Source organism: Monodelphis domestica, chromosome X (assembly GCF_027887165.1).
Source record: "Monodelphis domestica isolate mMonDom1 chromosome X, mMonDom1.pri, whole genome shotgun sequence".
Classification (NCBI taxonomy): Eukaryota; Metazoa; Chordata; class Mammalia; order Didelphimorphia; family Didelphidae; genus Monodelphis; species Monodelphis domestica.
In genome coordinates this window covers 77,894,550-78,038,728 of record NC_077235.1, presented here as the reverse complement: position 1 = coordinate 78,038,728, position 144,179 = coordinate 77,894,550, and the positions used below count along the sequence as shown (strand labels likewise).

At 39.2% G+C, this 144,179-nt stretch overlaps 1 protein-coding gene across 1 annotated transcript; it reads right to left on the bottom strand.

The window, feature by feature from the left end:
- Positions 1-96,408: 96,408 nt before the first annotated feature.
- Positions 96,409-97,077, bottom strand: LOC130456195 (olfactory receptor 51I1-like). Its single transcript, XM_056809859.1, has one exon. It carries the CDS (start codon positions 97,063-97,065, stop codon positions 96,409-96,411), a length of 657 nt encoding a protein of 218 aa, XP_056665837.1. The 5' UTR covers positions 97,066-97,077.
- Positions 97,078-144,179: the final 47,102 nt, after the last annotated feature.

The following is a 144,179-nucleotide window of genomic DNA, read 5'->3' as shown; positions in this document are numbered from 1 at the left end:
AACTTTGTTATGGTTTTTTCTAAATCAGTGAAGAAGTATTTTGGTAGTTCAATGGGTATGGCACTAAATAGATAAATAAGTTTGGGTAGGATGGTCATTTTTATTATATTGGCTCGTCCTATCCATGAGCAGTTAATGTTTTTCCATTTGTTCAAGTCTAGTTTTAGTTGTGTGGCGAGTGTTTTGTAGTTGTGTTCATATAGTTCCTGTGTTTGTCTTGGGAGGTAGATTCCTAGGTATTTTATATTGTCTAGAGTGATTTTAAATGGAATTTCTCTTTCTAATTCTTGCTGCTGAGCTGTGTTGGAGATATATAGAAAAGCTGATGATTTATGTGGGTTTATTTTGTATCCTGCAACTTTGCTAAAGTTGTTGATTATTTCAATTAGCTTTTTGGTTGAATCTCTAGGATTCTTTAAGTAGACCATCATGTCATCCGCAAAGAGTGATAACTTGGTCTCCTCCTTGCCTATTTTGATGCCTTCAATTCCTTTATCTTCTCTAATTGCTACTGCTAGTGTTTCTAGTACAATGTCAAATAGTAGAGGTGATAATGGGCATCCTTGTTTCACTCCTGATCTTATTGGGAATGCATCTAGTTTATCCCCATTGCAGATGATATTAGCTGATGGTTTTAGATATATACTGTTTATTATTTTTAGGAATGACCCTTCTATTCCTATGCTTTCTAGTGTTTTTAATAGGAATGGGTGTTGTATTTTATCAAAGGCTTTTTCTGCATCTATTGAGATAATCATGTGGTTCTTGCTAGTTTGCTTGTTGATGTGGTCAATTATGTGGATGGTTTTCCTAATGTTGAACCAGCCCTGCATCCCTGGTATGAATCCTACTTGATCATGGTGAATGATCCTTCTGATCACTTGCTGGAGTCTTTTTGCTAGTATCCTATTTAAGATTTTTGCATCTATATTCATTAGGGAGATTGGCCTATAGTTTTCTTTCTCTGTTTTTGACCTGCCTGGTTTTGGAATCAGTACCATGTTTGTGTCGTAAAAGGAGTTTGGTAGAACTCCCTCTTTGCTTATTATGTCAAATAGTTTGTATAGTATTGGGATTAACTGTTCTCTGAATGTTTGATAGAATTCACAGGTGAATCCATCAGGCCCTGGGGATTTTTTCTTAGGAAGTTCTTTGATGGCTTGTTGGATTTCAATTTCTGATATGGGATTATTTAGGAATTCTATTTCCTCTTCTGTTAGTCTAGGCAGTTTGTATTTTTGTATATATTCATCCATTTCTCCTAAATTGATGTATTTATTGCCATATAATTGGGCAAAGTAATTTCTAATGATTGCCTTAATTTCCTCTTCATCGGAAGTGCTGTCCCCCTTTTCATCTTTAATGCTGTGAATTTGCTTTTCTTCCTTCCTTTTTTTAATTAGATTGACCAGTACCTTGTCTATTTTGTTTGTTTTTTCAAAGTACCAGCTTCTTGTCTCATTTATTAAATCAATAGTTCTGTCACTTTCGATTTTATTAATTTCTCCCTTAATTTTTAGGATTTCTAATTTGGTTTTCTGCTGGGGGTTTTTAATTTGATTGCTTTCCAGTTTTTTCATTTGCATTTCCAATTGATTGATCTCTGCTCTCCCTTGTTTGTTAATATAAGCATTCAGGGATATGAATTTACCTCTGATTACCTCTTTGGCTGCATCCCAAAAGGTTTGAAAGGATGTTTCGCCATTGTCATTTTCCTCGATGAAATTATTAATTGTTTCTATGATTTCTTCTTTAACTAAACGGTTTTGGAGTATCATATTGTTTAATTTCCAATTGGTTTTAGATTTGGTTTTCCATGTACCATTACTAATCATTATTTTTATTGCCTTGTGATCTGAGAAGGCTGCATTCATTATTTCTGCTTTTCTGCATTTGTGTGCCATGTTTCTGTGACCTAATGTATGGTCAATTTTTGTGAATGTGCCATGTGGTGCTGAGAAGAAGGTGTATTCCTTTTTATCCCTATTTATTTTTCTCCATATGTCTATTAATTCTAATTTTTCTAAGATTTCATTCACTTCTTTTACCTCTTTCTTATTTATTTTTTGATTTGATTTATCTAAATTTGATAATGGTTGGTTTAAGTCTCCCACTAGTATGGTTTTATTGTCTATTTCTTCCTTCAATTCTCCTAGTTTCTCCATTAGAAATTTGGGTGCTATATTATTTGGTGCATACATATTGATTAATGATATTTCCTCATTGTCTATAGTCCCTTTTAACAAAATATAATTACCTTCCCTATCCCTTTTGATCAGGTCTATTTTTGCATTGGCTTTATCAGATATCATGATTACCACTCCTGCCTTCTTTCTATCAGTTGAGGCCCAGAAGGTCTTACTCCATCCTTTAATTCTGACCTTGTGGGTGTCAACCCGCCTCATGTGTGTTTCTTGAAGACAACATATGGTAGGGTTTTGGATTCTAATCCATTCTGCTATTCGTCTACGTTTTATGGGTGAGTTCATCCCATTCACGTTCAAAGTTATGATTGTCATTTGTGGACTCCCTGGCATTTTGATTGCCTTCCCTAATTCTAATCTTTTCTTCTTCGGCTCTACCTTTTAGTCCAGTGATTTACTTTGAATCAGTGCCCCTTGTCCCCTCCCTTGATGTTTCCCTTTTTAGTCCCTCCCTTTTTCTTCCCTCCCCCTCCCCCCTCTCTTTCCCTCCCTTTTTGTTCTCTCTCTCCCCTTCACCCCCTTGGTTTTCCCTTCTCCTTACCCTTGTTGGGTAAGATAGGATTCAAGATCCCAATGGATCTGGATGTTTTTCCCTCTCAGAGTTGATTTCCCTGAGATTGAGGTTTAAGTAACCCCCCCCTCTCTTCCTCTCCTTCTTATAGGAGTTTTCTTCCCCTCCCCTTCCCATGTGAATCTTTGTGTGAGAATGATTATTCTATTTGGTCTTTCTTTACCCCCTATTTATACATTACATTTTCCCCACATATTAGTATACATAGTATAGTATGTATATAGTATATATATATATATACATATATACATAGTATATATGTAGTCCTTATAGAAGAGAGTTTGAGTAAAAGAAGAAGATAACATTTTCCCCTTTCCTTAATATTTACCTTTTCAGGTATTCCTTGCTCTTTGATTTTCGGTATCAAACTTTCCACAGAGCTCTGGTCTTTTCTTTGCAAAAAGTTGGAAGTCTTCTATTTTGTTGAATGCCCATACTTTCCCTTGGAAGTATATAGTCAGTTTTGCTGGGTAGCTGATTCTTGGTTGGAGACCCAGCTCTCTTGCCTTTCTGAAGATCATGTTCCATGCCTTACGACCATTCAGAGTAGAACTTGCAAGGTCTTGTGTGACCCTGATTGGCATTCCTTTATATCTAAATTGTCTTTTTCTGGCTTCCTGTAGGATTTTTTCTTTTGTTTGATAGCTTTGGAATTTGGCAATTACATTCCTGGGAGTTGTCTTTTGGGGGTTTAGTGTAGAAGGTGTTCTGTGAGCTCTGTCAGTGGCTGTATTGCCCCTTTGTTCTAGAATCTCTGGGCAATTTTCTTTGATTATATCTTGTATCACCATATCCAGTTTGGTGTTTATTTCTGGCTTTTCTGGGAGTCCAATTATTCTTAAATTATCCCTTCTCCCTCTATTTTCCAGATCTATCACCTTGTCGGTGAGATATTTTATGTTCTCTTCTAATTTCTTGGTATTTTGGCTTTGCTTTATTAATTCTTGCTCTTTTACACGATCCTTGTCTTCCAGCTGCCTGATTCTGGCCTTTAAAGCCTGGTTTTCCTTTTCAGTTTCATCATACCGGTTTTGTAGATGCGTGAATTTCTTTTGCATTATTTCCAACTTTTCCTCCCAGAAGGCTTCCATCTTTTTGGTCATTTCTGATTCAAATTCTTCATAGGTTTGTGGAGAGTTTCCATTTCCTTTGGAAGGTTTTGGAGCATTTTCTTTTATATTATCTTCTATCTGCTCTGTATTTTGTATTTTGGCTCCATAGAATGTGTCCAAAGTTGCCCCTTTCTTCTTATTTTTCTTGGTATTTTGGGGCTTCTGTGGTTCTGTGGAGTTTGCCATCTCTGAATGTGGAGGATTAGCTTTTCTTGTCTCTGTCTGGTGTTCAGAGGCTTTAGTCCTGGGCAGATGGTTCTATGAGCTTTCCCTGGGTTAAACTGAATATGCCTCACTGGAACTGGAATGGAAGGGTCGGACCACGTTGCTTTCTGGAAGTTGCCTTCAGAATCGCTGGCCGTGAGGCTGTTTCGGCCTGCGGGGGGATGGGCTGCAGCTAACCCAAGCTCCGAGGGCAGGGACTTTCACTGAGACTTGGATATCAGGATCCAGCCCGTGAGGCTGTCTTGCCCGCCCTGAGGGTTGCTGTTGTTTCGACCAGCTCTCTGCAGCGGAAGCCCCAGGCAGTAACTTTCACTGGGACTCGGGTAGAAGGCCCTGAGGGTTGTTGTTCTGAGGACCCTGCTCTCTGAGCCAGGCCGGGCTGCGGCTTCCGGGAGCCTTGGACTCTGCGCTCCTACCCCTGAGGTCCGAGTGATCTCGGGTTCTGGCTTTTAAGGGGAGCCGTACCTTTTGATCCAGGTCCAGGTCCAGGAGGAGGGTTCCCAGGGTCTGTGCTGTTGATTGTTTTGAATTTCGGCGCCTTAGGAGCTTATAGTTTGAGATTGGTCGGGAAGGGTTTTCTGGAGATCTGAACTTTAGCTTTCTCTAAGCCGCCATCTTCAACTCTAATTTTTCTAAAGATTTCATTCATGTCTTTTTTTTTATTTATCTAAATTTGAAAGTTGTAAGTTCAGTTCTCCCACTAGTATAGTTTTACTATCTATTTCCTCCTTCAACTCCACTAGTTTCTCCTTTAGAAATTTGGATGCTATGCCATTTGGTGCATACATGTTGAGTACTGATATTTTCTCATTGTCTATAGTATCTTTTATCAGGATGCAATTACCTTCCCTATCCATTTTAATCAAATCTATTTTTACTATGGTTTTGTCAGATATCATGATTGCAACTCCTGCCTTCTTTCTATCAGTTGAGGCCCAATACGTTTTGCTCCAACTTTTAATCCTAACATTGTGAGTGTCTACCTGCCTCATGTGTGTTTCTTGTAGACAACATATGGTATGATTTTGGTTTCTAATCCACTCTGCTAATTGCTTTCTTTTTATGGGTGAGTTCATCCCATTCATATTCAAAGTTATGATTGCTACTTGTGTATTCCCCAGCATTTTGATTTCCTCTCCTAGTTCTGTTCTTTCTTCTTTTGCTATATCCTTTTAAACCAGTGGTTTGCTTTTAATAAGTCCCCCTAATCCTCACCCTTTATATCCCTATCCTTCCCTTTCTGCACCCTCCCTTTTTGTTCCCTTCTTATTTTTTTAGGGTCTGTTCAGTTCTCTCCTCCCCTTTCCCTCCCTTTTTGTACTCCCTGCTCCCCTACCCCCCTTAGTTTTACCTTCTCATTTTCCCTGTACGGTAAGATAGAATTCAATACCCCAATGGATCTAGATGCTCTTCCCTCTCAGAACTGATTTCACTGAGAGTAAGGTTTAAGTATTACCTAGTAGCACTCTCTTCCTCATAAGAGTATTCTTCCCTTCCACTTCCCATATGTCTCTTTGTGTGATAAAGATTTATCCTATTCATCTTATTTCTTCAAGTATCTCTTGGTGACATCTTTGATTCCCCCCTCCCTTTTTCTTTTTTTGCATATCATCTTATACCACTTATTACCCCAATCTCTTCTTATGAATGATTTTTTATTTTAAATACTATAATAGTGAATATAATTTTTGAAAGTTACAAATAACATTTCCCCTTATATTAATATAAAACATTTGATCCTATTGAAGCCCTAAAAGAAGACTGTTTAAATAAAAATAATTCCCCCTTTTTCCTTCTTATTTACCTTTCACTGTTTCTCTTGATCTTTTTTGTTTGGATATTAAACTTTCCACTTAGTTCTGGTCTTTTCTTTACAAATACTTGGAAATTTCTATTTTGTTGAATGCTCATACTTTCCCCTAGAATTATATAGTAAGTTTTGATGGGTAGGTGATCCATGGTTGAAGATTCAATTCTCTTGCCTTTCTGAATATCATATTCCAAGCCTTGGGGTCCTTTAGTGTGGAAGCTGACAGATCTTGTGTAATCCTGATTGCTGTTCCTTGATATCTGAATTGTCTCCTTTTGGGTTCTTGTAAAATTTTCTCCTTAGCTTGGAAGCTCTTGAATTTGGCAATTACATTCCTGGGAGTTGCCTTTTGAGGATTTAGTGTGGAGGGTGTTCTATGAACTCTTTCAATGTCTATTTTGCTCCCTTGTTCAAGAACATCATGGCAGTTTTCTTGGATAATTTCTTTTAGTATGATGTCAAGATTTCTATTTATTACTGAGTTTTCAGATAGATCAATGATTCTCAAATTGTCTCTTCATGATCAATTTTCCTGATCCATTATTTTGTTAATGAGATATTTTATGTTTTCTTCCATTTTGTCAGTATTTTGACTTTGTTTTATTAATTCTTGCTGTTTTGAAAGATCATTGGCTTCTAATTGCCCAATTCTGGTCTTTAAGGCCTGTTTTTCTCCTATAATCTTTAGATTTTCCTTTTTGGTTTAGTTTATCCTGCTTTTCGTGGCTTCCAGCTTTTTCTCCAATTGGGAGTTCTTGTCCTTTAAACTGTTATTTTCTTTTTTTGAACTATTTCCCACTTTTCTTGCCAGAAGACTTCCATCTTTTTGATAAGCTCCAATTTAAATTCTTCAAGAGCTTGTGAACAATTTCCACTTTATTGGAAGGGTGCATTTATTTATATTTCCTCTTCTATTTCCTCAGTAGCCTGGGTTTTTCCTCCATGAAAAATTATTCAGGGTCAACTCCTTCTTCTTGTTTTTATTGGTGTTGGGAAGTTGTTGTTCCTGGGCACTGTTTGCCATCAATAGGGTGAGGGAGGGTTGATAAGCTCTCATTTAGGTAGAAGCTATTTCACCCCCTTATACTATGGAAATGCCCAAATCCAACATACCTTCAATGCTGCACCCTACTGTAGAGTCCCTTTGTTCATATGAATTTGGGGTTTTTTTTGTCCTTTCGACGTAGTCTATATTGGTAGGTGGTGAAAAGAGGAAGAATCCTGCATCTAGACTGTCTCCTTGTTTGCCCAGTGTATTGAGAGTTTTATTTGGAAAACATTAACTGCTCATGGGTAGGAAGAGCTAACATAATAAAAATGGCCATCCTACTCAAACTTATTTACTTATTTAGTGCCATACCCATTGAACTTCCAAAAAACTTTTTTACTGAATTAGAAAAAAAAAACATAACAAAGTTCAATTGGAAGAACAAAAGATCAAGGATATCCAGGAAAATCATGAAAAAATGGGAAGGAAGGTGGACTTGCAGTCCCAGATATCAAACTATACTATAAAGCAGTGGTCATCAAAACAACTTGGTACTAGCTAAGAGACAGGAAGGAGGATCAGTGGAATAGACTTGGGGTAAGTGACCTCAGCATGACAGTCTATGATAAAAACAAAGATCCCACTTTGGGGGAACAAAATCCATTATTTGATGAAAAAAACTGCTGGGGAAATTGGAAAACAATATGGGAGAGATTAGGTTTGGATAAACATCTCACACCCTACACCAAGATGAACTCAGAATGGGTGAATGACTTGAACATAAAGAAGGAAACTATAAGCAAATTAGGCGAAGACAGAATAGTATAAATGTCAGATCTTTGGGAAAGGAAAGATTTTAAAACCAAGCAAGAGTTTAAAAAAAATCACAAAATGTAAAATCAATAATTTTGATTACATCAAATTAAAAAGTTTTTGTATAAACAAAGCCAATGCAATTAGAATTAAAAGGGAAATAACAAATTGGGAAAATATTTAAAACAAAAACTTCTGACAAAGGTTTAATTACTCAAATTTATAAGGAACTAAATAAATTCTACAAAAAATCAAGCCATTCACCAATTGATTAATGGGCAAGGGACATGAATAGGCAATTTTCAGTTAAAGAAATCAAAACTATTAATAAGCATATGAAAAAGCGTTCTAAATCTCTTATAATCCGAGAAATGCAAATAAAAACCACTCTGAGGTATCACCTCACACCTAGAAGATTGGCTAACATGACAGCAACGGAAAGTAATGAATGCTGGAGGGGATGTGGCAATGTTGGGACATTAATGCATTGCTGGTGGAGTTGTGAACTGATCCAACCATTCTGTAAGGCAATTTGGAACTATGCCCAAAGGGCACTAAAAGACTGTCTGCCCTTTGATCCAGCCATAGCACTGCTGGGTCTGTACCCCAAAGAGATCATAAGGAAAAAGACTTGTACAAGAATATTCATAGCTGCACTCTGTGTGGTGGCCAAAAATTGGAAAATGAGGGGATGCCCTTCAGTTGGGGAATGGCTGAATAAATTGTGGTATATGTTGGTGATGGAATACTATTGTGCTCAAAGGAATAATGAACTGGAGGAATTCCATGTGGACTGGAAAAACCTCCAGGAAGTGATACAGAGTGAAAGGAGCAGAGCCAGGAGTACATTGTACACAGACTGATACACTGTGGTACAATCGAATGTCATGGTCTTCTCCATTAGTGGCAATGCAGTAATCCTGAACAACTAGGAGGAATCTACAAGAAAAACCACTATCCACATTCAGAAGAAAAACAACTCCTTGAATACATGGGTCGAGGGGGATATGGTTGGGGAGGTAGACTCTAAATGAACCTCCTAGTGCAAACATCAACAACATGGAAATAGGTTCTGATCAAGGACACATGAGATACCCAGTAGAATTGGGCATTGGCTGTGGGAAGGGTGGGAGGAGGTGAGAGAGGGATTGAATATGATTCTTGTGACCAAGAAATAATGTTCTAAATTGACTAAATAAAATTAAAAAAAATAAAAAGTTGTTGATGTATAAAATATTCTGGTTCTGCCCACAACTCTTCATGGATTCAAATAGGCCTTTCTAGGTTTCTCCGGATCTGCCAATTTCATCATTTCTTAGAGAACAATAGTATTCCATTACATCCATATACTATAACTTGCTCAGTCATTTCTCAATGGATACGTACACCCTTAGTTTCCAGTTCTCTCTGGGACAAAAAAAAACATAGCTATATATATCTTTTTTTAACATTATTTTATTTGGTCATTTCCAAACATTATTCACTGGAGACAAAGATCATTTTCTTTTCTTCCCCCCTCCCCCCACCTCTCTCCTAGCCGACGCACTATTCCACTGGGTATCACATCTATATATATCTTTTTGCTCATGGGTCCTTTTCTTTTTTATTTGATGTCTTTGTGATAGAAGTAGTGGTATTGCTGAGTAAGAGGGTTATGACCAATTTAGTAAGTTTTGGTGCATAGTTCTTACTGTATTATTTTCCAGAATGACTGAACCAGCTTTTGGCCTCATGTATCTGATTTCCAGTAGCCCCACCAACATTTGTCATTTTCTTTATTTTCTCAATTTGATCAGTCTGATGGGCATGAAGTAAATTGGAACTTCAGGATTTTTTTTGACTTGCATTTCTCTAATTTTTAGTGAGTTGGTGCATTTTTTTATAGGCTACAAATACGTTTTCAATTTCTTCCCTCGTTAACTGCCTTTTTATATCTTTTGACCATTTTTCAATGAAGAAACAGCTCATTCTAAAACTAAATTACTTTCTTTTATATCTTGGAAATGAGACATTAATCAGAGAAATTTGCTCTTAAGTTTCCCCCTTCAATTTCCTTTTTCCCTTTGAATCTTAAATATGTTAAATTCTTTGTGCAAAACTTTTTAATTTTTCATAACCAAAATTGACCTTTTAACTTTCTGTGTCATGAATTAATTATTTCTTGCCTCATGACTTTCAGGTTTTTTTACTTATGATGTTGGAGAACTATGATCCTTAAGTTTTCTCTGTGCATCTAATGTTTGAGATCACTGTTTTGTTTATATAGAAAGCATGTGTTCTTTTAACATTATTACTTTTTTGCTTCTCTTCTAGATTTCCCTTCATTTCAATATATTTATATTCACAAGTTCTTGTTTTCTGTTTGGATTTTTAAAAGAGACTCACCATGGTAGAATCATGATTTTTTAAAATTTTGCTAATTGTTTTTGCTATGTAGGTCATAAATTTTACCACTTATTATCATCTAAATTATTTTCTCAAGGTTTTTATTTATCTTCTTAATTTTTATGAAACATTCTAACATGGTTTTGTGCTCTCTTAGGAATCCACCAGGTTTTGTGTTTCATCAGATGTTGATTCAACTTGCTTTATCTTATGTAATATAGACCACTCCAGTCCCCAGTGCACGGTAGGTCATAGAGATTACATTTCACTGCTTCCCCAAGGTCTCCACAAATGGCTCCAGACATCATCAATGCTGATCTCACAGTTGTAGAGGGTGTCCCCTACATCCAAGTTCTATTTAGAAACTAACAGTTTTTACTTTTACAATGAAATATTTATCACAAACTTATTTCCTCAATATGTGAAAGGCATAATCCTCCCCCTTTGTCCCACATCAGTCTCTGAGGAGAGGAAAAGAATTTGTTTTATAGATTACCTTGGTTCCTATAAAGCGCAATTCCAATTCCTGAACCATACCTCCATGGACTTGAGCCTCAGGCTCTTTGATTTCTCAAGGCTTCCAAGTAAGACTGGTTGGTTGTACCATCCCACTTGCCATCCTGGTTCCAAGGTCATCATGACCCAGACTCCTGGATCTCATGGGGATTATCACCAGCCCTTGAAACCAAGGAGGATAAACAACACAGAACAGACACAAACACCCCAGACCCATTTCTCTGAGTCAGGATAAGAGAGGGAGGGAGAGCAAGTTCAGTTCATGGCACCCTGCTTGAGTGAATGTACATACAGCAAGAAGGAGAGTACAGAAAAGACACCTTAGGTATACCCATTGAACTACCAAAAACTTTTTTACTGACTTAGAAAAAAACATAACAAAGTTCATTTGGAAGAACAAAAGATCAAGGATATCCAGGGAAATCATAAAAAAAAAGCAAAGGAAGGAGCACTTGAAGTCCCAGATATCAAATTATACTATAAAGCAGCGGTCATCAAAACAATTTGGTACTGGTTAAGAGACAGAAAAGAGGATCAGTAGAATAGACTTGGGGTAAATTACCTCAGCATGACAGTCTATGATAAAAACCAAAGATCCCAGCTTTGGGGAACAAAATCCACTATTTGATAAAACTGCTGGGAAAATTGGAAGACGGTGTGGGAGAGATTAGGTTTGGATCAACATCTCACACCCTGCACCAAGATAAACTCAGAATGGGTGAATTACCTGAATATAAAGAAGGAAACTATAAGCAAATTAGGCAAACACAGAATAGTATACTTGTCAGATCTTTGGGAAAGGAAAGACTTAAAAACCAAGCAAGAGCTAGAAAAAAATCACAAAATGTAAAATCAATAATTGTGATTACATAAAATTAAAAAGTTTTTGTACAAATAAAACTAATGCATGCAAAATTAGAAGGGAAGCAACAATTTGTGAAACAATATTTATAACAAAAACCTCTGACAAAGGTCTAATTACTCAAATTTATAAAGAGCTAAATCAATTGTACAAAAAAATCAAGCCATTCTCCAATTGATAAATGGGCAAGGGACATGAAAAGGCAATTTTCAATTCAAGAAATCAAAACTATTAATAAGCACATGAAAAGTGTTCTAAATGTCTAATAATCAGAGAAATGCAAATAAAAACCTCTCTGAGGTATCACCTCACACCTAGAAGATTGGCTAACATGACAGCAACGGAAAGTAATGAATGCTGGAGGGGATGTGGCAAAGTAGGAACATGAAGGCATTGCTGGTGGAGTTGTGAACTGATCCAACCATTCTGTAAGGCAATTTGGAACTATGCCCAAAGGGCGATAAAAGACCGTCTGCCCTTTGATCCAGCCATAGCACTGCTGCATTTGTACACCAAAAATATAATAAGGTAAAAGACTTGTACAAGAATATTCATAGCTGCTCTCTTTGTGGTGGCAAAAAATTGGAAAATGAGGGGATGCCCTTCAATCGGGGAATGGCTGAACACATTGTGGTATATGTTGGTGATGGAATACTATTGTGCTAAAAGGAATAATAAAGTGGAGGAATTTTATGGGAACTATAACAACCTCCAGGAAGTGATGCAGAGCGAAATGAGCAGAGCCAGGAGAACATTGTACACAGTGACTGATACACTGTGGTTCAATCGAATGGAATGGACTTCTCCATTAGTATCAATGCAGTGATCCTGAACAACTTGGAGGAATCTATGAGAAAAACCACTATCCACATTCAGAGGAAACACTGTGGGAGTAGAAACACAGGAGAAAAACAACTGCTTGAATACATTGATAGAAGGGATATGGTTGGGGATGTAGACTCTAAATGAACATCCTAGTGCAAACATCAACAACATGGAAATAGGTTCTGATCATGGACACAAGTAATATCCAATGAAATTGAGCATTGGCTGCAGGAAGGGGAGGGAGGGATATAATGTGATTATTGTAACCAAGGAATAATGTTCTAAATTGACTAAATAAATTAATTCAAATTTAAAAAATAAAGAAAAGACACCTTAGGGTCACAAGTTTTAAAGATAAAGGCAGCCAATCAAAGGAGGTACCACCTATTCAAGGAGATAGGGTAAGCAGAGAACTCCATGTTAGTGATTTGGAAATGTTCCAAAGACCTCTCAGGTTGTCTCCATTTTTTGTAAATTGGGTATGCCCAAGCATAGATTAAACTTGCAAAACTAAGAGATGTTTATAATCTTTTAGACATCTTATTACTTTTATTCCGTTCTGACTTTAGCATTTTCTCTGTTAATTTATTACTTGTGTTCTAAATTCTTAATTGAGTTTTTCCTGAGATCTTTAGCAATATTAGCCTTTTTTCCCCATCCCTGTGGCTTACTTTCTGACATTTTTTCCTTTGGTGTTGGATTTAGCCCTAGGGTTGCACCTTGAAGTTGTCTGTCTCCTCTCAAGTTGAAGAGTTCACTTTACAACAGCTTTAGTCCCTGACCCAGGTAACTTCTTGAGGAACAGGACTAGCTCCTGCTGGGTCTCAATACACTTTCCTTCAGCCTGGTTACAGCTCTATAAACTAGCTTCTTATATCAGTGCTCTCTGTTCTTTAGTTCTCAGACTGTGTTGAGTCAATGTCTACTGCTTTCTTCTGGCTCAAAGGAGTGTGGAGAGGATGATTTGAGCAGATTTTCTGCTGTCTTGTGGTTCCTTGAACTCGGGACAATCTCAGGAAGAATGTATCCTTCCCTCTCATACCTACCCCTACTATAAATATGGTAGGCCAAATTCAAGGTATGCTACTTATTGCAACAGAATGTTAGGTAAGGAAAGGGACAGCTTGTGCCAGCTGAGACTATAGAGGCAAGAAAAATTCCTGCATGAGTCACAGAGTACAAGACTGTGGATAAGCTTGTATGCTCTGCCAGGGAACAGAGGTTAGTGGGGAAAAGTACTGAATGAGCACATTGGAGATTAGCCTTCTCCACTGTTAATTCATAAGGCTATTGCTTTGTTGGGCTCCCTGTGAAAATAATTACAATTTCTCTACCCCTGGCTCACAAATCCTTTTTATTAGGGAGTGAAGAGTAGGGTTAGTGGGTATTATGGAAACTGTCTTGCTGATCATATGACTTGACCCAGGCTTCCAACGCCAAGAGAGTGGGACTGTCTCTGTGCATCGACTTTTCCACTTAAATCTCCTTCACGCACAAGTGTCTTTGTGCACACTCATCTACATATGTATTTAGAGAGAGAGAAAAGCAGAAGGATGTGTGTCCTCAATAACAAACCTTCATTAGAGAGAGTCAATATACTCTTTCTTTTCCATTTAACTGCTTACCTTGTTATCCTAGATGCATTAGTTTTGTTTGTGCAGAAGCTTTTCAGTCTTGTAATTAAAGTTATCTATTTTATCTTTTGTAATTGACTCTATCCCTTATTTAGTTAAGAGTACCTTTTCTTGCAGAGCCAAGAAGGCAGACTAGAGGCAGCAACTCCAGTGAACGCTTTCAACATTCCTCTCCAGACAACTTTAAAATAACACTTCAAATCAAATTTTGAAACAGCAGAGCCAACAAAAGATCAGAATGAGATTTTTCCAGCCTAAGAAAACTTAGGAAATTCGTAAGAAAGTTCTGTGATTTCAGGGTGGAGGCCTATCTAGAGGGCATGCTTGCAGAGACAGCAGCAGCAACAAGAATAGCAGCTTCAGGAACTCAGTCCAGAAATGGTAAGTGGGTTGGGAAACTAGTCAGAAAGAGATTATAGGGGACCTTTTGCTGGCACTGGTTACAGTTGGCACTGATTTTCAACTCTCTTGCCTATATGCAATTCTCGGGTCAAAGTTCCAGGGCACAAAGGAGTGCCTATGGGTAGTCACAAAGAACCAGGGGCCCTGGAAACCCTTTCAGGGTCAAGTGCAGTACTAGTACTGGCAGCAACAAGATCACAGTTTTAGGGCCAAGAAGAGTGCTAGTGGTTGTGTCTGTAGGGGATAAGGGACCCTTCTTGGGTAAAGACCAGAATGCAGACCAGGAGAATAGTAACCATACTTTTACCAGGATCACACTGTCTTAGAAGGTGTCAAAAATTTGCAAATCCCCAAAACTAGTTGCATGAAAAAGTCTGAAGCTTGGGACAATGCCTCTCTACCCCAAAGCAAACCCAACTTTAACACGAAATTGAAAGTTAATAAATAATCTGGAAAAATGAACAAACAAGAAGAATTAAAAAAGAATTTGATCATAAAAAGCTACTACAATGGCAGGAAAGACCAAGACATAAACTCAGAAGAAAACAGTAGTGGTGTTGTAGATAGCCAAACAAAGTCTCAAAGAAAAATACAAATTGGACCAAAGACCAACAAGAATTTGTAGAACATTTAAAGAAAGAGATGAGTGGTAGAGTAAAAATTGGTGAAAGAAATAAGAGTAATTCAAAAAAATTCTGAACAGAGAATTAACAATTTTTTTAAAAAAAGGCACAAAATACTAAAGAAAATAACATTTTAAAAAGTAGACTAGGCCAGATGGAAAAAAGGTACAAAAATCACTGAATAAAAGAACAGCCTAAAAATCAGAATTGACCAAATAGAAAAAAGAGTCATAAAAGCTCAGTGAAGAAAATATTTTTTTAAAAAATTAGAATTGTGAAAGTAGAAACTAATAACTCCCTAAGATAATCAAGATACCAATTAATTAATTAATTAATTAATTAAAAGGATGAAAAACATAGAGGAAAATGTGAAATATCTCATTGCAAAAACAACTGACCTGGAAAATAGATGGAGGAGACATGATTTAAGAATTATTAGACTTGGGTCAGGAAGGTGGTTCAATAGATAGAAAGCTGGGCTTGGAGACAGGAGGTCTTGGGTTCCAATCAGGCCTCAGACACTTCCTAGCTGTGTGCCCCTGGGCAAGTCACTTAACCCCAATTACCTAGTCCTTACCACTCTTCCACCTTTGAACCTATACATAAGTATTGATTTCTAGACAGAAAAAAAAGAATTATTAGACTACCCAATAGCTGCAATTGTAGAAAGAATCTAGATATAATATTTCAAGAAACTATATAGGATAACTGCCTCAATATCTTAGATCCAGTAAATAAAACAGAAATTTAAAGAATCCACTGGTAACCTCTTGAAAGGGATCACCAAACAAAAACTCCCAGGAATATTCTGGCCAGATTCCAGAGCTCCCAAGTAAAAGATAAAATACTTAAAGCAGTCAGAAAGAAAACAATTGAAATATTGTGGAATCACAGTCAGGATCAAACAAGTTTTAACAGCTTCCATATTGAATGAGCAAAGTACTTAGGATATGATATTCCAGAAGGCAAAGGGGCCAGAATTACAACCAAGAATAAACCTATCCATCAAAACTGAGTGAAAAATGGATATTTAGTTAAATGGTGGACTTTTAAGCATTCCAAATGAAAACACTACAACTAAATATAAAATTTGACTTTCAAATACTAGCCTCAAGAGAAGTGTGTTAAAAAGTAAACATGAAAGATTAATCATAATGGATTCAATAAAGTTAAATTCTATATTTCTATATGGGAAGATAATACATGCAACTCCTAAGAACTTTATCTTTACTAGGGCAGTTAAAGGGAGTTTACATAAACTGTGAAGATTGGATTTGGCTCTCCTCTGATTGCAACAATGAAGGTATTTGACTCTTCCTTAATTGTGAAGATTGAATTGTAATCCCCCGTCTATTTGTTGATTTAATCCCCAGAAATGTAAGCACAGTACTTGAAGTTGAGTGGGAAGATCTGCCCATGTTATATCTTATCACCAAGGGTGTAAATCTCCCACTTCATGAAGTAGGAGGTCTGTAATCCACAAGTGCATTAGTGGGTAATAATTTAGAATCGACAAACTGCTTTCTGGGCAGTCCTAGAGCAGAGCACCAGCTGTGATTGGTAGATGTGGAATTAGGGGAAGTGATGCAAGAAAAAGGTCTTTAAAAGAAAGAGACAAGGGCCTGAATGAGATTGATTGTTGAAGGTTGGTCTTCTGGAGGTTAGTCTTCTGGGAGTTGTTGGTCTGCTGGGAGTTTGAAAGAGACACATTTGGAGTGGAGCCTGGTGGTGTTGAGACTGATAAAAGAATCTGCTGATTGAACTGACAACATGGTGAGTGCAAAGGCTGACTTCCTTCCTTGCTCTCTCTGGAGGCATGAGCCTCCAGGAAAGGTCTATTGTCTTGAGACTCCTTTCCCCTGGCTGGGGCCTTAGAATTTCTACCTGGCTCAGAGGAAATCAGAGCTCTTTCTTTCTCTCTCTCTCTCTCTCTCTCTCTCTCTCTCTCTCTCTCTCTCTCTCTCTCTCTCTCTCTCTCTCTCTCTCTCTCTCTCTCTCTCTTTCTCTCTCTCTCTCCCTCTCTCTCTCTCTTTCTCTCTCTCTCTCTCCCCTTTTCTCTCTTCCTTAATATCTTCCCTCTATTGTAAATAAACTATCATTAATTCCATTTTACTTTAGCATTTTGGGATTTAGAAATTAAATCCCTGGTGACCAATTAAATATTCAGTCCAACCATAAAATTAACAAAACTGAGGATATGGATATGAGTTGATTATGTTGGAATGATCTCCAAAAATGGAGTGAGGAAGATTGGATGCACTGGGAGAAGGGAAAAGGAATAGAATGGAGAAGCTTATCTCACATAAAAGAGGAATGCAAGGAAGAACTTTTACATCAGAGGAGGAAATTAGGTGGGGGATGGCAAATAATATATGAACTTCACTCACATTGGAAATGGTTCAAAGAAGAAAATATGTATACATATTTGGTTACATATGGAAATCTAACTTACGCAGTAGGGAAATAAAAGGGGAAAGGAGATGATAAAAGGGAGGATGATTAATAGAGGAAATGGTTAGAAACAAAATAAACTTTTAAAAAATATAATATTTATTTTATTTTTTTAAATATTTTTTATGGTTACATGATTTATGTTCTCTCCCTTTTCTCTTCCCTTCCCCTCCCAGAACTGACAAGAAATTCCACTGAATTATACATATATTATCACTCAAAATCTATTTCCATATCATTAATTTTTTGTAATAGAGTAATCTTTTAAATTCAAACCCCCAAATCATACACCCATATAAGCAAGTGCAAAATAGACTTTTGAAGAGGAAGAGGATAAAAAGGAAAAAAAAGAAGAAACAGAAGAAAATAAGATGTAGGGGAAAATACAATTATTAATCATAACTGTGAAAGTGAATGTGAAAAGTTCACCCATAAAAGAGAAGCAGATAGCAGAATGGATTAAAAATTGTTAACTGAAAATGAACACAGAACTATGAAATAATCAGAAAAATCACTAATTAAGGAAAGGAATTTAGTGCTAGAATTTAGGCCTCCTGGAAGATCTGTGTGCCATAAACCCACACAGAATTTCCATACTCTGGCAGCTCCAGTCACTAAACTCCTGAGAGTACCACCATGCTAGATGACAGCTCCTAAGAACAAAAGAATTTGGGGGACGTATATACCTTTTGAGGGATCCAGGGAAAGAGAAAGACAATTGATTGACATAACCATAGCTACTAGGAAATGGAAGTATTCAAACTATACTGACAGGATACAATCAAGCTTAGCTTAGGAAAGGAATCATAGCTAGAGGCTGGGGTGTAAGGGAAGGGGCTATTTACAATGGATAATAAAAAGATGGTCCCTGCCAGGTATGGCTCTTCTTGGAAAAGGGTCTCTGATACAGTGGGGGAGACTATTTAAGACAAAAAGAGTACTTAGCATTTGCTTAGCCTTACCTAACAGGGATTGTCATTTACCTTAGGGTCTATTATTCAGTCTGAAACTGTTAGGCTGAGATTCCCTTCAAGGTGGATTCTCAGGCAAACAGAGAACAAGGACAAGCTTTGGGGTCTCCAATTTACAAGCTAATCCTAAAAAATGGGGTTCATAAGATTTTACTAGGCTACGAGTTTGGAGATTTCTAGATTCTATATCCACAAAATCAATAATGTGTTATTTACAAGAAGCATGCTTGAAACAGAAAGGCATACACAGGACTGGACAGAATCTAATATGCTTCAGATGAAGTAAATGGCAGGGGTATTGATCATAATCTCAGACCTCCCCCCCCAAAAGCAATAATAAACTTAATTAAAAGAGATAATAAAGGAAACTACATTTTGCTAAAAGGTACCATAAACAATGTAGTAATATTAAAAATTTTTACTATAAATTTCTCTAATAAAGACCTCATTTCTTAATATAGAACTGTCCAATTCATAAAAATAAGAGCCACTTCCCAATTGGTAAATGGCTAAGGGAATCGACAGATAGTTTTCAAAAGAAATCAAAGCTACCTATAGCCATATGGAAAAAATGCTCTAAGTCACTTAATTAGGAAAATGCAATTTAAAACATCTCTGAAGTACCATCTCACTCCCATCAGAAATGACAGGTGCTGGAGGGGTTGAGGGAAAAATAGGTACACTAATGAACTATAGAGTAGTGAGCTAGTCTGATCACTCTGGAAAATAATTTGGAACTAGACCAAAAGAGCTATAAAACTGTGACCCAGAAATACCATACTAGGTCTATATCTTAAAGAGATAAAAGAAAAATGAAAAGGACCTCTATATACAAAAATATTTATTGCAGCTCTATTATAGTGGCAAAAAATGGAATCAAAGAGATGCTCATGAATTATGAAATGACTGAACAAGTTGCGGCTTATGATTGTAATGGAGTACTATTGTGTTGTGGGAAAGACTGAGGGAGGTGGTTTCAGAAAAACATGGCAAGATCTATATGAACTGATGCTAAGTGAAGTGTGAAGAACTGGGAGATCATTAAGCCCAGGAACAGCAATGTTGTAAGGATGACCAACTGTGAAAGACTTGGCTACTCTTGTCAATACAATGATCCAAAACAATTCCAAGGGAATCGTGATGAAAAAATGCTATCTACCTGATGAACTCTGAATTGAAAACTGAACTATGCTTTTTTCAGATTATTTTTCTTGCTTTTTGTTTTGAAATGTATCTAATATGGCAATATATTTGGTATGATTTCACATGAATAGCTGATATCATATTGCTTGGCTTAGGGTATGGGAGTGTCATCTTGAAATCTAGAGACCCCAAATCTTCCCCTGTCCCCTGAGAACCCACCCCAAGGGAAATCCAAGACTAGCCCATTTTAGATAGAACAATAGACTTTTAGGTAGACCAAAATCGACTTATCTTGGACTTCTCATTTCCTTGTAGCCATGGTAATGTCAATTAATCATACTTCCCTGTCCTTAGTTCCCCAAATGGTACATAAATTCCCAAAATTCTATTGTTCTTCAGAGAAGAACATCTAGCATGGTGCATTCTCCCGGGGTCTGTTCCTGGAACTCCAGGGTGTAGGCTCTGTGAAGATTTTTTGGCGCTGGTCTCTGTGATAGCAGCCGATTACAGAACCTATCCCTTTCCTGACTAAAGACTTGGTTTTTCTGACTACTTTAGTTCTGTTATTTCCAAGTTAACAGGAGGGAGGGAAAGGATTTGGAACTCAAAATTTAAAAAGAAAAGAATGTTACAAATAAGTAGATAGGGGGTAGCTGGGTAGCTCAGTGGATTGAGAGCCAGGCCTAGAGATGGGAGGTCATAGGTTCAAATTTGGCCTCAGACACTTCCCAGTTGTGTGACCCTGGGTAAGTCCCTTAACCCCCTTGCCTAGCCCTTACCACTCTTCTGCCTTGGAACCAATACACAGTATTGATTCCAAGATGGAAGGTAAGGGTTTTTAAAAAAATAAGTAGATAATCAAGAATTTCAAAATGATGCATTTTCCTAGCAAAAACAACAAAAGTATTCATCCCCTACAAATACCCGTGAAAGGTCCATTACTTGCTTCTCTTCAATTTTTTTAAAATAGCATAATTTTTACTATTGCCATTTTTCATTTAGAATACATTATAGAATATGATAAAAGGATTTGGTCTAAGCCTAATTTCTATATACTACTTTCCAGTTTTCACAGCACTTTTAGAAATAGAATATTGAATTCTCTCCTATGTTTTTTGTGTTTTCTGTTAATCAAGCACTAGTTTATTGAGTTTCATTGTTTCTGATTCTTCCTTGTCTACTCAGTTCCATTGACCCATTTCTCTATTTGTTAACCAATGCCAGATGGTTCTGATGACTGTTGCTTTATGATATAATTTGAGATCTAGAAGTCCTATTCTCCTGGTTCTCTATCCACTGGGCCACCTAGCTGCCCATATGACTACTTTATTCTTGCAATTCAATTAATTTTTATTTATGAATTTAATTGCACTTGAAACATACAAACAATATATTTAATCATTCTCTTGGTTCTGTTAACTACGTAGGTTCATGCAAGTACTCTTACATTTCTGATTACATTGCTTTCATAATTTCTTATGATGTAATAATATCTCATTATTACATAATTTATTATGATGTAATAATATCCCATTATTACATAATTTCTTATGATGTAATAATATCCTATAATTTGCTTAGTTATTCTTCAATGCCACCATAAATTTTTTTGTACATACAAGACATTTTTCTTTTTCTTTGATCTCTTGTATTTACTAATAGTAATATCACTGGATCATAGGGCAGATACAGTTTAGTGGCTTTTTTGTACATTTACGAAAGGCATTCTAGAATGGTTGAACCAATTTATAGTTCCAACAAAAGTGGATTATTGTGCCATATCCCCTCCAACAATTGCCATGTTCCTTTTTTGTCATCTTTGCCAGCCTGATAGGTTGATGTATAACCTCAGGTTTATTTTAATTTTCGTGTTTCTTATTAGTGATTTAAAACATTTTCTTATATTATTTTTAATAATTTGCTTTTTTGGGAGAATTGCTTGTTTATATTGCTTTTACCATTTCTTTGTTGGAGAATGACTTTTATTCTTGTATATTTGAATCAATCCCATACATATATATGTATATATATATATATGTACATTTTTTACCATGAATTTTTGATATCAAATCTTTATTAGAGAAGTTTGCTGCAAAAATTTTCTCAATGGGAATTCCATGTGAACTGGAAAGATCTCCAGGAATTGATGCAGTGTGAAAGGAACAGAACTAGGAGAACATTGTACACACACTGATACACTGTGGTACAATCAAATGTAATGGACTTCTCTACTAGCAGCAATGCAATGAACTGTGGGAGCAGAAATGCAGAAGAAACACATAAGATCAATCACATAGTTTGATAGGGATATGGTTAGGGTTTTGATGTTAAACAATGACTCTACTACAAATATGAATAACATGGAAATAGGTTTTGAACTATGATACATGTGTAACCCTGTGGGACTGCTTGTCAGCTTCGGGAGGGGGAAGGAAAGGGGGGGATCATGAATCATGTAACCATGGGAAAATGTTCTAAATTTAAAAAAAAATTTTTAAATTTCTCAATGAATTGTTTAACATCATTCTAACTGCACTGATTTTAATGTAAAGGAACTTCAATTTATGTAATGGAAATAGACTATTTTATCTACTATAATAATTTTTATCCTTTGGTCAAGAACTCTTCCTCTTCATCTTTTTTTTGCTGCTGTCCTCATTTGTTTATCTTTGATATCTAGGTCATGTATCCATTCGGAGCTTATGATATTATATAGTTTGAGGTGTTTAAACCTAATTTCTGCCATTTTTTCCAGAAGTTATTGTCTAATAATGAGTCCTTATTCCAATAGTTAGGTTTTTGGAACACTGTACTACTATGCCCTACTGCTAGTGTTTATAGTACAATGTTAAATAATAGAGGTGATAATGGGCATCCTTGTTTTCCTCCTGATCTTATTGGGAAGGCTTCTAGTTTGTCCCCATTGCAGCTGATGCTTGCTGATGGCTTTAGATATATACTGTTTATTATTTTTAGGAAAGGCCTTCCTATTCCTATGCTTTCATATGCTTTATTTTGTTAAAGGCTTTTTCTATGTCTGTTGAGATAATCATGTGATTTCTGTTGCTTTGGTTGTTGATATGGTCATATGAGTGGTTTTTCTAATCTTAAACCATCTTTGCATTCCTGGTATAACTCCCACCTGATCATAGTGAATAATCCTTGTGATCACTTGCTGGAGTGTTTTCGCCAGTATTGTGTCATAAAAAGAATTTGGTATAACTCCTTATTTGCTTATTTTGTCAAACAGTTTGCATAGTATTGGGATTAGTTGTTCTTTAAATGTTTAATAGAATTCACTTGTCAATCCATCTGGCCCTGGGGATTTTTTCTTGGGGAGTTCTTTGATGGCTTGTTCAAGTTCTATTTCTGATATGGGATTATTTAAGTATTCTGTTTCCTCTTCCGTTAATCTAGGCAGTTTATATTTTTGTAAATATTCATCCATATCACCTAGATTGCTGTATTTATTGCCTTATAATTGGGCAAATTAGTTCTTAATGATTACCTTAATTTTCTCTTCATTAGATGTGAAGTCTCCTTTTTCATCTTTGATACTGTTCATTTCGTTTTCTTCTTTCCTTTTTTTATTAGATTAACTAGTACTTTATTTTATTTTTTTTTCAAAGTACCAGCTCCTGGTCAGCTTTTATTAATTCAATAGTTCTTTCACTTTCAATTTTATTAATTTCTCCTTAATTTTTAGGATTTTTAGTTTAGTTTTTATCTGGGGATTCTTAATTTGATCTCTTTCTAGATTTTCATTGAACTCTTCCCTCTATGATTTGTTGATACATGCATTCAGGGTATATTTTTCCCCTGAGTACTGCTTTGACTGCATCCCATAGATTTGGATCTGATGTCTCCTCATTGTGATTCTCTTCAATGAAATTATTAATACCTTGTATGATGTTATTTAACCAACCAATTTTGGAGAATCACATTATTAATTTCCAATTAATTTTTGATTTGCCTTTCCATGTACCTTTACTAATTGTTATTTTATTGCATTGTGATCTGAAAATGTTGCATTGACTATTTCTGCTTTTTTGCATTTGTTTGCAATGTTTTTATGCCCTAGTACATGGTCAATCTTTGTGAATGTACCAGGTGCTACTGAAAAGAAGATGCATTCCTTTTTGTCCCTATTTATTTTTCTCCACATATCTATTAACTCTAATTTTTCTAAGATTTCATTCACATCTCTTACCTCATTCTTATCTTTTTTAGTTAGATTTATCTAGATTGGATAGAGGAAGGTTCAGGTCTCCCACTAGTATAGTTTTACTATCTGTTTCCTCCTTCAATCCCACTAGTTTATCCTTTAGAAATTTGGATGCTTTGAGAGCAAAGGAAAGTAATAAATGTTGGAGGGGATGTGGCAAAATTGAGACATTAATACATTGCTGGTGGAGTTGTGAATTGATCCAAGAATTCCAGAAGGCAATTTGGAACTGTGACCAAAGAGTGCTAAAGGACTGCCTGCCTTTTGATCAAGCCATAGCACTGCTGTGTTTGTACCCCAAAGAGATAATAAGGAAAAAGACTTATAAAAGAATATTCATTGCCTCAATCTTTGTGGTAGCAAAAAAAAATTGGAAAATGAGGGGATGCCCCCTGATTGGGGAATGGTTTAACAAATTGTGGTATTTGTTGATGGTGGAATACTATTGTTCTCAAAGAAATAATGAACTGGAGGAATTCCATGTGAACTGGAAAGCCGTCCAGGAATTCATGTAGAGTGAAAGGAGCAGAACCAGGAGAACATTATACACAGAGACTGATAAACTGTGGTACAATTGAATGTAATGGACTTCTCTACTAGTAGCAATGCAATGATCCAGAACAATTCTGAGGGATGTATGAGAAAGAAAGCTATCTACATTCAGAGGAAGAACTGTGGGAGTAGAAACACAGAAGAAAAACAGCTGCTTCATCTCATGGGTCAACAGGGATATGATTGGGAATATAGACTCGAAATGATCACTCTAGTGCAAATATCAATAATATGGAAATAAGTCTTGATCAAAGACACATGTAAAACCCAGTGGAATTGAGCATCAGCTACAGGATAGGACTGGGGGCAGGGGAGGGAAAGAATATGAATCTTTTAACCATGGAAAAATATTCTAAATTAACTAATTAAATAAAAATTTCCCCTCAAAAAAAAAAGAAATCTATGCTGGAAGCGTCACAAATCTGAATACTTTAAAGGACAGATTTTCAGTTTTTCTCGAAATGGGGAATATAATGCACAATATCATGAAAATATCTTGCTAGATTTTGTTTTTACCAAAATAACATAAGTGAGAGAAAAAAAAAAGAAATTTGGATGCTATACCATTTGGTGCATACATGTTAAGTACTGCTATTTCTGCTTTTTATCAGGATGTAATTACCTTCCCTATCTCTTTTAATTAGATCTATTTTTACTTTGGCTTAGTCAGATATCATTTAAAAAAATTAGACCCTTACCTTCCTTCTTAGAGTCAATACTATGTATTGGTTCTTAGGCAGAAGAATGGTAAGGGCTAGGCAATGGCGGTCAAGTGACTTGCTCAGGGTCACATGGCTAGAAAGTATTTGAGGCCAGATTTGAACCCAGGGCCTCCCATTTCTGGTTCTGGCTTTCAATCCACTGAGCCACCCAACTGCAGATATCATGATTGAGACTCCTGCCTTCTTTTTCTCAGTTGATGCCCAATAGAGTTTGCTTCAGCTTCTTACCTTTACTGTATAATTAGAATTTTGTATCCCTGGACTTCATTTCCCAGAATCCTACTTTTGTCCTCATGTTGTGTCCTTATGTTTTGGTAGATTAAAATTTCTGTAACTCTGCCCTCTCTCTTCTCCTCCTTTGGTGGTCTAGGAAAATGCTCTTTTCTCAGGCTATCACTTTCCCCTACTTTAAGTGATCTTAAAGTAGGGGAAAGTGATAGGCTTTAAGTAAAATAAATCTTATAAAATATAATACTTGGAGTATTGGATATTAATTTTTAATCTTATACTTCCCTGTATGTGTCTATGTGTCTTATGTGTGTTTCTTGTAGACAACATATGGTAGGATTTGGGTTTCTAATCCACTCTGCTATTTGCTTCCATTTTATGGATGAGTTCATCCCATTCACATTCAGAGCTATGGTTACCATCTGTGTATTCCCCTTTGATTTCCTCTCCTAGTCCTACCTTTTCTTCTTTCACTATTTCCTTCTACACCAGTGTTTTGCTTTTAATCAGTCCCCCTAATCCGCACCCTCATTTTACTTCCCTTCCCACCCCCTCCCTTCTTATTCCCTATCATTTTTCTTTAGGGTCTATTAAATCCCCCCCTTTACCTCCCTTTTGGTACTCCCTGCCCCACACCCCCACCCTGGTTTTTCCCTCTCAAATTCCCTGTAGAATAAGATAAAATTTGATACCCCAATTGATCTAGAGCTCTTCCCTCTCAGAATTGATTCCACTGAGAGGAAGGTTTAAGTATTACCAATTATCACTCTCTTCTTCTCCTTCTTATAATAGTATTCTTCCCTTCCCCCTCCCATGCACCTCTTTATGTGGTATAATTTATTCTATTTTTCTTCTTCCTTCAAGTTTCTCTTGGTGCCATCTTCTCTCCCCCCCTTTTTACATATCATCTTAAACTACTTAGTACTGCAACCTTTACCTATGAATAATTCTTTTAGCTACTATGATAGTGAATACATTTTTAATATAGTTTTTTGAGAGTTACAAATATCATTTTTCCATATAGGAATATAAAAAATTTGACCTTACTGAAGTCCTTAAAATTTTTTCCCTCTTTCTTCTTTACCTTTTTATGTTTCTCCTTTTAATTCTGTTATTTTCTTTACAAATATTCAGAAATCTTCTGTTTTTTTAAATGCCTATACTTTCCCTTGAAAGTCTATAGTCAGTTTTGATGGGTAGGTGATCCTTGGTTATAGATCCAATTCTCTTGCCTTTCTTAATATCATATTCCAATCCTTGTGGTCTTTTAGTGTGGAGGTTTCCAGATCCTGTGTAATCCTAATTGGTGCTCCTTGATATCGGAATAGTCTCTTTCTGGCTTCTTGAAATATTTTCTCCTTAGCTTGGAAGCCTTTGAATTTGGCCATTACATTCCTGGGGGTTGTCTTTTGAGGATTTAGTGTAGAAGGTGTTCCATGAACTCTTTCAATGTCTATTTTGCCCACTTATTCAAGAATATCAAGGCAGTTTTCTAGGATAATTTCTTGTTACATGATGTTAAGGCTTCTGTTTTTTCTAAGTTTTCAGGTAGACATATGATTCTCAAATTGCCTCTCCTCAACCTGTTTTCCAGATCAGTTGTCTTCTCAATGAGATATTTCATGTTTCCTTCTATTTTATCATTCTTTTTACTTTCCTTTATTAATTCTTGCTGTCTTGTGAGATCTTACAAGATCATTAGCTTCTACTTGCCCAATTCTAGTCTTTAAAGACTGGTTTTCAGCTATGATCTTTTGATTTTTGTTTTTGGTTTGGTCTAAGCTACTTTTCATGGCTTCTAGCAGGTCAATTCTGGTTTCCAATTTGCTTATCATTTCATGTGATTTCTGAGCTTCTTTTTCCAAGTGAGAAATTCTGTCTTTTAAACAATTATTTTCTTTTTGAAATATTTCCCTCTTTTCTTGCCAAGTTTCTTCTATCTTTCTTATTTGGTTCTTGAACTCCAATTTGAGTTCCTGAAGAACTTGTGACCAATTTCCATTGTTTTGAAAATTTGGAGGTGGTGGTTTGTTTGTCACTCTGTGCTGTCTCCTCTGTAGTCTGCTGTTTTTCACCATAGAAGTTATCCAGGGTCAGAGGCTTTTTCTTCTTCTTCTTTTTTTTTTTTTTGGTGGTTGTAGATTGCAGTTCTTGGGTGTTGGTGGCCATAGTTGTCTTAGTTTTTTTCTTCCCTTCCCAGCCAGAAGTCTGAGTTAGGAGAGTAGGTAGCTCTCTCTGCATTGAGCTACAGAGTGCTTTTTTCCCTGAGGCTATTTTTCAGTCTCCGCCCTGTGTGCTGTGAGCAACCTCTCTCTGCCTTACCTCTGTGCCCAAGCTCTTTGTTCCTAAGCATTCTGGTATCCCAAGTCTTGCTGCCCTCAGGGGTAAGTCTGTGGTGTCCTCAGCCAGACCCCCTGAGAACCTAGAGATTGCCCCTTGCTTGCTCTGACTCTGGTGCCATGGAGTGGGGGAGTGGTAATCAGCTCCCACTTTGGTAGGAACAATTTTATCCCCTTATATTGTGGAAATGCCCAGACCCTGCCTACCTTCAAGGCTGTGCCCATGGTAGAGTTCCTTCTCTCATATGACTTTGATTTTTGTCCTTTTGAGGAGCTTTATATACATCAGTTGTGAGGAGAAGACCCTTGCTTCTAGTCTGTGGCCATCTTAGCCTGGAAGTCTCATTCTGTTTTTTTTTAATGAAATTTCTCTCTATCTTCCTGCTGGATTTTGTTAGTAAAATATGTAAAGACTGATGATTTGTGTGGCTTTCTTGTAGTTGATCTCTAGGACTCCCGATAAGGACCAGCTTTTTTGAAAAGTAATTTTTTCTTACTTTGTCTATGCTCAATCCTGAAGTTTCTTTTTCTCATCTTACTGCTATATCCAGTATTTCTAGAACTATATAAAATATAGTGCTGATGTAGGAAATCCTTCCTTGCATGTCTTAATTACATGCTATGTTGGTTGTTCATTTTATGTTATTTTTTGGTTGTTTATTTTAAATGTACTATGTTAACCATGTTAAAGAAAGGTCAGTTTATTCTTGGCTTCATGATGTTTCCACAGTTAAATTCATCTTCCTTTTTTATTGAGGGATTTCACTGTATACTTCCCATTCTGAACTCTACAATGTATTGATTGAGTTTGTGTCTACTTCAAATTTGTTTCTTGTTTCTTTTTTTCTTTTTGAATGTCACTGTTAGCTTATTGACTTAGAAGAACTTATGTTTAAAAAAAAGAACTTATGTTTATACTCCACCTGTCTCGGTCTCTTTGCCTTATTCCCTTTTTATTTCTGTTATAGGTAATATTGTATTACTCCCCTGTACACAGACTGCTCTACCTCTTCTCCCATTTTCTGCTGATAAGTGACCTTATTGCATTAAAGGAGAAGAACAGCATTCTGGCTTTAACCCTGCTATTTGGAAATTCCTTGATAGAATGAAGGTAGCAGGGTTTATGACCTCCCTTTCCACATGGAAGTCCTTTTTTCTGTGGGCAAATTTGTCCTGCTGGATCTTTCTACTTGCTCATCATGAGGCTCTGTGTGTGTGTATCTATCTAATATTCTCCTAATGAGAGAGGACAGATTGGATCATGGTTGAGAGAGGGGTAAGATAAAAGCCAAAGTAAACCAAATTTAAAAGGCAGAATTATTGGTGCCTATTATGCTAGATACAGAATGGAATAGAGATGCTTAAAGGACATTGAGCCCTTCAAACTGATCTCCATTAGTTTTTTTTTTTTTAATGAGGCTTTGTGTCATGTGGGGATATTTTCCCCCAACTCCTTCATTTTACAGATCAGGAAACTAATAACCAAAAATGAAAAATGGACTTATCCAGGGTCTCATGGCCAATAAGAGGTAGTTTGTATCTGAATCCAGACAACCCACCACCCAACTCTGAGCTCCTCTCATCCTTTCTCAGATTTCCCTTTGCCTCATAGAGGGAGGAGGACAGGGATTCTTTTCCTGTATCTTCATTCTATTCTTATTTATATCTGATCTCCATCTAGGCAGCTAGATGGCCCATTGGATAGAGTGCTGGGCTTGGAGTCAGGAAAATCCCTCTTTGCCTGTTCACATCTGGCCTCAGACATTTACTGGAGTATGACTGAGAAAGTCATTTAGCCCCATTTACCTCAGTGTCCTATGAAAAGGAATTCTTTATTGAATTTATAACTCTCTTATTTAGTCAAAACCCTAATTTAACCATTACAGTCCTCATCTGTAAAAAGAGCTGGAGAAAGAAATGTCAAAGCATTGCAGTGTCTTTACCAAGAAAACCCCAAATGGGGTCACCAAGAGTTGGACACAATTGGAAAAAAAACAACTGAACACCAACATCCGGCTCAGTGTTGTCTCCCCTTCTTGTCCTTCAGAGCCCTCTCCCAGGGAGTTAGATGCTAAAGTCTCCCCAGCTCCCTATTTAGAGCCCACATGGAAAAGCTCTTTTAGCAGTACAGGTCGTGATAGTTTGGGTGGCCATGTGAGGAGATTTCACTTATATTTAGAATTGTTCTAACCACCAAATTAATAGAAGAATAAATAAAGATGGAAGAGAAGAGATTAGACCTCACTATTTGGTACAAAGAATATTTCTAGTTTGTTTGCTTTCAGATTTTGAAGACTTGCCCATCTTACTCAAGTAGTTAGTACCCGTTTTCCTCAGTTGTCATGGATACAGCATAGTAACAGTGGTCCCAAAAGCCTCAGCTCAAGTAACTATCCTCTCCCATCTCTCCCAATAAGAACACCAAGACTGGAGTCCAGAGCAATGAAACTTCCAGATAGAAAGAAGAGGTAAATTCCAACTGCTTCATCTGGCTACTCCTGACAGTTTGGGTTCAACGGCTGAGATGGCGACGCAGCAAAGCACTGTGGAGTGCTCAGGGCGTGTTGGAGCACAAAGGACAACACGGCCATCCATTGCAGCTGAGGAAGTCTCCAAGTGTAACGACTTTTCGTGCCACTGGACCCAGGCTTCCAATGCCGAGAGAGTGGGACTGTCTCTGTGCATCGACTTTTCCACTTAAATCTCCTTCACATACAAGTGTTTTTGTGCACACTCATCTACATCACAGAGAAAGCGCACAAAGACAATCGTCATCCTCGGTTGCCGAGAGACTACTACTACATCTGGCTACTAGTGTGGTCACTGTGGATGGTTAAAGGTTGAGGAGAAAAGGATAGGAGAAGCTTGTGTGGCTTTTTGTTTGGGCCTTTGAAAATGGTCATAGAGACCATCAGAGATCGGCGGAATACTAGAAGAGAATGTCAGAGCTGGGAGGACTTCCGAACATCAGAGCTACGAGGGATTTTAGGAAAGAAAGGAGGCAAGCATTTAGTAAATGTTTAATATGTGCCGGGCACTGTGCTTGGCGCTTTCCAAATTTTATCTCATTCAATCCTTACAACAATCATAGGAGGTAGGTGCTCTTATTATCTGCATTTGATAGATGAGGGAACTGAGACTGAGAGGCTGAGAGTGACTTGCCAAGAAACACATTGCTAGTAAGTGTTTGAAGAGCCAAATTTGAACTCAGGTCATCCTGTCGCTAGGTCCTGCACTCTGTGCAGTAGAGTGCTACCTAGTAGCTTTAGAATATAAAAGCTAGGAGGACCCTTAGAACACAGAATGTCAGAGCTGAGAGGGGCTTAGAATAGGGTGTGTCAGAGCTGGGAGGGGCCTCAGAACAGGGAGTGTCAGAGGGGGAGGGGTTTATAACAGGGAGTGTCACAGGTGGGAGGGGCCTCAGAACACAGAATGTCGTTCATATCAGAGATGGGAGGATTTAGTGCTACCCCCTCCTAGTATAGATGAGGGAACTGAAGGTCCAGGGAGTTAGCAGTAAAGCCAGGCCTCGACTCTAGATTTTTGTGGCTCAATACCCAATGTGAGCTGGCCTCCTTATTCCAGTGGATATCCCATCTTAAGAGGTTAATGATTGTCTGTACTCATTTTAGAGAATTTTTGAAATCAGGAGATTGTTACCTGAGTTCCAGTGATCCATAATCTGTAGAGATGGATTTCCAAATGTCTATGCACATGAATGGGGAAAAGACAATGACATCTTTACTTCAGTATAATTGATTTCCAATGCCACCATTGCATATGTCTTTTATTGATTTTTTAAAACCCTTACTGTCTGTCTTAGGATTAATACTGAGTATTGGTTCTAAGGCAGAAAATGTTAAGGGCTAGGCAATGGGGATCAAGTGACTTGCCCAGGGTCACACAGCTAGGAAGTGATCAGATTTGAACCTAGGACCTCTCATCTCTAGGCCTGGCTCTCATTCCACTGAGCTACCTAGTTGCTCCTTTTTTTTTTTATTCATTTAAGAACATGATTCTGAGATGAGGTTCTTTAGCCTCACCATCATTCCATAAGATTCCAGGAATCAAAAAGGTGAAGCAACCCTGGTGAAGCAGCAGTAATGAAGTGACTTTGATTTGGGGAATAATCCTTTCCAAGGGCCTAGAGCAGGGAGAACTGTCATTCAAGTGATGTAAGGGCACAAGTATGGACAAGTAACAATGGCGCCTTCCTTGAGCTCAGTTTCCTCTATTGTAAAATGAAGGGTTTGAGCTAGTTGGTCTCTAGAAGTCCCTTCTCACTCTAAAAACCTATGATTCAGTTATGAATAATTCATGTTGGAAAAGCTGGTTCATTGTTCTTTGGGTTGCCATATGTGATGCATCCTTATGAAATAGTGTTGCCAGATGTAAATGCCTTTAAGGGACTTCATGGAGTCTTACCAGATGCTGACTCTACCAGATACAGTAGCTGCTTGTGTCCAGTCTCCCACATGAATAGGTAGGCAACTCTGTGGGTCAATAGAGTATTCCCCCAAATCATTAATGGCTAATTAATTCTTTCTTTATATTTGGATATCACTTAGAGGTTTATAAAGCATTTTATTTCGGTCCTTAGCATAGTCTTGGGAAGGTTCAAGGAATATGAAAATGAAAAGAATTTTCAGAGGTCATCTAGTCCAATCCACACCCAACTAGGAATTTCTCCTCCAATATCCACAACAAGTGGTTATTTAATTGCCCCTTAAGAAATGTGGTGATGAAAAAACTCCCACCTCCTGAGACAGTCCATTCCACTTTGGGATTCAGGTTTCTCTGACCCATTTGTATCCATTCTGTATCTATAACTCATGAGCCCCATTTTCCACCAGGTCTCTTTCATACCTACCAGAATCTAATATGATCCCCTAGTAGGATCTAAGGACAAAGTATCACATGAGTATGATGGAGTATCTTGAGGTATCAGAAACAATAAAATGGAGGATTTCGGAAGAACCTGAGAAGGCCTCTATGAAGTAATGTGGAGGGAAGTGTTAGGAAGTGGGAGAACAATAAATAATACAGCAATGACAACACAAGGAAAAACAACCTTGAAAGGCTTTAAAACTTCATTCAATTCAAAGATAAAACTTCAGTCTGAAAGAATGAAAGTGAAATATGATAGACATAAGCTGTAGACTGACACTTTTGGACATGGCCAAAGTAGGAATCCATTTTGCTGCGGTATGCTTATTTATTTTCTTGTTCATTTTAATTCATTTAATGTTAATTTAATTTTAATGTATTTGTGGGAGAAAATGAGAGAGAAAATAAATGATTGTAGAATTGTATAATTGAAAATCTGTTACCCTAAAAAAGAACTACATTTCCCAGGAGCCCACTGACTTCCTGTCATTAAGTACTTCCTGTAGACGGGGATATTAGGCAAGGACATGAAGGGTCCTGCCCTCTTTTTGGTGTCTTGGTTCAATGGTGGTGAGTGGGATTTTCAACAGGTTGATCAGCCATGGGCACATGGTCTTTATTTTGCATCCCTCTTATTCCTTTATTTCTAACAATCCTTTAATGAATCTCCTAAAAAATATTATTTTTATTATTGAGATTTAAATTTAATTTTTACAGAAAAAACAAAGGCATATTTTAAAAGGAAATTCTATTAAACAAAATGCAAGAGAGGTAAGTAGCCACAATTACTCCTATCGGGTATTTCCCCAAACTAGCTTCTTTTGAGTTTCTCCTTCTGTATCTCTGACCCAGAAATGGCAGTTTTATCTGCACAGTCCCACCCTATAGGGCAGAAAAACACTAGATGAATTGTCATGGCCAAAAGTCTCCATCCATGGTTGGCAACTGTTCAGTGTTGGATCCTTTCATACTTAGGTTGCTTCTTGGACAACATACATAGAATGCATCATCACTAGCTTGTACTGGAAGGCTTCTTGGCTTGAGAAAATCTACTAACACTTATGCTATATGGTCATAACCCAGAGCCACTTTTGTGTTGTGGTGAAGCATCAGACAAGGACAACAATGAAGGAGCAATTATCTTAATGATTTACAGCTTTATAATGCTCCTGGGTAAAACAAGTATTGTTGTTCCCATTTTGCAGATCAGAAAGACAAGGCTCAGAAACATTCACTAAACTAAACAAACATTTTAGCATCAACTGGAAGGCACAATGATGAGGCTAGAGAATTGGCCTCAGAAACAAGAAGGCCTGGATTCAACTCATGTCTCTAATGCAGATTGCTTGTGTGCCCCTACACAAGTCACTTAACCTCATCAATTAACTGGCAACTTTCTAAGAGTATAAGCTGCTGAGAAGTTACTTACTTATAGTGGCAGAGGGAGTTTCCTCATCAGAGAGTTTCCTATGCTAGTGAAATCACAGGTCCAGTATGTATCCATATCCCCTATTTTTACTTTTTTCTAGATCAATGCATTTTTTAATAATTATTTCCTAACATCTAGTGATTCATGTAACTCCCTTTCTCCTACCCTCTTCCCTCCCCAAGATGGTAAGTAATACAATCTCGGTTGTATGTGTGATGTCATACAATACATATTTCCATGTTCATCATGATGTAAAAGAAGACACACATGTTGGAGAAAAATTCTTGGAGGAAATAAAGCGAAGAATGATATGCTTCAATCTGCATTCAGACACCATTAGTTCCTTCTACAGTGGTGGAGAACCTTCTTCATCATGAGTCCTTTGGAATTATCCCAAATCCTTGCATTGCTGATAATAGTTAAGTCATTTACAATTGATCATTGCACTTTATTGTTGTTACTGTGTAAAGCATCCTCCTGGTTCTGCTCACTTCACTTTGCATCACTTCATAGAAGTCTTTCCAGGTCTTTTTGGGTTTCCAGGTCATCTTGTTCATCATTTCTCCTGCCACAATAGCGTTCCATTACAGTTCAATGTCACGACTTATTCAGTCATTCCCCAATTGATGGACATTCCTTCAGTTTCAGCCTTTGCCACCACACACACACGCACACACACACACACACACACACACACACAAGCTGCTTTCAATATCTTTTGCACACTTAGCTCCTTTTCCCCTATTTTCCATCTCTTTGGGATACAGACCTAGTAGTGGAGAGGCAAGGGAATGTTTAACTTTGAGGATTTGATGGACATCGATCAAGGCTGTCTCTAGCCAGCTGGTTGAATATGCCAAGCCATTTGTAAGTGGCATAGTCTTGGCAATCTGTTTCTATGTGTTGTACTACACCTAGCCACAGTGTCTGTGGTTGCCGGTGTGAAAGTGAAAATGAAGTGACTAAGAAAATCACACGAATGCTTGAAATTGTGAAAGTAAAATTCCAGAATGTTAAGGATTGATTGTATTTGTCTTGTCTTTTGGATGTGGTTTAAAGGTTTTGCTTGACTACAAATGTTTTGCACAGTGGCTTTCTTTTTTTCTTTTGTTCTCATTGTGGGGCACGGGGAATATTGAGTGGGAAAGGGAGAAGGCAGATTTTAGCCAAATGAAAAAAAGGACGTAATTTTTTTTCAAGAGAAATCATTCCAAGAGAGTGGAGTAATTTAATTTGTGGAAGTGGGTCTCTAGGTGTTCTTGTGCGAACGGCAGGCAGTGGTGAGTGAAGGGGAACTTTGCTCACTTTCTAACCTCCCCAGAGCCAGGATGGAAAAAACCAGGGACTTAACCACATTGACACAGCCTAGTCCAACAACTTTTTGAAATCGTTATTACAAATGTTATTGTGCCCATTTTATTGATGAGGAAATTAAGGCTCAGAGAAATGAAATGGCTTGTTCAAGTCAGCCTCTGTTATTTTGTACTACAGAGTAATAGTAAGTACAGAGTATTTATTTATCACCACTCATAGTAAATAGCCAAGGCTGCATTCAAACCGAGGTCCCTACTGACTCCAGCTCCAGAGTTCTTTTTCCCTTTATACCACTCCACTCAATCCACAGCTACACTGGGAAGTTAAAGAAATGCAGACACAGTCCTCTGAATAGGCAAGAGATAGTACACAATGTTTTTGAATCAGAAACTTTCTCCACTCTGCCCTTTAAGTGATTTGGGCAAAAGGAACTAATGTATGAGAAGGCTCTGTTGAACAGCATCTACAGTGCCATTATGATCCTTAACCATAATGAGCATACGAAGGGCACTGAGTAAGTACATTAGTAGTCATTAACTGTTCTAACCAGAGCTGTTGAACAAATGGACAATTAAGGGAATGCTACTTCTTCAAGCTAAAACCTTTTAGAAGATTTTTAATTTCAAATGGAACATTTAAAAAGCTAGAGCCTTGGGCTGAACTGAAAGATCCAGGCAGACTGTAAATTGCATTCCTTCTTTCTAACGACTGATCCCAATCCTGGGGGCTTCTCAGAAGCCCGTCTTTGGCTACTTCCCTCCTCAGCGAGTCTTCTGGAATCCTCTGGATTTGGCTCTTTTTGTCCTTGTGCCCTGAGAATATCAGGAAATAGCTCATGGGGTGGGGAGAGCCTGACAGGGTGGCTTTATAAAGGGGTCCTTGGCTTCGATGCAAAGAGCCAAACTAAGGGTATTTACTGGACACAGAGCCGTCTCTATGCCATAGCACCAAAAAGGCAAAAGGTGAAGGAACCACAAGAGCTCATAACCGGTTAAGACAATCCTTCCTTCTCTCTTGAGTCCCATCATTTTTCAGGAGACTTTTCAGTACAGGATGATGCTACCCTAAGTATGGGACTTTCCCAATTCAAATGGGATTTTGCATTTGTTATTCTAGAGTCAACACCCCCACCCTCTTTTTCTTTATCCTACTTCCCCTGAGTCCTCCACTGAGTATATGTGGTCCGAAAGATTCGCACAGGGACCAGGATTATCCCAGATGCTAGTACTTGGCATCCACCCAAGTTTCTTTGTATGCCTTTGTAATTTACTTTATTTGTATTTACTCATATGCATCCATGTGCATCCCCTCAACTCCAGCAGTAGAATGTATCTTCCTTGAGGACAGGACCTGTTTCCTCTCTGTCTTTGTATTTCCAGGGCAAACAACAGTGTCTCCCACACATGCTTGCTGTTTACTAAGCGCCCATGGAATAGAATAGAACAGAATCTGCTCCTCTACCATGTGGCTTACTCATTTGCTGCTTATAGATCCAGGGCCATCTGGTTGGTCCCAGAAGTTGAGAGAGATGTCTCTTCTCCCCAGGAACTCCTTGCTGCCCCGTAGCTACTTCTCACTTCCTCCTGTCTCTTAGATCCTTCTCTCCAGGAAGGCCATTCAGGTGGGACCCAAGGCCCCTCCCTAGTTTCTGGTGGGTTCCACCCCTTCTCTTTTTTCCTCAAGCTGCCCCACTATGCTCCCTCTCCCTCTTAGCAGAAGCCCCTGGATCATACTTTTTTGTAAGGATGTGCCTATGCCATGCCTTTTTACATATTTGCAATGAACCATTTACTCTAAGGCCCTGGTTAATGAGAATTTTAGGGGACACAGAGAGGATTGGTCCGCCCCTCTCTCCTGGAGAGCCTGGTTTCTCGTGATTGCCATTAGTAAGTATGTAAACTAGAATAGGAAGCCTGATGGCAGGATGGGGATGAGGCAAAATTAGAGCCCTAGATTTAGAATCAGAAGATCTAGCTTCAAAACCTAATTTACTATCGGTATGACCCTGGGCAAGTCACTTACCCTTCCTGGGCCTCAGTTTCCTCATCTGTGTAATGAGACAGTTGGACTGATGTCCCTTCCAGCTCTAGAGCTAGGGTACCATAAGCCTGCATGACTCCTTTTAAAATATTTGGTTATAGCCTCAAGAGAGAGGGTTGCTTTCTTCTTGCTGACCAAGAAGGGCTTAGGGAGTCAACAGTAGCTGTAAAACTACCAAGATCTTGGGATAATGGGCATGGGAAGCTTAGAAGCACCGGCAGCCCAGGACTAAGTCTGCTGGTGAACAAAGCAAAACAAGAGACCCTGCAAGCATGATGAGGGCTCCCCAAATTCGTGGGGCCTAGAAAACCAAAATTGGTGGGAAGGAGACAAAGGGATCAATGTGTTGTGAATCCATGGCCTGAAAAGCAAGGAAGTAGAAGTGTTTGAAAACCTCATTTAATGGTGAGGTGGAGAAATGCTTCCAAGGTTTCCTATTTGGCAGTTTTCCTATCTACCACATGAAGTAAAAGAGACACCCTCCTTCCTGTAACCTTTCCATAACCTTGGGAAGCTTGGGAAGTTGAAGGATGACTTCTAGGGAGCCGTTTGTGTGAAGGGCTCCATGAACCAGCTCGTTGCATTTTCCAGCATATTCTTTTCTGTCTAATAAACCATGTTGCAACTGAAAAGTTGATTACACGTGTAATATCAATTTAGAGTGTTGAAATGGAGTTAGGAAATTTCCCAGATAAGTGGGGTGGGGTGAGCCATTGCAATTTCCATATTTTAATAATCCTGAGTCTTATTTTTGATCATACCCTAGATTCATTATGAACGCAGTCAGCTAGCTCATCTATTGCCCAATTTCATTGAAGAGAGCTGCTCTGTGGGGTCAACCAGCCAGCTTGTGCATGCACTTAAAGAATATCTATTGATCATATATAAAAGCCATCCTGAGGGGACCCCTGGGATGGTGGCTGCAGTAGGCTGCCATCTGGTGGACAAGTTCATTAACCCGCACCATTGCTGGTTAATGGTAAAGTGATACCCCTTATTTTGGTAGTTTGGTAAATGCGAGATTCAAGTTGATGAGGACCAGAGCAGCTATAGAAGAAGCATCTTGGGTATCACCTGGGATAGCCATCAAGCACATACACAGTTCAACCCCCAAAGCTATCAATGAGGGGGAATATCCCTGTGAAGAAGGGAGTCACTTTCCGCACCTCTGCCAACCTCAACTGCAGACCAACTACAACTGAAGGGGAGGGTAATCCCAAGAACCTTGGTGTACTCCCCAGACCACCAGTCTTGTTTCCAGCTCATCTCTCACAGCAATCATCCTGGGAAGCAACTCCTATTGAGAGGCTAATCCCTGAGGAAGAGATGGCCTTTGCCTTGCTAAGGGCAGAGTCTATAATTATACACTTGGTCCCATACCTCTCTTTTTCCTTCGATTTCTACCCACATCTGTCTTCAGTATCTTTATTATTTCCCTCTTTCCCTATTATCTCTAATCATGCTAAGATCAACCTGATCCTTTAAAAGGAAAAAAAGTGGACTTTCCCCTGCTTGTCCCCTCAGTGTCCTCTCTCTTTTCTCCATTTCAGAGTCAAACTCCTAAAAAGTGCCATTTACTCTCATGACCTCCAGTTTTTCACATCTGTTTCTGACTCCACCACTCAACTGTAATAATTCTTTCCAAGGCCATCAATGAGCTCTTATTTTCTAAACTCAATGGCTTCCCCACCCCCTTAGACTTCTTCCTTCTTGATTCCTCTGCAGCACTCAATACTGTCAAACATCTCTCCTTCTTGGTACTAACTCCTGTCTAGATTTTCACAACATTATGCTTCAGGGTGGTGTGGATATAGCCTGGGTCTCTCAAAAGCTACCTCATGAGACAAAGGTTCTGGGAGGTTATAGCAAGTCACTTTTCCTCAGTTTCCCCAATTGCAAAACGAGTATAATAATAGCAGCTACTTCCCAAGAGTGGTGTAAGGACCAAATGTGACCATATTCATAAAGTGTCTGGCACAGGGCCTGGCACACAGAGAGCACTTGATTGAGGCTTAGGTTTTTTTTTAAACCTTTACCTTTTGTAACTTATACTTGATGCTAAGTATTAGTTCCAAGGCAGAAGAGCGGTAAAGGCTAGGCAGTTGGGGTTAAGTGACTTGCCCAGGGTCACACAGTTAGGAAGTATCTGAGACCAGATTTGGACCTGATACTTTCTATCTCTATGCCTGGCTCTTTAACCACTTAGCTACCTAGCTGCCATTAAATACTTAGGGTTTTTTTTCTTATGACAAGCTTGAAAGTCTCTATGTGTGGGTCTGGCAATGGACTGAATAGCTGTTGTCCAATGACCAGTTCAACTAAGTTTGGAGAGTCTCGTCAACTTTTTAGTCACAGGGTAATGCATTTAATTACAGCAGTTCTCAATGACTTTCTATTATTATTATAGTAATATTAATAGCTAGCATTTAAATAGCACTTTGTATGTGCCAGGAACTGTGTTAAATGGTTTTTAAATAGTATCTCATTTAATTCTCAAAACAATCCTGGGAGATATGCCCATTTGATAGGTAAGGAAACTGAGGCAAAGTGACTCAGCCAAAATTGTACAGCTAATAAAAGCCAGAGACTAGATTCAATCTCAAGTCTTGCTGAATCCAGACTCTGAGTTCTACCCATTGTGTCACTTGGACACCCAAGTTGGGGTAAAGAAGGGTCAAGATCTGCATATGTGAAGGTCCTCACCTCACTGACAAAATTGAAGGCATTAAAGTAAGGATGATGGCATAGGGGTTCCTATATCCTGGAATCCCAAAGATGGCAAAGTGGGCAGAGTGTTGAGCCCAGAGTCAGGAAGAGCTGGAGTCAAAGCTGGCCTCAGACATTAGTTGTGTGATCTTGGGCATGTCACTTAACTTTTATTGGTCTCGCTTTCCTCACTTTTAAAATTGGGATAATAATAGCACTTGCCTCTCAGGAATGTTGTGAGGATGAAATGAGTTAATGCTTGTAAAGCTTTTAGCACAGTGCCTTGCATATAATAGGTGCATAATAAATGCTTATTTTTCCCCTTTCTTGTTATTAAAAATATTGACAATGGATGAACTAAAAATTGTTCACATTCTTATAGTCCTTCAAAAAGTTTTCACAGTCATTACATTTTAAAAAATAAAATTCTCTTATTCTCTTTTGTTTTTATATCATGTTCATTATTCTCTATGTCCTTTTTGCCTATACAGAGAGCTATCCTTTCTAACAGGAGTTCTGAACCTTTTGGGACATGTCTTGAACCCCACTGGCAGTCTGATGAAGCCCATAGACCCCTTCTCAGCTTTTAGATGCATAAAACAAACTACATGAGATTCCAAAGGGAGCTGGTTCTACTGAAGGACAGGTACCAAAATATGGATGGACCCTAGGGTAAGTACAACTGCTTTGTAATATAGAATAAAATGGGGTGGGAGGGAAAGGCAAGAAAAAAGTGATTGATGTAATGAAAAAGTCTACCACTACCACTGGAGAAAAAATGCTCCACCACGGTATTTCCTCATCTCTGCAAAGAAAGGGGTAGCCTAAGGGTTAGGGAGGTATGAAGAGAGGTGGTGTCTTCCTATATCTTTTCTTTGGGGCCATAATCAGTCAATTATAATTTCACCCATCAGTTTAGATTGTACTTCAGTCATTCTTTCCATTTCCATTGTTGTATTCATGGTGCTGGTTGTTGGTTTGGTTCTGTTTATCTCATTTAGCATCACTTTGTAGAAATTTTCTTATTCTGTGTATTAATCACATTCATAATATCCTTTTTAAATGTTAAGTTTCATCTTAGAATCAATACTGTGTACTGGTTCCCAGGCAGAAGAGAGGTAAGGCCTGGGGAATGGGAGTTAAGTGACTTGCCCAGGGTCACACAGCTAGGAAGAGTCTGGGGTTAAATCTGAACCCAGGATCTTCCATCTCTAGGCCTGGCTCTCCATTCACTCAGACACTTAGTGCCCCATATTCATAGTTTCTTACAGTCAATCAACTAATGTTAGCATTTTTAAAGTTCCAGTTATATGGTAGGTATCTTACCAAGAACTGGGAATGCAAAGGCAACAAGAGAAACCATCTCTACTTGTAAGGAGGTTAGAGTGCAATGGAGGAGACAATGAGAACATACATTAACACTGTTGGACTGGAGCTGGCTCCCAAGAAACGATGATTGTTAATTTTTCAGTGTAAGTGTCTACATCTCAGAAATCAGTATACCACAAATGATGGCTTGAACTATTGTTTTTCTTTAAATTTGGTTAATATTTATTATTATAGTGGTTGCTTGGAAGCACTTATTAATAAAGGAAGAATGACTCAGAGACAAAGAGTTGAATAACATGGCCTCAATCGTATTTACTCCTCTGATGAGATATATGTATATATATATATATATATATATATATATATATATATAGAGAGAGAGAGAGAGAGAGAGAGAGAGAGAGAGAGAGAGAGAGAGAGAGAGAGAGAGGGAGAGAGAGAGAAGAGAGAGAGAGAAGAGAGAGATTGAAAGAGAGAAGAGAGAGAGAGAAGAGAGAGAGGGAGAGGGAGAGAGAGAGAGAGAGAGGAATAAAGACTCAGAGACAAGGAGTTAAAAAATATAGGCTCCATCGTGCATGCCCCTCTGATGGAATTGAGAGAGGGATCTACACGTGTTCCCAAACATTTATTGAAGAATCCAGGAATGTGGAGTAGGAGGTAGCTAATGAACATGTGACATGGCATAGGCTTCAATTGACAACCACATGATCACTGAGGAGGAGGTTAATCAAACATGTGACCTGGTAAGGAACATGGTCTGACAAGGGGGGAGCTAGGACCCTGTGGCAGCTAATGTCCTGCCCAGGAATTCTTTAGTCCTTTGGACTGAAGATTTGGAAAGTCAATGATCAAGAAGTAGCATGACCATGAGTCTGGTACATGAGCACACAGGCTACAATATCAGTACATCAACAATACTTTCAACATGAGAATATAGCTGGGATGCTACAATTGTATTATTATTTTCTAGACTTAGGAAGATGGAAAACATGTTAATAGGGCAGATTAAACTTAAAAGTGTGTCATTCACACATCTCCCCCACTGGGGAATCAATTGTTACACATTTACTAGTACATCCCTACAGAAAAGCATATCCAATGAAATTCCATTATACTCATGAGCCCCACTCTATCTAGCTGTTTCTCCAGCCAATAGGCATTTACTTTGCTACTATTTAAAAAGTGTTACTATGCATATTTTCTCTTCTTAACATACTTTTATTTTATTCAATATTTCCCAATTACATGTAAACTGTTTTTAAACATTTGACGTCCAAATTCTTTCCCTTCCTCCCCTCCTCCCCTCCTTGAGAATGCAAGCAATATGATATCAATTACACGTGTGAAGTCATGCAAAACAGTTTCATATTAGCCATATTACAAAAGAAAACACACAGTAAATCCTTTCCCAAGAAAAATAAAGTTTAAAAAGTATGCTTCATTCTGTATTCACGGTTCATCAGTTTACTCTCTGGAGGTGGAGGACATTTTTTATTATGGGCCCTTTGGTGTTGTCTTGGATCCAAATCTTTCGCAGTCGGTCATTGTACAATATCACTGTAACTGTATATGCTTTTCCCTCTGGTTCTGCTCACTTCACTCTGCATCAATTCCTTTAAGTCTTCCCAGGTTTTTATGAAACTAATCTGCTCTTAAATGTCTAATAGCACACTAGCATTCTATCATAATAATATGCCCCGGGTCACATAGCAAGGAAGTATCTGAGGCTGAATTTGAACTCAGATCTTCTAGACTCTGGACCTAGAGTTCTATGTACCACCTAGCTGCTTCATTCTGCTTAGTCCTAGATCTGAAAAGAATGAATGAAGTTTGTAGTAACTCCAATTTCATGGAATGTTAAAGAGACAAACTCCTTTACAAAATTATAGCCCAAGGCCTTATGCAATGGAGGTGAGGTCTGGGTTGTTCTTGAGACTGGATCTTCCGATCTCACCCAGGCCAGAAGTGAAGTCACTATCTCAGGGACTCCATTCCAATGCTTATTGACTCAGATATTTTAACCCACTGTGCTTTACTAACTTGGGATAGTTTGTTCCTATTTAGGCAGCCTTGTGGCCCTTTGTTCCCAGCTGCTCTCCCTATTGGCCCTGGACTTGGTATAGATACCACATTGGGTTTAACTTGATTGCGGCTCTGAGTTCCCATATTCAGTGGATTCATCAACCTCAAGTAGCCAGAATTACAGGTGTGGCCCTCCACACCCAGATCAATGCTGGGGTTCTTGAAGGTCATCTGTGGAAAGCAAGATCTGACAGGTTCTACTGAGTCTTAGAAGCTTCAAGGGTTAAGTCTTGGCAATAGGCTATGCTTGCTGTTTTAGGACCAGTGGAGCGAGGCACAGAGAAGCTCATCCCCATTACTGGATGATACATTCTTTGGCCATGGCAACCAATGAAACATGGCAGAAATACAGCATGGCCTCTTTCCACTTCCATAGGGATAGTGATGATAGAAAAGGGGGAAGAAGGGAGAAGATTCCTATCATTTGGGAGTCATTTGGGAACATTAATTTAACTGCTGGTACTTGAAATAATGAGATTTTTACTCAACAGTCAACGGAGAACTCAACTCTAACAATATTGACATTCTTGCTATAAATAAACTGAGAAGATGAAACAAACTCAAATAAATGAAAAGATGACTTTCCTCAGAGAAAAGAATAAGAATATTCATAGAGTTAGCCTAATGGGTCACCCATTGGCTATAAGAAGCAACATTTCATGAGACCCTTAGTCACCACATCTTTTTTTAAAACCCATACCATCTATCTTAGAGTCATTACTAAGTAACTATTGGTTCCAAGGTAGAAGAGAAGTAAGGGCTAGATAATTGGGGGTAAGGGACTTACCTAGGGTCATGCAGCTAGGATGTGTCTAAGGTCACATTTGAACCCAAGACCTCCCATTTCTAGGCCTGTCTCTCTATGCACTGAGCCACCTAACTGCCCCTTTCATCACTACATAGTACACTGCTTATACTAAGTAGAAGGACAATCAGGAGGATAATTGTAACCAGTATATCAGGATCAGAGAGCCTCCAAAGGGAAGTAGAATATAAGATTATAAAGGGAAGAAGGGGGCAAAGTTGCAAAGGAATAAGGAGAGACTTGAGGCAGACAAATTAGGAGGCTGTTACAGGTGAGAAGTGATGAGGTCCTGAGCTGAAGTGGTAGCTGTGTAAGTGGAGAGAAGGGACTATATACCAGAACTGTTATAGAGAAAGAAATGTCAAGATTCGACCACTGATTAAATTTGCAGGGTAAACAAAGAAGAATAATTGAGGATGCTGCTGAAGCTGTGAGAAGGTCAGAATAGAGACTTGGGGAACATCCACAATTAGGTGGTGTGCCATGGCTCAATGACTGAGGAACCAAAGAGACTGAAAAAGAGCTGTCACATAGCTAAGAGAACTGAGAAAGAGTAGTTCTAAAAACCAGTGAGGAGAAAGTGCCCCAGAGGACACTTGAAGAGCAATGTTAAATTCTGTTCAAGGCAGGATGAGAATAAAGAAGAGTTCATTAGACATGACAATTAAGAGATCACTGGAAGGGCAGCTGGGTGCCTCAATGAATAGGTCCTGGGTTCAAATTTGACCACAGACACTTCCTAGCTTAACCCTAATTGCTTGCCTAGCCCTTACCACTCTTCTGCCTTGGAACAGATATTTAGTAATAATTCTAAGATGGAAGGCAAGGGTTAGAGAGAGAGAGAGAGAGAGAGAGAGAGAGAGAGAGAGAGAGAGAGAGAGAGAGAGAGATTATCAGAGAGGATGGTTTCAATTGAACAATGGGAAGTCAGATTACAGAAGGTTTAATATTGAATGAGAGGAGATGAAGTGGAGGCACCAATTTAAGACATCTTTTTCAAGGCATTCAGCTGAGAAAGAGAAAAATGATATAGGGATATAACTAGTTAGGATGGTAAGATGGGGAGACATGGGCATGTTTGTAGCATGGAAGCTACTGTAGATATTGCAGATTAAAGGAAGAGTAGGGATGATGGTAGGAGCAATCTGCAGGAGAAGACAAGAAGGTGTGGGGATGCAGAACACATAGAGGGGTTGACCTTGGCCAGAAGAGTCATCCCATCATCAGAGACTGGATTGAAGGAGGAGATAGAATAAAATGATGTTAGAGGTATTTGGGATGAGGAGACAAGAAGGAACTGTTTGCAAACGTCTTCAGTAATTTTGGTGAAATATGAGATGAGGTGAAGCAACAAATTGGGAAAAAATCTTTATAACAAAACCTTTTGACAAAGATATAATTACTCAGATTTATAAGGAGCTAAAGCAATTGCATAAAAAATCAAGCCATTTCCCCACTGGGCAAGGTACATGAATAGGCAATTTTCAGATAAAGAAATCAAAACTATTAGTAAGCACATGAAAAAGTGCTCTAAATCTCTTATAATCAGAGAGATGCAAATCAAAAGAACTCTGAGGTATCACCTCACACCTAGCAGATTGGCTAACATGACAGCAAAGGAGAGTAATAAATGCTGGAGGGGATGTGGCAAAGTAGGGACATTAATGCATTGCTGGTGGAGTTGTGAATTGATCCAACCATTCTGGAGGGCAATTTGGAACTATGCCCAAAGGGTTGCTAAAAGACTGTCTGCCCTTTGATCCAGCCATAGCACTGCTGGGTTTGTACCCCAAAGAGATAATAAGGAAAAAGACTTGTACAAGAATATTCATAGCTGCGCTCTTTGTGGTGGCCAAAAATGGGAAAATGAGGGGATGTCCTTCAATTGGGGAATGACTGAGTACATTGTGGTATCTGTTGGTGATGGAATACTATTGTGCTAAAAGGAATAATAAAGTGGAGGAATTCCATGGAGACTGGAACAACCTCCAGGAAGTGATGCAGAGTGAAAGGAGCAGAACCAGGAAAACATTGTGCACAGAGACTGATACACTGTGGCACAATAGAATATAATGGACTTCTCTATTAGCAGCAATGCAATGATCCAGGATAATTCTGAGGGACTTATGAGAAAGATGCTCTCCACATTCAAAGAAAGAACTGTGGGAGCAGAAACACAGAAGAAAAAAATATGATTGTTCACATGGTTCTATAGGGATATGAACGGGGCTGCTGACTTTAAAAGATCACTCTATTGCAAATATTAATATGGAAATAGGTTTTGAACTATGATACATGTAAAACCCAGTGGAATTGCTTGTTGGCTCCAGGAGGGGGGAGGGAAAAAACGTGAATCATGTAACCATGGAAAAATATTCCTAATTAATGAATTAATTAAAATTTTAAAATATGAGATGAGATCCTTATCAAAGACGGAGTGGGTAGGGTCTGGCATAGGAAGTTTGAGGAGGGAAGAAAAGGTTTGTAATAGATGCTATAGTGACTGGGATGAGAAAATGTTTTAGAAGATTAGAGATAAGAAGATATTGCATGCAATTATAACCTCACCAGTTTAGTCTTTTAGAACAGATGTGACTTGTTGGCCAGAATAAATGGGAAATGGATAAAGGCCCAGATGCTGATCGTCACTGTTTTTAAAAGCAAATTGTTAATCAAGGTAAAATACTAATCATGATGAGGTCAAAGAAACCTAGGAATCACTATAGCCATCTGAGAAGTGTACAGAAATGCCTTAGGTGGTAATGATTTCCCTAAGAGGCAAGGCTTGAAGGACACTTGGAGTTATTGTAGTAGGATATCCTACTGACATGTGGTACTGACTAGGTACCCTCTGAAGCTCCTTATAACTCTGGCATGCTGTGACTGTTGCCCTGTTGGTAGAGTTTCCACAAGAAGATTACAGGTGAGACTCTCTACCAACACTAAGGCGAGAATAAGAGGAAAAGTATATCTATTTTAAAATGAAAAAAATTTTTTGTCAGATTAGACAGAAAATTGATCTTTCTGATAGGACAACTGAAGGGAGGTGCTGAGATTTTTAAGGAATGGTGTAATAATAATAACAGCTAGCCTTTCTGGGGCCCTTTCCATTTATTATCTCATTTGATCCTTTCAATAACCCTGAGAAGTAGATGCAGTTATCATTCCCATCGTACAGATGAGGCAACTGAGGCAGACTGACTTGCCAAGGGTTCTGTAGCTTTTAAGTGTCTGAGACAGAATTTGAACTTGAGTCTTTCTGATTCCAGGCCCAGTGCTCTTTCCATTGTACCACCTAGCTGCCTCTAGAAGACAGAACAATGGATTTCAAGACAAAAGGTTTGGTTTAAATCACAACAATGATACTAGCAGTATGACTTTGGGCAAGTCACTTATCCTCTCTGCATTGGAGTTACTTCATCTGTAAAATGAGGAGGTTGGACTCAGTTATCTCTTCCAGCTGCAAGCTTCTCTGATCCCAGGCCAGATAACTGTTGGCTTTGGATGATTTAGCTTCAACCACTGTAGATTCAGGGGGTTTGACCAGATGACTGCTTAAGGTCCCTCCAGGGTCTAAGTTTCCATGAATTTTTATTCTGAATCATTTAGGGCCAAAGCCCAAGGAATCTGGATCACAGTGTCTCCTCTTGAATTGTGTTTATAGCAAGTATGTGGGGCTTCCAAACATCTGCTGACTTCTCAGAGATACAAGCAATGAGCCACTTTTGCTTTTGCTTTAATACTTTTTTATTTGTCAAATGAAAGGCAAAATGGGTTGCTTCCAACCCCACACCCACCCCTATCCCCATGCACACACTCACTTTTTTCACTGTCCTCTCCAAGCCCGAGCAGGAACTGAAGTTTTCAGGACTGACTCATCCCTTTCTCCAGAGCGCCTCATCTATCATCTCAGCAGACTGACTCTGATCACTCATTTCAGAATCATTGATCATGGGCTCTTCTCTCTCCCTTTAGTCCCAATAGCCTGGCCAGATTTTTCCCTACCCAAGTGATGAAGGCCTCAGCAAGAAGTAGTTTAGTGAGGTGGAAAGTGCCCTGGGTTTGAATTCAGGGCACCTGCCTTGTCTTCTTTACTCTACAAATTCTCAGAAGTCTCAATTTCTTCATCTATAAAATGGGGATATTAATCACAACATCCACTTCCACAGTGCTGTAAATGGCATAGATCTCTTTATTCAAAACAGCAGATATTATAATACCCGTTCTATAAATGAGAAAATCAGAGCTCAGAGAGATCAAGTAACTTGCTTTTAGGGACTCAGGAAATAAGAGTCAGGTCTTTGATACTGATCCTCTGACTCCAAACCTAGTATACCTCACTGCCTCACAGTACCTAATTCATAGGACAAGCACCTTGAATTTTATTATTATCCAAGATGAGGAAACTGAGTCACAGAGAGGGGATATGACATTCTTAGTGTTTGTCCCAAAGTTTTAGTGCAGGTTTAAAAGTAGATTTCAGCTTAGTTATTAAGGTTTAAAGCTGCACTAAGACTTTTGGGACAATCTATATTATTATTGTCTAATGGCACATAGCAAGTTGATGGAGCCAGGACTAGAACTCAGAGCTATTGACTTTCAGTCTAATGCTCTTTCCACTCCAATGCCCTGTGCTTTCTTAGACAGGACACGTGATAAAGTTGAAAGTGTAAGGGATTTTTGTGTCAGGAGACATAGGTTCAAGAGCTAGCTTTGACATTTATTAGCTATATAACCTTGGACACATCCATTAAACTCACTGTGTTTGTTTCCTCACCGGTAAAATGGCAATAATGATCATTGTTTTACCTCCTTTACAATGTTGTTGGAAAGAACGGGTTAATGGACCTTGTAAAGCATGGAACACGAGTACCCTAAAATTGCCTTCATCTTTTATTAGTAGCTTTGCCATATTCTGCTGACTCATTTTCCTTCCTTAGTTGTGAAAATCCTTAGATTTGGAGCAAAATTGATGCAAACAAAGCCATATTCTGTCATAGGCTGCCTTTCTCGTCATCCTGAATGCTGTGTGACTCTTGGAAAAATCAGTGATCTTCTTTGAACCTCACATGCTCTTCTGTAAAATGAGCACAACAACAGTAAATGCTTGTCAACTGGAAGAAAAAATATCAATGAAAAGGGAAAATAAATCTTCAAAGGTTAGCTACTACTTTTAGAATTATAATTACTACGGTCATATTATATATATATAAATATAGCACATATATATATATATAAATATATATATATATAAATTATAGCACATATCTGGGGCTTCTATATCTTATGTGTATACACTACCTACTGTTCTAATTAGTACAATCTGCTTCTTTGAGCCCAAATGAAGGACTTTCTGCTTATTCAGGCTAAATATTATGTTTCTAGTTCCAGGCTGGTGAAAGGGCTTGTTGTTATTGTTATTTGTCCATGTTGTTTCTGTTGGAATACTTTTTTGACCTTTGGGTCAGATAAGCCTCCCATAATCTTTCACTCTGTGGCATCTGCAAATTTGCCAAGTATTGCCTGGAATGCGTAGTGTTTGCCTGGGACTTATTTGCAGAGGTGTGGTGGGTGGGGCTAGACTGAGAAGTTCAAACTAAATTTAGGGGGCCAAAGGACAGGTTTTGTGACAGTTGAGTATTAAATAGTTTGAGTCACAGAAGCAGGAATTTGGTGCAGGGAGGGGCAGGAGTAGGGAAGTAGGGAGGGAGGTGCTCCTCAACAGCAGTCATTTCCAACTGAACCCCACTGAAAAAGAGAGAATGAGATTAAACTCTCTCTCTTTCGTTAAGAAAAATAAAAGTACTTTAGGCTTCACGGGGCACTTTTCTCGCAATCGTGGGAGGTAGGGAGGGCAAGGATGGGGAAACTGAGGCTCTTAGAGAGGAATAAGACCTGAACTTGTGATTTCTTTGAGATAGGGAACTCCTAGATGAGGGAGGAAACTCCCTCTACAGATGCAGGTCCACACCTCTGCAATTTATAATCCTAGAATCTTGCTTGTAGCATTGAGAGATTAAGTGATTTGCCCAAGGTCACCCAGTCCGAGACAGGACTTGATCCCAGGTCTGTAGGATTCCAAGGCTGTCTCTGTAGCCAGCTGCCTTTTCTCAGAGATGATGAATAGTTCACCTTTGACAAAGGGCTTTCCTCACAACGACTTGCAGAGGTAGGTAATACTAAGAAGCACGTTCTCATTTCGATAAGGCTCTAAAGTTTATGAAGCCTTTAATCCCTTCACAACTGTCCCATGGGATGAGAAATGCTAGCCAGGATAGCTTCATTTTACAAATGAGGAAAGTGGCATCCAGTCATTAAGTTACTTGCCCATAATCAAAACAAGGTAGCTAGCAGTGGACAGAGACTGCGTGTGTGTGTGTGTGGGGGGGGGGGGGCTGGAGTCAGGAAGACCCAAGTTTAGATGTGACCTCAGACATTTACTATCTGTGGGACCCTGGGCAAATCATTTTACCCTCTTTGCCTCTGTTTCCTCATTTGGAAAATGAGTTGGAGTAAGAAATGGCAAACCATTCCAGAATCTTTGCCAAGAAGACCTCCAATGGTGCCACAAGATTTGACCTCAGATACTCCCTGGCTGTTTGATCCTGGGCCATCCACTTCATCCTGTTTGCCTCAGTTTCCTTGTCTGGAAAAGGAGCTGGAGAAGGAAATGACAGTCTGTCTCTACTAAGAGAAAGCCCCAAAAGGTGCTGCAAAAAGTTGGACGTGACTAAAATGATTCAACAACTATAATCACAAAGCTATTAATGCTTAGAGCCAGGACTCATCTCTCTCAAGGGCCAGGAGTTTTCCCCTTGGACTTTATTGCCTCTGGAATTTGGTGTGAGTTCAAGGTGAGCAGTGGAAGGCTTGATACCCATACAAAAATGCCCTAGAAGTAGCTATCAAGCCAGGCCAAGATCAGAGGTATATGGAGGTTTGTGTGCTAGTCCAGAAGCAAAAGTCAGATCTTCCCAGGACCTGCTCCAAAACAGCTTTCTAGGCAGCTCCACCCTTGGAGAGGGGCAGTCTGCCCTAACCTTAATGGCATAAGCCCCCCCCCCCCGAAGAAGTTCAAGCTTTTAATATTTTTAACCTTTACCTTCCATTGTAGAATCAATACTGTATGTTGGTAGCAAGGCAGAAGAGCAGTAAGGGCTAGGCAATAGGGGGTAAGTGACTTGCCCAGGGTCACACAGCTAGGAAGTATTTGGGACAATATTTGAACCCAGGACCCCTCCTCTCTAGACCTGGCTCCCTGTCCACTACGCCACCTAGCTACCCAATCCCCAGAATATTTTATATCCCATCCCCTCTAGAGTTCTTGATTTGACCTCTGGTCAAATGGGGTCTTATGCTAAGATATCATACTGACAAAGATCTATTCAAGGGACTGCCTAATATAGACTACTAGTAGACAATATGGTACAGAAGACAGAATACTTGGGTTCAAATATTATCTCTGATAATATTTGATAATAATTTACTGCCTATAAGTAAGTAATTTCATTTCCCCTGGCGTCAGCTTCCTTCTCTGTTGATGGAGGAGGTCAGATCAGGTCTACAGTCCCTTCAGGCTCCTGATCTAGGAGCCTATGTGTGACCCTGAGGAAGTTAATCCCCCCTCCTTTTCCCCAATTTCCCTCTTTGTAAAATAAAAGGATTGGACTCAGTGGCCTATTTAGGTCCCTTTCAGTTCCAGAGTTATAACCCTTTGTATGATCCTGGGCAAGTTCCTTCTCCTCCTTGAACCTCAGTTTCCTCCTCTGTAAAATGGGAGGTGGGGAGGGTTGGACTGGATGGCCTCTGAAATCCTTTCTAGCTTTGGATCTAAGACGTTCTGATCTAATTATTTCCAGTTCTTCATCAATATTCATTGGGCACTGTTGTTCAATAAGATGCACATTCACCCCAGAGTCCATTTCATCCATAACATCTATCTGAGATTTTGTAAAATGCTTTACTGAATTGAAGATGAATAATATTCACCTGATCTCCCTCCCAAGTTCTTTAAGGTCCTGACACTATAATGGACCTATTGCCTCATTTATGGAAGTATTCCTTGCAATGCAATGCAGATGTAAAGAGATCTCTGCCTGCCCTCCCATGTGACTCGTTATCCCCAATCCAAGCTTTCTAGGGGATCTACTGAGGGACTTTTGCTGACTCTTATCACAATGCATAGCTACCAGTGAAACATAAAGGCTCTCCCCATATGACCAAACCACTTTCATTTCCATTCCAAAATCTCTGGATTCTTCCTTTATGGCAGCTCCTCCTGGACCCTTTCTGGCTGTAGCCTCATCACACTCACCTTCACTCCTTCACTGCCCTTTCAGTGCCCCATAACTTTATGTCTTCAGAGTCTGTGGTGTCCCATGACGTACAACCATCTGGTTTCCCCCAAAGGATATCAATGTTTTTCTTTTCAAGAAAGGGTAGCACAAATGAATTCTAAGTGCACCCACCTCCATGTCATAGTCTGAACAAGAAACATTCTTTGCCCACTTAGTTTTTCTTGCATATGCTGAACTCTGTTGAGAGAACTGTAGGCTTCATGAAGGAGGCTCTGCAATCTTCTAGGACTCATTGTAATCAACTCCATGTCATCCTCCAATGGGCAAATCGTAGTGGGGATTCCTTCAGTGTATGGGTTAAAGTAGGTGGCCACTGGGGTCCCTCCCAACTCTCTAGTTCCATGATTCTATGTAACTACGGTGTCTGCTTTAGAATTTTGTTTGCTAACCAACCCAATCAACCAAGTAACTCTAGGTAACAAAGGGGAATGAAGTCAATGTGGTGTGATCTACTCTTAGTCAACCCATACTGGGTCCCAGTAATCATCACATTCTTTTGTGAATGCTCAGGAATCATTTGATCTGCTCTCAAATTCTTCCAAAGAGAAATATCAAGCTTACTGGATCATAGGATCCATTTTTGAAAGACCAATTAGAGTGGGTCTGCTTGACTCCCATGGAGTAAGATGAATGGGTTAGAGGGAGGCTGACTTCAGTTCAATTTAGGGAAAAGCTTTGTAAGAATTTGAGCTGTCCAGCTCCCCCTGAGTAATAACAATCAAGTTCTCTGTTGCTGAGAATATTTGGGCAGAGACTGAATGACCATTTTTATAGGGTGTTGTGTGAGTAATTCATGATCTGGATAGGGGTGAGTCTCCAGGATCATTGAGAGCCTTTCTAATTCTGCAGTTATATGGACATGTGGCTCCTTTTTTGCAGGTCAGGGGATTTAGGATACAATGCAAAAAACTTTGGTCGTGGAATCAAGATTCAGGGTTTGAGTCTTGACTCTCATTTCCTATCTGCATGATTAGGGGCAAGTCTCTTCCAGCCCCGACATCCTGTGTGCTAACAACTCTCAGAACTCTAGATCCAATGTTCTGTATTAAAGGAGAGTGCTAGAGCCAGAAGCAGACAGCCCTGGGTTTAAAACCTGACTCTACTATTTACTAGTTGTGTGACCTTGTGTGAATCATTTATTCTCTTTCAGCCTCAGTGTCCTCATCTGTAAAATGGAGATGATATCTCAAATGCCTACTTCACAAGACTCAAATGAGGCCAGGTAGGTAACACACTTTGCTAACTTTAAAATGCTATAAAGAAGGTGGTTTTTTTTTGTTCCAGGTTGCAAGGCTCACCCCCTAGCTCTTACATTCTGTTCTCGAAGACCCTTCTTAGTTTTGGCATTCCCTGTTCTAAGGCCCCTCCGGGGTCTACTGTCCACTGTCCTAAATGTCCTCCCAGCTCTGACAGCCTCTGTTCTAAAGTTCCTTCTAACCCTGATAATCTCTGTTCCAAGGTCCCTCTCTGTCTGATATTCTCATTTCAAAAGTTAGGGCTAGCTCCAACGGTCTCTGTAGTGAGGCCCCATCTAGCTCTGATAGTCTCTGTTCTAAGATCACTGGCCCATCCCAGATTGGATATTTTCTGTTCTAGGATCCCTCTCAGCTAGAACGTTCTGCATTCAGAGATTCCTTCCTCCTTGGAAATGCCTTATTTAAAAAATCAAAGAATAGCCCAATAGTATCAACAATTGGACCCCACAGCCAGTATTAGAAAGAAGAGCCGCCATTTGGATGCTGGCTAAAGCTTCAGAATGTTGTAACTTCTGCCTATTCTGCCCCCACCCTCAAGACAGAAGACAACTTCCTGTTTATCAGGGGGAAAGAGGCTCATTTCAGAAGTTCAAAGGCGGCCTCGGACCCCAAAGCATTCTTATAAAAGAACATTTCAGCCATTTAAGTGCACATGAATTGAGAGACATGTGGGTTATATTTCCCTTAAAATACACATGGCTTTTAACAACTCCAGAGAACAGGGCTTCAGGCAAAACAGACGTTGGCTTAGTGTGAACCCCAAACATTTGAGAAAGCAGATCAAGATGTTCCACAAACACCAGAGGTGGCCTGGGGCGCCTGTCCCTAATGAATTTAGTGTAATTGGTATTAATGATAACAATAGCAGCATTTCCCAAGTAGCTGCCATCCCAGAAGCCCCAAAGCCCTTTACAAGGCATCCCAAGAAGGCCTGCTTTCCCCTTCCAATCATGGGGCACCTTCATGCTCTTAGTCATTGCCCCCATGGTCCAACTCAATGCCTCCTCAGGCAATGGGAACTTGCCCAATGGAGGCTCCATTACTACCCAGGAGAAGACCCATTGCCATGGGGGTGGGGGTGGGGGTGAGGAGACAATAGCAGTGCTACCTTAACTCATCTCCTAGATATATCACAGTTCCCTCCATCATTGAATGAGAGCTTCTGACCAAAAGATGCCCAAGGTCCCTTCTAGCTCTAACGTGAAGTTCTAAGCGGTCATCCTACTGTGAATAGGGAAGGGGCCACTGAGAAGGAAGCCAACTGGACAGGGATCTGAGTCAGCAGCAAATGGGATCCACAAGCATCTTTCCAAATGAGACAGGAGATTTGGGGCTGGGATAGGGGAAGCATTTCTACAGTATTTGCTCTGCGATGAGCACTGGAATAGGAGTTTTCCCAATATTGGCCAATTGATCCTTACAGCAACACTGGGAGGTAGCTGCTGTGATTATCCTCCTTTTATAGATGAGGGAACCACGGTTAAATGACTTGGCCCAGGGTCACACAACTAGTATCTGAAGTCGGATTTGAACTTGGGCCTTCTTGACTTCAGGTTCTGCATTTTATCCACTGAGCCACCTAACTTCCAGTGAGAAAGAACCAGAGACAGACAGAGAGACTCAGGGAAGAAGAGCAGACAGAAAGAGAGAGAGAGAGAGAAATAAGAAGAGAGACAGAGGAAAGGAAATGACAGAGAAATCAAGATACAGAGAAAGAAAAAGATGGCTAGAAATAGAGAAAATGTAGACAGAGTTACAGAGAGGGAGACAAAAGGAGTGAAGGAGACAGAGTGAGAGAGAGGTAGAGGAGGAAACAGAGAGATATCTACATTCAGACTCTACCTGAGACACTGCATGTGTCAGTTACCCTGGAATAACTTTAACCTCCGTATGTCTGAAGACCTACTAAGTCATAAATGGTTTCAACTTGTGCCAAGAGAAGGTGCTTCCACAGTAGGAGCTCCCAGTTTCCACACCTATCTAATTTGGGGCTTGGATTGGCTGATCTCTGAGGTCCCTTCCAGCACTGAGCCCATGATCCCGTCACTCATCAATATTCTGCATTGAAAGGTACACACTCTTAGAAATCAGTTTTCATGTGTTATCTAATTCTGGACTTAACACAATCTCTTGAGCCTGCCTGTGTGATTTTAATGATCTTGACTGCATAATGAAGGAAATGGAATTCAAAGAGTGGACTGACTGGCCCTGGGTCACAAAGCCTAAGTGTCCCAGTCAGAATCTGAACTCAGGGCTCCTTACTCAAAGTTCAGCTTCCATTTGAATACTAATGTAGGAAGTAGAATGTCAGAAGCCCCACTACTGCCAACTAAATGGTTTGGACCCAAAGCAAAAATGAGCTTAGGTTCATGTGGTCTACACCAGGTAGGGAGCCTCCAAGAAACAGTCCACCCAAAGCCCTGCTTTGGGTCCCTCTGAGGCAAGTTTTGTAAGAGAAGCTGACTGGGCAGGACCATCCAAAGAAGGGTAAAATGAGACTGGAGATTAACCTGAAGACCAACTGGTATTTTTTTCAATAGAGTGATGCACACTGATCTTCCCTAGGTTCAAATGGAACAATTTCTTTTTTTTTTCAATTTAATATAATAGTTTATTTTTCCCAATTACATGTAAAAATTTTAATATCAATTTTCTAAAATTTTTCTAATATTATTTCTAAAAACCTTATTCCCTGGGAAGGACCCATAAGGAGAATAATAGCTCCTGTCTGGAGAGTACATGCAGATCTCCTCACAACAACTCAGGTAGATGGGCTGAGTCCAGCAACAATAATAACAGTCTCCTGAATATCAACAATTCAGCAAGAGTATTGTCCCAAGACTCTAACTGAACTCCATGAAAGAATGGATGAATGAATGAATGAAAAATCTCTTATGAAGCCCTTACTATGTGACACACACTGAGGACACATCTAACAAGAGAAAGAATATACCTGCTCTCTGTGAGCTTACATTCTAATAGGAAGAGACAGCACAACTAGGTTATGTTGACCAGGGAGGGGAGTTTTCAGGTCAGCTGAGAGAGTTCCAGAGATGGTGAGAAAAACTCCAATGTACTTGTGAAGATTGGATTTAGCTATCTCCTGATTGTAAAAATGAAGATACTTAGCTCTTCCTTTATTGGGAAGATTGAATTGTAATCCACAATCTATTTTTAGATTTTAATCCCCACAAGGTGGTAACTCAGTATTTGAAGTAGATCTACCCATTTTAACTACTAATGGTGCGAACTAACTACAAAAAGTGTGATCTAACCAAAAAAGGTATAATCTAACCAAAGAAGATGTGAACTAAAGAGTGGGCAGTCCTGGAGAGGAGCATCTGCTGTGATTGGTAGACGTGAAATTTAGGGAAGGTGACACAAGAGAAAAAGATCTTTAAAAAGAGGACCAGCTTGAATACATGGGTTGAAGGGATATGGTTGGGGATGTAGACTCTAAATGAACATCCTAGTGCAAACAACAACATGGAAATAGGTTCTGATCAAGGACACAAGTAAAACCCAATGAAATTGCGCATTGGCTGTGGGAAGGGTGGGTGGAGGAGAAGGAGGGAAATAAAGTGAGTATTGTAACCAAAAAAATAAAATAAAATAAATAAAAAGAGGACCACAGAGGCCAGAGGGGTGATATTTGAGCATTTGGGTTTCAAGAGATATTTGAGTAGAGAGATCGAAGAACTCTGAGTTGGAGTTGGACTGGAGGATCAGTCTCTCAAGCTTGGGGTGAAGAAGAGTCACTCAGTGGAGAGACTGGAAGACAGACACTTGAGGAAAGACTGGAAGACAGATACTCAGACATGGCTGTAGAACTGGACCCCTGGAGGAGCTCGTGCAGGAGACCTCAGACTGCTTTCCTTTTAGATGGTAACCATGGTGAGTGAAAGGCTGACATGGTGACCCTGCCTTTCTGGTGGTGTAAACCTCTGAAGAAGGCCCATCACCTTGAGACTCTTCCCTGATTAGGGTCTTAGAATTTCTACCTGCCTCAGAGGAAGTTGGAGTTCTTTCTCCCTTTATCTCATTCCTTAGTATCTTCCCTCTATTGTAAAATAAACTACCATAAATTACATTTTACTTTAGTAATTCATTTTGGGATTTAGAAATTAAATCCCTGGTGACCACAAATTTAAATTTTCAAGTCCAACTACATAAAAATTAAACATAATCAATCAATACCCTCCTTCTGGGAGTGATGTTATTGTTCAATCATATCAGACTCTTCATGACTCCACTTGGGATATTTCTTGGCAGAGATGCTGGAATGGTTTGCCATTTCTGTTTCCATCTCATTTTACAGAGGAAGAAATTAAGGCAAACTAGGTGAAGTGAGGGTCAAATAGCTAGTAAGTGTCTGAGGTCAGATTGATAGCTAGTAAGTGTCTGATGTCAGATTGGAACTCACAAAGATGAATATTCCTGACTTCAGGACTGGTACTCATTCCCTTGCAGTGCCACCTAGTTGCTTGGGGCAGTGATCATATGGGTTTTATTATTCTACTCAGAGAAGAAGGGGAGTCCATGAAGCATGATAATAAATAACAGCAAGGAACATTTTTAATAGCAATTTGAAGATTGCTGGGCACTTTTTGTATTTACCTCTTTGGAGTCTTCCAGCAATCCCAAGAGTCCTAGCTGTGGCCATGCCTAGGACCCAGGGGAAACAATTTGAGTGACTTTTGGTACTATTATCTCTTTGATAAAATGAGAACTTCTTAGATCCATGTATACATGCTTCCTTCAGAATAAATATGGCAGAGGGAAACGGAGATGGGTGAGGGATCCACAACAGGGTCTGCTATTTTTTGAGTTTTTATTGTCACTGTAAAATTTGGATCCAGTGAAAAGAGGTCCTAGAGCTTCCTCTTACCCTAGCAATGGGGAGTGCAAGGGCTATCAGCCCCATTTGCCAGATGAGTAAACTAAGGTTCTGAAAGAAGAGGGCTGAGGAACAGCATCACTTCTAGGTGTTATCCTTGGCATCTAAGCCAACATGACTCCTATTCCCAGTTTTGGAGGGGTCAGGGAAGGGATCAGAGCTAAGGTTTCTTTGGTATAGGCCAGAATTTCTGAATAAGGACATTCCCTCTCCCAATGCAAACAGTACCTTCTCTAAAACTTCATCTCAGAGAGCTGCCTTTAGCACTAATAGTTAGGTGACTTATTTAGGACCCCACAACCAGGATGTTTCAAAGACATAACTTGAACTCAGAGCTCCTGACTCCAACACTGGCTCTTTTTACACTATACCACACTGCCTTTATATTATCCTATGACTTTTTGGGGGGTGAGTGGGTGTAGGCAAATGGAAGGGCAGACCTCTGATGGTATAGGCTGCTTCCAATAAAGAAATCCTCTCTCTCTCTCTCTCTCAGTGAAGGTTGGCCTCTTCTCTGCAATTTCTGGTCTTCGAGAGTTATCAGGGGCAAAGAAAGGCTAAGTGATCTGCCTACAGTCTCATAGGCAGGGTGTATCAGGGGCAAATCTTGAACCCATGTCCACCTGCCTCTGGAGCAGGCTTTCTTTCCATTATCCTCATGTTGCCTCATTCTTTCCTCAATGTAAGCTCCTCCTTCCTCTCCATTTTCCTCTCCCAATGCAAACAATACCTTCTCTGAAACGTCATCTCAGAGCTGCCTTTAGCATTAATAGTTAGTTAGGTGACTTGTTTAGGATCCCACAACCAGGATGTTTCAAAGACATAACATTCCTCTATGATTCAGGCCTCATCTCTCCTACTTGGGCCCTACGATGGCCTCCTGACTCCTTTCCCCACATCTGGTCTCCTCACCTGTCCATCCTGTGAGCACTATGTGTTGTCTGTCCCCTCCAAGACCTTCAATGGATTTTCATTGCCTCCAGACTTTAGTGTGGCATTCATGGCCTACCCCAATTTGGCCAGATCCTTTCCAGGAGAAGAGAAGAGAAGAGAAGAGAAGAGAAGAGAAGAGAAGAGAAGAGAAGAGAAGAGAAGAGAAGAGAAGAGAAGAGAAGAGAAGAGAAGAGAAGAGAAGAGAAGAGAAGAGAAGAGAAGAGAAGAGAAGAGAAGAGAAGAGAAGAGAAGAGAGAGGAGAGAAGAGAAAACAACATACTATTGCTTTCTCATTCTATCCAGACTCTGCTATCAATCCATCAAGTGTCCTTTGAACATTTCCTGACTCTGGGCTCTTGTTCACAGTGTTCTCTCATTCTGGAATGCCTTCTCCCCTCACTTTCCCAATTCAAATGCTCTCTTCTCTATGAAGCTTTCCCAGCTGTCCTCCAGAGTAGATGGATCTCTACCTGCCCCAGCCTTCTAGCATCACTCATACTCTATTCAGCAGTATACAACATATCTCCTCCAACTAAATCGTGAGCTTTTGGAGAACGGGGACACGTATGTGTGGGAGTGTATGTTTGTGCACACATGTGTGCTTCTCACCTAATACCTAGCACTATATACCCAGAATGGCTGTTTCCTGGATGAAAGAAGGAAGAGTCAGTTTGGAAGCTGCAGGCCCTCTGGGAGCATTTGGAGGAGGTTCTCTCACTATACCATGGAATCAGGGGAGCGGGACGATGAGGAGCCTCAGTGGGGCCACCTCTTGGCCTCTCTTCTAGTTCCTGCTCTGTTTTGATCATTACCATCCTTCTTACTAATCAGAATAACAGCTCCCATTAAGGTTGTCCTTGCCTTATAACAGACTGATGAGGTAGGCAGTTCCACCTGTCACCCTCCCTGCTTTCTCTCATGAACCAGTACTCTCTAGCCCCTTGTCTCTGCCTGTCCTCATTCAGCTCTTCCATGGCCAGAGAGAGATGATTCCAAATCTGGAGAGCACGTGAAGGGGTTCTCAGGCCACCATAGAGTCAAACTCCGTCATTTTATTGAGGAGAGAACTGGAGGCCAGGCGAAATGAAGTGACTTGCCCAAGGTCACATAGGGAGCAAGTGGCAGCGCTGGGAGTCTACCCCAAATGCAGCCCTCCTGGCATTGAAATCAGCTGGTTCTCTGCTCCTGCTATCTCTAGCTAAAAGGAAAAAGTCCCCAAGTTACGGAGATCTGAAAAGGAGAAATCTGGGCCTTGTCTGCAAAGGGATGGGGAGCAGGAGTAGCAAGGTAGGTGTCAGCCTCCTCCTCCTCCTCTTTCGGGGAGGCCTCCTTTTCAGAGTCAGCCTGCCCCAGTGGTAGACCCTGCGTCACTTTAGCTTTAAAATGCAATGGCTATGCCACCAGAGTGGAGGGTGGTAGCCAGGGGATAGAAAAGTGAGCACAGATGGCAGAGCTCGTGCTTTGGGACACTCAAAAGGACTTGCTGACTCCTTGGATATGGGGCTGGGCTGGGTGCATTGGGCAGCAAGTGCCTCTTCGGCAGTTCTCCCAGCTCCCACCCAGCTTCCTGGAAAGTATAAGAGGTGACAGGTTCCTGGTTCACACTGTAAGTATTTCTCTTTGGGCACTTAGGAGTCTTTTGCTTTTTAAAATGACAGCCAGCATTTCTGTCGCACCTACTATGTGCCAAATTCTGTACTAAGTGCTTTATAAATGCTTCATAGGATCTTCACAGCAACCCCAGGAGGCAGGAGAGCAGCCTTGAGAAGTACTTGTGGTTAAGGAAATGAATAGCTGTCCTGCCCTTGATATCTAGGGCTCTATAGATTGAGTAATTTTTTTTAACCCTCACCTTCCATCTTGGAATCAATACTGTGCATTGGCTCCAAGGCAGAAGAGTGGTAAGGGCTGGGCAATGGGGGTCAAGTGACTTGCCCAGGGTCACGCAGCTGGGAAGTGGCTGAGGTCAGATTGGAACCCAGGACCTCCCATCTCTAGGCCTGGCTCTCAATCCACTGAGCTACCCAGCTGCCCCCCCCCCTGCCAGTCTTAATGAATATGGAAACATTATAGTCTGAAGGAGCAAGAGACAAATGACAGCCTTTGAGAGAAATAGAATTGTATTCTAATGAAAACCAAGGAGAGTAAACTAAGTTAACAAAATGTCACGAATTATGCATTTAATAGAACCTGCTTTATACCAAAGGATTAACTGAAATGAGTACATTGTGTGTGGACAAATGATGTTTTCAGACATCTCTCTCTCTCTCTCTCTCTCTCTCTCTCTCTGTGTGTGTGTGTGTGTCTCTCTCAAATCTTCTTGTCACTTTATTTGAGGAGCAAACAGAGGTAAATAAAAGCTAACTTCAGGCCAGCCATTTCCAAAAGATAAATTCTGAACTTGAATCATGCAGTCTTAGAGCTGGAAGGGATCATCGAGTTAGGAGGGACCTCTGAGGGCAGTGAGTTCAACTAGCTCTTTCTATTTTATTTATTTTTGGGGGAAAAGGGAAAATTGTAGGCACTATTTAAAATGTATTTTTCCCCAACATATTTTTATTGATTTCATTAAGTATATCTCAACTAGATGTAAAAAAATAGTTTTAACATACTTTTTATTTTATTTTTTTTAAACCCTTACCTTCCATCTTGGAGTCAATACTGTGTATTGGCTCCAAGACAGAAGAGCGGTAAAGGCTAGGCCATGGGTGTCAAGTGACTTGCCCAAGGTCACCCAGCTAGGGAGTGTCTGAGGCCAGATTTGAACCCAGGACCTCCCGTCTCTAGGCCTGACTCTCAGTTCACTGAGCTACCCAACTGCCCCCTTAACATACTTTTAACATTCAAAGATATTTTGTTTTCCCAACTATATATAATAATACTTTTTAACATATGTTTTCTGAAATTATAAGATCCACATTGTCTCCCTCCTTCCCTTCTTCTCCCCCACTTGGAGAATGTAAGCAATTTGATCTGGATTATCCATGTATTGTATGAAACATTCTTCCATATTGGTCATTGTTGTAAGAGAATAATCACATAATACCAAAACCTCAAAATCAAACTGTAACTATATGGATATGAAAGATAATGGGGTGGATAGCATTCTTTGTCACAAGTTCCCAGAATTCTATTTCTGAGAGTAGTTAAACCCTTCAAATTAATCTTCATTTCTTAAAAAGTTTTGAGTCCTAAATTTTCTCCCTCTCTCCCTTCCCCTCCTTCAGAAAGCAGTCAATTGACTATAGATCATACATGTGAGGTCATGCAGAAGAAATGCTCACATTAGCCATGTTACAAAAGAAAACTCAGACCAAAAAGAAATAAAGGAAAAGAAAGTCTTAAAAAGTAGGCTTGCATCTGCATTTGGACTCCCTCCGTTCTTTTTTCTGGAGGTAGATAGCACTTTTCATCATTAAGTCCATTAAACTTCTCTGGGATCATTGTATTGATCAAAATATAGAAGTCATTCACAATTGAGTATTATATAGTATCACTGTTATTGTGGACAATGTTCTCCTGGTTCTGCTCACTTCACTTTGCATCATTTCATGTAAGTCTTCTCAGGTTTTTCTGAAACTATCCTGCTCATCATCTCTTATAGAACAATAATATTCCAACACGATCATATACCACAACTTGTTCAGTTGTTCCTCAATCAATGGGTGTTCCCTCAATTCCCAGTGCTTTGCTACCACAAAAAGAGCTGCTATAAAAATTTTGTGTGTATAAATCTTATTTTTAATTTGATCTCTTTGGGATACAAGCTTAGTAGTGGTATTACTGGGTCAAAGTGTAGACACAGTTTTATAGCCCTATGGGCATAGTTCCAAGTTACTCTCCAGGCTGGTTAGATCAGTTCACAAATTCACCAAAGTAGGTCCCACTTTTCCCACATCCTGTCCAATATTTGTCATTTTCCTTTTTGGCCACATTAGCTAATCTGAGGGTTGTGAGATAGTTCCTCAGAGTAGTTTTAATTGCATTTCTTTAATCAATAATGATTTAGGACATTTTATATGACTATAGATAGCTTTGATTCCTTTTTTTGAACACTGCCTATTCATATCCTTTGACCATTTGTCAATTTGGGAATGACTTGGAGTCTTATAAATTTGACTCAATTCTCCATACTTTTGAGAAATAAGGCTTTTATGAAAAAAACTCATAGAATGTTTTGTTTCCCACTTTCCTGCTCTCCAACATTGGCTTTGTTTGTGCAGAACCTTTTTAATTTGATGGCATAAAAATTATCCATTCTATATCCTGTGTAATGCTCTCTGTCTTTTGTTTGACCCTAAATTCTTCCTTTATCCATAAATCCGGCAGGTAAAAATTTCTGTACTCCCCTAATTTGATTACAATATCACCCTTTATGTCTAAATCATGTACCCACTTTGACTTAATCTTGGTATATGGTAGGAAATGTTGGTCTGTGTCTAGTTTCTGCCAAACTTCTTTCTAGTTTTCTGAGCAATTTTTGTCAACTAGTGAGTTCTTGTCCCCAAAGTTTGGATCTTTGGGTTTATCAAATGTTAGGTTAACTATATTCATTTACTAATGTAAATATGGTACCTTATCTATTTTGCTGTTCTACCCCTTTATTTCTTAGCCACTACCAGATTGTTTTGATGATTACTATTGCGTAATAAATTTGAGTTCCGGTATTAAGCTACCTTTCCTCACATTTATTTTTATTGATCTCTTGATGCTCTTGACCTTTTGTTCTTCCAAATGAATTTTGTTATGATTTTTTCTAGCTGGAAAAAAATGGTAGCTTGATTTTTATTGGCAATGAATTGACACTTTTATGATATTGGCTTGGCCTACCCATAAGCAATTAATGTATCTCCACTTGTTTAGATCTGCCTATTTGTGTGAAAAGTGTTTTGTAATAGCATTCATAAATTTCCTGGTTTTGTTGTGGCAGGTAGACTCTCAAATATTTTATATTGTCTACAGTTATCTTAAATGGGATTTCTCTTTCTATCTCTTGTTACTGAACTTTGTTACTAATATATAGAAACACTTATGGTTTAATGTGGTTTTATATGATATCCTGCAACTTTGCTGAAGTTGTTAATTTTTCTACAAAATTTTCAGTTGATTTTCCAAGATTCTCTAAGTATACCATCATGTCATTTGCAAAGAGTGAAAGTTGTTTCTCCCTCATTGCCTATTCAAATTTCTTTAATATCTTTTTCTTTTCTTATTGCTATAGCTAGTATTTCTAGTATAATACGGGATAATAATGGTGATAAAGGGCATCTTTGCTTCATCCCTGATCTTACTAGGAAAGCTTCTAGCTTATTCCTGTTACAGATAATGCTTCTGGATGGTTTTAGATAAATACTACTTATCATTTTATGGAAAGCTCCATTCACTACTATGCTTCCTAGTGTGCTTATTTTGAAAATAGAATTGAATATTATATTTTTTCAAAAGCTTTTCCTGCATCTATTGAGGTAATTATGATTTTTGTTATTTTATTATTATTCGTATAATCAGTTATACTGAGAGCTTTCCTCATATTGACCCAACCCTCCATTCCTGATATAAATCTTACTTGGTCATACTGAGTGTATGATCTTTGTCAATATATTGCTATTATCTCCTTGTTACTGTTTATTTAAATTTTTGTATAAATATTCATTAGGGAAATTGGTCTATAGTTTTCTTTCTCTGTTTTTGCTCTTCCTGGTCTAGAAATTGGTACCAATTTTGTATTGTGTTTGCCTACTTTTCCAAATAGTTTATAATTGTTCTTTAAATGTTTGGTAGAATTCCCTTGTGAATCCATCTGGTTTTAAGGATTTTTTTAGGGAACTCATTTATGGCTTGTTCAATTTCTTTTTCTAAGATAGGGTTATTTAAATATTTGATTTCCTCTTCTGTTAACCTAGGTACTTTATATTATATATGTATGTATATACATTCACCCATTTCCCTTAGATTGTTAGATATATCGTCAAATAATTGGACAAAAGCTCTCCTAATAATGGCTTTAATTTTATTGTCATTAGTGGTGACCCTTTTCATTTTTGACACTGGTGATTTGGTTTTCTTCTTTCTTTTTTTTTTAAATCAAATTAGCCAGTGGTTTATCTGCTTTGTTGTTTTTCATAAAACCAGCTCCTAATTTTATTTATTAGTTCAATGGTTTTATTATTTTCAGTTTTGTTAGTTTCTCCTTTGATTTTCAGTGTTTAATTAGGGATTTTAAATTTGCCTTTTTTCTACTTTTTTAATTGCATGCCCATTTCATTGTTCTGTTCTTTCTCTGTTGTATTTATGAAAGTGTTTGGAGTTATACATTTCTAACTAAATACTGATTTGACTGGATCCCATAAATTTGGATATGTTATACAATCATATTGTATCATATACATCTTGTATCACATATAATCATATACAATCATACAATCACAAACATCCTAACTATAGAAGTTATTTATTGTTTCTATGACTTGTTCTTTGATCCATTTATTCTTTGGTATTAGATTATTTTGTTTCCAATTAAATTTTAATCTATGTTCCCAGAAAGTTGTTTGGGGCTTATGTCCAATTCACATTTTCTTTGAGACTTTGCTTGTTTTGACATTATTGTCTTCTTCTGAGTTTGTTTCTTGATCTTACTTGTCAACAGAGTAACTTGAAGCTTGAGGACGGTGTCTCCTTCACCCTGGGAACAGAGAGTAACTTTAGCATAAAGTAAAAAATCAAGAAATAAATAATGCAGTGGAATTTCTTGTCAGCTCCAGGATGGGGGAGGGGAAAAGGGACTTGACCATAAACGGTCAAGTGCTTTTTTTGTTGTCTGCTCATTTTTCCAGCTTATTTCTTGATTTTTGACTTTATGCGAAAGTTACTCTCTGTTCCCAGGGTGAAGGAGACACTGTCTCAAGCTTCAAGTTTTCTGGGCTAATGTTTTCAGAGCTAGTTTGGGGTTAAGGTACATCTCTAGGTTTATTACTGCTTCTAAAGTGGTATGCTTTAAGGATAGGTGTGGCTACTGCTCTCTTGGTCTGGGCCCTGAAATTTTGATTTCATTTTATTTTATTTTTATCTACATATTATTCATTCTTTTTTTAAAAATATAATCTTATTAAAATATTTTTTAATGGTTACATGATTCCTATTGTCTCTCTCCCTTTTTCCTTCCCCCATCCTGGAGCTGACAAGCAATTCCTCTGCATTATACATGTATCACTAAAACCTATTTCCATATCATTCATTTTTGTAATTAAGTCATCTTTTAAAACCAAACCCCCAAATCATATACCCATATAAACAAGTGATAAATCATATGTTTTTCTTCTGCATATCTATTCCCAGTTCCTTCTCTCAATGTGGATAAGTATTCTTTATCATAAGTCCCTCAGGATTGTCCTGGATTGTTGCATTGCTATTAGTAGCAAAGTCTGTTACATTTGATCATCCCACAATATTTCAGTTATTGTGAATAATGTTCTGCTGGTGCTGCTCATTTCAGTCAACATCAGTTCATGTAGATCCTTCCAGTTCTTATAGAAATCAAGTGATTCACCATTCCTTACAGCGCAATAATATTCTATCACCATCATATACCATAATTTGTTCAACCATTCCCTAATCAAGGGATATCCCCTCATTTTCCAATTTTTCCACCACAAAAAGTATCTTTATAAATATTTTTGTACAAATGGGTCCATCCCCGTTTTTTTATTTCTTTTTGATACAAACATAGTAGTGGTATTACTGGATTAAAGAGCATACATTCTTTTAAAGCCCCTTGCTTATACTTCCAAATTGCCTTCCAGAATGGTTGGATCAATTCACAACTCTATCAGCAATGCAGTACTATCCCAATTTTGCCATATCTCCTCCAACATTTATTATTTTCCTTTACTGTCATATTGGTTAGTCTGCTAGGTGTGAGGTGATAACTCAGAGGTATTTTTAATTTGCATTTCTCTAATCAGGAGGGATTTAGAACACTTTTTCATGTGATTATTGATAGTTTTGATTTCATCATCTGAAAATTATCTTGACCACTTGTCAGTTGGGGAAATGGCTTGATTTCTTATTAATTTGACTTAATCTTGACTTAGTTTCATATATATTTGATAAATCAGACCTTTGCCAGAGAAATTTGTTATAAAAGTTTTCCCCAGTTTGTTGTTTACCTTCTAATTTTGTTTGCATTGCTTTTGTTTGTACAAAACCTTTTAAATTTAATATAATCAAAATTATTCATTTTATATCATGAACTGTTCTCTGTCTCTTGCTTGGTCTTAAATTCTTCCCTTCCCCACAGGTATGTTCCCCTAATTTACTTATAATATCACTCTTTATATTTGTCATATATCCATTTTGAACTTGTCTTGGTATAGGGTGTGAGATATTGATCTAAACCAAATTTTTGCCATACTGTTTTCCAATTTTCCCAGCAGTTTTTGTCAAATAGTGGACTTTTGTCCCCCAAACTGGGATCTTTGGGTTTATCAAACACTAGATTACTCAAGTTATTTATCCCTAGCCTATTTCATTGATCCACCCTTCTATCTCTTAACCAGTACCATACTGTTTTGATGATTATTGCTTTATAGTATAGTTTAATATCTGGTACTGCTAGGCCACCATCCTTCACATTTTTTTTTTCATTAGTTCCCCTGATATTCTTGATCTTTTGTTTTTCCAGATGAACTTTATTATTATTTTTTCTAATTCTATATAAAAGTCTTTTGGTAGTTTGATAGGTATGGCACTGAATAAGTGAATTAATTTAGGTAGGATTGCCATTTTTATTATATTAGCTCATCCTATCCATGAGCAATTAATATTTTTCTAATTGTTTAGATCTAGTTTTATTTGTGTGAAAAGGGTTTTGTAATTTTGTTCATATAATTCCTGTGTTTGTCTTGGCAGATACCTAAATATTTTATATTGTCTAGAGTGATTTTAAATGGAGTTTCTCTTTCTAACTCTTTCTGCTGAGTTTTGTTGGAAATATATAGAAATGCTGTTCATTTATGTAGGTTTATTTTGTAACCACCAACTTTACTAAAATTATTAATTATGTCCATTAGCATTTTGTTGATTTTTCTAGGATTCTCTAAGTACAAAACCATATCATCTGCAAAGATGTGAACCCAAGTCTTCTTGTCCCCAGGTTAAGCAGATTTTTCTGGCTGGAGAGCACAGGTTAGTTAACAAGTTCAAAGTCTATGAGTGGGGTCAGAGTGCTACTGAGCTCAAATGCTTCCTTAGCTGACTGACAAAAGATTTAGAGAAAGCCAGGGATAGTCATATTTCTTTAACATCAAGCTCTTACAAATCTCTTACAGGATAGCATTTCATTTAATCGCTGAAACAACTAAAGAAAGGTAGAAAAGGCAAGTATCATTCCCATTTTTGTAGATGAAGAAACTGAGGCTTAGACCATACTCTAGTGACTTGTTCAAAGTCACCCTGCTAGTAAATGCTATATAGCTGAGCCTAGAACCAAGATTTTCTGACTCCCCAATCCAGTGTCCTTTCAGTAGAATGTTCAGAGCTGGAGAAGACCTCAAAAAGCAACTAGGCCAACTCTCATTTTATAGATTAGAAAACTGAGTCCCAGAGAGGATATGGGACTTGCCCAAGGTTCAGTAGGTAGTCTCACCTTTCTAAAGTAGCTAAACTGGTTCTCTGCCTCTGAATGCAGTTCTTCTTCAATGAGAAGGCTTCGTAGATTCTCAACTATGGTTCTTTCTCAAATGGGCTTAACCCTAGAAAGGGACAGGAGAACTCTGGAAGCTCAGGAGATTTGGCTAGCTGGGCGAGGAGAAGGTTGTACTTTCACTTGGTCATGGAATTCAAGATTCAGTGGCCAATTAGTCTAACCAAAACATAAAAGAAATATCTCAGGGGCAGCTGGTAGATTGAGAACATGGATTCAAATCTGGTCTCAGATACTTCCCAGATGGGTGACCCTGGGCAAGTCACTTGACCCCCATTGCCCAGCCCTTACTACTCTTCTGCCTTAGGACCAATATACAGCATTGACTCTAAGATTTAAGGTAAAGGTTTCAAAAAAAGTAAAATTACATCTAGAGGGTCACTGATGGTCTGCATGAAGGCCTCCAGGCTGGGGGAGCCCATCATCTTCTAAGGCAGTTCAGTCTACTTGTGAACAGTCTTTGTTATCACAAAGTTGGCCATCGGTTGCGGTTTGGGGGGCTGCTTTTTGTTTTTGTTTGTTCAGCTTGGTTTAGTTTGGGGAGTTAGCTGTCTTCCTGCAACCTGCTCCCAGAGCTCCTAACTCTGCCTCCTGGGGCTAAGCAGAACAGGGTAATCCTTCTTCCCTGAAACAGTCCTTCTGGGGACTTGTAGCTCTCTTGTACTCTGAGGGTCACCAGGTGGCAGGACGGGGAGGGCAGGAGGCCCAGCAAGTCTGGGTCCCAGCGGGAACCTGGTACTAGGCCACAGGATCAAACCGGGTTGAGCAGTGAATCCCTAAGTGCCCAGCAATGTATTCAGGCCTGGCCCCAACTCCTTTGCAAACCTGCCAGAGGGCTTCAAACCTTTATCTTAAATACTCTCTTTCGAAGTTACATTACATAATCGTCTCAGCAATAAACCTTTCAAGTTATACAGCTTTTAGTCAAAGCAGATCTCTCTGCCTTGTTTTCCTGCCAAAGCTCATGACTCCTGCCTGTCTCATCCAATGAGCATAATAATAAATCTCTTTTGCAGGATGCCAGGGCCTGCCCCGCAGCCAGCTATTGGGGGAAGGGCTGGAGGGTCCTGGAAGAGGGGAGGGCCTGCAGGGATGTCCCTGTCTCTTCTTCACCCTTTACCTTCTTGAGAGAGGATGCCAAGACCCCCCCTTCCACTTTGATTACAGGAATTGACTGGGCTCTCAAGCACTCAGCCGCCATTTTGCTGAGCAGTCCCCATTCTTCCTCCATCTGGGCTTTCTAATTCAATCCCACTCAGCCATTTCCTCATTCTACCCCAGCTCTATTTGCAAGGCTGGATTAATTTCTTTTAAGGCTGCCACTAACCTCCCATGTTTGGGCATCAACTTGCCCCCAGCTTGTGTTTGGGGAATGCCCATTCCCAGGCTAGATGACTCCTCCCAAACTTGAAAGTCTGACTCTGCAGAGGCAACTGACAGTGAAAAGGGTGCCGGGGCTCTGTGGCCCCAAGTTAAGGCAAACCCACCATCGCACCACAGGGAATCAGTCCAGGACAATCCTTGTCCCAGAGAAGGGGTTGACTGGCATGACATGGCGCCTTTTGCCCAGCTGGATCAAACACCCCGACTCGGGCCTAGCATGCAGTGGGTCCCACCAGCATTCTCTTTCTGGCAAGGCCTAATGTTGACTTCATCTGGTGAACTGACTGCTGTCACCCAATAGAATCCAGACATAGGCTCCCAGTAAATCAGCCTGTTGGGGCTCTCTTGAAGTAATGATTGCACCTTGGAGCCAAGGAACCCAGAGCTCACTTCCAGGTTGAGTAAGTGAGAGATGTGAGATGGGACAGAGACTGAAATATAGTCTTGCCTTGATGCTGAATTCCCAGAATAGGCCCTACCCAGAAACTTTCAGGAAAAGGGATGGGGCAGTAGGGACACTGCTGCAAGAAATGGGGCTCAGTCATCTGCCTTTTAGTTGCCATGTTCCTGTGTGTCTGAGTTTCTACTGGTCCCTGATTTGACCCCTTTGGATTTTCCTTTGAATTTCCTCAATACTCCATCTGGCACCCTCATCCCACCCCCTTTCAGATGGGACCAGAATGAGAGTACAAGTCCCTTAGAGTGGACACAGCTCTGAGGAGTTGAATTTGTGGCCAGTGGTGCATACCCAGCAATGAAGAGCCCTTGCCTGGGAGGTAAGACCCCTGGCTCTGAGGACTTGTTCTGGCCCTTCTCTGGTGGGCCAAGTAGACTTCTCCCCTCTTTGGGTTCAGTTTCACCAACTGGAAACTGAGAACGTTAGAGTAGAGGATCTCTGAATTGCTCCCCAGCTCTGATATTCTCAGGTTTGTTTCTCATCCAGGAGGATAATAAACCTCCCCTCCAGCTCAAACGTGCCCTTTCTTGTCTCTTCTAGAGTTCCTTTAGTTATAGCAATCTATGTTCTAAGCTATCTTCAATCCTGATAGCCTGTTCTAAGGCCCTGCCCAGCTCTTCTGTGATCTAGGAGCTCTTCTAGTTCTGATGTCTTGTCCTCTTAGACTCTGCCCAGCTCTTCTATTCCAGAGGTTTAAGATTCCTCTAGGTTCTTGCGTCCTACCTTCTAAGGCACTCTGCTATTTGTTCTGAAGTTCCTTCAAAATAGCTACCCATCATGGCGCCATGAATAGTGTTGCTATTGTAGTCAGGAAGACTCAGGAAGACTTCAAATCCCAACTAAGATATTCATTAGTTGGATAACCCTAGATAAGTGCCTCAATCTCTCTGAGCCTCAGTCTTTGCATCTGCCAAATGGGGATAGAGAGTGGTTGTTAAGGTCAAATGAGATAAGGTATCCAGTGAGACAGCACAGATCAAATCCTCTGGAAACCTTAAGAGGCTATATAAGTGCTTGCCATTAGGTAAAACTCTTTTAAATAGGAGCAGGATTACTTTTAGGAGGAGCCTTTTGTTTCTGTAGATTCAATGGCTGACACTTAGTAGGCTATTAAGTAATAAGTTTGTCAAATGATTGATTCATTGCCCAGCTGGGCACCAGCCTCTAACTTGGCCCTTGATTGGGGCAGCAGACCCAAGTTTGGTCTAATTGCTCTGCAGCCTGGCCAAAGGAGGGCACAGAAACATGGTAGCCCATGGCCCAGGGCAAGGCCTTGCCCTGTCACCCCTGGTCAGCCACAGACGAAAAGGGCATTTTGCAATGTTCTGGCAGCTCCAAAGAGATGAGATGTAATGATTTAGAAACACATCCAAACTCAGGCCAGCCCTCCTCGCTGATGCTGAAATCATGTTCTGGATGGAAGTCTGCTCCCCATTCCCTCAACAGCTGTCGCCCTGCACCTTGCCAGAGCAGCCGGAAGCCTGTGTTCCAGGTTGTAAAAGGAGTGAGTTGTATGGGAGCCCCTCTGGTGGGCCCCAAGCCCCAAGCAGGGAGGCCAGAGGGGGCTCCCAAGAAGGAGCAAGGCCCTACGTGAGAGTGCCAAGAGCCAGTTATCTAAGACTATCCTAGCTGGGTCACCCCCTAGGGGAATCAGGTTAGAGTCCAGCCAGTCCTGGGAGGCAGATGGGCAGCCCCTAACCTCCACTTCCAGATGCTCTCAGGGAGTGCATGAGGTCAGGATTCAATCAGCAGACTCTTGGGGTCACTGCCAACTGGCTGGGATAGGCCGGGGAGGGAGGGCCCTTCTCAGAGGAGTTTAGCTGACATAACCCAGCTGCAGTTGTGAGGAGGGATCTGAAAAGCAGAGCACCCTGGGACATAGACCTGGAAGGGAACTGTGAGATCACTGGACCCAACCCTTTAGTGGACCGAGGAGGAAACAGGCCCTGAAAGGTACAAGGACTTGTCCAAGGTCATAGAGAATTCGAGAAAAGAGCAGAGTTGAAATTGGAACATAGGTCTACTAAGTTATGGATGTCTGGATGTTCTTGGCCACATAAGTCTATTTGGTCTGGGTAAAACAAGGCACTAATAGGACTTTTCTAAAAGTATCATCAGTGGCACCAGTTGAAAGGTTTCTAGATAGCAACAAATAGTGGGAAGGGCCCTTTGAATCTTATTTCCCTCATTTCCCAGAGGAGGAAACTGAGGATCCAAGAGGTTATATAACTTTCCCATAGAATTACTGAAGCAGAGAATATTAGGATTGAAAGAGACTCTAGGGATTATCTAGGTTACCTCTTTTATTTCAGTCTTGTTGACCAGCATGGCATTACTCCATTAATTCCTTGTGCCCTTACTCCATCCCATCACTACTACCCATAAAATGGTGCAGAGGAAAGAACTTTGGTTCTGGAGGTAGAGGACTTGGGTTCAAATTCAGTTCCTTACTACCTGTGTGACTTTGAATAAATCACTTCTCCTTGGATCTCTGTTTTCTCCTTTGTGAAATGAGAGGTTTGGACTAGCTGGCCTCCAAGGATTTCCTTTGCAGGACTAAAGGTAGGATTCTACATATGATTTTGGGGAGGTACTTCTCTTTCCCTCTCTGGGCCTCAGTTTCTTCTGATGTAAAATGAGGTGATGGACTCAATGGCCTCTGAGCCATTCTAGCACTAGGTCTATCCTATGAAAAGCAAAATGAGGCCTAGACTGGGGACAGCTTTGAGCAAAAAGTCACTGAGTCCACAGGCTGGAGCCTGGATTCTGGTTCAAGTTGATGTGGTCTTTGAGGTCCCTTCCAATGCTGGAATTCTATGAGCCTAGAAAATATTGCAAAGCCTCTGTTTAAAACTAGGACTTCCAACTCCAAGACCATTGTTCTTTGTACCCAGATGCTAACAGGTCATGGGCAGGACTGGCAGCAGTGAAAGGGAAGCTAGAGATGCTTTCCAGAATCCAGATTCCTTTGGAACTCTTAAATGACCTTGGTACAGTTGAGAACCCTTTCTACCTCTATGTCTCCCTTTCCCTCCTTCTCCCTTGCCCAGCCAGGAGCCAAGTGTCAGGAAGGAGGGGTCAGCAGGCGGGAAGGGGGAAAGAGTAAGAATGAAGAGTCAAGGGCCATGAACCCTGATCCTGGTAGCTGGGACTCTGAAGGACTGGAACAGGTGATTTCCTGTGCAACTGTTGACCTCTTTGTGCCTGCTTCTACCTCTGTGCACTAAGGATTGTCAGATCCAACCAGCTTCCCAGCCCCAGTCATCTACTGGGTTTCAGGAAGAAGGAACTATTTCCTTCCTGGTTCTGGTTTGAACCCCTCAACACTCATTCTCCCAACAAGCTCCATTATCAAGTCTCATCCATCATCTCCTACCCTAGAGCCTTAAAGGGAGGTTTTCTCCCTGGATTTGGGGGCAGGGCATCTGGCACTGGGCTCATAGACATAGGTGTGGCCACGAGTGAGCCAAGCCCAGATGATGGAGGGAGCATTGTGCCAGGCAATGGTGAAAGACTATGGGCCTCTGGGGCAGGGAGGAGGGAAGCTTGGGAGTTAGAGATAGAACAGAGGCAGATTGAATGAGGGGTACTTGGGCTTGAAGGATAGAAGGTGCCAGTCTGTCCAGGACATTTCTGACCGCAGGAGGAGCCAATATCAGGGCCAAGGATCCTTCAGGGCTCTCTTGGGACAGAATCTTCCTACCCCAGATCTTCCTTCTTATCCTAGAACCCTTCTGCCCCAGACTCCCCTCCCTTCAAACCCTTTTGACCTAGACCTCTTCTGTTCTAGATCCCTCTCATCTCAGATTTTTCCTATACCTGAACTCTCTTGCTCTGGAACCCTGCTTCTCCAAATCCTGCCTATCTAAAATCTTTGCCTCCAAATGTTTCTGTTCTAGAAAACCTCCTCTCCTGATTCTAACGAGAGGATGTTTCTGTACCTAAGCCTTACTGCTCCAGAACATCCCTACCCTAGAGCCCTCCAACCCCAGAACCCTCTGGTTCCTCTTTACCCAAGTCCTGGACTTGTCTGGCTTTTCTTTGAGCCCACTCATTTTCTGGGAACCGTGCCATGAAATTTCAGGGCAGGTCTGGCTCTCTAACTCTCACTTGAGCTTTGCCAGCTACATTGTTGACACTATAAATAATAAAAATGGAGGAGGAAGGGGAGGAGGATGAAAACAGAATTGTCACCTCTCACCAGCTAGACTTGGGGGATAACCATTCCACTGAAATGAGAGGGGGGATAGGGAGTATCAATCAGGTGAATTGGAACTTCCTATGCTCCATGCTCCAGAATCTTCTTCTCTGGCTAGTGGTTCAGGGCATCAGAGAAAGTCTTTGAAGCCTAATCCCAGGCCTTCTGGAAGTCAGTCATTAGACATTTAGTAAGTGCTTCCTATATGTCAGGCACTGTGCTAACCACTGGGAATGCAAAAAGAGGGAAAAACTCAACCACCGTCAAGGAGTTAAGAATCCAGTGGGAGAGACAACAAACAAACACAGGTTCAAGCAAGCAGGATATATTCAGAATCAAGAGGAAATGATCAACAGAGGGAAGGATAGTTAATAATAGGAGCTGACCCTTATAAGAGTGAAGGACAGGCTGGAGGGAGTGAGACAATTTAGAACTCAAGATGACAAAATCTGGACAAAAGAATGTATCCAGTTAATAATAGGAAGCTACTATGGGGAAGGTTCATCCCTAACCCCACCTTGATATTCTCCCCACCCCAAACTGAAGCTGCCTTGCCTAGCAGCAGTCTTGGCTGGTCTCCTCTCCCCTTCATGGAGGAGAGTCCAATACCCTCTTCTCCACCTCCATTGAGGATATGATTTGTGGTATTTGCCCAGAGAGCAGAACTTTCTTGTTATGGCTCTGGCATATTTTAAGGAAAGTATGCTGGAAATTGTTGTCATCAATCAACAATTCTTATGAGCACCTACAAAATCAAGGTACTGTGTACTAGGTTCTATGAGTACAAGGACAAAGGGAAACCTCTTCCCTCAAAGAGTTTACTCTCTTCTATGTGAGACAACTTGACAGGCAAGTAAATACAGAGATTTGAGAGTAGATTCTGACGATAGGGAATCAGGAAAGACCTCTAGAGGGGAGCAAATGGTCTGAGAGCTTCTTATTGCCTTCCTGGGAACAGAAGGGGAGTTGATGAGATCACCAAGATATAGAGAGAAGGGGAAAAGGCATCAGACAGACTCAAAACACATAGGAAGGAAGAAAGACATGGCTAGTGAATGACTATCATGTGGAATAGTTAAATGTGTTCTGTTTAGCTCCAGAGAGAAGAACCAAGGACAATGGGTGGGAGCTGCAAAGGGGTAAATTTAGACTCTATGTAGAAACATGTTTCTTAACAATTAGAACTGTCCAAGGTGGAATGGTCAGCCTCCAGAGGTGATAATTTTTCTAACCTTAGAAGGTGCAGAATAGAGGTTGGACGAGCACTTATCTAGTATGTGAGAGTAGGGATTCTTTCCAAGTATAGGTTGAACTAAGTGCTCAATGAAATCCCTTTCAACTTTCAAATTGTGTAATTCTATTCAAAAAAGAAGAGGATTGGTCTGATACATATCAAAAGAACTATAGCAAATCAGTGTTACAAAAACCCAGGGCAGAGACAATTTCCAGAGCAGGAGGGTCCATAATGTCCAATGATGGCACCCTTGGGTTTAGTCAGAAAGTGATGACTGGAGAAAGAATTTCAATTTAGTAATGAAGAGAAGAGACAGATTGCAAGAGGTTGAGAAATGAATAGATCACGTAGGGAATGGCTGAACAAGTTGTGCTATAGAGTTGTAATGGGAATACTCTTGTGTCAGACAGGATAAGTTCAGAAAAAACCTTGGAAAGATTTATATGAACTGATGCAAAGTAAAGTGAGCAGAACCAGGAAAACATTGTATACAGTAACAGAAATATTATATGATGACCAACTATGAAGGACTAAACTATTATCAGCAAAGCTAGTTTCCAAGAAAACTACAAGGGACTTATCATGAAAACACTCTCCACAGCCAAAGAAGGAACTATTGGAGTCTGAGGTAGATCAAAGCATGCCATCTTCCACTTTATTTCTTCCATGATTTTTTATTATATGTGTGATATGTGTCTTCTATCATGATATGAGTGGTATGAGAAATATGTATTACTGGTATAACCTATATGAGACTATTTATTGCTTTGGGAAGGTTTGTCTTTAAAGGGAGGGGATACATAGGAAGATAACTTGAGGGATTGTAGGGCTGAAAGAGTTTTTTTTAATGATGGGAATATCTCATCTGTATGTAGGAAGCAGAGAAGAGCTACTTCATAAGGAGAGCTTTAAAATAGAGAAAGGGGGAATGATGAAGAGGCAGGCTGCTAGATGAGACAGAGGAGGAGGGGAGCAAGGGCACAAGCAGAGCAATGGATACTAGTAAGGAGAAGAGCTGCCTCATCTTCTGATACTGGAGTATGAAGCAGTCTTCCAATGAGGTACGGTCAGAGAGTATTGTAGGTGACTTAAAGAAGGCGATGAAGGTTTAGTTAGGTAGGTGGTTAGATATCTGATTAGGGAGGAATAGAAGGACTGGTTTTCATCAGCACATTGGTAGGAACAGACAAGATGGTTGATAAGAATCATATAGGGTTGGATTTGATGATAAAGGATGAGAAATAATAGGACAAGGGAAAGGAATTCAAGGGTGAAGGATAGTGTTAAATTGAATTAGTTGATCAAGGTTTAGAGATTTTGAAGGGAGGGAAGTGAGGCTAGAGCAGGGTTGATGGATGCCCTGCAAAAGTAAGGAAAGATGGAGGAACTGGAGGTTGAAATGGAGTTTCAAAGGTATGAGGAGAAATGGAAGGGCAGGAGATTATGGATCGATGGAGAAATTCTGGAGTTCTGGGTTGTGTTGGTAGAACATATCAGTGATGATGAGCTAGAGGGAATGGCAGTCCCTGACTGTCTCTGGGAGGGAGTAAAGGTGAAGGTTATGAGAGATGAGGAGGCTGATGAACTGGGAAGCTGGGGAGTTTGAGAGGATACCCAGAGGAATTATACCAATTATACATGCAGAAAGGAAGACTGTGAGCCAGGCGCTGACATCCTTGAGAAAGGAGGGACGGTGATCTGGGAGAGAGCTCAGAAGAGCTTCTAATATCTAGATAGGGGGACGTATCTATATAGAGGAAACCACTAAGGAGAGCAAGATGGCAGGAGGAAGGTCTGGAAATTATGAGGAGCCAGAAGCATGTCCACTAATCCTTCTGGTACACTCTGTGTGTGTGTGTGTGTGTGTGTGTGTGTGTGTGTGTGTGTGTGTGTGTGTGTGTATGAGTGTGTGTGTGTGTGTGCATGCAAATGCGTGTGTGTTGGGGGAGGAATGCTGTCTCTGCTACATCTGTTACCTTACAAATGACACTCTGTTTCTGATGCCTCAGTTTCCTCAACTATAAAATGATGGGATTAGATTGTCCAAGGTCCCCCCACCCCTAGCTGTAAATTCTAGGATCTTTAGTCTCCTGAGTAAGTGTGAAATTGTAGGGGAATTAAGAACCCTGGGCAGTGGGTGGGGTGTTCCTGTCCACTCTGGCCCTACAAGTGAGAAAAGGCATTAAGGTTAACTTGTTCTGGCCTCCCCTGGCCTAGGAACTTTCCCCTCTGAATCGTGCTGGAAAGCTGAAATTTTCCACATGCACAGCCAGCCTCCAAATTAGGTCCCCCTCCCTTTTTCTTTTTGAGCAAATGGCACCCGAGCCATACTAAGGCCAGGGTGGGAGTGAATCCACTTGGAAGGCAATTTGTGATATTTAGCTGCTGCCTGCAGGACAACTGAAAAATGACTGACTGGGCAGAGAGGGGCCTTGGTGTGGGCATCAGCTGCCAAGACAAAGGGCCCCTTAGCTACTTTATTCTTTCCTCTTTAAAAGTAGCTCTAAGTGATTGAAATATTGCTCCCCACCGAAGGCAGGATGAAATTTCATGGCCCTTTCCAGTTACGCAATGGTTTCCATGGCAATGGAAGCCCTTGAATAAGCAGTATCACTGTTTGCTAGTTATATAGCGGTGCCTTTAGATCTGCTATTTTCATGTCTTCCCCCCAATTTTCTACAGTTTCTGTAGTTTCTATGTCTTGGGCGACTCCCCCCCCCTACATTTCTTCCCTTCTCTTGGAAAAAACTCAAGGAAGTAAAATGGAAAACAAGTTTCATTAAGTTAAACCCATAATGACAGTGCAAATAAATGGCAAGAGTGAGTCACAGTGGCCTCAAGGCATCCTTACTTCTCCGGGCCTTGGTTTCCTCCTCTGTAAAATTGGGGGGCTAAGCATGCTACTTCCCCCACCCCATTTCTTCCCTTCTCTTGGTAAAAAAACAAGGAAATAAAATAAAAAAGAAGATTCCTTAAGTTAAACCCATAATGACAGTGCAAATAACAAGAGTAAGTCACAATGAGCTCAAGGCATCCTAACTTCTCTGTGCCTCGGTTTCCTCATCAGTAAAATGGGGATGCTAAGCATGCTTGCTCATGGCAACTCCCAGAATTGCCACAAAAAGTGCTTTCTAAGTGTTTGAGTGAGAGAATGGGAACTTAAATTATTATCATTTGCCAAAGTAAATGGGCAAGCCCGGCCCATGTTCCCAACCTGAAGGAACTCGGAGCTACAAGGAAAGTAGACAATAGAAAAATGTGTCAGTTTTGTCTTTTTATAGACTCTTATTATAGAATCACAGGAGCTGAGAGAAGCCATCTTGTCCAATCCTTTATCCACACAGGCATCCTCTCTCTTTGGGATCATCCAGCTTTTATTTGAAACGATCTAGTGATGGGCCACATCTCCTTCATGTAGTTCTGATTGACCATTATGATATTTCCAAAGGATATAGATAGATAAATGTGTGTGTGTATATATATGTACATATACATATATACTTAAACACAAATCTATGACTAGATGTAATAACTTTCTTATATAATAATTTATAACATACTTATAATTATTTAGAATATATTATTTATATGTTCTATAATATTATATATAGAATATATTAGAATTATAGTATATATACACAGTTTAGCCCATCTCATAAGCTGATTTTACTGGGGTGTGACTGTTCCACATACTACAGCTTCTTTGATTCACAGGTGAGAGTTGCATGAAAGGTGGATGAGCAGTTCTGAAAAAGTCTTGGCAAGCTCTCACATCAAAGGTGCCAGTCCTCCCTGAATACTCCATCTGCTTTAGTGTAAATCTTTGTTTTTAATAGGTTATTTAATGTAATTACATGTATATATATTTTTATATTTCTTCTCATAGTATATAGTTTATTAACAATATATCATGTAGCACGATATATGATATGTGATCATATATCATATTACATGATGACTTTTTCCTCTAGTCATTCTACTTTATTATTCTATTTCACTTGCAAGACTCTGCTGTAACCCTCCCCCTAAGCTTTCAGCTCGCTATCACAATCAAAGTACCATTTTCTCCAAGAAGGAGTCCCTGATATACGGAGGTCTCCAGTTATATGCTGCTCCCTTATGATTTTGACAGAGACAGAAAAGAGGGAAGAGAGTGCACAGAAACACACCATGTAGAGATCATCTATACTAATTTCCTTGGCTACTGGACTTCTAAATGTGAGATCTTTGTCCAATGATCAGTGAGTAGGCATTGTACCCAAGGAACCAAATTAGGTACACCTTTATATTTTTATTATAAAGGAAACTGGAAGTCAGAAAGAGGTTGCTGTTAAATAAGGATGACAGCTGACCATGGTGCCCCATGCCTGTAATTCCTTCTACTGGGATGGCAGTTGGGTGGTACAGTAGAGCTGGAGTTAGGAAAGTTCAAATCCAACTTCAGATATTTTCTAGTTGTGTGACCATGACCAAGTCCCTTTGCCTCAGTTTCCTCATCTGTAAAATCAGGACAATAATAGCACCCATCTCCCAGGGTTGTTGTCAGGATCAAAGGAGAAAAATGTAAAGCACTTTGCAAGCCTTAGGACATTATATAAATGTTAATTGTTGTTATTATCCTGGATATCGTTATTACTATTATCTAAGGCTAAGGCTAGTGGATGACCTGAGTTCAGAAGTTCCATGTTACAGTAGGACTGAAGCCGATTGAATGATCACACTAAGGTTGTTATCAACATAGTTAGCCTCTAGAAGTGGAGGACCGTCAGGTTGCCTAAAGAGGAGGGAGCTGGTCCAGATAAGAAAAACAGTGTGTTAAAGCTTTCTGTGGCAAGCCCAGGTTCTGTTGAAGAGACAAACAAAATATTTGGCGAAGATGGCCAAGTTCACGATCAGCATGTACATAAAAGCCATCATGAAAATAAGGGCACTGTAGGCACCAACATCTTCTCCAGGTGTTGGACCAGAAGGTAGAGAAATTCAGTGAAGAACTCAATAAGACTCTCCAAATTAAAACATTAATTTTAATATAATATAATAATAACATAAGCACAATGCTTATAGATCATGAATGCATTTCTAAAAGGAGAGTTGGGAAGCTCTGGAAATGGCGAACACCAAATAATGTCACTAAAAATTGAAGCAATATACTTCATTTAAAAAAGAACTTAATATTTTTAAAAAACATGGCCTATATTTCTTAGGGCAACCTCTCCCTTCCCCCTCTTGACTACCTCCTATGACAAAGAATCAAAAATGGAACAAAACATTTCAGCAAAGCAAACAGTTGCCCCAAGTCTAAAATTATATGCAGTATTCCACAACTATAGTCTTGTACCTCCAGAAATGAGCAAAAGGTAGGGTTAGAAGTGCCTCTTCTTTGAAGCCAAATTAGGCATTAAAAATGTTATAGCATTTCAGTTACTTTATTGTGATTGTTCTTTCCATTGCCATTGTCTTAGTCATTATAAATATTATTTTCCTGGTTCTTCTGACTTTGCATTACATCATTTCACATGTCTTTAGATACTTCTTTGTAGTCTTCATAACCATCATTTCTTACAGAACTGTAACATTCCATTACATTATATATTGCAACTTGCTTAGCTATTCCCCAATTGATGAGCACCTATTTATTTCCATTTCTTCATTGCTATAAATACTTTGGCATCCCTGAGGCCTTTCTGCCTTTGATCTCCTTAGGGTACAAAGTATATATTTAGAAGAGATTACAAATTACTTTTATAGGAGTCATTTCTTAATCAGCTATGTACAGCCAGATCATTGAATTCTTAGGACAAATCTAAAAATTAATATTAAATTAGAATAAAGAATAAAAATGAGTAGATACAGAACAACTTTGACCTAAACTATTTAAATAGGTTGTTGATACCCTCCAAAATGGAAATGGATAAAAGAACAGATGTCAAAACTGTCTATCACCTTTCCTATGGGAAATTTTACCAATCTAAATGTGCAATCTAAAAATTCCCCATAATGAAGAAAACAGCCTAGAAACCAGTAGAGCCAGCAAACCTTTGAATTACTTACAGTTTCAAAGATCTGATGGTCCAGGACAATACCAATTTAGAGCATAAACTAATTTTTAAAACCTTACAGAGAATAGTTGTGAGAGAATATGAGCAGTTTTGCCTCATAGAACCAGGAAAACCAGTAAAGGGAAAAACAAGTTAATAGAAAGCTTGTCCAGAGAACCACCCAAGGCAAATCATCCTGAGGGCATATAAAGAAGAAATTGAAAAGACAAAGAATGCATGAAAAATGGAGACTTTTAATGATTTCAGTGATAAACTCTTTTCTCCATGAGTTATGCTGGAGTTACCACACTTAGACTCTAATATCATTGCCCTTGTTGTGTTATTTGAAGAAAGAGAAGTGACACTAAAGAAAACAAAAGTGGGAAAAACAGATTAGACCAAGCACACACAAAGGAGGTCTGGTCTGTATGTCACACAATTTCAAGGGCACTGAGGAGTTGGTTCTCATATCTCAAAGAAGGGAGGACAGAAAACACTTGAGAAAACAATCTTCATTATTTCCAAGGACAGGCAGGCTAGAAAATATTGATATCTACTGATCCACATGTCTACTATGATCTCTATGAAATCTTTATGGGGATAATCAACATGTACCTTGGAGGCACCCTTGATGAACACAAGAGAAGGGAAGAGGCAGATCACATTCTTACAGTCACAATGGGCTAAAGGTTACCTTAGTTATTGCTTATCAATGGCATATATAATTTTGAAAAAGCTTTTGTTGGCTTAGCGACTAGATATATGGAAATAGAGATGGAAGAGTCAAAGAGTAATCTAAAGTTTAGGTAACTAGCATATTTGTATTATTTGTTTACAAAAATCAGAAAGGCAGTACGAGGTGCTTGGTTTAGCATTCATTGAATTTGAAGTGTTGGGAGGACATCCAGATTGAAATATCCAACAAGCCAGGAATAGGAAAAAGAAGTTATGAACGTAAATCATTGTGGAAAAAATAGCTTTTATATACCAAAGTACTCAACATTTCTTTATATCTTTCTTTTGGCCTTGGCTTTTAAATGTCAGTTGAAGTAATCCCCAATTTAGAAACTGAATGCATTACTAAAGCTTTACTTTGTAAGTTTGTAAAATTAGTTTTCCCTTAAAAAGTGTCAAGGGTAAATAAGTTCCCAGGTAAGCCCACAAATAACCTCTTCAATTCATAATGAAATGAAAATAAAGCCACAATGTAAGATCCTTGACATCAGGGCCTAGGCTGTTTTTTTCTCCCATTCTGTCCTTGTGTCCCCAGCTCCTAGCATTGCATTTCACACGTAGTAGGCTTTTAATAAATGCTTGTTGAATTGAAAAAAAGACTTTTGTTTCAAGAGAGAAAAATACTGCCTTAATTAAAGACTATCCTCCTCCAAATTGTCTCATGTATAATTTCAAAGGCTTACCAAATTTCATCAATGGTGTAACAAAAGGGATAACATTGTTAAATGAGCACTTGTTATTGGATTAATAATAATGAATCATAGTTTCATTGACAATTATAGTAATTTATTTATTAATTTATATATATATATATATATATATATATATACATTACCATTATCACCAAAGGTGTTGGTCACTATCGTGGAAGACACCCAATGCATAATACATATGGAATTGGTATTCCCTTTAGTGGGTGGGGTTTTCCAGATGCTCCTGTTTGTGAATGGCACTGTACTAGCTGTGGAACATTGCAGAATTTTCTAAATTAAAGTCATTACCATTATATGTACATATATAAACACACATTCATACACCCATATATATATATATACACTTATACATAATGCATGCACTTTTTGTTCTAAATCGCATTCTTTTCGGAATATAACCTTCACCTTTCCCCTACTCTTGTAATAAAGATTAAAAAATAAAGAGGAAATAAAGCATTTTTGCTCAACCTACTTGACATATTTATTGGCATATACAGCACTTCTAGTTCTTTATTTCTGCAGTGAAGGCAGACAGGTACATTGTCGCAGCTCTTCTCCAGTTTAAAATTTACTCATAATTACCCAGTAATCACTTTCATTTTATTGCCATTTCCATTTGCATTGTTGTCGTTATTCTTATATTATTTTTCTCTGGTTCTGCTTACCTGAGCTCATGTAATTCTTCTCTCATTTCTCTAAAGTCTTTCAAGACTTACCAGAAGGACGGCCATATATTTGTGCCTGTAACAGAGCAGTATTTCATGACATTCATGAACCACAATTTGTTCAGTCATTCCCCAATCGATGAACATTGGCTTTGTTTAGAATTCCTTGTTACAACAACAAAAATGTCGCTGTGAATATTTTGGCATATAGCAGGGCTTTCTTTCTGACTTCAAGCTCCCGGGGCAGTAAATCTGGCAGTGGGGTCTCTGGGACAAAAAGTATGAACATTTCGGCCATTTTTTCAACCTAATTCTAAATTGCTTCCCCAAATCATTGGAACTCTATCAACCATTGATAGAGCTACCATGACTCTAGTAATAGTGTATTCTTCTGCCTAGTTTTTTCATAGCCCCATTAACATTTTCATTTATTATCATCTTTGTTATGTGCTGAATGTGAGGCAAAACCTCACTTATTTTCATTTACTTATCTAATTTTTGGGGATTTGGAGCAATCTAATATCGATTTTTATTTTAATTTATTAATTTTAATTTTATTTTTCCCCTATTATATGTAAAAACAATTTTAAACATTTTTATTGACAATCTCTCCCCCTTCTCATCCCCCTTCCTTTCTTCCATCTTCTACCCCCTCCCTGAGATAGTAAGCAATCTGATATAGATGTTACACATGTAATCATGTAAACATCTTTTGATATTAGTCATTTTGCGGAAGATATATCAAATGAAAAAAGGTTAAGAAAGAAAATGAAATATAGTATGTTTCAGTCAACATTCAGATTTTATCAGTTTATTTATCAGAGGACAGATGGCATTTTTCAGTATGAGTCAATGGGATTGTCTTTATTTTTTTTTAGTGCTTCTTTTTTTCATTTGAATTAGTTTATTTAGTCAATTTAGAACATTATTCCTTCGTTACAATAATCACATTATTTCCCTCCCTCCCCTCCACCCACCCTTCCCACAGCCCACTCACAATTTCATAAGGTATTATTTATGTCCTTGCTCAGAACCTATTTCCATGTTGTTGATGTTTGCACTAGGAGGTTCATTTAGAGTCTACATCCCCAACCATATCCCCCTCGACCGATGTGATCAAACAGTTGCTTTTCTTTGGTGTTTTCACTCCCACAGTGTTTCTTCTGAATGTGGATAGTGGTTTTTCTTGTAGATTCCTCCAAATTGTTCAGGATCACTGCATTGCCACTAATGGAGAGGTCCATTACATTCTATTGTACCACAGTGTATCAGTCTGTGTACAATGTTCTCCTGGTTCTGCTCCTCTCACTCTGCATCACTTCCTGGGGGTCGTTCCAGTCTCCATGGAATTCCTCCACTTTATTATTCTTTTGAGCACAATAGTATTCCGTCACCAACATATACCACAATTTGTTCAGCCATTCCACTATTGATGGGCATCCCCTCATTTTACATATTTTTTCCACCACAAAAAAAGCAGCTATGAATATTCCTGTACAAGTCTTTTTCCTTATTATCTCTTTGGGGTACAAACGCAGCAGTGCTATGGCTGGATCAAAGGGCAGACAGTCTTTTAGCGCCCTTTGGGCATAGTTCCAAATTGCCTTCCAGAATGGTTGGATCAATTCACAACTCCACCAGCAATGCATTAATGTCCCGACTTTGCCACATCCCCTCCAGCATTCATTACTTTCCTTTGCTGTCATGTTAGCCAATCTGCCAGGTGTGAGGTGATACCTCAGAGTTGTTTTGATTTGCATTTCTCTGATTATAAGAGACTTAGAAAACTTTTCCATGTGTGTATTAACAGTTTTGATTTCTTTAACTGAAAACTGTGTATTCATGTCCCTTGCCCATTTATCAATTGCAGAATGGCTTGATTTTTTCTACAATTGGTTTAACTCTTTATGAATTTGAGTAATTAGACCTTTGTCAGAGGTTTTTGTAATGAAGATTGTTTCCCAAGTTGTTGCTTCCTTTCTAATTTTGGATGCATTAGTTTTGTATGTACAAACCCTTTTAATTTGAAGTAATCAAAATCATTGATTTTTCATTTTGTGATTTTTTCTAGCACTTGCTTGGTGCTAAAGTTTTTCCATTCCCAAAGATCTGACATGTATACTATTCTGTGGTTGCCTAATTTGTTTATAGTTTCCTTCTTTATATTCAGGTCATTCACCCATTCTGAGTTTATCTTGGTGTAGGGTGTGAGATGTTGATCCAAACCTAATCTCTCCCACACTGTCTTCCAATTTTCCCAGCAGTTTTTATCAAATAATAGCTTTTGGTCCCCAAAACTGGGATCTTTTGGCTTATTGTAGACTGTCTTGCTGAGGTCATTTATCCCAAGTCTATTCCACTAATCCTCCTTTCCATCTCTTAGCCAGTAGCAAATTGTTTTGATGACCACTGCTTTATAGTATAGTTTGAGATCTGAGACTACAAGTCCTCCTTCCTTTGCATTTTTTTCATGATTTCCCTGGATATTCTTGATCTTTTGTTCTTCCAAATGAACTTTGTTATGGTTTTTTTCTAATTCAGTAAAAAAGTTTTTTGGAAGTTCAATGGGTATGGCACTAAATAGATAGATAAGTTTGGGTAGGATGGTCATTTTTATTATATTAGCTCGTCCTACCCATGAGCAATCAATGTTTTTCCAATTGTTTAGAGCTAGTTTTAATTGTGTGGAGAGTGTTTTATAGTTGTGTTCATATAGTTCCTGTGTTTGTCTTCGCAGATAGATTCCTAAGTATTTTATATTGTCTAGGGTGATTTTAAATGGAATTTCTTTCTAATTCTTGCTACTAAGATGTGTTGGAGATATATCAAAATGCTGATGACTTATGTGGGTTTATTTTGTATACTGCAACTTTGCTAAAGTGGTTGATTATTTCAACAATTCATTTTATTTATTTTATTTTATTTTTTGCCATTCTATTTTATTTATTGCCATTCTTTTGACAGCTGTTATCCTTTAACCTTACAGATTGTGGATTGGTTTTTATATCTTTGTGTTGATACTGCACTTGTCTTGTTATCAGATCCTTCTAAGAGGTAATTGATATAATCTTTCTTCTAATCAACAGTTTTACTTGTTTTCCTTGTTGCATCACTTCTATGTGTACAAAAGCTTTTGATTTCACATAATCAAAAATAATTACGTTTCATCATTTTCTCTATTCCTTGGTTGCTTAAGAATTCTTCTCCTACCCATACATTTTCTTCCAGTTTTTTAGATAGTTCTTGTAAAATTGGGAGCTCTTCCCCAAATAGTTTATTTGCTCAAGTTTATTGGATACAGGGTTATTGAGTTAGATTGCATCTGATTTGTGTTCATCTAGTCTGCTCCACTGATTTACTTTTCTATTATAAAACCAGTTACAAATAGTTTAGATGTTTACTGCTTTATAATCTATTCTGATGCCTGGAAATGATAATTCTCCTTCATCATTATTATTTTTTTTATTATTTCCCTGGAGATTCAAAACCTTTTGTTCTTCTGGAAGACTTTTGTCTTATTTTATCTAGGTTTTTGAAGAACCTCTCAGTATTTTTATTGCTATGGCACAAAATCTATAAAGTAATTTAGGTAATATCTGTGTTTTTATATTGGTTCAACCCAACCAGGAACAATGAATATCCCTATAATTATTTGTTATTCTTTATTTCCTTGAAGAGTATCTTGTCATTGTATTTATATTTTGAATATTAGCTATTTGGAATGGTATTTCCCTTTCTCCTATTTCTTCCTGGATTTTGTCATTGCTATATAGTATGTTGATTTCATCCTACTAGTTTACTAAAACTAGTGTCACAATTTCTTTGTTGATTATCTAGGATTTTCTAAGTAGGCAATTAGGTTACCTGAAAATAGTAAAGATTGTGTATCTTCTTTACCAATGTTTCTGTCTTTAATTATTTTCTCTTAGTGTTATGGCTAGAATTTCTGAATCTATATAGTAGTGGGGAGAGGGAAAATCCCTGTTTTACTCTTGTGTTTAGTGATTTTTATGAAAAAGTTTTAATGTTTCTTTATTAAAAATAATACTATTTTTGGAGTGTGTGTGTATGTGTGTGTGTATCCCAAAGCCAGCCTTATAACCAAATATTTTTATACCCATACACTAATGAGAGGTGTGATGGAATGGAATAAGGACTAGATTTTACTTAATTAAATTAACTTACAGATGAGGACACTTTCTGCTAACGGAGTTCTGTACCTTCTCTGCAATTCATAAGCTTAGAAGCTTGTCTAGAACTAGAACCACTAAGAGGTTAAGTGATTCATCCAGGGTAATGCAACCAGCATGTCAGAAGAAAGATTCAAACCCAGGTTTTCCTGGCTGTAAGGTCAGCCTTTTATCTACCATGCCATGCTGCCTCTTATTTTTATTGATTAGATTAAAAATGGTCTATTTAGGACTAAGTTTTTAGGTTTTTAAAGGCTTTTTCAAAGGCATGTTCTGGGTCAATCATGGTTTTAATTGTTTTGTTCTTTGATTATTTACATTGTTTTCATAACACTTGTCTTCTGTCATTTTTTAATATGATTGACTATTAATTAGTTTCATAATAACCATTCTTACATCATGAATACAAATACAATTTGGTCATGGTAAATAATTAGGGAGGATTCTAGTCTTCTTGTTAGCATCTCATTTAAAATGTTCATATCCCTCTTCATTAGTGATATTGCTTCTGTATAATTAGAATTTGCTCTTCAGAAACTCTCTCCCAGCATTCCATGTTCCTTCTCACATTATGTGCTAACATCAGGAGGATATGTTTTGTGGAGCTCTGCCCTCGCATTCTTTTCCTGAAAATGTGGCTGGGAAAGCTTTCTTTACTCAGGTTTTTCTTTCTGTCCTTTTATTTCTTCTACTTCAACTGATTTTTAATAAACCTTGTAAAATATAATACTTGGAGTTATTGAATAGTAATTTTAATCTTACACTTCATTGTTTTCATTCTTTGCTTTATTGTTCTCTAGTTTAGCTATATAAATAAGATCCATCTTAGAATTTATAAAAGTAATTTAGAAGTTATTTCTCAGTTTCTGCAACTAATTTTTGTAGCATTGGAATAAACAGTGCTTTAAGTGTTTAAGAGACTCCACCTGTAAATCGGTTGAGACCAGAACCCTTTTCATCATTCTGGCTTGTTCAATTTCCCTTACTGTGGTTGGGCTGGTTAAGATCGGAGTTTTATATTCTGGTATTTTTAACATTCCCTATTGTTCTAGACAATCATTTCTTGTCCATTTTTCATGTTGTTAATATATACTTATGCACAGCGTCCTCTACTTGTCATGATTTTTGTCTCTTTAATCTTTTTAGATGTTTTTTTTATTTGATTACCTTTAGTCTCTTTGGATTGGTTTCATGAAAGAGTTATTGATTTCATTCAAAATCCATAGTTCTTCAGAGAGTTCATCGTAACCCTTGTGGGCAGGCAGAAAAAGACTGGGTGGGGATCATATGCTAAGTATCTGAGTGGGCAGCTCTTCAAGTTGGTACATAAAGATTTCTATCTCAGACAATTACTGAACTTGGATAAGTCATGAAATTCAAAGGAAGACTTTCAGCACCTGGTGCAGACTCCAAGTTAGGGAATTATGGGAAGTCATGAACAAGAATAATCTCTTAGGATGAGAAGGTATGGATAGACAGATCTGCTTCAATGGAGAGAATATTCCCACTAAGGAGATCACAGAGCCATCAAAATAAAGAAGTGAACAATGGCAATAATTGATGAGATTTATAACAAAATACTTCACTTGTCTTGGGTCATTTTGCACTTTGGTGCATTGCAGTTATCCATTGGTTAAAAATGCTTACAGAAAAGATGGCAGGTCACTGTTAATTATCCAGCAAGGGAGTTGTTAGCTTAATACAATGTCCGAATTGATCACCAGGCCAGGCCTTCCTCATGACTCTGAGATACCTGTTTCTTGGATAGTCCTTTCTAGAGATGGCTGTATCCTCATGACCACCAAAGTGTTAAATCTACAACTGCTGCTCCCCCCAAAGCCAATGCAAGTTCGTCAAAGTAGTTTAGGTTAGGGTGAGGAATGGACCATTGGCCTAAATCTTAGAAGAGCAAATTTGTTATATGAGTGTATATGTGTGTATCTATGTGTGTGGGCATATACACATTTCAGAATTCCACCCCTCACTTCGGAGTGGATTCCACTCTCACTTAGCACAGTCAGAGGTTCGTAGACTTAGCCTTCTGTGATCGATCACATAGTTTATTATTCAGAGAACAAATGAGACCAAATACTTCTGTATGGAAACATCCACTTCCAACCATCTCTTGGCCTTCCTCCTGACTTGATTCCAGCTGTTCAGGTACAGAGGGGACAGATACCATTGTTGAGTACGTACTGCTTGTAGACAAAGGAGGAAAGAGGGGTTTTTTCCTTCCTGTCTCATAATCAGGGACCGAAAAAGGAAAATGACTTCCTCCAACTCACCAGCTGAACCAGATTTAAAGAGCAGATAGTCTCAAGCAGCTCAGAGTCCTTTCTCCCATAACTCCTGGTCAGCATGTCTAAGCAGGATGTAAAGCTATCTCAGCTGCCATGGCTTTCCCCATTTACTTCCCTCATCTTGGTGCCTATAGACACATGTAAGCCTTGTTCAGCTCTGGTCACAGTGTCTACACTTCTAAAGATGGTTCCAAGTCATGCTGTCTATTCTCTCTCCTCTCCTGGAAGTCCAAATCCCCATAGGAAGTCAAAAAATGGGTCCCCAAACACACAGGTAGCTTTTCTTTATCTTATCACATGTTCGCTGTCCCTTCTAGCCCTGGCATTCCCTGTTCTAAGTTTCCTACCAGCTCTGATTTTCTATGTTCCAAAGTTCCTTTCAATTCTGACATTTCATGTTCTAAGCTCCCTTCCAACTTGGGTATTCTGGATTGTCAATTCTCTAAGCCTGTAGGTTTGATACCCATCTGAACAGGGCAGTTGCTCATAACCTGAGGACACTTGGAAAACCTGTAATGTATGACCAAGTAATGGTTATTCATGTTAATGATTCACACAGAATGACTCCCAAGGCTCATTGCACTGAAAGAGGATCTTTAACTTGACCTAACTCCAATCTGTACACTACCCCCTTCAAAGGCCTTGGCCTAGGAACCAGGGGCAGTTGGCTGGCTATTTCTGAAATCTGACACTACCCTTATAGTTGCTTGGTGAACATTAGTTATATCATTATATCAAGGACAGAGTGCAAAGGCCCTAAAAGGGTAAACTGGGGACAAGAAGCCATGAAATCTTCACATGATGAGGACAGGATGAGAATTAGGTTATATAGAACCATACTGCATTCTCCTTTCTCTGCCCTAATTGTAGGCTTACACATTTTCTCATAAACACGTGCGCGTGCATGCACACAGACACACACACACTCACACACACACACACACACACACACTCACACACACACCCTCCTACGTAAGAAATAATGATGACTTCTGGAATATCTGTGTGTCCCTCTGGTAAGAGAGAGAGAGCTCTGCATAATTCACCCACCATGGTGGTAGTGATGATTCTTCCAAGGCTTATAGGGGATATTTTCAGTTGATGCTAGAAGTATCTTAACTGCAGCCTGATTTCTCACAGATAAAAAGGCAGCCTTATTTCTAATTGGAATAGATGAACACTTACATGACGTGATTGGATAGAGGAGAGTAGATCCTGGGGTACTTTGTCTGACCTCTGGTATCTTCATCTATGGAATGAGGAAAGATTTTTAGACTGGATGGTTTCTAGAGTCCATTCTAGACCAAAAAGTCTGTTTTGGAGGGTCTCTACCAGCTCTAATATTCAATGCTTGAAGGCTCCTTCTGCCTCTGATACCCTTTAAGTTGTCTCCTATCTCTATCATCGCATGTTCTAAGGTTCACTTCAGCTTTCATGGTCTATATTCTAAGTTCTTTCCCATTTGGACCATTCTCTGTTCTATCTTCTAAGGATCCTCCCATCTTTGACATTCCGTGTTCCAAATTCCCTTCTGATTTGGCCATTCTATTAGGCTATGTGTTGTAATAGAAGGTGTATTGGACTTGTAGTCATGACAGGCCTTGAATGAAATTGTGGCTCAGTTACTTATGAATTGCATGATGTTAGAGAAGTCATTTCGTGTCTCTGTGTCACAGTTTCTTCAGATCCTGGCTCTTTGATTGTATTCTCTTTTATTCAGTATAATAGTAAGATGCAGTCTTGGACATATTTTTGTGAATTTATTGCAGACACTATGTATGCCCTCTGCCATTCCAGATCCTACACCAGATCTGCACTTCTCATTTTGGCCACTAAGTGGCATTGATAGCCACTCATCCAGTCCTGTTTGACTCTAAGGATCTGGGTCTGGGGAAATTCCACACTAGCCCCAGTAATTTGGGCATGCTCATTGAGGTGGCAGGAAGTGACCTTCTCTGTAGGGTCTTCCCAAAAGTCAGTGTTAGCAACAGCCCATCCTGCAAGTGCTGCCATTTCACTTTCACAGGGTATGTGGGTTTGTGGAATTACCAAACTGCAATTCAGCCCTGGAGCCCCCACCTACTGGAAAACCAGGCCTTATTTCGGAGTCATTATATTTTGCTGAGCCCTAATTCTGTGCCATTGGTGGAGTTGGAGTCAGCTTTCTCTTGAAGAGATCAGCTTGCTTGCATGTGTCTATGCACATAGTAGTAGTAGTAGTAGTAGTCTCTCGGTAACTGAGGATGATGATTGTCTTTGTGCGTTTTCATCTGTGATGTATAGATGAGTGTGCACAAAGACACTTGTGCATGAAGGAGATTTCAGTGGAAAAGTCGATGCACAGAGACAGTCCCACTCTCTCGGCATTGGAAGCCTGGGTCCAGTGGCATGAAAAGTCGTTACACCTGGAGACTTCCTCAGCTGCATTGGATGGCCGTGTTGTCCTTTGTGCTCCAACACGCCCTGAGCACTCCACAGTGCTTTGCTGCGTCGCCCTCTCAGCCGTTGAACCTTCTTGTTGGTTTCTTCCATCTGTTTGGCCGAAGCAGTCTTCACATGCTGGGTGAGCAAAGCCCTGGTTCACCAGGGGTCTACGATCCAATGGCTACCCTCACAAGGTCTAGCCAGCCTGTCAAAGCCATTGCCTGGGGTGTGCCCGCTGCCGCATGCTAGCAGCTACTGGGAACCACAAGTGAGAACTGGGTGTCAGGTGGGGGTCAGAGGCTGGAGAGCTGCCCTAGGAGGGCACGACAAGCCCTCCATACCAGAGATACTACCCCTCCCTGAGCACCCCATACACCCCTATGCACATAGAATTAATAAGCAAATAGACAATGGGTACCAACAATAAAATAATTAATGAGCCATCTCAAACAGCTGCTAGTCCGGCATTCTCCCAAGCCAGAGAAGTCCTTGAGATGCTATGGAAAGTGTCCGAGACAGGATTTCTAGGAAATGTATACAGGTTGGTCTGTTTAGTGTCTGCCAGCTGTGCCCACCGTGAACAGGCAAAGGAGTAGAAAGAGTCCAGTTTCTGCAGGCTGTGTGACTCAGGAAATCAGTAAAGGTGGTCATCAAATCTGGAGATGTTGTGACTCCAGTGGTCTGCTCGGCCTGGCAGGTCCAACTGAGGAGATGGTGGTAACTGGAACTCACTCTGAAAGATGGTGCTGGTCCTTAGCATCTCATCCTTAGGAAGCACCTCTTCCAGTGTCAGTTATCCCATCCTAGAGGAGTCCAGACAAGGCCAGGAAAAACCCCTTAGCACCTTTGCTAACCCAGTGCAACCCTCCAACCTTCATCCCTCTGGTCCTGAACCCATGTTATAACTCTGATGTCTCACCTCAAAGCCCTTGGGGGGGGATCTATACCCTTAGGGTAGTGACAACCACATAACAAAAGCATTACAGCATCCTGGATAGCTGTAGCCTTCACTGGGATACACTATAGCTTTAGATTCTTTTTTAAAAACCCTCACCTTGAGTGCTAAGAACTAGACAGTAGGGGTTAAGTGACTTGCCCAGCTAGGAAGTGACTGAGGTCAGATTTGAACACAGGACCTCCTGACTTCATGTTTGGCACTCTGTCCATTGTGCTATCTATCTACCCCTTAGCCTCAGATTCTTTAAATATCTTCCAATATCTGCGGGAAGCTCCTATAATATGCAACCCGTCCATTTGTTGTGTCTCACTCTTTTGACACGAACAGAACCTTATATATCCCAACTCCGTTATTTGGTTTTTGTTTGTTTTCCAACTCTTACTTGTTATGCATGATTGTGAACAAGTCACTTCATCCTGGCTTCCAATTAGCCATCCACTAAGTGAGAAAATAGCTCTAGTCTCTCTCCTTCTAGTTCTAGAACTTCAGAAACAGAATCACAGAGTGTGAAAGTGGAGAGACCCTCAGCAGCCATCTAGGTGGACCCATGCCGGAAATGCATCCTTCTCTATAACACACCTAAAAAAGTAGCTGGCTGGCCTCTTCTTGAAGCCCTCTAAGGCCCAGGGCCTTCCCCAGGGAGCTACTTCCAGCTTGAGGCCTGTTATGCTTCATCTCTGAGACCGTTTTGTCACCTCTTGAGGCAGACTGCTCCACTGTGGGGCACATCTCACCCACTTTGGCAATATTCCATCCGTTTGTCTTTCCCTTTTATGTCACTCACCGTTTTGATTCCTCAAAGATCATGACATTCCTACACTCACCACCCTCTGGAAATTAGGGAAAGCACCACACACATCAAGATCCCTACTTCTGAGGGGCAGTTGGGTGGCTCAGTGAATTGAGTCAGGCCCAGAGATGGGAGATCCTGGGTTCCAATCTGACCTCAGACACTTCCTAGCTGGGTGACCCTGGGCAAGTCACTTGACCCCCATTGCTTAACCCTGAGCACTCTTCTGCCTTGGAACCAATACACAGTATTGATTCTAAAACAGAAGGTTTGGGTCATTGCTTTTTTTAAAAAAGATCCCTACTTTGGAATTCTGATTTTCTGAAAATTGTTAATCTGTGAATGACCTGGTTGAGAACTCTCAATTGACCAGAATTTTTAGAATAAACCAAACCCCTCATTCCTGATCATGCTAAAAATGAGTGATTTTGTAGATTGGGGACTATTTCCCAGTATGCACATTCCCATATAATGCTATAATTATATAGTATTATGTTGGATTATTTTCAGACTTTAGCAATAATGCAAAAAATAATGAATCGGTCAACAAACTTTTATTAAGCACTTATGGTATGCCAGACACTAAGTGTTAATTTAAGTGCTGGAGATACAACTATAGAAATGAAAACAGTACCTGCCCTCCAGGAGCTTATATTCTAGAGGGGAAGAAAGCATCTGAAATACGTTGACTTCTAAGTATGTACATTTAATAATAGATTTGAGGAAAAACACTGATGAAAAGCAACTGCTTGACTACAGGGGTGGAGGGGATGTGACTGAGGAGAGACTCTAAATGAACACTCTAATGCAAATACCCACAACATGGAAATGAGTTCGAATCAAAAACACATGTGATAACCAGTGGAATCGTGCGTCGGCTATGGGAGAGGGAAAGGTGGTGGGAGGGGGGGCAGGGAGGAAAGGAAAATGATCTTTGTTTCCAGTGAATAATGTTTGGAAATGACCAAATAAAATAATGTTTAAAATTTAAAAAAAAAGAATATAGGAGAGGAGGATGAGAGCAGAATCCAGGACAAAGGTAGAGATAACAATGCACAGGCCAAAGATGTTATTTATAGTGATGTCCCCACAGGGTAGACGGATAAGGTCTGGATGTAGGTAGTAAGCATGGGACAGGATGTTGGCTTTGCAGAAGGGCATTGGAAAAACCACACAGAAACTGCGAATACCAATGAAGAGGCTCATTGGTGCAACTCGGTTATCAGTAAGAATGGTAGAATGCCTCAGTGGGTTGCAGATAGCTACATAACGATCAAAGCTCCTGGCCAGTTGGATCCCAGACTCCATGAAAGAGAAGAGGTGGATGAAGACCATCTGGGCCATACAGGCATCAAAAGTAATCTCCTGGGCATGGAAGCAGAAAGTGGCCAACACTGAAGGCAGTGTGGACAAAGACACACCAAGGTCATTGACTGAAAGAAGAGACAAGAAGTAATACATGGGCTGGTGCAGACTTTGCTCCTCTTTGACAATGAAGAGAATCAGGCTAGTTCCCACAATAGAGACTGTGTAAAGGGCCCCAAGCAGCAGGAACATCCAGTGTTGGGAGGCTTCAAGCCCTGGGAGGCCAGTCAGGGTGAAGGAAGGTAACTCTGTGCCATTAGTAGTAGAAGAATTTCCCATAATTGACGTTTTCTTTTCAGGCTATAGAGTCCAATTTTATAAAAAGGAAAAGAAGGGGTAGGTCATTGGTTACATCCCTCATTCTGGCATCCAAGACCTCCATAATATAGAACTGTTTTATTCAAAATTATATTTTACTCTATTACTCAGCATATACCTTCTACACTACTCAGGTAGGTCTCCTCAGCGTTCTCTACCCTTCACTCCTTGCCAACACTTAGCATAACTTCCCTTTGCCTTTCAGTTAATCTTTGTCCACTAACTTCTTGAAGGCAGATCCACAACTCAATTAATCCAGGAATCTAGGAATAATGAGGAAATCTTGCCCTAATCTCTATGGATCTTTTAGCTTTTTTGATTGATTATAGAAAATGATAATAAATAGTTATAACAATTTGTATCATAACAATGATAATAAACTATTAAAATAGTGAAAAAAAATAATAGATATGAGGTCATTTAAGGCCTGGAGGATCAGGTAAGGACTCAGACATGAGGAGCAGGAGGGTTTTGAGTTGAGCTTTGGAGGAAGTTTGGCATTCTAGGAGGCAGAGGGGAAATGTTTTTCAATTTTGTTTTAGTTTTTATCTCAACATTTGGTCATTATACTGTAGCTTGGCTTTTGCAAGCTTGAAATGCCCAGCAGAAGAGTTTTCATTAGATCCTAGAAGTAATGAGGAGAAACAGAATATCCTTGAATAGGGAAGTGGCAGCTTGGGGAAAGGAGAACAGACCCTATTTTGGAGGGAGAAGAGAATATAGCTATGAAGTGAAAACAGTGCTGAAAAAGAGCTGATGTGTGCTCTTCTCTCTCTCTCTCTCTCTCTCTCTCTCTCTTTCTCTCTCTCTCTCTCTTCTCTCTCTCTCTCTCTCTCTCTCTCTCTTCCCATCTCTCCTTCCTTCCTTTATTTTTCCATTTCTTTCTTCTTTCTTTCTTTCTTTCTTTCTTTCTTTCTTTCTTTCTTTCTTTCTTTCTTTCTTTCTTTCTTTCTTTCTTTCTTTCTTTCTTTCTTTCTTTCTTCTTTCTTTCTTTCTTTCTTTCTTTCTTTCTTCTCTTTCTTTCTTTCTTTCTTTCTCCTTCCTTCCTTCTCCTTCCTTTCCTTCCTTCCTTCCTTCCTTCCTTCCTTCCTTTCTTTCTTTCTTTCTTTCTTTCTTTCTTTCTTTCTTTCTTTCTTTCTTTCTTTCTTTCTTTCTTTCTTTCTTTCTTTCTTTCTTTCTTTCTTTCTTTCTTTCTTTCTTTCTTCCTTTCTTCCTTTCTTCCTTTCTTCCTTTCTTCCTTTCTTCCTTTCTTCCTTTCTTCCTTTCTTCCTTTCTTCCTTTCTTTCTTTCTTTTCTTTCTTTCTTTCTTTCTTTCTTTCTTTCTTTCTTTCTTTCTTTCTTTCTTTCTTTTCTTTCTTTCTTTCTTTCTTTCTTCCTTCCTTCCTTCCTTCCTTCCTTCCTTCCTTCCTTCCTTTCTTCCTTCTTTCTTTCTTTCTTTCTTTCTTTCTTTTCTTTCTTTCTTTCTTTTCTTTTCTTTCTTTCTTTCTTTCTTTCTTTCTTTCTTTCTTTCTTTCTTTCTTTCTTTCTTCTTTCCTTCTTTCCTTCTTTCCTTCTTTCTCTTCTTCTCTTCTTTCTTTCCTTCCTTCTTTCTTTCCTTCTTTCCTTCTTTCTTTCTTTCTTTCTTTCTTTCTTTCTTTCTTTCTTTCTTTCTTTCTTTCTTTCTTTCTTTCTTTCTTTCTTTCTTTCTTTCTTTCTTTCTTTCTTCTTTCTTTCTTCTTGTCACTCTTCCCTCCTCTCTTCTTTCTCTCTCCTTTTCTCCCTCTTTCTCTCCTTCCTTCTTTCTTTCTCCTCTCTTTCCTTCCCTTTCTCCTCTCTCTTTCTTCTTTTTCTCTCTTTCTTCCTCTTTCCCTCTTTCCCCTTTCCTCCCTCTTTATCCTCTGTTCATCTTCCGTCTCTTTCTGTGCCTATGTTATCTTTCTCCTCTCTCTCCTTCCCCCCATTGTTTTCATTCTCCCCCTCTTCTACCTCTCCTTCCCCTGTCTCTCTCCATCTCTCCTTTTCTCTCTCCTCTTTTCCTCCTCTCTTTTCCTTTCCTTTCCTTCCCTCCCTCCATTTTTCTTTTCTGTTTCTGTCTCTATCTCTCCTAAAAATCCTATGTCAACTGGTTACTGCCGGATGGAAAATACCAGGCACAGCAATGGCAACTTCCCTCTACTTGGGATTTGATGCTGAGCAGTAAATCAGCAAAGCAAACAAACAGGCCGACATCTGCTAAGGCCAGTTTGTGTTTGACACTTGGGCACAAAGGGCTGGGAAAACAATTGAGTCATGATTCTGCCTATTAACATAAAACATTATAAAAAAAGACAAAAGCAAGGAGTTTGGGGCTAAGGTGGGGGGGGCTGGTGGAGGGGGAAAGCCAAATGACTGAACTAATGCCTGGCTTCTTTCTAAGTTCATTGGATCAAAAAGAGAGACCTCCCTGGTGCTGGGCCTGATAGTTGACTCTTTTTATGAAACCTCAGGCTTCGGAGTTTGAAGGCCAACTGGCTAGCTAAGACAGCCCACTACATTAACCCAATGGCATCCTCTGAGAGCCTGCTAGAATCATAGCTCTCTGCTATGGTGGATTTTATTTCAGATCCTGTCAACTTTGATTCCAATTTTAGAAACCCGAGGACAGTCCATTTATACTTAAAGAGCAAAGGTTCCTGGGTAGTAACATTAATGCTAATAGGCAAGGAATGTCCACTTTTCATTGAGGTCAGCTTAGCCTTCCAGGCCTCTACCCTTTGGGAAACAGGACCTTAACAATGAAAAGGATTTAGAGAAAGATAATCACATAACATGGATCACTGCCTTAATAAAAGTCTTTTTTACAATAGGTATGAATTTTGAGGGGGAGGAGGAACCTGGCCTGTGCTCTCACTCAGTGAGGAAATTCATAGGATCATAGCTTTAGAGCCAGAAAAGATCTGACAAGTCATTGAATTCAGTGCCTTTATTTTATACAAGAGCAAACTGAGGCCAGGCAGGGGAAACAACTTACCTGAGGTAGCAAGGCTATGAAGTATCTGAGGCAGGATTTGAACCTAGGTCTAACCAACAAATCCAGTGCCCTGTGCACTCTGCTAGGTCTTAATTCCCTCCGGCACTGCAGATCTGTACCCACTCTGAAATTATAGTTTTAGAGTTGACTGACATATTGTAACTTACCCACCTCTACAGGCCCAATATGTATCAGAAACAGAATTTGAACTCAGGTCTTCTTGGTTCCAAGTCCAGCCACATCGTGTCTAATAATTCTCCCCCCAAATCTGTTATTTCACTGGTATAAGAATTCCCCCTTATGAAAAAACTCCCTTTATCAATTCAGATCTGTATGTGGTGTGCACCTAAGTCTCAGAGTTGTCTGGGGCTTTAAACGATACTTTTTCACGATGACACAGAGGTAGAACTTTGAACTCAGATCTTTCTGACTATAAAACCAGCTCTTGACCTACTATATGCCCAGCTGAGTTTTAGTAATGAAAGTGAATTAGAGCAAAACAATAAAATAACAAATTCACATTTAATCAAAGTCTTTTGCATAGCAAATATAGATATGAAATAATTTCTTCAAATCTCCTACCAGGAGTCATCCAAAAATGCTATCATAACTCTCCTTCAAATCAAGTTAGATAGTAATTATGTGTGTATGTATGTCTTGTGTGGCTGTCTGTGTAAGTGAGATGCTTCTGCCAGGATGTTGAATCACTAAATTCTTCCAGCACAGAAAAATGAATCCAAAGGGGGTGCCAAAAGGTCCATACGCATGCTAATAGGAAGGGAAGGAAATGATTTCCTTTTTCAGTCCATTTCAGTCTTCTCATATTTGAAATATGTCCATTGTGATAAGACCTTGTTGATGAGCAACTCTTCCTTTTGGATTCTGACTTAAGGAAGAGCAAAGAGGAACCAAAGGTCCTCCTTCTCCCAGGGTGGAGAGTAGCTGAGCTGCAATGCCTACCCCTCCCCTGAAGACGGTTAATAAATTGGGTCCTGATGCTCCATTCTGTTGGACACAGAGCAGACAGCATCTGCTCTAAGGAGACACTTTCTGCTAAGTGTTCCCTTACTCTTCCCCAGCCCTCTCCCTTTTCTTCCTTCCTTTCTCAGTTCCTTGGCAGATGGCAGAAGGATAGCAATAATCTTCTTCCATCCTAAAACCTTCTTTTGGCTTTGCTCAGAATCTCAGTGAGAGAATTTATGGGTAACATCCCAGTGGCAGAACTGAACATCTCTGTGAAGAGTTCCAACATCCACAGAGCATAGATGGTTTTCTTGTGCCGGCATGCTTACTTTGACTTTTCAGGCTGATTCTTGGGGGTTAGAATGTCAGCACCTCCTTGCGAGGTGCTTGGTCGGTTAGCTGTCTGAAGTCTAAACTCAACAGGTCACACAAAAACCCAGGACCATTCCTTGATCCTTGAGGTGGTTGTTTTTGGTTGCTGTATTGGCACTTCATTTCCCATTATCAGTGCCAAGCCACTGACCCTTGATTTCATGCATCCCTTCTGTTGCATATCACAGTCAGTCTCAAACCTATTCTGTATTTCTTTCTTTCATTCAGTTTTTAAAATCCTGTCTTAGAATGGATGCCAAGAATCAGTTCCAAGGCAGAAGAGTGATAAGGGCTAAGCAATACAGGTTAAGTGACTTGCATAGGATCACACAGCTAGGAAGTGTTTGAGGTCACATTTGAACCCAGAACCTATGATCTCCAGGTCTGGCTATCTATCCACTGAACCACCTAGCTGCCCTTTATTCAGTTTTGTTTTATTTTGGTTTTTGCCCCTCAATCAGTTTTACATTCCAAAATGTTTTTATGATCCTGTAATAGTTGAGTACAAAGTCCCGTGGCCTTCTAGATCATGACGTTGAGTCCCTTAATGTTCTGCTCAGAACTAAGAGCCCCATGGATGGATGCGTGTGCAACACATGTCTCTTTCGAAGAGGCCTAGGGTTCAGTAGAGTACCCCTTTTTGGGTGGAAGGCCCAATCCTCAAACTCACAAATTCAGAGTAATCCTCAAGGATTACTCATTACCCAAGAGATCTTAGTTTTCTGGCTACAAGGCTGGATTATGGCATCATATGAGATAGGAAATCCCTTTCTCTTGGCTTGAAAGCCCCATTCTAGGCCTCTCAGATGTAGGGTTACCCTTGAGCTAGTTCCCCAGTCTTGTATAGCCAGGAAATTGGCCTTCTCTGGGTAGAATATCAGGATGCAGGGTACTTTACAGGAATTCCCAATCTCGGGCCACATATATTAACACACGTAATCCTAGCCATGTGCTTTGACAGCCATTAAACCCACCACTATTGCATGCTCTTGGAATCTCTCCAGATGAAAATGAAAGGAAAAACTTAAAAAAAAGAAGCCCCACCTGATGTGATTGGAAAGCCTTCTAGAGTTTGTTCATTAGGAATAATGGTGTTTATTTTAGATAGAGATTTTTGTTTTAAAGTTCATTTATTTCTATGCTTTTTTAGTATTTTTAGAATAAATGAACATTGGATTTCATTAAAAGGTATTTCTACATCTATTAACATAAGAATATTCTTTTAATTGTTTGGGTTATTAATATCAGTTAGTATAGTAGTAGTCTCTCGGTAACCGAGGATGACGGTTGTCTTTGTGCGCTTTCATCTGTGATGTAGATGAGTGTGCACAAAGATACTTGTGTGTGAAGGAGATTGAAGTGGAAAAGCCGATGCACAGAGACAGTCCCACTCTCTCTGCGTTGGAAGCCTGGGTCCAGTGGCACGAAAAGTCATTACACCTGGAGACTTCCTCAGCTGCATTGAATGGCTGTGTTGACTTTTGTGCTCCAACACGCCCTAAGCACTCCACAGTGCTTTGCTGCATCGCCATTTCAGACGTTGAACCTTCTTATTGGTTTCTTCCATCTGTTCGGCCGAAGCAGTCTTCACATGCTGGGTGAGCAAAGCCTAGTTCACCAGGGGTCTACGACCCGATGGCTACCCTCACAAGGTTTGGCCAGCTGTCGAAGCTGTTGCCCGGGGTGTGGCCGCTGCCACATGCTAGCAGCTACTGGGAGCCACAAGTGAGAGCTGGGTGTCAGGTGGGGGTCAGAGGTTGGAGAGCTGCCCTAGGAGGGCACAACAAGCCCTCCATACCAGAGATACTACTCCTCCCTGAGCACCCCATACACCCCAATATCAGTTAAACCACAAGTATTTATCAGACTCCTCTGTACCACACATGAGTCTAAGTGCCAGGGATATAAAGGCAAACAGGGGATGGACCCTGCCCTCCAAGAGCAGACATTCTACTACTGTATTAGCAAACCTATGGCACACGTACCAGAGGAGGCCACTCCCTTCCCTCTCTCCATGGCGCCTGAAGATATTTTTCACATAACCCACCCCTCTGCCTAATAGCCCAATGGGAGTACTTCTTCCCTCCCCTGTCAAGGGTAAGACGGGGGTGAAGGAGGGGCTTATATTAAGTGTGAGGGTTGTAGTTTGGGCACTCGGTCTCTAAAAGGTTCACCATCACTGTTCTACCACATGGATAAAACATGTTCCCAGAGATACATGTAAACTAAAAAGATGGTAATGGGAAAGGGTGCTAACACTAGGGGAATGAGTAAAGATGGCTGGCACTTGAGCTGAACTTTAGAGAGACCTAGGAATTCCAAGAGGCAGGGATGAGGAGGGAGGGCATTTGAGAGCTACAGCAAGTAAGTCATAGGGCTGGAAGGTGGAGTTACATGAGGAAGGGGGAAGAGAGAATAAGCATTATGAAGAATCTACTTACTCTGTATGCCAGGCAGTGTGTAAAGCATTTTACAACCACAGATAAACCTTCCACATTGCAGGGATTAGGGGAGTGATGCCCCATGAACTGGAAAATCTGTGTAAAATGTTTTGGTCCTCCCTTCCTACCAGAGATGTCTGATTTTTTTTCTTTTTCTTTTGTGAGGTGTTTATAGTACCATTTGTGCATTTATGAGTCACTAAATTCTTTAAGCTATCTCTACATTTCTAGCCTTTGTGTGTCATCTGGTGCCTTTCATGATTTTTTGGCAAACATTAACTTTTTACTAATTTTGATTTAGAAAAAGAAATTGTGCATATTTATCATATTAAGATATATTGATATTATACAGTACTGTATGTATATTTTGTGCGTTTTTCTGTCATTTGCCGATTTTTATGTGTTGTCTGCCGCTTCTTCAAAATTGCTAAAAATTCCCATTTAATTTCTTTTGCTGACCCAAGGCATATTGAAACCGGGATGGATGGGGAAAGTCATGATATGGAAAGGATACCTGTATCATCTCATTTGACGATGAGGTTGAGTGACAGAGAAAAACCAAGTTTGGGGCCTAAGAAATTAGGCAAAGGTCCAAACTTTGGAAATAATATTCCAGGTTTACGGACAAAGATTGGAATATGAATATCTCCCTTATCCCAGTATACTAAATCTCTTAGGAAGGGGCACAGATATCCAGAAAAACAATCTTGAGAAAGAATATGTCGTTGTACCCATTTAACCATGAACTTGTTGAACCCCACATGCTCTCATGCTCCCCCTGCTCCTTCATTCCTGTGGTTTTTCCCTTTATAAACCCTCCCCCTATTCAATAAACTTTGCTGACAGTAGCTACCAGCTGTGCAGTCCTTTTCACCCCAAAGACTCTAATCTCTCTGGTCTTTTATTTCTCACTCCTACCTAAGGGACTCTCAGCCCCTGGTCTAAGCCTTTGGGGCTCCTCTCTCACCCCCCCCCCATAGGCTATAACAGTTGAGGAATGCACAATAGACCTGAAAAGTTAGACTTGCTCAGAGCTAGGATATACAAAGCTTTTTGACATTTTGATGTCATTTTGGCCCTCTTTGGACAACGACCAACCAACCAACCAGCCAATGGGGCAGGGTGAGTTTAGGGAGAAATAAAGTGAGTTCTATTTTGGACATGTTGCATTTATGAGAAATATGGGACTGGCAGTTGGAGATTCAGGACTGGAGTTCGAGAGAGCTATAAGGACTATATATCTATATATCTATATCTATCTATCTATCTATCTATATATCTATATATATATATACATATATATATATATGGAAGTCATCTGCATGATGATAACAGTAGAATACAGAGGAGCTAATGAGCTCACCACTGAACAGAATCCAAGGACAAAAGAAAAGGGAAGGCCTAAGACAACCCTGGTATGCTTCCATATGTGGTGGAGCAGTTATGGATAATAATACTAGAAGAAGACTAAGAAGGCTTGGTCACAGAGGTACATGGGAATAGGACAGAGAAGGGGTTTTGAAAGCACAGGAAAAAAGGCATCTCCAGAAAGTAGAGTGGGATGAAGAGAGGAAGGTATTGGCCAATATGTCAAGCATTGCAGAGGTACCAAAACATTATGACTGAGAAAAGGTTTTGGATTTAATAATAAAAATATTATTGATGACTTTGGAGAGAATTCTTTCATTCAAATAGCATAAATGGAAGCTAGATTTGGGGGGTTTGGTAAGTGAGTGGAAAATGAGAAATCAAGGCAATGAGGAAGCAGTTTTTCTTTCTAGGCTTTTGGACAGGAAAGAGAAATTTAGGACAAGAGCTTGAAGGAATGGTAGAGTCAAGTGAAGATTTTAACAGAGGTGAGGATGAGTAAAATCTAGGCATGATTGAAGAGAGCTGTGAAAGTGCTATTGGATAAGGAGAGACTGAGAATAAGGGAGATATTTGGAAACATTCAAAGTGACTATGAGGTCTATGCCTTTTAATCCAGAGGCTCTACTGCTAGGTCTATCCCCCAATGAACAAAAGGAAGGTCCCACATATACCAAAGATATTTATAGCCATAATTTTTGTAGAAGTGAAGCTGCAGGGGAGATGCCCATCTGAAATGGTTGAGGGAGGTCCCTAAACAGCAGTTCCTTGGACCAACGAAGTCCTAGTATGGTCACTGCTCCCCCCACCCCCAATCTTCCATCACCATTTTTGTAAATATACCTCTACTTTAAGTTTTCAAGTTTGTTGCTATTTAATTGTGTATAATACTTTTTTTTGCTTGTCAGCTCTAGGAGGGATGAGGAGAGAGGAGAGGGAGAGAACATGAATCATGTAAACATGGGGAAATATTTTTAAATGAAAGGGGGAAAAGGGGTTAATTTTTAAAAGGGTTGGACTTGGTTATTTAAGAGTGGTCACCAGGAATTTAATTAATTCAAAAGAGATTTATTTCACAATTTATTTACAAAATATGGAGAAGAATGAAGAAGAAAATCAGAGAGGATAGGGTAAGATATCTAGCCTAAGCACTAAGTAATTTACTCTCAGCCTCCCCTCAACCCCTTACTCCAGTGCAGGGAGAGTTAGTATCAGCCAGCCTTGGCAAAACTGAGGACCCAGGGAAATCTCTCAAGAGGATAGGTCTTTCCTGAGGCTGGTCTCTTCAGAGAAAAAACCAGTAGTTAAGAGTCAGCTTTTCACTCACCACGTGTCAGTCTAGTCAGCAGATTCTTTATCAGCCTCCACTCCAAGTCAAACTCCCAGTAGAGCCCCCAGTAGAACTCTCTCTCTCACAGGAGGTTCCACTCCAAGTCAGAGTTCCAAGTCGAATTGCACTCAGGCAGTTGTCACTCCCTTTTAAAGGCACTTTCTTTTGCATCACTTCCCCTAATTTTTATGTCTACCAATCACAGTTGATGCTTTTGCTTTTAGGACTGCCCAGGGACAGTCAGTTGATTTTGATTCGTCACCCACTATTTCACACATGGGCCACAGACTTCCCACTAAATGTGTGAAATGGGGTACACTTTTGGTGATTAAAGCTAAAAATAGGCAGGGGTTATAATTTAACCTTAACAATCAGGGGAGAGTTAATTCATTTCATTGCTATAATCAGGGGAGAGTTAAATTTAATCTTCACAAAAATAAACAAATAAATATTAAAAAATAATAATTTCTCTTTTTAGAAAGATATTTGGTTTTCCCAATTATGTGTAATAGCAATTGTAAACGTACATTTCCTGAGATTATGAGATCTAAACCATCTCTCTCCCTCCCTTCCCTCCCCATTCTCAGAGATGGTAATCAATTTGATCTGATTATACATGTATTATTATGCAAAAAAGAAGAAAATTTATGAAGATTTCCATTGTTTTATATGAATTCTTTATTTTTATTTTCAATGTTTACAATTTGTTTTTCTCTCTTTAAAAAAATTCTACTTAATGGTTTTTCTATTCTTATTTTTCAAAGAATCAGCTCTGAATCTGAATTCAAAAATTTCCCCCCTTTTTTTGCTTTCAAATTTGCTTATCTTTTCAATTATCAGAATATCTTTTTTGTTAATGGGGGGCTTTACTTCACTGATTTCCTATTTTTTAAAACCTTAACTTCTGTCTTAGAATTAATACTAAGTATTGGTTCCAAGACAGAAGAGTGGTAAAGGCTAGGCAATCGGGGTTAAGTGACTTGCTCAGGTCACAGAGCTAGGAGGTGTCTGAGACCAGGTTTGAACCCAGGACCTCCTATCTCCAGACCTGACTCTCTATCTAGTGAATCATATAGCTGCTCCTAATTTCCTCTTTTTTTCTTGAAAAAAAAATTTGTCCATAGCTTTCCTCTTTAGTGTTAACTCATTCTGAGTCTTACTTTTGATACTTTTATCTTAAGACCAAAGTTCTGTAGTCATACTATTGTATATTTTTACTTCCATTTCCTGTACATTCTTGAGAGAGAGAGAGAGAAAGAGAGAGAGAGAGAGAGAGAATTATAGCACATATCCAGATCACTGAAGTGCTCCATCATTATTACATGATGACTTTATGCCAATCTTGTAGTCTGTTTCCTGAATTCATCCATGTTCCCATTCTGTCTAGGTGGTTTGTAGTATAATTTGATGATAGTATCACTTTGTTTCTGTCCCCACTGATCATTACCTAAATTCTTTCCAAAAGGCTGATCAAATGCTGTGCTTTTAGTTTCTAGATTTCCTCATTTTAAAATTAATTTTATTTTTAATTATTAATTTAATTAGATTATCAGTAATTATTATATTGCACACACATATATGTATATAGTTACCACATCCCTACTTTACCTTTTTAGTTTCTTTTTAGTTAATTAACAAGCATTTATTAGGCACTTACTCTGTGCCAGGCACTGGGCTAAACATTGACAATGAAAAGAACCACAAAAAACATGGTCCTAAAGGACCCTATATGCTAAATGCTAATTGGGACTAGCAAAAGGCAAATAATTATGTATATACAGATTATATACCCAGTAGATGGAAAGCAATCATAGGGGGAAGGACCTGGTTCATAGAAGGGATGTGTGGAAAATGTCTCTTGTGAATAGTCCAGATACTGTAGCTAATATTCATTTTCCTAATTGTGTCTCCTATATTGTAATACCTAGCATGAAGTATATACATGAAAAGTGTTCTTCTTTTTGAAAATATTTTTATTAGATTCACAGTACTCCAAAGCAAACATATTCCTATTAGACCTTTTTAAGTGTGTTCTATCCCTGACAAGGAGATGGTCATTCCTATATATTTTAAGTTATGGTCCAAAAAATCCAAAATTCAAAATTCTTCTTTTTAGAGCTATTAAGCAATTTCCTTCTTTTAAGATTTATTTTTTTATTTATTTTTATTTTTTTTAAACCCTTACCTTCTGTCATGGAGTCAATACTGTGTATTGGCTCCAAGGCAGAAGAGTGGTAAGGGTAGGCAATGGGGGTCAAATGACTTACCCAGGGTCACACAGCTGGGAAGTGTCTGAGGCCAGATTTGAACCTAGGACCTCCCATCTCTAGGGCTAGCTCTCAATTCACTGAGCTACCCAGCTGCCCCCCTTTTAAGATTTATTTTTACATTTTTCAGTTACATGTAGAAACAATCTTTGACAATTCTTTTCTAATATTTTAGAATTCAGATTTTCTCTCTCTCTACCCTGTACCTCCTCCTCAACACAGTAAATAATCTGATATAGTTTATACTTGTACTTTCATGCAACATGTAGTTCCAGATTGCTCATGCCATGATAGAAGACAGATCACTCATACAACAAAAACCTCATGAAGGATATAAAGTAGAAGATGGTATGCTTTGGTCTGCAATCAGACCCCAACAGTTCCTTCTTTGGCAGTAGATAGAATTTTTCATCATGTGGATATCTTGGAAACTTGCTTTGCTGATAATCGTTTAGTACTTTACAGTTTACCATCACATAATATTTTTGTTAATATCTGCTTACTTCACTTTGCAACAGTTCATGTAAGTATTTCCAGGTTTTTCTGAACTCATCCTGTTCATTATTTCTTATGGCATATTAGGATCACATTACAACCATATACTACAACTTGCTTAGCCATTCCCCACGTGATGGAAAACCTCTCAGTTTCCAATTCTTTATCACTACAGAAAGAACTGCTAAAGCTATTTTGGAATAGGTGGGTCCTTTTCCCTTATCTCTGATCTTTTTGGGATACAGACCCAGTAGTGAGTGGAAGGTTATGCATTCTTTCATGGTCCTTTGAGCATGGTTCCAACTTGCTCTCCACAATGATTGTATCAGTTCACAGTTTTACTAACAATGTATTAGTATCCCAACTTCCCCATTTTCCCTCCAACATTTATCATTTTGATTTTTGGTCATGTTTACCAATCTGATAAGTTTGAGGTGGTATCTCACAGTTGTTTTAATTTGCATTTCTTGAATTAATTGTGATTTTGAACATTTTTTCATGTGATGATAGATAATTTTAATTTCTTCTTCTGAGAACTGCCGTTCATATCCTTTGACCATTTTTCAGGTGGTGAGCAGACAATTTCTAAAATTTCTTTTCACTTTGTGATAGTAGTGGTTAGAGTCAGGTCTTGCGAGATTCAACTTTTGGAAAGTGGGAGTGTGATGTATACAAACAATTCAGAGTTGTTGCTTAATACCTTACCTGGTGAATTCATTGTTGTTTTGTTTTGTTTTCATTAATTGATCATCAATGAATCTGAGTTCCTAGTTAAGGTAGAAAATAAATGGAAAAATAAAATTCTGTTGGCCTAGTTTTTCTGTGTTCTAATTTACCTTCTATCTCTGCCTATTGTTGTTCTGAAGCCCATTACAATTCTACAATATTTATTCTCATTTCCTTTCAAGGCCTTAACATTCTTTGAATCAATGCTTCTATGAATCCTTATTTGTAAAATTATGGAAGAAGTAATAGATGATCTGTAAAGTTCTTTCATCTCTGACATATCATTATGACAAAGGGAAGGAGATTAGAATGAGTTATCAGTGAGGTTTTTCCATTTAGAAAAGCAAACAGAAGATCATATGATGAGCCTGTTGGCTGTGTAAGTTGTTTTCATAGTTACTTCCTCATTTAGTATTCTCAAACAGGCAAGAAATGTGCCAAATTTATGGTAATAATAATCTTAGCAGGAAGAGAAGATGGGGAATGTCTGCACATAATGTTATGCCTTCTGAAGTATCAGTAGAGGGATGAGCTGCTGAAATTTCCATTTACCATGACCACTTTCGGCCTGCCCCAACATTAAATAACCATTACAAATGATCTGACAACCTCTATCCTGTCCTCTCAAGGTAGTGATTCAGTTTGAACTGTTCCTTTCCTTTAACAGGTTGAATCATGGAACACATTGAGCCATGTGTATTGGAAAGAGGGCTCAACTCTAAGGAATTGGAATACATCTCAGCAGGGCAGATATAGCTTGAGAAGAAGGTGCTTCCATTTCTAAGGGGAAAGAGAAATTAAAGCTAATTGTGCTTTCTTTTCTGTAGAATTCCCACATTGCCGAGACTCAGCTGAGTTTCTCAAATGCTTATCTCTGGAACTTTAAGCTAGAAAAATTCTATCCTATGGAAGTAGAAAAAGGGATGGCTAAAAGTGTTTGCAATTAGTGCAATAGACCAAGAATTGAGTGGAGAGGATGAAAACCAAAAAGATCAAGAAAGAAAACTTGGGTAGAAGCCTGACCCTCCAAGTAGAAAAAAACAACAGTGATATTCATAAATTAAAAAAAGAACAATGAACAAGCAATCCAGAAAAGGCCACAATATAATGAATAAATATTATACTATTTAGGAAAGTGAATACCAACCCCCCCATTAGGATCCCCTGCAATAATTAAAAAAACAAATACTCTGGAATTTTTCAAAAGCAAAATAAAATTATTAAAAGAAGAAATTACAAGGGGATTTTGGACAAAAATCAAAGAGTTCAAAGAAAATATAAATAAGAGAATTTAGAAATTGATGGTTTCTCTAAATTGGAGGGTCTGACAAAGAGACTAAAGTATTTGGAACTTATAATTAGAGAAATGTGGGGAAATTGCCATATCAGAAAGACAAAACAATAACTCTAGAAGGGAAAAAGAGAAATAATCATATTTTATCATGCAAAATGCAATTCCATATTGGTCATTTTTGTAAAAGCACACTCATACAAAACTCAAACCCCCAAATAAAATAGTAAATACACTGACATGAAAGAGAATATGCTTTAATCCACATCCATCTGACTTAATAAAAGTTCCTTCTCTGGAGGTGGTTAGCATTTACCATCATAAGTGCTTCAGAATTGTTCCAGCTCATTGCATTGCTGAGAGTAGCCAAGTTTTCACAGTTGATCATTGTAGAGTATTGCTGTTACCATGTACAATGTTCTCCTGGTTCTGCTTATTTCTCTTTGAATCAGTTCATGTAGACCTCAGATTTTTCTGAAATCACCTTGCTTATCATTTTATAGCACAATAATACTCCATCACCAACATATACCACAATTTGTTCAGCTATTCCCCAATTGATGGACATCCCCTCAATTTCCGATCCTTTGCCACCACAAACAGAGCTGCTTTAAATATTTTTGTATAATATTTGTGGCTCTCAGTAGATCATTCCCCCCTTTTTAATGATCTCTTTGGGATACAGACTGTAAACCTTAAAATTTCTTAGACTTATAAATGTTGGAAATTTCACCATTGGGAAATTTCATACTTGGAAAATTTCTTACTGATAGTCTATTGGAATGTGAACTCCATTGGCATGGGAGGTTCCTCCTCCTCCCTTCTTAAGATTACTTTAGGACAGAAACCTTTTGCTGAACAATGGAAAGGGCTGCAGCATAGATCAAAATTTAATTATTCCAATCTCCACCCTACTCAGGGTAACAGGATTTAGGAAAGGCTGCAGCATAGATCAAAATTTAATTATTCCAATCTCCACCCTACTCAGGGTAACAGGATTTAGGAAAGGCTGCAGCATAGATCAAAATTTAATTATTCCAATCTCCACCCTACTCAGGGTAACAGGATTTAGGAAGGGCTGTAGCAAAGGATCAAGATTTAATTATTTGAGAATATGACCTTCAACAGACATGTGCAAAGCCACAGACCTCTGGGCGGTCCTGGGTTAAGCTAGAGCCACCATTGGCACAGGGAAGACATGGACAGTGATTGGTAGATGTGAGAACTGAGGGGAGGGAACTTGGATGGTTTCCTTAAAGATAGTGGGGTCTGAGGACTTAAGGGGGTTGGTTCGAGAGGTTTTGGTCTGAGAGGTGGGGCTCTGAGAAGCTTGCTCTGAAGGAAGCTGGAGGTGGAAGCCCCTGAGACTGTTTCTCCATTTTGGTCACGTGAGTGATAGGGACTGATCTCTTTTCTTGGCCTCAGCTATCTAAGGGCTTGGGCCGTTTGGCCCAGCCTAAACAGAAGGGGTATTTAAGCCCTATTCTCTTCTCTCCCCTTTCTCTCTCCCTCTCTCTCTCTATCTCTAATACCTTACTTCCTCCTGTTTTAATTAAACTCCATAAAAGGTTGACTGCTGACTTGAGTTTTCATTTAGGAATTACGTAGCTGAATTCCTTGGCGACCTTAAATTAATATATATTGGTCTTTTAAAGTGATTTCCTTGTCACAAGACCCAGTAGTTGTATTACAAGATCAAAGGGTATGCTCAATTTTCTGGTCCTTTGCCCTCCAGAATGGTTGGATCAGTTCACAACTCCACCAACAATGCATTGCTGTCCTAATTTTTGCCATATCCCCTTTAACATTTAGCATTTTCCTTTACTGTAATATTGGCCAATGTGATAGATATAAGATGAAAGATCAGAGTTGTTTTAATTTGTATTTCTCTAATCAAGAGTCATTTAGAACATTTTTTCATATGATTATTAATAGCTTTGATTTCTTCATCAGAAACTTGCTTGTTCATATCCTTTTACTATTGTCAGTTGGGGAATATCTTGTCTTCTTATGAATTTGACTTAGTTCTCTATAGTTTTGAGAACTTAGACCGTTATCAGGGAAATACATTATAAAATATTTTCCCAGTTTGTTGTTTCTCTTCTAATCTTGGTTATATTGGTTTTGTTTGTACAAAAGTTTTTTTTTTTAATTTAGTATAATCAAAACTATTCACTTTATATCTTATAATGCTCCCTATATCTTGCTTGGTCATAAAATTTTCCCTTCTCCACAGGAAATAAGCATTTATTAAGAACCTACCCTTCAGAGGGAGAGTCAAGATGTTGGTGTAGAGGCAGACCTCTGAAAACCCTTCCTTACCAATTAAAAAATAAATGCTCTGAAGGGACTGAAAATCAAACCTAACAACAAGGCAGAGCCAAAGAACCCTCCTGCTTGACTCAATTTAAAAGGTATGCCCCCCCCAAAAGCTGAAAACTGAGAACACTCAGGTTTAAGGAGAAGGAAGAAGGAAGGTCCCGGGAACCCTCCCCCACCTAGAACACTAAGCATCCAGCAGTAGCTGGAACCACTGGGCAGGCAAAGGCGCTGGTCTGGAGGGAGTACATTGCAGGCAAAACTGTGCCAGGCTCAGAGCATTAAACATAGTGTGGAAGGAGTTACAGAAGGAACTCAGAGTGGGCAGCCTAGGTGCAACAGCAGAGACCCTCTATATTGCTCCCCACCTCCAGGAGGATTTGGCCTCAGAGCACATCCAGCCCAACCCAGGTGGACTTAATCCCATCAACAGTCTTCAATGGGCAGGGAAGCTAAAGCTCCAACACCCCTCCCCCACAGACTTCACTGAGAGACTTGCTGACAAAACTCCAAGAGGGAAGACTAACAGAAAAGCCCCAAACCAAAAAATAAATGAGAGGAGCAAGAGCACAGATATAAAAAAAGCACAGGAAGTAAATAAGGGGTAAATATGAGCAAACAAGAGAAAAAGAAAAAAGAAATTACAATCGACAGCTACTATACGGGCAATGAACAAAAAGCAAACAGAACAGAGGAGGAGAGAACACCAACAAATAAAACAGAAAACCCAGTGAATTGGACACAGGCTTTGGAAGAACTCAAAATATGATTCAAAACACAATTAAGAGAGGCTGAAGACAATTGGGAAAAGAACTTAAAAACTAAGATAAGTCATCTGGAAACAGAGACACTTGAACTAAAATGAGGAAATAGTGTCTTGAAAGCCAAAATTAACCAGCTTGAAAATGAGGCAAGGAGATGAAAGAGGAGGCAAAGAACAAGAAAGATGAGGCAAAGGAGATAAAAGATGAGGTAAAGAGGATGAAAGATGACCTCCAAAGAAAATCAGATCAGAAGGAGAAGGATGACCAAAGAGCCAGGGATCAAATCCAATCTTGAAGAACCAGAATACAACTACTATAATCAAGTGACCTCACAAGGCAGCAGGACACTATAAAACAAAATCAAAAGAATGAAAAAAATTGAGGACAATATGAAGCATCTCACTCACAAAACAGAAGATTTAGAAAATCGTCCCTGGAAAGACAACTTAAGAATCATTGGTCTACCAGAAAACCATGACAACAGAAAAATCCTGGGCATCATACTACACGAAATTATCCAAGAAACCTGCCCCCATATTCTAGAACAAGAGGGGAAAGTGGAGATTGAAAGAACTCACAGGTCACCTCCTGTACTTAATCCCCAACTGACAACACCCAGGAATATTATAGCCAAATTCAAGAACTATCAGACCAAGGGAAAATATTACAAGCTGCCAAGAAGAAGTCATTCAGATGTCATGGAACTACAGTGAGGATAATACAGGATCTGACTGCATCTACACTGAAGGACTGAAAGGCATGGAATAGGATATTCTGGAAAGCAAGGGAACTAAGTCTACAACCAATAATCAACTACACAGCAAAAGTGACTATATTCTTGCAGGGGAAAGTGGGGCCATTTAACAAAAAAGAACAATTCCAATCATTTGTAAAGAAAAGACAGGACGTGAACAAAAATTTGATGCCCAAAGACAGAACTCAAGAAAATCATCAAAAGATAATTAAAAGAGAGGGGCAAAAAGAAAAAAAAACAAAAATACCCTGATTTTTAAAGAGACCCAATAAGTTAAAGTGATATGTATCCCTATAAGAAAAGATGTTATTGGTAACACTTAAAAATAGTTATGGTCACTTGGGAAGATAGAAGTACACTTAGAAGGAACAGTGACAAACTGCATAGCATGAAATTCCAAGACATAAATATGTATATAGATATATGTGTCCATAAATACATATATATGTGTGTGTATATATATATATATACATATATATATGTATATATATATATATACACAAATAGAGCTAAAAAGACATTAATACTAAAAGAAATGGGAAAAGAAACTGAAGGGGGTAAATTTATATGTCCCAAAGAAAGACATGGTGGGAGGGGGGAGAACATCAATACACTGGAAGGGTAAAGAGGTTGGAGATAGGAAATACACAACTCTTACATGCATTGAAATTGACTCAAAAAGGGAAGTACAATCCAATCCATTGGGGCAGAGAATTGATTTGTGCCCTATACGGAAGTAGAAGGGTAACAAACAGACTGGTCAGGAGGGAAGCAGTACAAGGGAGGGAGAGGGTTAAAAAGACTGTAATGAAAATAAGGGGGGGGAGAAGGTAGGGGGTAGAAAGGGAAGTAAAATAAGAGTGGGAATTAGGGGGACTGATTAAAACCAAAAATGGAGTAGAAGGAAATAGTGAAAGAAGAAAAGGCAGGATTAGGAGTAGAAATCAAAATGCTGGGAAATACACAGCTGGTAATCATAACTCTGAATGTGAATGGAATGAACTCGCCCATAAAACACAAGCAAATAGCAGAGTGGATTATAAACCAAAACCCTACCATATGCTGTCTACAAGAAACACATATGGAGGAAGGTAGACACACATAGGGTGAAAGTAAGAAGATGGAGACAGATCTATTGGGCATCAACTGATAAAAAGAAGGAAGGAGTGTAATCATGTTATCTGACAAGCCAAAGTAAAAATAGATCTAGTTAAAAAAGATAGGGAAGGTAATTACATCCTGATAAAAGGCAGCATAGACAATGAGGAAATATCAGTACTCAACATGTATGCACCAAATGGCATAGCATCTAAATTTCTAAAGGAGAAACTAGTGGAGTTCAAGGATGAAATAGATAGAAAATCTATACTAGTGGGAGACCTGAACCTTCCTCTATCCGAACTAGATAAATGAAACAAAAAAATAAGAAAGAGGTAAGAGCAGTGAATGAAATCTTAGAAAAATTAGAGTTAGTAGATATGTGGAGAAAAATATATAGGGACAAAAAGAAATACATCTTCTTTTCAGCAGGACATAGTACATTCACAAAGATTGACCATGTGTTAGGGTATAAAAACATTGCAAAAAATGCAAAACTTCAGAAATAATAAATGAAAACTTCTCAGATCACAGTGCAATGAAAATAATAATTAGTAAGGGTTCGTGGAGAGCCAAATCAAAAATTAATTGGAAATTAAACAATATGATTCTCAAAAATCAATTAGTTAAAGAGCAAATCATAGAAACATTTAATAATTTCATTGAAGAAAATTACAATGATGTATAAAGGATGTATATCCTTTCAAAGCCTATGGGATGCAGCCAAAGCAGTACTCAGGGGCAAATTTATATCCTTGAGTTGATATATTAACAAATTAAGGAGGGCAGAGGTCAATGAATTGGGCATGCAAATTAAAAAACTAGAAAGTGAACAAATTAAATATCCTCAGATGAAGACTAAATTAGAGATTCTAAAAATCAAAAGAGAAATTAATAAAATTGAAAGTCAAAGAACTATTGATTTAATAAATAAGACTAGAAGCTGGTACTTTGAAAAAAAAATAAAATAGACAAAGTACTGGTCAGTCTAATTTATAAAAGGAAAGAAGATAACCAAATTGACAGTATCCAAGATGAAAAGGTAAACCCCATCTCTACTGAGGAGGAAATTAAGGCAATCATTAAAAACTATTATGCCAAATTATATGGCAATAAATATGACAATCTAGGTGATATGGATGAATATTTACAAAAATATAAATTATATAGATTAACAGAAGAAAAATAGATTGTCTACACAACCCCATATCAGAAAAAGAAATTGAACAAGCCATCAAAGAACTCCCTAAGAAAAAATCCCCAGGTCCAGATGGATTCACAAATGAATTCTATCAAACATTACTAATCCCAACAACTAATCCCAATATTTTACAAACTATTTGACAGAATAAGCCAAGAAGGAGTTCTACCAAATTCCTTTTATGACACAAATATGGTACTGCTCCCAAAGCCAGGTAGGTCAAAAACAGAGAAAGAAAACTATAGACCAATCTCCTTCATGAATATAGATGCAAATATCTGAAATAGGATACTAGCAAAAAGACTCCAGCAAATGATTATGAGAGTTATTCACTATTACCAGGTAGGATTCATACCAGGAATGCAAGGATGCTTCAATATTAGGAAAAACATCCACATAATTGACCATATTAACAAGTAAACCAACAAAAATCACATGATTATCTCAATAGATGCAGAAAAAGCCTCTGACAAAATATAACACCTGTTCCTATTGAAAACATTAGAAAGCATAGGAATAGAAGGGCCTTTCCTCAAAATAATATACAGCATATATCTAAAACAATCAGCAAACAACATCTGCAATGGGGATAAACTAGAAACCTTCCCAATAAGATCAGGAGGGAAACAGGGATACCCATTATCACCTCTATTATTTAACATTATACTAGAAACACTAGCAGTAAAAATTAGAGAAGAAAAAGAAATTGAAGTTATTAAAAATACTCCATGAGGAGACCAAGCTATCACTCTTTGCAAATGATATGATGTCTATTCAAAGAGCCCTAGAAAATTAACCAAAACACCAGTCGAAATAATCAACCACTTTAGCAGTGTTGCAGGATATAAAATAAACCCACATAAGTCATCAGCATTTCTATATATCTCCAATCCATCTCAGCAGCAAGAATTAGAAAGAGAAATTCCATTTAAAATCATCCTAGACAATATAAAATACTTAGGAATCTATCTGCCGAGACAAACACAGGACCTATATGTACACAACTGCAAAATACTTTCCACACAATTAAAACTAGATCAAACCAATTGAAAAAAACATTGATTGCTCATGGGTAGGAGGAATTAATATAATAAAAATGACACTCCTACCCAAATTAATTCACTTATTTAGTGCCATACGCATTGAACTACCAAAATCTTTTTTACTGAATTAGAAAAAACCATAGCAGAGTTCATTTTGGAAGAATAAAAGATCGAGGATAATCCAGGGAAATCATGGAAAAAAAATATGAAGGAAGGTGGCCTTGCAGTCCCAGATCTCAAACTATACTATATAGCAGTGGTCATCAAAACAATTTGGTACTGGCTAAGAGAGAGAGAGGAGGACCAGTGGAATAGACTTGGGGTAAGTAACCTCAGCAAGACAGTCTATCCCAACTTTGGGGACCAAAGTCCACTATTTGATAAAAACTGCTGGGAAAATTGGAAGACAATATGGGAGAGATTAGGTTTGGATCAACATCTCACACCCTACACCAAGATAAACTCAGAATGGATGAAGGATTTGAACATAAATAAGGGAACTATAAGCAAATTAGTTGAACACAGAATAGTATACATGTCATATCTTTGGGAAAGTAAAGACTTTAAAACCAAGTAAGAGCTAGAAAAAAATCACAAAATGTAAAATCAATAATTTTGATTACATCTAATTAAAAAGTTTTTGTACAAACAAAACCAATGCAACCAAAATTAGAAGAGAAACAAACAACTGGGAAACAATCGTCATAACAAAAACCTCCGACAAAGATCTAATTACTCAAATTTATAAAGAGCTAACCCAATTGTACAAAAAATCAAGCCATTCTCCAATTGATAAATGGGCAAGGGACACAAATAGGCAATTTTCAGTTAAAGAAAGCAAAACTATTAATAAGCACATGAAAAAGTGTTCTAAATCTCTTATAATCAGAGAAATGTAAATCAAACCAACTCTTGGCTAACATGACAGCAAAGGAAAATAATGAATGCTGGAGGGGATGTGGCAAAGTCAGGACATCAATGCATTGCCAGTGTAGTTGTGAATGATCCAACCATTCTGGAGAGGAATTTGGAATTAAATCCAAAGTGCTATAAAAGATTGCGTGTCCCTTGATCCAGACATAGCACTGCTGGGTTTGTATGCCAGTGGTGGCAAAAATTGGAAAATGAGGGGTTGCCCTTGAATTGGAGAATGGCTGAACACATTGTGGTATATGTTGGTGATGGAATACTATTGTGCTCAAAGAAATAATAAAGTGGAGGAATTCCATTGGAACTAGAATGACCTCCAGGATTTGATACAGAGTAAAAGGAGCAGAACCAGGAGAACATTGTACACAGAGCCCAATACACTGTGATACAATCGAATGTAATAGACTTCTCCAATAGTAGCAATGCAGTGACCCGAACAACTTGGAGCAATCTATGAGAAAAAAAACACTATCCACATTCAGAGGAAAAACTGTGGGAGTAGAAACACCGAAGAAAAAACAACTGCTTCAATATATGGGTAGAGGGGATTTGGTTGGAGATGTAAACTCTAAATGAACATCCTAATGCAAACACAAACAATATGAAAATAGGTTTTGATCAAGAACACATGTAATACCCAATGAAATTGCGCGTTGGCTGTGGGAAGGGCAGTGGGAGGGGAGGGGGGAAATAATATAATTCTTGTAACCAAGTAATAATGTTCTAAATTAATTGACTAAATAAATTAACTTAAATTAAAAAAAAAAAGAACCTCTTGTTATTATGTGCCAGACACTAATTTAAGTGCTTTATAAATATTATCTCATTTGATCCTTGAAGAATGTTTGAACTCAAAGCACATGACCTAGCAGACAATAAGCAGAAGAAAAAAATTAAGGTGCATGCAGCTCTTAGAAAAAGAAAAAAGAAAAATTACCAACAAGAAATAAAAAATCCTGAATACCATACTTAATAAAATATCCTAAAATCTTCCCCCAAATAGTAAAAGTAGAAGGCAAAGTACTGATTAATAGAATTCATAAGTGACTGACAGAAAGAAAACCAATGTTTAAAACACCAAGATATTTGGTCACCAAATTTTAGTATTTCATTACCAATTAATCAGGAATTTAGTAAATACTAATTCCTTAGTTTCCCTGCTCCCAGGCTACTTCCCATGGATATTTTACTCTTAGCTTTCCCCTGTTTCACTGTTGGAGGCTGCTACTGAAATTACTTCTGGATGGAGCATCATATAAGAGAGTTACTGGGGACTCTTGATGTTTGACTCTGTAAACCAAACACCTGGAGTGAGAGCCGGGGAATGGAGCTAGCAGAAGACAACTGCAGGAGACAACTGAGAGGATAGAAGGAAAGAGATATGACTCGTCCTCATGATTCAACATACAAAGCTACAACAACCACAGCACATTGCTTCCTGCCTCCTGCTTCCTTCCTGAAGAAATTCCCCCTATAAGAAATTAAGTAATTAAAAAAAAAGCAAGGAGAATGGAAAATTGGCAGAGGAATTGGATTGAGGAACAAGCTAAACCTTTATACTATATTCCAGAAGCTGTGCTTTGGATGAAGTTCTTAAAGAGGAAAACGATGAATGTGTGAGTGCATGGCTAGACCATGAATGGGAGCCCAGAATTCCAAATGGCTCAAATAGAGCAAGATTCCTTCTGTGAAGGGTGGCAGTAAAACACAACTCTCCCTCTCAGCTCCTTAAAAAGACCAAATAATATCAGGACTAGACCACTGGTTTACATGGTTCAGGGAACTCCAGTATGATGGAACTCTTTCTACAAAAATAGGTTAGCACTATCTCTGCAACTTATGGTCTTATGGAGCTGCCTAGAACCCTGAGAGTTTAAGTGTCTTACCCAGGGTCACAGCCAGTATGAATGAGAAGCAGGACTATCGATTACTCCATTCTGCTTCTCAAAAAAAGAGGAAAAGGAAGAGAAGAATAAAATATCCTCAATGTCTTCCCCGCAGGAAATGGAAAAGGGAGGAAGACACCAGCAGGTGTCTTGAGTAAAGCTAAACTCCAGGAGGTGAGTGGTTCCAGAGGTAAGAGAGACTTGGGGAGGACTTACTGGCTTTGTGCTGGGCAGGAGGTCACCAGGGGTCTGCCCAGTTCCTCTCAGTTTCTGCTTTGTCAAATCCCCTGTTTTCCTCCCATGAACTTCAGACTTGGGAAAAGTTGAGAACCCAGTTACAAAGGGGTAATCACTGGGACTCTTAAGGGACACAACTGCTTTAGCTGTGATGGGCAGGGATTCCTCACTGTGTTACCATCACAGGCCAGAAGCAACTGAACAACAACTTCAGTGCCAAAAGACATCTGGGACTGGGGCAATCATGATGGATGATCACCAGGAAACTAGTCCCCACCTTCTCCCTCACCCCTCCATGAAGCTATCTCCTATACCTGTCTGCTGCTGGCTCCATTCCCTGGCTGGTGGATCACAGAGCCAAACATTAAGGGCCCCCAGCAACCCTCTTATCTGAGGCCCCACTCAGGAGCAATTCCAGTAGAAGTCTCCTACAGTGAAACAGGAGGAGGCTAAGAGTAAAATGTCCATGCATGACAGGCAGGGATGAGGCAGCAGGAGGTTGAGGTGGAACTAAGGAGTCAGGGAGCCTGAGATAAAAGAAAAAATTATCCAAAATAAAAAGGAAAGATAAGGAAAACAAATGAAGAACACCAAATACTATGAAGAAATATTATAGGTGTAAAAGAACCCCAAGGCAAAACTTGAGAAGAAAGGAATAATTTATAATAATGGCAATTAGAACTCTTGAACAAAATATGAAATGGCCTCTAGGTCTACATGAGTCATTAAAGGGCCTAATAAGAAGGTTGAAGGAAGAGATAAGGAGTGAAGTAATTTTGAATAGAAGTTGCAAAACCTTTTGAAAGCTATGGATACCCTGAACAAAAGAATAGAGGAAAGTGAACCTAAATAGAACATTTGGATAGTAAGAAAGAGCAGCACCAAGTCAAAAGAGAAAAATGGGGAAAAGACATGAGGTGTCTTCGATCAAAAATCGATGGCATCAGAAACAGTATGTGGAGAGATAATAGAAGAACTCCAGGGCTTCTAGAAAAGTATACTGAGGCATAAGCCATCAGTACTGTTACAGAGATAGCAGTGGGACTGTCAAATCCCCAACACTTTCAGGGCATTACCAATATGGTGAAATCTATACCATCATCCCTTTCACATTCCTACCATTCGACCTGTGATTTCATCCATTTAAAAAACTCCCAGTGAGGAAACTCCCTTTTCAGAAAGACACCTGAATGTTCTCAGCATCTTAGTCTAGAGAATTGTCTGATAGGTGAAGGGTCTCACACAGAGTCACACAGTTAAAGGGTGGCAGAAGTGCGATGTGAACTGAGATCATCTTGACTCCAAGGCCAGCTTGCTATCCACTTATGCCATATCAACAACAACAACCACCCTCAAAGGCCAACCTGTTGTCCATGTTGTGATGGAAGGGCAAAGTAAGGGAATGCCAGACAGGATGATGTATAACAAGGGCTCTGTGTACCCTGAGATCATTATAGTAGCTATGAAAAGCAGGCAGACACCCAGAAAAGTTAGCTAATTCGACTCTGCTTCTGATTGGCTTATCACCTTAGCCAGTGTGATGCCACAGCTCCTAGTAATCTCAAAAATAGGCAGGGAGGCAGAGAGTTGAAAGCTGGCCGTACTGAAATCATTATGGTGACCAGCTCAACATGGAGGACCACATATTCTTTTTTATCTTTTTTTATTTGGAAAATGTTATTTAATTAATTTAAAATATTTTTCTATGGTTACAAGATTCATGCCCTTTCCCTCCCCTCCCCACCCCACCTCATGTAGCTGATGCATAATTCCACTGGGTTTTACATGTGTGTTGATCAAGACCTATTTCCATGTTATAAATATTTGCACTAGGGTGATCCTTTAGAGTCTATATCCCCAATCATATCCCCTCAACCCATGTGATCAAGCAATGGTTTTCCTTCTGTGTTTCTGCTCCCACTGTTTTTCCTCTGAACATGGATAGCGTTATTTCTCCTAAGTCCCTCAGAATTGTCCTGGGTCATTGCATTGCTGCCAGTAGAGAAGTCCATTGCATTTGATTGTGCCACAGTGTATCAGTCTCTGTGTACAATGTTCTCCTGGTTCTGCTCCCTTTGCTCTGCATCACTTCCTGGAGGTCATTCCAGTTCACATGTGTTAAATTTAATTGTGGTTGGACACATGGAATTCCTCCAGTTCATCATTCCTTTTAGCACAATAGAATTCCATCACCAACATATACCACAATTTGTTCAGCCATTCCCCAATTGAAGGGCATCCCCTCATTTTCCAATTTTTGGCCACCACAAAGAGCACAGCTATGAATATTTTTGTACAAGTCTTTTTCCTTATTGTCTCTTTGGGGTACAAACCCAGCAGTGCTATGGCTGGATCAAAGGGCAGACAGTCTTTTATCACCCTTTGGGCATAGTTCCAAATTGCCCTCCAGAATGGTTGGATCAATTCACAACTGCACTAGCAATACATTAATAGAACCACATATTCTTATGCCAAAAGAAAGCAAGATATATTGAAACCCTGATACTTCATCCTATGGAAATTCTTCAGGATTGATGGCAGTGGCTGTGAAGGAAGTCAAGACAAAGTACACATGAAATGGACTTTGGTTATCAATGCTTTCACCATGTCCTAATTCAACATCAGTGAACAAACACATTCTCTTGTAATTTGCTGAAACCATTTCAGGACTTTCATATGATAGCATATGAAATAGTACCTGGCACTGTTGCCATGGCAAGAGTCATAATGGAAAAAGCAGAATTTTCTAAGATTACACCTTACACTACACCATTACACCTAACACTTATGAGTATTAAGGACCACCATGACAGGAATTGTATGAAGAAACTACTGGTGAGTCACAAAAAGACTTTGGAAGATTACATCGATCTCTAGCCAGTGTACACTGTTGAAAACTTGAATGCTGTATCAACTAATTAAAGGCAACCCAAAAAAGGAACACATGGAAATCTGGGAATCTGGAAGAGGGAAAGCCTATCAGACATCATCTATACTCAATCAGGGATTAAGAACAAAAGCCCAAAAGTTAAGTGCAATTCAAAGAACAAAACTGACAATTCAGTATCAACCAAAACTTAGAGTTATATTTACTTGAGGTGCCAAACAAATAGAAAGAGGATTTTTATAATTACAAATTGAATCAAACATGTAACAAAGTTTGGACACTTAAGAAAATGAATACAAGGATGGTCAGATTAAGTGACATAACTGAAACTCTGGCTTCTCTATAAGACTGCAAAGTAATGGGTCAAGATAAGATCCCTAACTATGAACTAAAATGCCTCACAGTGGTGCATAAATTACTCACAAGGTCCTTTACCAGCTTCCTTTCTGATGTCAACTTGATCCCATCTTTCTGAAATCAAAGAAGAACAGATTTATCATCAAGAGATGAGAACACCAGTGAACCTTCTAAACACGAATCATTTCTGTGTTTCTGTATTTTACATGAGGCATTCATACTTCTTGTATTGCTCAGAAAAATCTATACCCTCTTACAAGAAAATCAAATATTGGATGAAGAGGGAGAATTCAAATCAGGTCAACAAGAATTTGCTAAGCATTGGACTCATTATTGGCTGACAGGCACTGTGCTGAGTACTAAGGATGCCAAGAAAAGCAAAAAATGGTTTCTGCCCTCAAGGAGTTCATATTCTAAAGGGAGAAATGAGAGAGAGAGAGAGAGAGAGAGAGAGAGAGAGAGAGAGAGAGAGAGAGAGAGAGAGAGAGAGAGAGAGAGAGAGAGAGAGAGAGAGAGAGAATGGTTGGGAACAAGTAGAACATAGAGGGTAATAAAAAATGGGAGATAATCTGAGAGTGGGAGACACTAGCAGCTGGAGAGACTGGAAAGGGCCTCCTGAAGAAGGTGAGATTTGAGCTGAGTGATGAAGAAAGCAAAAACAATTGTAATTAGAGGAAAGGAGGGAGTGTTCCATGCACAGTTGGAATTATCACCAGTGAAAAGGTAAAGAAAAGGTAGACAGAATAATTGAGGAATGGGAAGAATTGAGGGGCAGGAGGGGAATGTGCCAAATTGACCCAAGGGTGTAAAGAACAAGTCATTATCTATTGACCTGGTGACTGTTTAATAAGATGCCAGAAAAGCACCCTCACATTTACATCAATTATTGATCATCGCAAAGTCGGACTCACCTCGACACTCATGGCTAGTCAATGTGCTGTAAATATATGGGGTGACCTGAAAAGCTATTAAGTGGAAAGCTGCACTAGGTCTTTTGGGACACCTTTTATAAATAGACCTGAGCATAGTGAGAACAGTTGGAGTACTTGATGTCTACATAGAAAACTGTCATTTATTTAAGCCAAACCAATAATGTCAAGAACAATTACTGTAAAATGTGGTATCGTTTAGGGAGATAGTTTTAAGCCCAGTATGATTCTTCCTAGTCTTAAATCTATTATCGCCACTCCTGAATAGAATTGAATATGACTCCCAAGTAAAAGCAAGAATTACATCAAAATATCATCTCCATCATTTCACATACAAGTTTAGCATCAAGTCATATTAAAAGCACATTAAAGAACTCTTTCACTTCCTGGAAAATCTCTCCAACAATATCAAAATATTAGTTGGACTCAAAAAGGGGGAAACTCTTAATGCACACTGAGGAAGAATGGAGTCTGAAGGTATATTAACTCAAGCCTAGAAGTCACATTGAACCAGTGAACCACCATGAAGCTTATAAATATTGTCTTAGTCTTCTTCAGGCAAGTTATGCCAACCTTAAAGCTATTAGAGAAAAAGACCAAACAGTATATATTGTGATTAAATGGCACCCTGAAATCAACTTTTAAAGCAATACACACCTGCTCAATGCTACTTCCATTTCATGTAAAACTCATGTTGCAAACTGTGCAGAAAAGGTAATGATATCTTGGCAAAATGTTTGCATTTGCATCTTAATAGAGAAATAACTGAAGAAGGAAAAGAATGAGCTTTTCACTCTAATGATGAGGCTTTGCCTCTGGGTAAAGATGAACTGGACATCCCCCTCTCAGCATTATCAGCAATAGAACCATTCTGACTTTTGATTTGCAGAAGTAACATTAGATACGACCAGTGACTTCTTTTTCTCCTTAAAGTTTGTAATAATGAGCCCAATCCACATTTTCCAATGGTGGCTTGATTTTCTTTTGCTATCTATTTTCTTTTCCCAGTTACTACTGGGTAACTCACTCTATAATTAAGTAGGAGATAGGGTATTGTTTCCCAGTGGAGGTAGTCTCTTCTCACTTCACAGGCCATGCATTTACAAGCCTCAGTTATATTCCGGACTATGAAGATGCTATGATGCCCATATTCCTCATCATAAAATGGTTTCAGCTTGGAGTAGCTTTTATTGTGTCCCATGGTTTAACAAAATACAGCCCAGAACCCAGTGCTGCTTACTCTATTTGTTGATTAAACTCCTACTGAGGTATTCATGTCAGCACTTTTATAGTAGCAAAAACTGGAAATAAAGTGAGTGTCCATTGCTCCTGTGATAGCTAAGCAAGACTGATTTATATGAGTGTAATGCAATGTAAGGAAAGACTGCTTTGAGGGAATGCAAGATGTTTGGGAAGACTTAGATGAACCGATGCCCAGTAAAGAAAGCAGAAGCAAGAGAAATTTTATATATATATATATATATATATATATATATATATATATATATATATATATATATATATAATGTGAATCCTATACTAACACAAAAAGAAAGGAGAACTATGAGTAAGTAAGGGTAAGCCAACCTTACCCTTCTTATAGAGGAGGAGGAGTAGACTACATATGTAGAATGTCTCATATACATGCAGATTATTTCCCTATCAAATGGCTTTTGCCTGTTTTCTTTTGAAGTTTAAAATGTTAATTCTGGAAATATGGTATTCATCATAAATTGTAACCTTATTAATTCCTAATATACTAGCCCAGAGTCACACAGCCAGAAAGTATCAGAGGCTAGTTTTGAACCCATAACCTCCTATCTTTAGGCCTGGCTCTCTATCCACTGAGACTGCCCCTTATTATCAATTCTTTTTTTTAATAAGCTGTTACCTTCCATCTTGGAATCAAGGAAGCATCTGAGGCCAATTTGAACCCAGAACCTCCTCTCAACTCACTGAGCCACCCAGCTGCCCTTCTTAACATCAGTTCTAAGACAGAAGAGTGGCAAGGGTTAGGAAACTGAGACTTGGCCCAGGGTCACACAGCTATGAAGTGTCTGAGGCCAGATTTGAATCCAGCTCCTCCTGACTCCGGACCTAATGCTTCATCCACTATGCTACCTAGCTATTCTTTCCTGCTTTAAACTTACAGAACATGTTCACAGATACTTATCTATTATCCCCATTTTACAGATGGTAAGCTGAAGCCGCTAATACCACAGCAACTTTCCTGTGGTCCCCCAGCTAGGAAGGCTCAGATCTCAGGATTTTTTTATTATTTTGAGTATAAATAGACTTTAACAAAGTTATTGCCTCTGCGCTGAAACCCAAGATTGTGTCTACATAAGCACAAGTTATAACATTTCACAACTTCCAAAAGGAATGTCAACAATCACAGTGATTGTGTATGCCATGGTCAATAATCCCACTTTACAGGCATTTCCAACCATTTCGAAAGAAATGATGATAGCTTTGTTTTGCTACACCCACATACATGTAGAACTCTTTTCAATAAACTGCAAAACAGGGGGCCATTTTTCCAGTCAGAGTTAGTGTCAACTCAAAAGGGATACATAAATGTTGAATTGATGAAATCAGAATGGAATATTTATTGTAAAGAGAAATTCAAAAGCTTTCCAATGGAGGCCATTAAGAGTTCAACTGGAGGTGGAGTCAAGATGGTGGCTTAGACACAGCAAAAGTCCAGACCTCTGAAAACTCTTCCACACCAATCAAAAACACAGTGCTTTCAGGGGACAGAAAACCAAGTCTAACAACAGGACAGAGCTGGGGAGCTCTCCTGCTGGATTCAACTTAAAAGGTATGCCCCCCAAAAGCCTGAATTCTTGAACACTTGGGTTCAAGGAAGGGAAGAAGGAAGGTCCCAAGACCCCTCCCCCACCTACAGTGCTGAGTCTCCAGCTGTGGCTGGAGTTTCTGGGAGGACAAGGGTGCTAGTCCAGAGGGAATGCCTTGCTGGCACAGTTGTGCCAGGCTCATGGTGTTGAGCACAGGCAGCAAGAAGGCAGCTGGAGGAGAAGCACAGAGAGGGCAGCCTAATTGCAGCCAATACACTCCATCTTGCCCCCCCTTCTCAAGGTTTTGACTTCAGGGAACATCCAGCTTTGCAGATCAACTCCTCCCTGGCTTAATCTTATCTATTGGGCAGATAAGAAGATTGAGAGGGCAGAGAAGCTCAATCTCCAACACCCTTCCCCCATAGACTGCTCTGAGAGCCTCTCTGACTACGTTCCATAGGTGAAGGCTACAACCACTACAAACTACAACCTCAATAACAGGGAGGGAAGATCTGACTGCAGGGCTCATCAATACCATCAGTCTAACCTAGTCAATCAGCAGAGCAGAGAAGAACCCCTTCAGGACAGACTAGCCCAAACCCACAGATCTAGCAGATAATCAAAGGAGCAAGAATACAGGCAATTATACTGATGAAAGAAGGGGGGAAAATATGAGTAAATAACAGAAAAAGAAAAAATTACAATCAACAGCTTCTATCCTGGTAAATGAACAAAGAAAAAATGGAACAGAGGAAGACCAAGGAACACCAAGCAAAAACACAGAAACTCCAGCAAATTGGACACAGGTTTTGGAAGACCTCAAAATACAATTAAAAAAAAAAAACTAAGAGAGGCTAAAGACAACTGGGGAAAGAACTTAAAAAGCAAAATAAGACATCTGGAATCAGAAAATAGTGTCTTGAAAGCCAAAATTAACCAGCTTGAAAATGAGGCAAAGACGAAAGATGAGGCAAAGAAGATGAAAGATGTCCTACAAAGAAAATCAGACCAGAAGGAGAAGGATGAACAAAAATCCAGGGATGAAATTCAGTCTTTAAAAATTAGAATCCTACAACTATAAGCAAATGACTTCCCAAGGCAGCAATAGTCTATAAAACAAAATCAAAAGAATGAAAAAAATTGAGGAAAATATGAAACACCTCATTGACAAAATCGCAGACCTTCAAAACAGATCCAGGAGAGACAATTTAAGAATTATTGGACTATCAGAAGATCATGACAAAAGAAGAAGCCTGGACATCATTCTACAGGAAATTATTCAAGAAAACCACACTGACATTCTGGAGCAAGAGGGGAAAATGGAGATTGGAAGAATCCACAGATCACCTCCTGTATTTAATTCTGAATTGACAATGCCCAGGAATTTTATAGCCATATTCAAGAACCACCAGACCAAGAAAAAAATATTACAAGCTGCTAAGAAGAAGTCATTCAGATACCATGGAACCACAGTTAGGCTAACACAGGATCTGGCTGCATCTACATTGAAGGACCAAAAGGCATGGAATATGATATTCTGGAAAGCAAGGGAACTAGGTCTACAACCAAGAATCTACTATCCAGAAAAACTGACTATATTCTTTCAGGGGAAAGTATGGTCATTTAATAAAATAGAAGAATTCCAAGCATTCATAAAGAAAAGACAGGGCTTAAACAGAAAATTTGATGTTGAAACACAGAAATCAAGAGAATCACCAAAAGGTAATTAAGAAAGGGAAAAAAAACAAACATTTTTAAGGGACCCAATAAGTTAAACTGATTTGTATTCCTATGAGAAAAAAATATTGGTAACTCTTAAAAATTATTATCACCTGGGTAGAATTATACTTAGAGGGAATTAGAAGAATTATACTTAGAGGGAAGAGTGACAAACTTTATAGGATGAAATCTCTCTCTCTCTCTCTCTCTCTCTATATATATATATATATATATATATATATATATATATATATATATATAACTAGAGGTAAAAAGGAGGTTAATACTAAGAGAAATGGGAAAGGAGACAAATTGGGGTAAATTTATATTTCATAAAAAAGTGCATGGCAGGAGCAGGGAGAACAACAATACACTGGAAGGGTAAAGAGGTTGGAGACAGGAAATAATACACCGGTTGAATGGCTTCTTTGAGGTAATCTCTTTCTTTTTCTCAAGTACAAAAATATCTCAACAGGATGCATATGGCCAGTCATTAAATGGGGATAGTCTTTGTAGTAAATCCGAAATTTCCTGCATCTACTAAAGCAGCGTTTATAATGATAACCTTTAAATTAGATCTTTGTTTCACAACTTCCTCTGGGACTCCCTTTAGTATAGCTATGGTTAAAGTCCTTGTGAGAAGTCCATCAAGGCTTAGAGCACCATAGCCCTCTGGAAGGAGATTGAGATCATTCTTAGCTTCTCAAAGTCACATTTTATCTGTCATCTATTTGAGAATCGTTTTTGCACTATGGAAATCTTCAAATTAGAACAGAGTACTCAACTTCCTGGCCCAGGACCATATCCATTTCATCAGCAGCTCTCTAAGCCACAGTTATTACAGTGCCTCTGGTACAGGCCACCCCCTTGGAGGTCCTGGTAAAAAGTGGGCATACTCAGCACGCCGCTGGGGGATCTGGGATGTTTTCCCTGAACTGGTGTCGCCAGCTAATGTGAAGAGCTGATCCCTAACCAGAATATCTGTAAACCTATCCTTATATTCCCAAACAGGGAGTTGGAGCTACTTCTTTAGAAGAGGGGGATGGGGCAGAATGGATTAATACAGTGAGGGGGGGTGTTCTGCATGTCCTGTAAAATGAGGACTTTGGATTCAACAGCCTCTAAAGTTCCTTTAAGCAGCACTAAATCAGTGATCATAGAATCTCTTGCCCCCTGGACCTGTGACAAAGGAAGGGATGCCCATTCACGTTTCAGAGAAGAGATCTGACAGCTGAGCTTAGTCTGACAGAACTATGGGGAGAAGGCAAAAGAACATACAGTCACTAAGAATGGAAGAGAAAGGGATTACTGCCAGATGGGGAGGTCCTGGGTTCAGAACTTGGTGAAATTGCCAAAAATATCCTTTGCATTTCATCCTGATTTTATTCTAGCAGACCCTGACCATTGATTTTGCTTATAGAAGGGCAGAAATTCTGGAGATCATCAGGATTTAGATTGATTGTGCCCAGAACATAGTATCAGGAGAGAAATAACTGGACTTTCCTGAAATTCTGAAGACCATTTGCCTTTTCCTGAAATAGGTTCACTAAAGGAGCCAGAGGAGTCTGGGTATAGGTGACATTCTACTTATAGGTGCTCAATCCCCCCTCATTCTGCTAAATTCCTTCTTATATTCTGGATTCTAAGGGCCCTCCTCATTCTAACATTCCTTCTGCTAAAATCCTTCTCCACTCTGACCTTCTGTTTTAAGGTCCCTCGTAGCTCTGACATTCTGTGTCCTAATGGCCCTCCCAGCTCTACCATTCCCTTTTATAAGATCAGTCCTAGCCCCTCTCACCTTTGACATTCTCTGTTCTAAGGTCCCTCCAAGGTCTGGCATTCCCTAATTAGGAGTCCTTTCTACTTCTGACAATTTATGTTCAGAGCATATGAAGCCCATAGATTTAGAACACATGACCTTGGTGGTCATTTAATCCAAGCCTCTTATTTTACAGTTGAGGAAACTGAGGCTGAGAGAAGTTTAGTGGCTTTGCCCAAAGTCACTCAAGTCATATGTGTCAGTGCTGATCCCTTCTGTCTTTGACATTTTGTGTGCTGAATGCCATTTGAGAGCTGTCATTCTCTGTTCTAAGGGTTCTTGCATCTCCCATATTCTGCTGGGGCAGGGGGCCTCCTCATACCTTCTATCTCTTTAGGAAGTGATGAATGAACCAAGAACTGGGAAACATGACAACTGGGAGCCCTTCACAACAGTCACTCATGTTGGTCCCAGATTCAAAATAGACTCAGGCCTTGGGCAGGTCCCCAAACTTGGCCAAAATTCTTTTATGGAAACTGAGCTATATGCTCATATTTTCTTTGGATGCAGCAGTCTCCCTCAGAGAAAACATCCACTGGATTAGATGCTAACCAGGAAGGAAGACACAAAATAATTACATAGAAAAAAGCTTGCAGAGGTAGGCAAATGGGCCCACCTCAAATGAGCTCTTGGGAAATTGGAGGCCACAATGTTGTTGGGGACTTCTTCTAGAAGGAGAATTATAACTATCCTCTGTCCCTTGACCTTTTGTTGCCTTGGTCTCTTGAGTCAAATGAGAACTCTTCCCCATCTTTTCAAATGAACCCAAGTACTACTTCCTCAGTCAACCTTTTCCTCATCTCCACCCTAAGTAAAGGCCTTCCTTGGAACTCTCATTTGCTCATCTCAGATGCACTTATCCTATATTATTCTGTGTTAGGATCACTGAAATAAATTACTCTCTCTCATGCACTCCATGTCCTGGCCAAAGTGGCTTACATAACATTCTCCATGAAGGACACTTCATCTTCTTGCTTGTCTCCACCTGTCATAGTCTCTAAATCTCCTCTTAAACTTAGCTCTGGTGCAACTCCAGGTAAAAAGCCTTCATTGATCTGTTCCCCACCCTGCCCCAAATTGTTGGTGTTTTCTCCTTTCCTCCATTATTTTGTTTTTAATTTTTTGGATATATTTGGTGTTTACTCAAATCCTACCTATCTAAGGAGTCTTTTCTTGATCTGCCCAACAACTAATGGCTTCCTTTTCTAAGACTTCCTTCCAGCAAAAGTGTGGGGGGTATTCAGGGAAGACTAGTACCTCTTCTTCGAGGGCTTGCTGAGCCTTTTTCAGGGCACCTTTCTTCCTTTGATGTCCACCTGCCACCCAGCTTTCATCTGTGATTCCTAGAAGCTTCAGATGGGCAGTGGCTACACCCTAGTAAACTGTCTAGGCAAGGAGTCTAAAGAAATGGGTTTAGATCAATGGGCCTCAAACCCATCAGTGAGTTGAGGGGTATCTATTCCAAACACATGGAGACTCCCCTAGCAGAAGGGATAGATGAAAACAATTTGTTCCAGAAGCCACGAAGGCAGCAGAAGTAGACGCTGTAGAGTACTTAGAGATCGGTCAGACATAGAAGATGCCAAGGTTGTCTATTGCATCCTGGGCCATCATGAATCATCCTGATTTTTGTTTTGCCACTGTACTTGGATGACTCTAGAAGAGAGAGTGAGGCCAATGACGTCATACAACTCCACCCTACTTCAATCCAATTTATGCATGGGTTGAAAGACATCAACAGTGATGTCATCATGGTCCTCTTGGACTATAAAGGTCAATAACCAGCTATATTCTCTATGTACCTAGTTATTCACTAGATATCTCCATGATTAGAATAAAATATGAGCTCCTTAAGAGGTAGCTAGGCTGGGCCTGCAGTCAGGAAAATCTGCATTCAGATCCAGTCTCAGACACCTATTAGCAGTATGACCCTGGGCAAGTCACTTAACCTCTCTGTCTGCCTCAGGTTCTTCAGTTGTAAAATGGGAATAATAACAGCACCTACCTGAAAAGTGTATCATTATGAAGATTATATGAGGTAATATTTATAAAGTACTTAATATAGGGCCTGGCACACACATAGTAGGCATGATATAAATGTTTCATCCCCTTCCTTTTGTACCCCTGGCCCTTGATGCTCATCTGCCTTGGAATCAATATACTCTATTGATTATAAGATGGAAGGCAATGGTTAAAAAATCTGGTAGCTATGGAGAAAGCAGTTATTGTGGAAAGCTAAAGTAAGTTATGCCTGCAGACAGTTAAGATGAAACTGAGAGGAAAGGATTGTAGATGGCCCTTTCAACAAGCTTAGCCACAAAAGGGAAAAAGCATATAGAATGATGGGTATCAGCAATGGATGGAAAAATGATGGTATTTTTGTGGGCAGGGAAGGCTTGAGTGGGTTTATAGGCTGCAGGGAAGCATCAATAAACAGGGAGAGAATGAAGATTAATGAGAAATGACAAGAGAGGAGCAATCCACTGGAGAATATGGGTGTGTGCTTGGCAGAAGTCCTGGCATATATAGGTGCTTAATAGAGGTTTCTGGAATTGGATGGGACCACTTATGTATGTAGAGATTTGTCTTGGTAAGAAGAGGAGCCATCTCTTCTCATGAGGCAGGGGTGAAGGAGAAGGCAGATAGATGGGTGATGGGAGGCAAAGGACAGGCCAGAAGATGGCCTTGATTCTTTTTTTCTGTTGAAGAATTTTTATTTAGAACATTTTTCCATGGCTACATGATTCATGATTTTTCCACTCCCCCTCTCCCTCTCCTGGAACTGACAAGCAATTCCACTGGGTTATTATACATGTTATTGTTCAAAACTTATTTCCATGTTATTCATATTACCAGGAGAGTGATCTTTTAATGCCAAAACCCCAATCATATCCCTATCACACTATGTGATCGATCATATGTTTTTCTTCTGTGTTTCTGCTCCCACAGTTCTTTCTCTGGATGTAGATAGCATCTTTCTCATAAGTCCCTCAGAATTGTCCTGGATCATTGCATTGCTGCTAGTAGAGAAGTCCATTATATTTGATTGTGCCATCTTTCTGTATAATGTTTTCCTGGTTCTGCTCCTCTCACTCTGTATCCATTCCTGGAGGGAGTTCCAGTCTCCATGGAATTCCTCCACTTTATTATTCCTTTGAGCACAATAATATTCCATCACCAACAGATACCACAATTTGTTCAGCCATTCCCCAATGGAAGGGCATCCCCTCATTTTCCAATTTTTTTGCCACCACAAAGAGCGCAGCTATGAATATTTTTGTACAAGTCTTTTTCCTTATTATCTCTTTGGGGTACAAAACCAGCAGTTCTATGGCTGGGTCAAAAGGCAGACACTGTTTTAGCACCCTTTGGGCATAGTTCCAAATTGCCTTCGAGAATGGTTGGATCAATTCACAACTCCACCAGCAGTGTATTAGTGTCCCAATTTTGATGGCCTTGATTCTTTTCTTTTCTTTTCTTTTCTTTTCTTTTCTTCTTTTTAGTTTTTAAAACATTTTATTTGGTCATTTTCATACATTATTCATTGGAAACAGAGATCATTTTCTTTTCCCACCACTTCTCCCCTAGATGATGTGAGATTCCTCTGGGTATCTCATGTGTCCTTGCTCCAAACCCATTTCCTTGTTGTTGGTATTTGCATTAGGGTGCTCATTTAGCATTACTCCTTGATCATGTCCCCTCAACCTCTGTAGTCAGGCAGTAGATTTTCATCGGTGTTTTTACTCCCTCAGTTTGTCCCCTGCTTGAGGATAGGTTTTTTTTTTTCTCATAGATCCCTGCAGATTGTTCAGGGACATTGTAAAGCCATTAATGGAGAAGACCATTAAGTTCGATTGTACCACAGGGTATCAGTCTCTGTGTACAAGGTTCTCCTGGTTCTGCTCCTCTCGCTCTGCATCACTTCCTGGAGGTTGTTCCAGTCTCCATGGAATTCCTCCACTTTATTATTCCTTTTAGCACAATAGTATTCCATCACCAACATATACCACAATTTGTTCAGCCATTCTCCAATTGAAGGGCATCCCCTCATTTTCCAATTTTTGGCCACCACAAAGAGTGCAGCTATGAATATTCTTGTACAAATCTTTTTCCTTATTATCTCTTTGGGATACAGACCCAGAAGTGCTATGGCTGGATCAAAGGGCAGACAGTCTTTTATTGCCCTTTGGGTATAGTTCCAAATTGCCCTCCAGAATGGTTGGATCAATTCATAACTCCACCAGCAATCAATTAATGTCCCTACTTTGCCACATCCCCTCCAGCATTCATTAATTTTCTTTGCTGTCATGTTGGCCAATCTGCTAGGTAGGAGGTGATACCTCAGAGTTGTTTTGATTTGCATCTCTCTGATTATCAGAGATTTAGAACACTTTTTCATGTGCTTATTAATAGTTTTGATTTCTTTTACTGAAAATTGCCTATTCATGTCCCTTGCACATTTATCAATTGGAGAATGGCTTGATTTTTTTGTACAACTGGTTTAGCTCTTTATAAATTTGAGTAATTAGACCTTTGTCAGAGGTTTTTGTTATGAAAATTGCTTCCCAATTCGTTGCTTCCCTTCTAATTTTGGTTGCATTCGTTTTGTTTGTATAAAACCTTTTTAATTTGATGTAATCAAAATTATTGATTTTATATTTTGTGATTTTTTCTAGCTCTTGCTTGGTTTTAAAATCTTTCTCTTCCCAAAGTTCTGACATGTATACTATTCTGTGTTCACCTAATTTACTTATAGTTTTCTTCTTTATATTCAAGTCATTCACCCATTCTGAGTTTATCTTGGTGTAGGGTGTGAGGTGTTGATCTAAACCTAATCTCTCCCACAATGTCTTCCAATTTTCCCAGCAGTTTTTATCAAATAGTGGATTTTTGTCCAAAAAGCTGGGGTTTTTGGGTTTGTCATACACTGTCTTGCCGAGGTCATTTACCCCAAGTCTATTCCACTGATCCTCCTTTCTGTCTCTTAGCCAGTACCAAATTGTTTTGATGACCACTGCTTTGTAATATAGTTTGAAATCTGGGACTGCAAGGCCACCTTCCTTTGTTTTTTTTTTTTCATTATTTCCCTGAATATCCTTGATCCTTTGTTCTTCCAAATGAACTTTGTTATGGTTTTCTCTAATTCAGTAAAAAAAAATGTTCGGTAGTTCAATGGATATGGCACTAAATAGATATATAAGTTTGGATAAGGTGGTCATTTTTATTAGGTTAGCTCGTCCTACCCATGAGCAATCAATGTTTTTCCAATTGTTTAGATCTAGTTTTAATTGTGTGGAGAGTGTTTTGTAGTTGTGTTCATATAGTTCCTGTGTTTGTCTCGGTAGATAGATTCCTAAGTATTTTATATTGTCTCGGTGACTTTTAATGGAATTTCTCTTTCTAATTCTTGCTGCTGAACTGGGTTGGAGATATATAGATATGCTGATTACTTATGCAGGTTTATTTTGTATCCTGCAACTTTGCTAAAGTTGTTGATTATTTCGATTAGCTTTTTGGTTGATTCTCTAAGATTCTTTAAGTAGACCATCATATCATCTGCACAGAATGACAGCTTGGTCTCCTCGTTGCCAATTTTAATACCTTCAATTTCTTTTTCTTCTCTAATTGCTACTGCTAGTGTTTCTAGTACAATGTCAAATAGTAGAGGTGATAATGGGCATCCTTGTTTCACTCCTGATCTTATTGGGAATGGATTTAGTTTATCCCCATTGCAGATGATGTTTGCTGATGGTTTTAGATATATAATGTTTATAATTTTTAGGAAAGGCCCTTCTATTCCTTTGCCTTCTAGTGTTTTCAATAGGAATGAGTGTTGTATTTTATCAAAGGCTTTTTCTGCATCTATTGAGACAGTCATGTGATTTTTGTCGGTTTGCTTGTTTATATGGTCAATTATGTGCATGGTTTTCCTAATATTGAAACATCCTTTCTTTCCAGGTATGAATCCTACCTGATCATAGTGGATAGGCCTTGATTCTTTTCAAAAGCGAACTACAATGTAAGGTTCCCAATTCATGGCATGGCAGAGCCATCAGAGGCTTATAAAATGAAATGGTTTAACTAGCTGGCTCTTTAGGTTCCTTCCAGCTCCAGAGGATGATCTATGAACTTGGCCCCAGAGGAGAAGTAATAGAAAATCAGAATTAATAGATAATTAATAATAATAAATAACATTACTTACTTACTAATTATCATAATACAACAACATTTAATAATTAATTTTTATTTTTAATTTTATTTTATTAATGAATTAAATTTAATGATTACTTTAATCATTGATCATTAAAATAATTTTTAAAATAAATAATAATTACTAAAATAATATAAGGAAACATGTCTTAACATTGATTTGACTCTAGGTGGAACGAATTGCCTCCAGAGCCTCCAGAAATCCCACTCCCTGAAAATCTTCACTACTGTTGCTGGGGATGAATGTAATGTTTGTGGGGGAAGTTGTAGACAGGATTTCTACTTAAGTACAGTTCAATGATATCTCCTCTGAAGTTCCTCTTCAGCTCTGAGATTCTGGAATTCTAGGATCAATTAAACAATTGCCAGTATTCAGTTTCCACTAGGTGCCAGGTACCAGCTAAATGCGCAGAAGACAAAGACAAAAGGAAACAATCTCTGCCCTCAAGGAGATGATAGTCTAAGGAGGCCAACTATGTATGCACATATATATGTACATAGAATTATTATTATTGTTATTTTCCCATCTAGAAATAGGGAAATGTGGCAGGGTCTCTAGCCAACGCCAATGGCCCCGGTCTCTCCGCCCTTCCAGACACACTCCATTCTACCCATATGGACTTGATATGAATCCAGAGCTCTAAAGGCCCCTTGAGGTATTTCAGAGGCCAAGTCTGCCCATTAACCAGTTAATTAATTCATCAATTTACGGATTTCTTTGCTATTAAACAGTGTAGGAAAGAGCCTTAATAATTAGTTAGCTCAATGTACTTCTATTACGGAAACAAATGTTTAGACCCAAAGTGATTGCCTAGGTCCAAAGTCCCTCTACTTATGGTATGGCATTCATTGTATATGTAGTAGAAGGATACTGGGAAATAGGGATGGAGAGATGAGAGTGGAGCCAGATTACAGAAGTCCTTGAGTGTCAGACTAAGAAGTGTTTAGACTTGAAACAGTATGAGGCAGAGAACCATGATAAGCCAAAGCCTAACATGAAAATAAAGCAATGCAATATAGCAGAAAGATATTTTGAGTCAGAAGGTTTGGGTTCAAGTCTTGAGCTATCACAATTGAGCTTTGAAATCTTGGGCAAGTCATTTCACTATTTTGAATCTTTATTTCCTCATCTAACCATTAGGGATAAGTACACCTTCATGATCTATTTCACATGTTTGTGGTGTTCAAAGAAGTGAATAACAATAAGAGTAATATTAAAAATTCAAATTGGAAGTTTAAGAAGGAAGATTTACCTCATAGGTTTTATACCACGAAAGAGAGAAGAGTTTGGAAGTAGAGAGAACAATCAGGAATCAACTAGAGACAGCAGCAGCTGGGTGGCTCAGTGGATTGAGAGCCAGGTCTAGAAACAGGAGGTTCTGAGTGCAAATCTGACCTCAGACACTTCCTAGCTATGTGACCCTAGGCAAATCTCTTAGCCTCCATTGCCTAGCCCTCTTGAAATCATTACTTAATATTGATTGTAAGGCAGAAGGTAAGAGTTTTTTTTTTTAAAGAAGGCTATTGGAACAATTCAAGTGAGGATTGGTTGGAGGGAAAGATGGGTATGGATAGGAAATGAGTGGGAGAAACATTTTGAATAGTAAGTTAGCAGTTTGTGGTGATCAACTGGATATAGGATACCATCTTCCTACCTCACAGTGTTCTTAAAAAGGAGGGAGGGAGGAAACATTTTGTGAACTTTGTCAAAAATGTGAGTGATTTGAACCAAAAAATGGGACATGGATTCAGATTTCACTTCTGCCATTTAGCTTAGCTCTGTAACCTTCGTCAAATCCCTCCCTCTCTCCAAGCCTCAGTTTGCTTATCTGTAAAATGAGCATATTAGACTAGATATTCTCCAAGGTTTCTTCCAGCTCCAAGTATTATGGCTCTAGGGTTGTTGACCCTTCCTCAGTATGTATTTACGGGGGGCTACCTTGAAGTTCACAAACTCTCAGTGTCCTGGCCTGCTTTCCCCACTCTGCCTGCAAAGTAGCGTCTGGCAGAAATGATTTAATAGATCTAAAATACCTACCCAGCATGGCTATGGAGCATGTTGGGAAGATTCAGAAACTTTGAATCAAGCCTACTGGAACTTCTCCATTGGCAAATTATTGACTGGAGGGCAGTTTCCATTTCTAGGTTTTTCTGGGCCTGGTAGAAGGAAGACCTTTTCCTGGATGACAATCTGGGCCTCTCCTGTCTCTCTGAGGTTTATGTATCCTCCTCAGGCATTCTGAGGCAATTGGGATTGTTACATCATTTCCTAAATTGAAAATCTCAGATGATCTATTTTATGTATTTATCAACAACACCCTGAAGACAGGCCCAACTCCCAAAGATTGTAGCAAATAAGTAGAAAAAAAAGGACTCAGTTCTCTCCTATTATATACATATTTGCTCACGGAGATTACTGTTTGATGGAAGTGATATCTCACTGAAGGTTTGCACAGAGCAGAGACAAGGTCAGAGGATTCAGAGCTGGAAAAGATTCTAGAGATCATCTAGTTGAATCCCTTCATTTTACAGGGGAGGGAGCTGTGGCCCAGGTAGAAGGGACTTGTCCAAGTTCACACATGGAATCCTAGCTCTAGTGTTGAGAGGGATCTCAAAGGTCATCTGACTCATTCCTTTCACTTTACAGAAAAGGAAACTGAATCCAAGAGGAGGGAAAGAGAACTTTCAAAAGACCCACATTTCCCCAAATACCAATATACAGCTTTTAATTTGCCTTTTAAATATGTCACTATTAGAGTGAGTCCTTCCAAGACTACTAGGAGACAGAGTCAAGATGGCAGCACAGAGGGAGTGAAAGTTCAGAACTCTGAAAACCCTTCTTTACCAACAAACAAAATACTCCTAGAGGACTGAAAATCAAACCTAACAACAAGACAGAGCCAAGGAACCCTCCTGCTGGACTCAATTTAAAAGGTATGCCCCCAACAAACCAGAATTAAAGAACACTCCAGTTTAAGGGGAAGGGAAAAGAAAGGTTCCAGGACCACCATCCCCCACCTAGAGCACTAAGCCTCCAGCAGCAGCTGGAACCTCTGGGCAGGCAAAGGTTCTGGTCTGGAGGGAGTACCATGAAGGTACACATACAGTGGGGAAGGAGTTAGAGAAGGACCTCAGAGTGGGCAGCCTAGTTGCAGCAGCAGAGACCCTCCATATTACTCACCACTTCCAGGAGGTTTTGGCCTCAGGGCACATCCAACCCAACCAAGCTGGACTTAATCCCATCAACTGTCTTCAGAGGGCAGGGAAGCTCAAGCTCCAACAGCCCTCCCCCATATACTGCTGGACTTTAATTGAATCAAAGCCTCCAGAGTGCAAGGAAGCAAAATCTCCAATACCCCTCCCCCACAGACTACACTGAGAGACTTACTGACTAAACTCCAAGAAGGAAGACTGACAGAAAAGCCCCAAACCAAAAAAAAAAATGAGAGGAGCAAGAACACAGACAAATGCAGGGAGTAAAGAAGGGGTAAATATGAACAAACAAGGGAAAAAGAAAAAAGAAATTACAATTGACAGCTTCCATACAGGCAATGAACAAAGAACAAATGGAACAGAGGAGGAGAGAGCACAAAGCAATAAAACAGAAAACCCAGTGGATTGGACACAGGCTTTGGAAGAACTCGAAATACAATTCAAAACACAATTAAGAGAGGTGGAAGTTAATTGGGAAAAGAACTTAAAAACTAAGATAAGTCATCTGGAAACAGAGACACTTGAACTAAAACAAGGAAATAGTGTCTTGAAAGCCAAAATTAATCACCTTGAAAATGAGGCAAAGGAGATGAAAGATGAGGTAAAGAGGATGAAAGATGACCTCCAAAGAAAATTAGACAAGAAGGAGAAGGATGACCAAAAAGCCAGGGATGAAATCCAGTCTTTAAGAACTAGAATACAACAACTAGAAACAAGTGACTTCACAAGGCAGCAGGACACTATAAAACAAGATCAAAAGAATTAAAAAAATTGAGGAAAATATGAAGCATCTCAGTCACAAAATGGATGATTTAGAAAATTGTCTCAGGAAAGACAACTTAAGAATCATTGGTCTACAAGAAGACCATGACAAAAGGAAAAGTCTGGACAATTATACTACAGGAAATTGTCCAAGAAACCTGCCCTGATATTCTAGAACAAGAGGGAAAAGTGGAGATTGAAAGAATCCACAGATCACCTCCTATACTTAACCCCTAACTGACAACACCTGGGAATGTTATAGCCAAATTCAAGAACTATCAGACCAAGGAAAAAATATTACAAGCTACTAAGAAGAAGTCATTCAGATACCATAGAACCACAGTGAGGATAACACAGGATCTGGCTGCATCTACACTGAAGGACCAAAAGGCATAGAATATGATATTCCAGAAAGCAAGGGAACACGGTTCACAACCAAGAATCAACTATCCAGCAAAACTAACTCCATTCTTACAGGGGAAAGTATGGTCATTTAATCAAATAGAAGAGTTCCAAGCATTTGTAAAGAAAATGCCAGACCTGAACAGAAAATTTGATGCCCAAGCACAGAATTCAAGAGAATCATCAAAAGGGAATTAAAAAAGAGGGAAAAGAAAAACAACAACAACAACAACAAAACAAAAATACCTTTTTTTTTTTAAAATATATTTTATTTGATCATTTCCAAGCATTATTCGTTAAAGACATAGATCATTTTCTTTTCCTCCCCCCCACCCCCCATAGCCGACGCGTAAGTCCACTGGCCATTAGATGTTTTCTTGATTTGAACCCATTGCTTTGTTGATAGTATTTGCATTAGAGTGTTCATTTAGAGTCTATCCTCTGTCATGTCCCCTCAACCTCTGTATTCAGGCAGTTGCTTTTTCTCGGTGTTTCCACTCCCATAGTTTATCCTTTGCTTATGAATGGTGTTTTTTTCTCCTGGATCCCTGCAAGTTGTTCAGGGACATTACACCACCACTAATGGAGAAGTCCATTACGTTCGATTATACCACAGTGTATTAGTCTCTGTGTACAATGTTCTCCTGGTTCTGCTCCTCTCGCTCTGCATCACTTCCTGGAGGTTGTTCCAGTCTCCATGGAACTTCTCCACTTTATTATTCCTTTTAGCACAATAGTATTCCATCACCAACATATACCACAGTTTGTTCAGCCATTCCCCAATTGATGGGCATCCCCTCGTTTTCCAGTTTTGGGCCACCACAAAGAGAGCAGCTATGAATATTTTTGTACAAGTCTTTGTGTCCATTATCTCTTTGGGGTACAGACCCAGCAGTGCTATGGCTGGGTCAAAGGGTAGATATTCTTTTGTCGCCCTTTGGGCATAGTTCCAAATTGCCCTCCAGAATGGTTGGATCAATTCACAACTCCACCAGCAATGAATTAATGTCCCTACTTTGCCACATCCCCTCCAGCATTCATTACTTTCCATAACTGTCATGTTAGCCAATCTGCTAGGTGTGAGGTGATACCTCAGAGTTGTTTTGATTTGCATCTCTCTGATTATAAGAGATGTAGAGCACTTCTTCATGTGCTTGTTAATAGTTTTGATTTCTTTATCTGAGAACTGCCTATCCATGTCCCTTGCCCATTTATCAATTGGGGAATGGCTTGATTTTTTGTACAATTGATTTAGCTCTTTATAAATTTGAGTAATTAAACCTTTGTCAGAGATTTTTCTGAAGATTTTTTCCCAATTTGTTGTTTTCCTTCTGATTTTAGTTACATTGGTTTTGTTCGTACAAAAGCCTTTTAATTTGATGTAGTCAAAATTATTTATTTTACATTTTGTGATTCTTTCTATGTCTTGCTTGGTTTTAAAGTCTTTCCCCCCCCAAAGGTCTGACATGTTATACTATTCTGTGTTTATCCAATTTACTTATGGT

Excerpts from the sequence above, each read along its gene's own strand:
- LOC130456195 (XM_056809859.1), bottom strand. The coding sequence starts at position 97,065 with ATGGGAAATTCTTCTACTACTAATGGCACAGAGTTACCTTCCTTCACC.